Raw genomic sequence first — 144179 nt, forward strand, 5'->3', positions numbered from 1 at the left:
GGTTTCTTCTATACAGGTGTATAGAGGAGGTCCCAGCCCCTTTCCTTGTTGGTTATGGTTCTTCTGAAGTACGCTGGATAGGATTTCTGCCCTTTTCAGTTTGCTGTTGATCACTGAGGTGCAAACAGGTGTGGTGTATGCTGACCCCTCCACTACCTGCAGAGGCCTTCACTGCGTTAGTGTGTGCCACACCTAAGGAATTGGTTTGGGATGACTTATTGGGTCCTGATCAGGGGTGTGACCCAGGCCAAGCAGATCCCAGCAATCTGGTCTTGGAAGGGAACAACCGACTGAAGTCACTGCTGTTACGTGTTCCTTCCTGTCCTGCCCAATTCCAACATGTCGTCCAGTTTGTCTCCCCTTTCCCGTGGGAGAGTCTTACTGCCAGCACTCACCGCAGGTCAATGTAGGTCCCTTGCCAGCTTCATTCTCCTTTGGGTTTGCTGTCCTCTGACTTTAGCTTGACCATGACTGCAGCAAGTCACAGTTGCAGGTGTTTGTCAGGCTAGGCGAGTCACAGTGGTAGGAGTTCAGGCACTCCAGTAAGAACATGGTGGCTACTAATCTTAGCTGCTCCAATGGTAGCCCAGGACTGTGTATGTGACCAGCTCTTTTCCCTTTAGTTTCTTCCTGTGTTAGGAGAATCCATCCCCCTGTGTCCAGACCTCTCCATGATATTTTATTCCGACATCTGAGTTTTCTGTCTCAGGCAACTCTCTGAGTTGTCTGTGTCTGTATTTTGATGCTTATCAATCCGCCATCTTTATCTCCTCCCTTGGCAATAGTTCTACAAGGAGATCATTCATTCTTTTACTGGAAAGGAGGGAGGTTCCCACACACCTCTTGCTGATCTGTAGTGATGGACTTCACAGCAAAGAATAAAGCAGAAAGCAACATGGTTGGAAGTTATACAAATAAAAATTTCTTTATTATGAATATTTCAGAATTGTTTTCATTTTCTGTGTCATGCTTGAGTGTAACAATATTAATTTAACTAAGTAGGTGAGACATACTTATCTCACACACACACACACACACACACACACACACACACACACACTTTTTTTTTGAGGTACTGGGATTTGAATACAGGGCCTCACATATGCTCTAATATTGAGTTACATCTCTAGCACTTTTTGTGACATGATCTCACTAAGTTGCCTAAGTTGGTCTTAAACTTGAGATCCTTCTAGGATCCTAGATGTTCACCACCATACTCAGGCTTATTAGTGTTTTAATTGATGAAGAAACTGAATCTTGGTGATGGAAAATGCCTCATTAGAAGCAACATCTATAGAACAGTGGGTACTGGAATCCAAAGCTCAGACTTCTAGCACAGGCTTCTCTCGTAGTGAGGAAAAACACCAATTAGGAGCATCCAGAGAAAGAAAAGATTGTGAAGATCTCTTTTAAATAAGACACAGGTCACTCAGATGGATTTGTATTTCAGATTAAACAACATTTTAAAGTATATCTCGTGCTTTGTTTGTAAATACACTAAAAATATTATTTATCTGAAATTCCAACTTAATCATGCCTCATAAGTTTTATTTGTTAAATGTGACAACTGTAGCCTGTTTTCTCCTGTGTCTGGGCAATGTAGGTTGAAAAATTAAAAATACTGAAAACTCCGAGTATAACTGATAGGTTTAAATTTATTCTTATTACAATAGATTTGGAGTTCTTATTATCTTAGAATGTGCTCTGGTTTGAAGATAACATCTTCATAGAAGTGATCATTTTAAAATGAGGTCATTAAATTAGACTTAATCTAATATGATTGATGTATTTATAGATAGAAACCATTCAGATCATAGTTAGACATGTACACAGAAAAGAAATTGTGAAGGCAAATTGAGAAACAGTGATCTGGTTGATGAGGGTGGTGTATTTACAAATCAATAATCACCAAATCTGGCTGGAAAATATTAAAAGCTGTTAGTCAAGGAAGGCTTCTTGCCTAAACCCATGAGGGAAGACAGCTTCATTTCAAGCTTTCAACCCTTATAACTGTGAGACAATCAGTTTCTTATTTCAGTGGTTTGGAAATTTTGTTACAGAAGCCCTGGGAAACAAATACACCTAATACCACTTAGCATACAACCTATGTTTCTTACTTTCATATTCCTACAGGCTATCAATTCAGAGTTGTTTCTCAGTCATCCTTACTGTACAGATTTTCAATTGGAAAACTATTCTAATGTAAAGATTTACATCCCCTGGTAAGCACTACAATCATGTTAAATCATTGTAGTTTTATATTAATGCTGCAACTGAGATCTTCTTTGAACTTCTAATTCTTTTCTTTTCTATATCCATGTGTGAACACTTCCTCTTTCGTTTAGAATACTCCTCCACCCATCTTTCATACTAAAACTTGAAAATGACAGATTAATCAGAGAAGATTCCATAGTTGGTTTGAACCTGGGTCAGAAATCTGACCAAAATTTCCCCCCAAATTCTAACTACTCTTAAAAATACTCACTATCTTGGAACAGTGATCAGAGCCACGAAAGAAAGTAAAATCTGGCAACAAGAAGTAGTAAGGGTCAACACCTGCTTACAAATCTGTGTAGCTCTGTTTCTGCTCTATTGTGAGGCCAGTCAGCTGAGTTCAAAACAGCAGAGTAGAGTGTGCTCCACATGCCCCTGCAGCCATGCAATAGCTTGGATTTCTTTGTTCATTGAAAGATCACTTCTTCTTTTCTTCTCCAATGAAAGTTAATGGAGAAGAAGCTTTCTATTATGTTAGTACCATAAAAGAAACAAGACAGGTACTCTAACCTTTTGTGCCCTTCCATTACCTTGTAATCATACAGGGGCAAACACAAAACAAGCAATTGATGACCAGGAACATCACAGTCACAAAATACTGATAAGTCTTTAGCTTGTGACAGAGCAATCCATTCCACTGGTAGTCTTACAGCCACGTGAGGCTGACTCAGAGGAGGAAGCTCACTTGTAAGGCAGCCAAACTTTCACCCTCCTAACCTGGAGTACAGACTTAGAGCACAGTCCTTGCTTTGGTTTGGCTTCTGCCTCTGCTTGCTCTGCCTTTCTGTAGCCCTTCATTTGCTCCCAGTTTGAATGACATTTGTTCAGGGACCTTTCTGAACTCCCTGTGCTTTCCTTTCTTTTTCCATTACTTTCTCTTAATTACTTGCTTTTATTTTTCTCATTATTGCATTTACAACGTCTCACATTCTAATTCCAGTGTTTAGGAGGCTGAGGCAAAAGGACTGCTGAGAGTTAAGGGCAGCCTGAGCTACATAGTGCGCGGAAAGCCCACTAAACTTATGTAGTGAGAATCTGCCTCAAAAAACAAAAACAAACAAACAAAATAAAGAAATAATTTTTTAAAATTCTCATTTGCATATTGGCTGTGTCTTTGTTGTTATGTAGAATGGAAAGCAACCTGAGGGAACCTACCTGTCTCTCTAAACAATGAATAAATAAATGCTAATTTTGTGACTGGTGATGAATATTCAGTGTCTTATCTGTAAAATTGTCAAAAGACATGGCTTCATAGATAGCAAAAAATTAAATGAAATAGTAATTTCAAGAAGAAGAATTTATTCTTTTATTTTAATTCTCATCAGGGCTTTTGGAGTTAAGTACTAAAATGCCACCTCCATTTTACTAAAGAAGAACCAAAGAGAGGCGAATGAATTTGCCAAGACCATAGTTCTGGTAAATGTTAGAGCAAATACTCTGTTTGAATCATGGGTTCTAGATTTCAAAATCTTACTCTTTTTCCAAATTGTTGATAAGCTATACAGACAAACAACATGAACAATCTCAATGATGTCCAATTCCTTTCTATCTATCCTGCCCTGTGTCATCTAAAGTTTGTGATAATATACAACCTCTGGGACCAGACAAAGCAAGACCTGTCCCAGAACCTGGGATCAGTGCATTTATGATGAGATAGGAAAGAGAAAATAACAAATTTTATTTTATGGAAAAAATGCCAGTGGGCTAATATTTAAAGATGTAGTTTGGAAATTTGCAAAGCCTATAAGGTTTTAGTGGGGAAGGGGATAGAGGTAAAAGGCAGTGCTGTTATGTGATAATGGAATGTGCAGTGGACTGACTGAAGTTTAACGTAATAAATTGCTACATGTGACGCCAACAGAAACAGCACTTAGGAGACAGTGAAAAGGGAGACAAAAGTGACTTCTTCTAACTTCTTTCTAAATACTGAAAAACACATTCAGCCATGAAAGTCTTTCAACATTCTGAATTAAAGTTAGGTGGTGATAAAGATGACATGGTTCAATGTCATATGCACATGTGCATTATATAGACACACACATATAGATAAATATAAACATGTGTAGATAAATTTGTTTCATCAGTTAAATCTTTTATTTTTACTTTTCTCTTTTCATCATTTTCATATAAACAAAAAGGATATGTATATCATCAAACATTCTTGTATTGTTTTTTTTGTTGTTGTTGTCTTTTTGAGACAGGGTCTCACTATGCATTTCAGGCTGGCCTTGAACTCAAGCCCAGGCTGGTCTCAAACTACCTCAGTCTCCCAAGTGCTGGGATCACAGGCATGCACCACCACATCCAACTTCCCTGAATATTCTTAGAATCTGTTATTGAAGCAGAGTAAAGGAGAGAAAAAAGAGAAAGAGAAACAATGGAGATGAAAGGAGACTCTATTGATACAATATGTGACAAAAGTAAAATATGCATTTCTGACTGTTAAAGATTTCATTCCCTTGGTTAGTATTTTCATTTTTGAACTGCAGAAATCTCCTTGAAAAAAGTTAAGATGAGACATGATTTAAATAGGAATAAATAAATATCTACATATCATTTTTCAAGCAATGAACTGACACATTAAACAGAATAAACATAAAATAATGTTAATAGCTTGAAGAGTTGTCTTTCACCTGCAGTGCACATTAACAGTGCTGTGTAACCAGGACATAATTTGGCAACAGGAGACTTGGGGAAAAAGAAAATTTATATGATTTAGTACATAAGGGGCCAAATTATACTGTAAAAGAATATGATTTAATCATTAATGGGTACTAATTGTGAAAATAAATGCATTTAGCTGGGACTCTCCAAATATGCAGATGTCATGTTTTGGATATATTCACCCTTTTAGACTTTCTTTCCCTTGTTCCCTTTGCCCCAAACCTTGTCCTTTCTCTAATGTTGCTGATTCTTATTTTTGGCAAAGCACCTCTACAAGGCTTTTAAAGCCGTAATTTGGAGAGCTAATACACATTCTCCAACATCAGCTTTCTCTTTGATTACATTATTTTTAATTCTTAAATATAAAAGACTAGAAAAAGAAAGGATTATATTTCTGTAAAACAAGCTGCCTGAAAAAAATAGGAAGAAATTAATCAAAAGATGTTAAAAATCAAGGGGTTTTTCAACTTAAAAAATGTTAACTCCTCTTGAGTTTTAGAGAGGAAAAGGTATAAATTCCAAAACCTCATGGTACTAATATTTTGTGAACTGTACTAGGAAAAGCAAATTGGACTCCATTCATTCCTTTGTTAATTTATTCATTCAGAATCCATTGTGTTTGTAGCCTATTGTATTCCAAAGAGGGTTCAAGCTATGTCAAGGCCATATGATGAGCCATGGAGTCAATATTTTTGAGAGAGAAAAATGTGTCTTTTTTCATTGCTCACACTGCCCACCTTGCTGTACTTTGAACACCACAGTCATGCTCTTGCCTGGGAGTCTTTGTGTTTGGAAAATATGCATTCCTTTCCTAGATATCTGAATATTTCTCTTTGTAGCCTTTAGATTTTTAAAACATTTTTTAATTTTAAAGGGACTAAAACAACAATAAGATGAAATGAAACAGTGACATTTTCATTTTTTGCTGGGGAAATACCCAGAAGGGGAGTAGCTAGATTGAATAGGGCATTCAATCCTAGTTTTTTGAGGAATCTCTATATTGATTTCTAGTTGTTGTACCAACCTATACTCCCACCAACAGAGGAAAAGTTCCTTTTTCCCCACAACCCCACCAACATTTTTTATCAGTTGATCTTGATGGTAGCTATTCTTTCTGGAGTGAGATAGAATCTCAGTGTTGTTTTAAATTGCATTTCTCAAATGTCCAGTGATGCTGAACATTTCTTCATGTATTTATTTACCATTTGTATTTCTTCAGCTGAGAAGTGTGTGTTCATCTCAGATGCCCACTTTTGGATTGGGTGGTTGATGTTTTTCAATTCTTTCCACATCCAAGGTATAAAGCCTTTGTTTGAGGGACAGCTGACTAAAATTCTTTCTCATTCTGTGGGTTTTCTTTTCACTGTGTTGGTGATTTTTTTGAAGTGCGAAAACTTTTTAATATGATGAGGTTAAGTTGTTGATTCTTTGAAGTAATTCAGGTGCAATTTGCATTTTGTTTGTGAACTCTTTGCCTACTACTATATCTTCAAGATTTCTACCTACATTGTCTCCCATTAGATTTAGTGTTCCTATTTTAATATTTAGGTCTTTGATCTGTTTTGACCTTAGTTTTGTGCATGGTGGTAGACATGGGTCTAGTTTCAGTCTTTGGTATGTGGCAAGCCAATTTTTCTAGCACTATTTTTTGAAGAAACTATCTTTCTTACTGTGAATGTGTTTAACCTCTTGGATAAAGATAAGGTGGCTGAGTGTGTTTGTATTTGCGCCTGCATCTTCTAATCTGTTCCATTGATCCTCAGGTCTGTTTTTATTCCAGTAATGTTGATTTCATCACGGTAGCTTTGTAGTACAATTTCAAGTCAGGGACTGTGATGCCACCTGCCTTGCCTTTGCTGCTTCAGGATTGCCTTTGCTATTTTAGATTTCTTCTGTTTCTGAATGAGTTTTAGGAATGTTTTCTCTAGATCTGTGAGGTGTGTTAATGGTATTTTGATTGGGATTGCATTAAATCTGTATGATAGCTTTGGGAATGTGGCCATTTTTACTATGTTGGTTCTTCCTATTCAAGAACAAGGGGCATCTTTCCATTTTCTAACATCCTCTTCAATCTCTTTTAGAGTACTATAGTTTTCAGTATGTATCTTTTACATCCTTTGTTAGGTTGAATCTTAAGTATTTCATTTTTTGGATACCATTGTGAAAGGCATTATTTCCATAATTTCTCTCTTGGTGAGTTATTTGTGTACAGAATGCTACTGATTTTTGAATGCTGACTTTGTATCCAGCTACACTGCTGAATTTGCTTATTAATGCTCGTAATCTTTTGATGAAGCTTTTTGGAGTCTTCTATGAAGACTATCATGTCATCGGCAAATAGTGCTAATTTAACTTTTTCCTTTCCTATTCTTACTAATTTTATTTATTTCTCTTTTCAAATTGCTCTGGCTAATGTTTCCAGAACTGTATTGAATAGGAATGGTGACAGTGGACATCCTTATCTTGTTTCTGATTTTAGAGTAAAAGCTTTCAGGTTTTGTCCATTTAGTATGATGTTTTGTCATAAATTGCTTTTATCAGATTGAGGTAGATACCACCTTTTCCTATTTTCTGTAGAATTTCTTTTTATCATGAACAAGTGTTGAACTTTATCAAATGCTTTTTCTGCAGCTATTTAAATGATCATGTGATTTTTGTCTTTGGCTCTGTTGATGTGGTGCACTGCATTTATTGATTTGTGTATGTTGAGCCATCCCTGCATACTTGGGATAAACACCGCTTGGTCATGATGTATCATCTTCTTGATGATTTGCTGCATTCCATTTACCAATATTTTATTGAGATTTTTGGCATCAGTGTTCATTAGGGGACTGACCTATGTATTTCCTTTTTGGTTGGGTCTTTCTCTGGTTTTGATATCAGTGCAATACTTATCTCCAGGAATGAGTTAGGGATAATTGCTTCCCTTTTAATTTCATTAAAGAGTTTCAGGAGTATTGGCATTAAATATTCTCTATATTTCTTGTAGGATTCATAATTTCAGTGAATCCATCAGGACCTGGGCTTTATTGTTGGTAAATTTTTAAGTACATTTTCAGTTTCAGTAACTGATACTGGTTTATTTGAAGTTTTCATATCTTTTAATTCAGTTTTGGTAATTCATATTTTTCTAGGAATGTGTCCATTTCCTCTGTGTTTTCCAGCCTATGTGAGTAAAGATTTTCAAAGCAGGTATTCATGATCTTCTGAATTTCCACAGGATCTGTGGTAATTTCACCCTTTTCATTCCTAATTACATGAATTTGAGTTTTTTTTCTTTCTTTTTCTTGATAAGGTTGGATAAGAGTTTATCAATTTTGTTTATTCTTTCAAAGAACTAACTCTTCATTATATAAATTCTTTCTATTGTTTTCTTAGTCTCAACTGCACAATTTCTGTTTTGATTTTTGTGATGTCCTCCATTCTATGAGTTTTGGGCTTGACTTGCTCTTCTTTTACTAGAACTTGAGGTGCAGCGTTAGGTTGTTTATTGAGCTCATTTTGTTTTCCTGATGTGACAATTCATTGCTATATATTTTCCTTTTAGGACTGCTGCCATTGTGTCCCATAGGTTTCAGTATGTTATATCTGCATTTTCATTGAATTGTAGATCTTGTTTGATTTCTTCTTTAATTTCATTTGTAATCCATGGAGGCTGTTATTTAATTTCCATGTGTTTATGCATGTTCTATAGTTTCTTTTGACATAAATTTCCAATTTCAGTACACTATGCTCAGATAATGTGCGTGGGATAATTTAATTCCCTTTGCATTTATTTAAGCATGTTATATGTGCTAATATATGGTTTATTTTATAAAATGTCCCATGTGCAGCTGAGAAAAATGTATATTCTAATGTTGTTGGGTAGAACATTCTGTACACGTCTACTAAGTCCATTTGTTCACATTTGCCTGACTGCTTTTATTTCATTCCTGTCTTTTCATCTGGTTGATCTATCTTTTTGTGCCAATGGGCTATTAAGGTCTGCCATTACAATTATGTTATTGCATATTTGGTATTTCATATCTATTAGTATTGGTCTTATATAGTTGGGTATTTGGTGCATATACATTTATGATTGTTATCTCTTCCTCTTTTTTTTTTTTTTTTTTGTCTTTTTCTTTTTATTGGTACTGGGGATCGAAGTCACGACTGCCTGCTTGCAAGGCAGGCGCTTATGCCGCTGAGCTAAATCCCCAGCCCTATCTCTTCCTCTTGAATGCTTCCGCTAGTAAGTATGCAGTGACCTTCTTTATCTCTTTTGATCATTCTTGGTTTGAGGTTCATATTGTCTTCAAACAGAATAGATGTCCCTGCTTTTTTCTAGGTTTCAGTCACATGGAATAGGTTTTCCATCCTTTGACTTTTAGTCTATGAGTTTCCTTTTGGGTTAGATGTATTTCTTGTATATAGCATGCTTTTGGATCCTATTTCTTGATCCCTTCTGTCAGTTTATCTCTTTTAGTTGGTGAATTGAGGCCATTTACAATGATGGCTATAACTGATATGTACAGTTTTACCTTTGCCATGTTATTTTCCTGTTGCTGATTCCCTGCTTTCCCCCCTTGTTTATTTACTTGGCCTGCCTAGTGGTTTCTTTCTGTTGTTGTCTTGGGAATTGTAGTCATTTTTGTCTTTCTCTACTATGCGTTTCGTACTCTTTCTATGTTTGATTTGGTATTCATGAATTTCTCCAGTTGTTCTTTGTCATGAAAGTATCTTATTTCTTCACTGATTTTCAAATAAGTTTCTATGGCTTCATGGATTTGTTTCTTTATTTCACATGATATCTTTTCAGAAATTTCTGGTGTATGTGTTATAATGTCCTCTATTTCGGTGTCTCCTGTACTTGCTCCTGATGAACTCAGTGTTTGGGATTGCTTTTGACTTGTTTTGTCATTTTCACCTTTTGGTTTAATATTTTGGTCTTTTCAATCCTGTTAATCTGAGGTATCCATCGTGTGTGTCTTAGAGTTCTACTGTATTGCTGATGTTGCTCAGTTGCCAGGACTCACAATGCAGGTGAGTGGCCAGTCTTCTGAATTTCTCAATAGGCTGGGCCTATTGAGTGAGTCCTATATTCCTCCTAGGCTGACTAGCCTGGGAGTATTGATGTAAGCCAACCCCTACCCCCTATTGGTACTGCAGCTTCAGGCTGTTCCAGGCTGCCAAATCTATCTAGCTATAGTGTGTGCCTCAGTTGGTACCCTATTGTATCACTAGGTGTCTTGTAGGCCCTTTCAAGATATTATGGGCTGGAGGAGGACTTGTCAGCCCTCTCCTTAACCCACACAGATGTTCTCTACATGGAAGAAGGACTCATTCACATTCTTGCAGGACTCACCAACATCCTACAACTGGGGGGGGGGTACACTGCTGCTCCTGTTTACCCACTGAGGTCCTTTACTTGAGGGAGAAACTCACCACACTTTTGCTGGCCTGCAGAGGTCCTCTGTGCGGGGGTAGTTGTTGCTGAGGGTCCTACCAGCCCAGAAAGGTACTGCAGGTGGTGGAATGAGTTCCTGATGGTCTGTCCATTGCAGAGGTTTTTTGGGGTTGGAGGAAGACAACTTTAAATGTTTTAAAGCTCTCTTTAACCATATAATTTAACAATTTCCATGTTTCCTCATGTTACATGATATTTTAGCTAGCTACTAAAACCACTTTTCTACTTTCTTTATTCTGTAGTATTCCTCTCCATTCATCACATTAAATATTTAGCATTTCTTGAAATTTGTCTTTAAGTTCCATAATGGCAAGAGTTTTTCTCTAGTTTGCTCATTCTGGTTTTTCTTTGAAGCAATAACCATGTCTTCTGCCTAAGTATATACCCAACAAATAGATAAACATGTTAAAATATATTTTATATTTTTGTGAAATATCAAACTATGATTTTAAGACTTACAATAGAATTAGGAAAAGAGCTTGGGGATTGATAGAATTTCATAAAAAGCATCGTCCAGAGAAAATTGCTGAATGATTAGCCCATTATTTTCAACTTTTATTTGTCAGTGTACATAGTGGGAATCCAGTCCCAACAGGTAGAACACCCAAGTTAGAATAAGGAGGAATAAAATGACAGGGCATCATGTAGCCAGTTCCATAATCCATTTGAGATTGCATTCAAATGAGCATTCCTAATTGTCCATAAGTGTGCCTGCTCTTTGGATTGATCTTTGAAATAGTGTATTGTTTCGGGTTAAATTTCTTGTGAATTGTTTAAACAAAATCTTTGACATGTGTTCATTTTACATTTTTATGACAATGAGTTTATCTTCCAATATTTAGAAAAGAACATGCATTTGATGTAAGAAACCATGGATTCAGTCATAAGCAATAGGTCTTTTTAATATTTTTATTGACCCTAGATGGATGTGTTTCTCCTAATAAATATGCACAGAATATATTCATGCATCAATATATCTCCATAAAAACTATGCAAGACCTAATTTGAAAATAAATAAGAGAATATTTGAATAAGAAGCTAAATCAAGGCAGTAGTAGAACATCAGAGGAAAGAGTTAAAAATGGATGCATCAGACTAAGTACTTTAGATATGGTTTTGAGGGCTCTGACATGCATTGGAATTTGTGGGGCAAGATGACCGCAAGGTCACTGCTTCAGCACGCTTATCAAGCCAAGGCTTTCACAGATCTCTCTAGTGCTGTCCTGTATATTCTTCTTTCTGAGCAACTCAGGCTTCATGATTAGATAAATCATTTAAAACTTAAAGCTTATTGCAAGTTATCACACAGGTAACAGAAGGGCTCTCATGTATGTTTTCCTTCGTGCTTTTATTCCCTTGGCCTGTAATTTATTATAATTAGGATATATTTGTCCTGGGGGAAAAAAAAAACAAAGGATGTTATGGATCAAGGTTAAGATTCAGATGTCCAGAGAGAGTAAATAAAGTTTGGGCTCATGTAGAGTTATTTTCTTAGCTGCCAAAATTGAGAATTTTCCCTTTGTTAAAAGGAACTAAAGATCAATATTATATTCTATAAAGGTTTATAATTTGATGAATCTTAAGGTCTGAACACCTAGAATCATGTGATGGTTAAAATAAGCTAACTTTCATAAGGGTCTTCTCCTACTGGTCAGTTCTTATTCCAGCTATTAATTTGTTAATCATGTCCCATCCCTGTACCCATGACAGAATTGTGTTCATATGAGTGTTTGCTATATGTTAGACAAAGTGAAAACATGGTTTGTACAGAAAGAGAAAGATTTTGAAATGCTTGCGATAAATTACTTTTACCTCGTTCCATCAGGGTCAATGTTCTACATAAAATTCCTCAACCACAGTGCAAGGAAAGCTCAAGGCTGATGATACAATCTACCCTGAATTTTAGGGCATAAAACTAAACACACGGCTTCCATAAAATGAGTGTATTCCCTCTAAATGAACCTCCAAGATCAAGGCTTTATCTCTTTTGGAATGTGTGCACTTCTCTTAAACTTATGATGGTACAATGGATAATGTGTTGTTTGGTGAAAATCATCTCTGTGTTTTAGTTTGAATGGAACCCAGGTGGCATTTTTCCACACGGCATAAAGCCTCCAAGGACTTTTGCAATGGTAATCTCTTGAATATGCTAGTGTTGTAGTCAGGGTTTGTACAGAGAACAGTTAAAAACAGGACACAGAATTTGTATTATTTTATGATGGTCACTTAGAGTTTTAACACAAGAAAGTACAGGAAATCTATCCACAATACTAAAAACTTAGAATATTCGGCCAAGGGCCTGGATCCCACATCAATGTCCTGCATGAGTCCAGATGAAAGTCCTCCATGACAATGACTCCCACAAGTCCAACTGGTGGTCTAGAGCTCACAAGAAGGACTCACACCAGTCTGTTTTATAGATCTGTGCTGGGAAGGCCCAAAAGTCAGCGGTGGAAGCCAGAAAGCCTATGTCAGCGGGGTGAAGGAGCTGTGCTCCATAGGTTGAAGGTTTTACACTGGATCTGAGAAGTCACACTCATAACAAAGACCAGGGCTGTCTTATAAAGCACCACAGCCATCCTCAGTGATATGGAGGTCCGGAGATCTTCTGACAATAAGAACATTCAAGTATATATGAGAAAGCCAGCATGACAAGTTTGTTCTGGAGATTAAGGGTTACATGTCTTCCTCTCCAGATCCAGGAAGCAATGTTCAACTTAAAGACCAGAGCTCCTCCAAAGTGAACCACAGCCACTCTCACCAAAAAGGCCCCGAGCTCCTCTGATGACAATTGTCGAACTCACATTGGGGAAGCTAGTCATGACGAGCTCCTCCAGGCAAGTCAACGGCTCAGACAGCAACACTTGGAGAAACCCACAACGTCTAGTGTCTCCTTCTCCACATCTCTATTTATGTTGGCAACTTTCCTTAAGTGGTACATCTACATTCAGCACCATGCTGGTTTAATTCAGCTGGCATTAAATGGACTGCTAGTTTTTAATCCATAACAGCTTAAGATATTTAACTGTTAATAACTCTGAACATACAGTTTCAACAAACCGAGAGTCAATTTCAATAGCTATTATGCATTTTGCATACTTTGGGATAAAAGTGTAGAAATTCCTGAATGAACACCTACTTCAAATGTAGCAGCATAAACAAGGTGCACCGTAGAAACAGGGAAAAGTAGCAAGATGATATTCACAAGTAAAGACCATGAAGGTACACAGTGCCTAGCATCTTACTGAAGTACTCAGGTTAAAGAATCTTGCAAGAAAAGAATGTGGATCACATTTATTCAAGTTGCCTGCTGCTCATCAAGCACTTTCCCAAATAGAAATAATGGGAGGTAAAATGAAACAAGTATGCTGAACCCTGGGTTGTAATGTCATTACTTAAATACACAAGTACTTCAGTCTTTAATTATATCCTATATCTAACCCTCCCATATGATCAATGTGGAAAGTAGTTCTATAGATTCTGCTATAAATTTATTCAATAATAGGAACAGGTATTTATTTAATATTCTCATCTATTCATTCTTGTGTATCTCTCAGTAATAATAAGAAATATTTATTAACTTCAGTTTATAAGCTGGTGCTTTGGAGCTTAAGGTAGCAAAATGTTTAGGAAGTAACAGAATTGGAATTCAAACCCTGGCAATTATAGATTCCATGGGTTGATCACTATTCTTTAACTTTACTTATTTGTTACAAAAGTTACATATACATTGTAAAAAACACACAATTTAAAATATTAAAAAACATTTAGTTGGATAAATCAAATGCATTAAATGCAAAAGAGAATAACCATGTGTCCTCTAAAATCTGTTTTCCTTCCAATCTATTTAGAAGTTAGGGTTCAATGGGAAATATGCAGCAAAATTACAAATTCTGAAAATTCAACAAAATTATTCCAGTAGGTGCTCAGAATTCTTAGCGTAGTAAGATATAAGTTTTATACTAATAGTTAACTTACCAAATATATACTCAGAATAAGCCATTGTTCCAAGCACTTTACATGTTTTCACATATTAAGTATTTATAAAATCCTTGTAAATTGTGCATTCATATTATTTTCCTTTTCACAGATGAAAAGTTAGGGCACTGAACTCACACAGGAAGTTAGGGAAATAGCTTGAATGTGAACATTATCCAACTCTGGAGTCTCATTGCAGTCCATTTTAGGAATGTTGAAACTGTATATTTTACCCTACAGGTGCCATTAGTAAAGGTTTTCAGAGCCTAATTGGATGCTCACTACTTACATCTATCTATATAGCTCTTCTCAGTATTGGCAATGAAGTTTCACATACCATACAGGTATAACATCCCTGTAAGGAACACAGAGCTCTTTTGGAATTCTCTGTTCCACAGATGAGGAAAATAGAAATTCAGAGAGTCTAAATTATTACTCCAGGGTGCACAGTTAAAAAGGGCAGAAATGAGAATTGGAAACTGAGCCCTCTTGCTCCTTGTTGATGTCATCATAGTTCTTGAATCTGGTTAATAACAAAATAGTAGTTATTTGAAGTTCACATATATCTGCTTTTTAAAACTATGGGCTGTTAAATTAAATCAAGGATACTACTTCACTGACAGAACCTGGAACAAGGAAATTACAGGGAGCTGTTTTCAGGGACCCATTGCAAACATCTTGGGTCTGAGTTAAGAACATACTCTGAGTGATTTATAAATGCAACAAGGAAAGATGAATCTGTTTACTGGTAAAGTTTCTACTTCTCTAACTAGAAAGGTGTTTCTAAAATTCTAGTCTGACCCCTAGCCACCTTTGTGACTTTTGGCTGATCAATATATCATCTCTGACACTCAGCATAATGTTTTCTTCAGGAAGCTCTTTTTTATCTAGTCTAAGCAATAAAATCTGAAAGTACCTGTTTAATAACATGTGAGTTACATTTTTGCAAATATACATTAAAATAAATGTTAAGCCATGTATCAAGAAATGGGGAGAAGCAGAATGTTGGTCAGGTAAAAGAGGACTTAGCAGTGGAAAACTGAGCGAACAAACTCAAGGTTTCTGGTATTATTAAATGTTTATATTTGCTCAAACAGTAGCAGTGCTTGTTTTTCTCTGAACAGTTTTAATCAGATGGAGGGAAAGCTTTATTCCTGCACCACCTAATAAAGAAATATGATGAGTATTCATTAGGACAATCAGGACCAGAGAGTTCAAATGTGCAATGCTACATAAATATAAAATTGAACCTTAGCTGAAGTGCAGAAGAACTGAAGGCTTTACCAATCCCTGAATTGGGTGGGGTGGGTGAGGCTACTAGCTGCTGAATATCTAGAATAGTTCTGGGTTTCTCCATCAGTATTTGAGGGCCATACATAATTCTCTGCAATGCCACTCTTCCAAATTCACACTAAAAACCCAGCATGATTCTGACTTGAAATCTAGATACAGAAACTGCAAAAGATACACAATAGGGGATTCCCAAATGTGACTTCTGAAACTCATTGTTTCCATCTAGCTAATACAGCTGCAGTTTCTTAGCTTCATCATTTACATACACATATACTGTCTATGTGTTTGTACACGTCTATCATGTAACTTTCAAAGACTAAAACATCATTATTTAGTTTAATACAATCACTACAGTAAGCAGTCATTGTTATTGTCATTTTCCTTTTACAATGGAAAAGGAGGCCTTTAAAAGTAATTTTGTTACTTGCTCTGAGATTTAAAAAAATGATGGAGCTGTGATTTGAACCCAATCTCTTAAGTTGATTTAAAGGGGACTACAAAGCATGTTCTTCATCTTCCATTGAGGGAGTGTGGAGTCCAATTTCCCTTCCTCAAGTTTGCGCTAGATTTAATGACCTCCTGGTGGATGGAATGCAATGGGAGTTAGTCTCTGAAATTTCCAAGACTCCGGTACAAAAATTTGGAAGTCTCTTTCCAGGCTTCTGTGACACCTTGTTCTCAGGACATGCTCTTTTGGAATACTGTGTCTTGGAAGTTGCTTTCAAGAACCCTAAGTGGCCTCATGGAGAGGATCACTGGGAGGTTTATTGAGACCTGAGGTGACAATCTGGTTGGCTCTCAGTGAAGAACCAAGAGCAACTTTCCAGTAATGTCAGTAATGAATCATCTTTCATACCTAGCCCAGTTAATTTCTGCAGCTATTTTATTGCAAGCACATGAGAGACAAATCATTTCTGGTGGTGACATAAGAAATTACCACAAATGGAGAGGCATTTAAACAACAGAAACCTGCTCTCTGTGTTCTTAAGGGTAGAAGCCTGGAATCAAGGTATCAGAGGGGTTAAGTTTTTATTTGTAAATTCTGGGGAAAAATATTTCCTTGCCTCTTCAGAGTTCTAGTGATCCCAGGCATTCCTAGCATTTTGGTAATATCATTCCAGTCTGTTCCCTCTTCCATCTTCACGTGGATTTTACTTTGTGCGTCTCATTGTTGTCTCTTCTTTTCATGGGTACACTAGTCATTAGACTTGGGATCCCATCTAAATCCGGGATAATTTCACCTTGAAATTCCTAATTGCATGTGCAAAAAATATTATTTCCAATTGGATCATATACTGAAGATCTGGATAAGTATGAATGTGGGGGACACTGTCAGTTTACAAGAGTCTAAGTAAGAACAGTCAGGCTCTTTCTGAAATTAACACACAAAATCATAAGCATACTAAAGTTGTTTTATACCACTCAATTTTGGGAACACTTTGTAATGGAAAAATAGAAAGGTCTATCTTTTCATTATACTATACTTCCTTTCTTCATGGAACCTAAAATTTTGAAAACTCACAACAAATATTACAAAAAAAATAGATATTTTTAAAGCTGTTTGAAATTCAGAAGCACTTGTACTCCTTACATCACAGAAAGTTATATTTATGAACAACAAAGAATGGCACCTCACTATGGGCTGCAGTTCATGTATACAGCTGACTGTGTTATCATTAATATCACTAGTACCACAAATTTTATTTAAATGTACCTTTCAAAACAGAAAATCTCAATCTTGTCTCTACCCATTTGAATTAAGTTTCTCAACATAAAAATGTTTAATTTTTATCTTTAAACTGTAATTTATTGGGATTACCCCAAAGAAAAGCCTAATTCTTAAGTTAGAGTATGAGAACACATTCTGAATTATGAAAAGGTAGAAATAAATTTTCATAAGTTAAATAGATGCTTCCAGTTTTGTCAGAAGAAATGTATCTTTGAAGTGTGTGTGTGTTTCTAAGTGGACTTGTGAACATGTATGCACATTTGTGTACTGCATTACAGTAAAGACATAGTCATTATCTTAGAAAATGTTGTGTTCTCTATTATATTTTACAAGTCAGGGGATTATTTCTGCTTGTTTTTTTAAAATATCAAATATTTTACCATTCCTCATGATCAGATAATTAAGAACAGAGAATCTGCAAGGAGAAAAACTAAAAAGAAATTAGACAATGAAGAATAATGATGAAGGGTAAATGTTTCCTAAAGACAAAGTGCACAGGAAAAACAGGCCATGGTGACTAAAGTTGAATAATATCCAAGAGATTCTCAACCATCTCCCTCATAACCAACTTCATTTGAATTCTTTTTCATTTTTGGTGCCTGTGTCTCCCTATTCCATTTTTCCTATCCTAACACATCCTGGGTCTGTTATTTTTTTCCCCATTGTTTTGTTCTTTTCATTTTTCACAGTAATGTAGTGGCAATTTATAAGCCAATTCAGTATTTTTAAATGTGTGTTTATTAAATAATTGCTTATGGATTATTATTCAATGATTTTCTTAGATACACACATATATACATAAAATTGCCTAAATAAATTACATTATCATTTACTACTCTCTTTCTGATAATTCTTATAATTTATTTTGTCTTGAAACTACTATTGACACAACATTTCTGCCTTTAATTATGGGTCATATTTTTAGCTTTTTAATTAGAAAAGGAAACATACCACATCCTCTCTTGAATGAGAACAAATAATTGCTATTAATTGAAATTCATTTATTGCTATTGATTTGGGAGGATCTATTTTGAATAAGTGAAGAGATCAATTAAATATATATATATATTTATAAAGGTTTAAATATTTTAGAACTGTGTCACTTAGAAGTCTTTAGGTATCTAATTTAGAGACAATCATGCTCAAGAGCTTTTTCTAAGGCATTAAAAATAAAACTTTACTTACCAGAATATTTCCTCAAATATTCCTCAAAGAAAAAGTTTTCATAATGAAAGAACTATGCTTTCAGTGTGGGTTTAATGTGCTGTGATTTGGAGGGAAGTAGGGAGTATTGAGTACCTGGTCCTCCGACTGTCCTAGAGTGACCCTATATGGCCTTGATGTGTGAACAAAACACAAGATACGACTTCTAGCAAGGAAGTGAAATTATCAATGTTAATGGTGTTTGTCCTTATGGCATGAATAGGAAAACAAACAAAAGGCTACCCTTACAAAAACGATAGCCTATAGAGGAGACCAAGGTAGGTCTAAAGGGAGAAGATAAGAGAAAGGTTTAATGCCATCACGTGATGTAAATGCCATGTTTTATGGCACAGCAGCTCAACTCTCACCCAGTTATAAACTCTTTACACAGCTGTCTCAAGTGGAAAGACTTCAAGGTAATTCTTAAAGTAGATTCATTTTATGCCATCATTGAAAAATCTGGTTTATGTGAAAGATTAATAAGAAATAAAATGATGTTTTCAGCCACATCTCAATAATTTTTACCATAAATTCAGATAAGATCGGAGTTTAGGTTCATTTTTTCCCCTATGAACAAAGACTTTTCAATGAATTTTCACAAGGAAAACAAAACTAGAAAGTAGATTAAATGATCACTGTAAAACTGGCCTCTTTTGAATTCAAATAAATGCCATAAATCAAGCAAAACACCTTGTACGCACTCAATAAATATGTAAGAAACCAAATTTATGAAAATTCATAGTGCACATGAGATGCACATTGATGTGGGGAGAATTCTCAAAGGTTTTTTTCACATGTACCATGAAACAAATTCAATTATACCCTGAAAGAAACTCTCTGAATTTACAAAAAACTTGTGAGGATTTAAGGCTTTATTTACCGTTAATATATCCAAAAGACTCTTTCGTTCTTCTACAACATAGACTGTTCTTACAGGAAATTTGTCATTAGATAATCAAACAAAGAATAATAAGAAGAGAGTTATAAAAAGAAACAAGGAACTGTGTAAGCTGCAAACACTAATGCCACAAGCTGAATTCATCATGTCTTGCCCAATCCTTCTTCCAAGTGTGTCATTTGCACTACGGTCACCACTATAATTGCCCAAAGAGTTCAGATGTCATAATGAATTTTTTGGTTTACATATAATCTCTTTTCTTTAGTTTTTTCTCTGTTTCTATTCCATGATTTAGGTCCTCATCTTTTCGTGTCTGGCCGTTTCAGATGGATTTCCTAAGCCCAGCACATCTTTAGTCAATCAAAGCTGTCTTCCACTTTAAAAAATATCTTGATGTTATCACATCATTTCTTCATTTAACATTTAGTGGCTTCCTATTTTCCAGTGCATTGAGTCTTCTTCCCTGGCTTTTAGGAATTACAGCTGTATTTTACAGATACAGTATAGTGCAATATACAATCTAGTCACAATCTATACTTTTGGGTTTTTTACAATCTCAGTATGCTTTTATATGCTGCACTTTAGATAGTTTTGTTTCCAGAAAACTCTGCCCAATCTATCTCCATTTCCCTTTCCTTCAAAGCAAATTGCAGCCCCACCTGAATTTCTTTTTAATTTGCTTGCTTATTTTCTTATTAGTACCTGTCTGCAGTATATAACAATTACATTCCTTGGGAGGAGTTGGTGCATACACATAACATCTCTTAATGCTCTTCTTCATCCATTTCCCTTCTCTCTCTCTCCACACTCCCTCCACTGCTTGATCTCATTCTTCTTTGAGAAAGACTTATCTCCCTACTTCCTATAATGCTTCTTTTATTTTGCTCTTTATTTGTATTTTGGGCTCCTTCTATAGGAGAAACCATGTGATAGTGAATCTTGTGTTTCTGATTTATGCCACTTAATATTATAGTCTCAAGGTGCATCCATCCTCCTACAAATGACTCAGGTTTTTCCTTCTGTCTGGCAGAAGAGTACCCTCTGATGTGTATAAATACCACATTTCTTTGCCCATCTGAATTTATAATTCCTCTATCTTGTCTCCCTTGACTCTTTTTCTAACAATTAGTCCTCTTCTGTGGTGTCACCTAAAGGACTCTGTAGGGCTTCAGAGATAGTCATTTTGTTATTCAAGTGAATTTTTTTTACTGAATTTATACAGTGCTTCCTAAAGACAGTCTTTCTCAATTACTTCTTGCACCTCTCATACAGTTTAAGCCTTCACATTTATGTGTTCTTATCACTTACTGCTCTTTTTCACAGCAACACTCAGCACACTTACATTTTTAAAATTTATTTTTATTTATATTTTAGTGTTTGTGTTCTTTTCCATGGCACCAGTGTAATCCACTCCATTTGGCTCCATTTCATCAAGGGCCACTATATCTTGTTGTGCCTGTTTTGAGGAACACACTGTTGCCTCAAAAACATCAACTCTGTAATCGCAGAGCAATAACTATATCTTTAATATTCCCCCTACCCCATAAAAACCCTATAAAATCTGTCTTTAAACATAGCAAAATGTAGTGATGACAGTTAAATTTACTTTCCATGGGAATGTGGTAGTGGACCATTTTTAAGGAAGAACTGTAAATCTGCATTTGAAAATATCCCATCAGTGCTGGGCATGGTTAGTGCAAGCCTATAATCCCAGCGCTTCTAGAGACTGAAAGAAGGTCTTAAGTTTAGTCCCTGCCTGGGCTAGCAAGATTCTGTCCCAAGATAAACACACACACACACACACACACACACACACACACACACACACACAGTTATCAGTAAACCACAATGGAAAATGAGCCAACAAAGTCTAAGGGGTCTTGACTTACTCTAGAGGTCAGGCTTAACCTTGCCAAGTCTAGAAGGCCAGTGATAGATAGTGACAGCTGTTTTTCCAATGATTTCCAGAAAAGAACATGCTTTCCTGACATTTAGTTGGACATAGGTGTAGGGGAAGTATGAGGGTGGACTATGAACAGCATCATGACTTCCAAAGTAACTATGAACCTTCCAAGCCTAGAACTTATCACTCAAATTATTTGCACAAGAAGCAGTAGTACTACATTTGTGGCTGATTTTTTTTTTTTTTTTGTGGCCGAAATTCTTGATGTAGCCTCAGTCCTGGGTTAACATTTCTCCCAAGCATTCCTGCTAATCAATGGTGTTTATTTTTAAAACATGCTGAATACACTATGAGCTAATACCTCAATTCTGTACTTTCCTCATACACAATTCGAGTTTCTGTGTCTCAATTAATTTATCTTCATTCCTCCTATAGTCTTTTTGTTACCCTAAATTTCTTTTCTAAAATTGTATTTCAAAGAGAGTAAAACAGAATAAAATCAATCAAAACAAACCATTGTAAGAGGTACAGGACTTCAAAACATTATGAAATCAACAATAGTTACCGTAGCTTTAGATATCTTCAAGATAGCTGCAGACAACTTCAGATACAGTAAAAATCAAAACAGAACAGAATAGAATAAAAACAATAAAATCAAAACAATGAATGCAATAAAGGACTTCAAAACAAGCCAATAGTAAATCCAGAATTGCATCTTTGAAATAACTGCTCCTGTTATCAGATTTGACATAATCAAAGAAAACAAAAGAGAATAAAACCCAACCCAACAAAACAATGGAAATGATACAGGACTTCAAAACAAGATCATAGGGAATCAATGGCTGCAACCCTCAGAAGGAGATCTCCCCTAGATGTTACATTGCGTACCACTATCCTCTAAACCTATGATCAGCCCACTGGCCCTAGACCTGCAATGTTAGTAAAACACCAAAGCACCACAGGCATCCCATTGCATTTCACAGCCTGTGTTTGTCCAGATAAGCCAGTCACTTTCAGAGGTGGGGTAGGGTGAGGGTTGGTTCTTCCCAGCCCATGCGCTGGAAGTTGCTGGTGTCTGTATATTCCAGGCTGGCAGTGGTCCATGCATGGTGTTGATTTCCAGACTGGGCTTGCTTGTCTTGTTTTCTCTGCCCCTGTTCTGTGAATGGTGCTGATTCATGGGGAGAGACTGGGGTGTGCCTGTTCCCAGTCGGGCAGTAGCCCATGCGTGGCGCTGGTTCCCAGACTGCTAAATTTCTGTTAATATCACTCCAGTTGAATTCCTGGTTCAAACTATGTGTGTGAAGGAGGATGGAAGAAGAGAGGGTCTAGCTTGCTGTGTCTTATCACACACCCATCTCTTTTTTCACTGTCCTTGCACTTTCTAACTTCATGATCAGGAATTCTTAACATAAAAACCATGGAAATATTTGCAGATCCTTGAAGACCCTTGTATGCAAGGACCTAAAAGTTTTTAGTTAGATTGCCTTCAATTTCTTTGGATTCTCAGAAGAAAAAATGAGTCTGAAAAGATTAAAAATTGTTGATTTATGTGGCATTTTTAAGCCTCAGTCTTTGTTAACCTTCATTTCTCTTTTTTCTTGATGATCAAAATATTCAGCCTTAACACAAAAACTATGCTTTAATACCTGGCATGAGATAAGATCATTCATTTATCCAACTGATAAATAACACCTGTTATGTGCTGGGCGTTACTCTTGGTACCAGGGATGTCCACCTGAGATGAGATGGATGCACAACACTACTCACTGAATGCCAACTCCACGTAAGACATCTTGGCTGTGTAATCAACTTCCTCAACACTCAAGTCTATGTATATGTACTATTATTATGCTAATTTCATAGATAAGAACATTGAAGTAGTGGAGAAGTCTAGTTTTTCAAGTGTTCACAAGTAATGGAGACTGTGGACATATCATCTTTGGCCATTTTCCTCGTCTGTCCTCAGTGGCGTAGATTTCCTGACCACTTATCAGTCCTCTTTTATTTCTCTATCTCCTCATGCTGATTTCACTTTCTCTTACTGGAGGATAACAGGCCCTATTAACATAAAAACTGATTAAATCCACAGCAGTACTTTAGCCAAGCTCCATTAAAGCCCTGACGCAAAGTCAAACTGTATGAGTCATGACATCTGAACCACAATGCAAACCCCTTTTCATTCATTTTAATCAAATGTATTTGCATATATTTACTGTTGTCTCTGCTCGCACAGAAATCATCTCTTTTGTAGCTTAGTCATGTGTTCAAATAAGCTTTATATCTGTGCTTATTATATCAATAACATTATACTGTATCTATACTATTTCTTTCTCCCTTTTCTCCTCTTCTGCTGTCTGTCTACATTTTGTCACAGATGTCTCTTATTTATCTGTTCTTACCACCTTCCGAAGCACTTCTGAAAGTCCTTTTGATCCACTATTGTGGCTGCCTCCATGTCCTGAATCAATTCAAAATGTTTACCTTTCATAAAGAAGTGAAATAAGGAGTCTATACATTCTGGGGTGAAAGGCAGGATACACTTTAGCCATCTGGAGTAAACCTGCTTGAAAACATTGGTCAACAGGCTTAACAGAGAGGTGAATCACAGTACAACAGGCAAGAGGTACACATCAATCTCTGGCACAGATTGCTGAGCCTAAGGCTGGCATTGAGCTCAAAAAGATGGCACAAAGCAACAGTGGAAGGTATCAGGCCAAGAATTTGCCAAGTTACTGAATCAGCCAGCTGTGACTGCTTCTATTGCCAGCCAACATAATACTATCAAAAGGAACACAGACACACAGCAGGAAAACAGAGAGTCCCTCATGGGAAGATTCTGAAAGTATCATCTTGAGGCAAAAGAGAGGAAAACTCTAAAACCCAAATTTTAAAAGAATGACAGAGGATAAAGCTTCTAGTAGACAGATGCCACTATTCAGAAAAATCCAAAAGCGATTCAATAAAAATAAATGACCAAATGCTTGTAATAACAGAACTCCCAAAACTCAGTTGTTCCGGCCTTCTCCAGTTATCCATTCAAATCTTCTCTGCTTGGCTCTGTTACCCTCGCTTACTTGGGTAGATTTTAGGATTCAGAGGTATAATTGCCTGCTTCTGCTAACTTCCTTTACATAAGTAGATTTCAGTTCATTTCCACATCATTCATTTTTTCTCTGTGATGATTTTTGGGGCACTAACTTACTTCATCTAATTAAATTCGCACACAGCTGTTATCTTTCCTTAGAACTCACACCCTGGAATCGAACTGCAGCTTCACTGTTGGAATCTAGAGCATGCTTGTGCCTCATTCTTCTACAAGGCCTGAAAGTGGGCTGGGTTGGCTTGCCTGTGCACCGCACCACTGTTCTCTTCTGTCAGGCTACTCTCCTCACCGAGGTTGGGTTCTCTTGATTTACTCCCTTTAAAGGCCATATTAGGTCATTCCCACTGGCCTAATTAATGGGAGTCCCCCAAATATAGATCCAAAGGACAGAATTCAAGTACAAGTGATTAATTTAGGAGGTATATCAGGAAGCATCAGTGAGAAGTGATTTAAGAAGTCATAAAGGTGAGCCATTAAGCAAATTACCATTCTGATTTTGCTCCTGAACTCTCTCTAGAAGAGAGAACAAAACATACAGCACTGAATAATTTCACCCAAAGGAAGTCTTCAAACAAAGATTTACAGATTGAAGGGTTTTTTTTTTTTTTTGCATGAAAATAGTATTAAGGTGCAGAATAAATATCTGCTGGTTCTCATTCATGGACTACACCAACAATTTGTTTCTGTCCCATAGAATTGATCAAATATCATTCTCTGGCCATGCAAGTCCTTATTTTAGACTTTGATTTTAAATGAATTTCAAATGCACACTTACACTACTCAAGTTCACAATCTGTATTCTATACTGAATGTAAGAATTCAACTATTAATGAGACACAATTCTTCCTGTAGGAAATAAATTGTTTAAAGTTATTTCTGCCAATCAAAAGAAACCCACTTCCTAATTTCCTTAATCCCTAGTGTCACCATTCCCCTAAGTCACTCAGGACCACTACTACAGTTCCAATGTCTGCTTATTAAATCAACAATATGCAAGTTATCTCTATCTCTACCAATAAGTACCTTTATCTCTTTTCTTGATTTCCATTTGAACTGTTATCATCCAAAAAGGCTTTCGTTAGGCCCTTTACTTGTATCTCGCTGAATCCTTTATATCATGTGTCAGCTTTTAAAAAATAACATCATTTAACAAGCTTGTCATCGTCATCTCTTAAGCCCTAATCCACAATGAAATTTACCCTCTGTGTGATAATGTAGTAAATCTTTCTAAAACATAACAATTTTCTGGTGGAAAGTTTTTCATTTTCTTACTGTTCTATTAAGACGTTAGATACTCCCTAACTCTGCCTCTTCCATCTTCTATGCAAGCCAGATTAATATATGCACTGTCACCCAAACAAAACATGTGGATTCAGTCTCCATATATCTTTTATGTCACTTTGCAACTAGTATGGTCTTCTCTTTTCCTGCATCAAATCCTACTCAATTTTTTTTGTCTTTTTTCTTTTTTATTGGTACCAGGGATCAAACTCACGACCACACACTTCCAAGGCAGGCGCTTATGCCACTGAGCTAAATCCCCAGCCCCATATCCTACTCAAATTTTAAGGTAAAGCCCAGGTTCTGCTTTTCCTGAGAGTTTCTAATCACCTTAATCCATGCTTACTATTTTTATAGTATGTTACCATCTGGGATAATTATTTGACATTTTGTCATTATCTGCAAGTTTTGGTGTTATTTTAATAAAATTATTATGTATCTTTTAGGAATTATGATAGTTATCTCTGAACACATGCTATCAATCTTTAAATTTTTATTTTTTAATTTTGTAAAATTAGGTAAAGCTACTATTTTTTTTCTCTATTTTAAGATGAAGAAACTGAGTGTCAGAAAAGATAAGGAGTTTTTCTAGGAAGGAAGCAAGTACTTTGGAGCTGAGTAAGTGGACCTGGAGAGGGATGGGGAGGATAGTGTGGGGATCAGAAATGACCAACATTGTATATACGCAGTAAGAATGTAATTACCATATATCACCAACATATACTAATAAAACACAAAAAGAAGAAAACAGGCAACATGTTTTAGACTTAGATCTTGAAATGTGTATGACTTCTAGCTACTATAGTATCTCCCCAATGAAACTATAAATTCATTAAGAAATAAACTGATGCCTTCTTTATAGGTAATGCTTCATGTGTAGTAAAAGTCTAATCAAATTACTTATTTTGGGTTGGGGCAGTGTTCTTTCATGACTTTGAAAGGTATTTCAAGGAACTTAGCTTGTTTGTTTTGTCTTATATATTTAGCTTAAGGTAAAGTTAATGACTAAAAAATTGGCTCTTCTAGCCTTTAAATTTCATGAAGTGACAGCATGTAATTGTTCATCATTATATTTACTGCAAAAATCATTTGTTGAATGAATATTTTGGAGTATGTCCTTAGGAGGGTAAGTTTATCTTAAAAATTTTAAATAAGGGCTATGTGTGTTAAAGAATGTCAAATACTCATAGGGTTGATCATTTAGAGCACAGAAAGCAGGATGCCCTATTTGCCATGTACTGACCTCTGCTACTGATGCCTTAATGAAGGATATCCATGATTACTGACTCCTGAGACACAGCTGCTTAATAAGTAGAATATCTTTCTTTGCCTTGTTTTTTATGAAATAATCTAACATTCATTTCTCTATCCCTAGTGATAGTGACATCAAACAGTCTTATTTCTATTTATTTTTCGTAAAGTGATAATTCTTGAACTGAGGAAACAAAAAGACAAATCAATGGAAATTTATGCTTTTCATGTTAGAGTTCATATGAAAAGTGTCTATAGAGCTCTCCAAAGGCCCTATGCATACTCTACGGTCCTATATGTGCTTTTATGCTTTCTGAGGAAAAGGCTGTATAAATTCAAAAGATTACCAAAGTTTAGTGACCTGAAGGAGGTAAGCATTACTGCTCTGTAAAGCTAGTGAATTAAAGTCTTGTTTATTAATTATTTATTAGATAGAAGTTGTAATTTCTAAATATTTTTCTTAAGTCTCACTGCCTAGCACAGAGCTATGCGTAATAGAATGTGTCAAGATTTGCAAATCAGTTGCAAAGTTTGATCACTAAAGTAATCTTTTTTGAGTTTAGTTTCCTTTAGTTTAGCTGGTAATTAAATTTCTGGCCTGGCAGATAGTAACCTGATTTTCTTGCCCAGAAAACTGGAGAAATCTCATGTCCTGCTTTGAAGGGCATGTGTGTATTGTAAAATCATGGTGTTTATTTCCTATATCCTGCTATTCTTCATATACTCTAATACTATGAATGATTTTCAGTTATTTCTTTTAATGAACTTATATTTATCACTATCTAATTTTATCAAATCACTTGTGGATTAAGAATATCCAAGAACAAGTTGCCAAACTGGATTTAGGAAGATCAGTGGCCAAGACAAGAAAGAGACCAATTTACCTGCATGCCATCAGATCCATAGGCTGACCCCATAACTGCCATGTGCTAGCCTGGGCAGCAAAGAAATGCTGGGTATTGGTGCCCCGCAAGGTTGCTTGACATTGCTGAGGGTTTTGTAGTCAGAGTACAGCACTGGGTCTTTGGTAAAATAACTACTTTTAGAATTACATCTGCAGAACATAATTTATCTTCTTTTTTCTATTGCTAAGTTATACTGTCATCACTCCGTTGCAACTGATTTGTTCAAACATCATAACTACACCAAGATGACATTGCAATATTACTATCTATAGGCTGAAAATGTATTTCTTTTGGTTTTCTTTTATGATAAAGACTGAACTATAAAGGAATATTTTTCAACAACTTTTAATCTCCATGTATACCACTTTAATATTCTAATTTTAACTTTCATTCTATTTCATTGATTTCTCCTTTTTGTTAGAATCACTAAATATAAGTTCTTCCCTATAAAGTAATATAAAATAACATTATTTTCACTTTTTGGTATTTAATTTTTATAGATATTTCTAAAACTGTCACTGTTGCCAGGATAAACACAAAATTCTGAGACTTGCTTATTATAAAAAAAGATCAAAATTGTCTAAAAATACTTGCTAATTTAAAGAGACCTTATTAAAATCTAACTCATTTCTCTGTTTCTTTTTTTTATTTTAAAATTTAAAAAAAATTTTTTCTGTGTCTTGAACATAGTCTCTAAGAGAATCTTTTTCCACATACTGGTTAAGTCTCTGTTACCAAGAAATAACAATTTTAGGAAAAATGACCAATGTGTCTAAGAGCAAAGCTGACTAGTCCTAAATCTTAGTTGGAGGCACAGTGGTTTAGCAGAAAAAGTGATCTATTGAATTTACATTCTCACTGTCTAGTATTTGGTTACTGATCCTCCCTGAACCTCATTTACTCAACAGAAAAATTTGAACAGTAAGATAAGCTACTCTAGATTCTTTTTAATGATTAAAATAACACATGTACATTGTTCAATATAGTGTGAACCCATGTAATTGGCTGAACTGAATGAAGCCCTAGTCCTCATGACTCATAGCATGAACATATTTAGGGATAAGGGATTTAAAGATATAATCAAAGTATGATGTAGTCACATGGGTGGGAGGGAACATAAAAATATGACTGGTATCTTTACAAGAAAGGAGACTAGGACACAGACAAGCATGAGTTCACAGGAAAGATTGTTGAGGGCATAACCAATGGGAGACTTAATATAAATCAAGCAGAAACCAATTCTGCCAGTACCTGATCTAAGCCTGTAGGATTGTAAGAAAATAAATTTTTGTTGTTTAAGCCACTTAGCCTGTGACAATTTTGTTAAATCAGCCCTAAAAACTAATAGAGGCTCATAACAGATCCTTAGTGAATGAGAGTATTATTACACATTTGTAAGTAAATAAGGCTAGTTTATAGTGGATAGTAACTATTTACTGAATGAATTAAAAAGTATAGCAATGTATGAATCCTTAAATATCTCCAGTCAACATGTGAGAGAACTAGAAATTCCTGACTTACTTAGGTTAAAATACAGAAAGGTCCACTGTGGTATCCATGAATCATTATCTTCCATTACTACTTTCGGATAAATAATTTAGAAGATTAGAGCTAGTCTTAGGGATTAGGATTTTGAGGGCATAATATGCAGGGAAAGAAAGCTTTCAAAGCAAGAAGGGGGAAGGAACACACTAGGATACAAGGTGCTCTGGGTGGAGAAACTCTTCCATATGCTTGCCAAAGACACAACACAATATGTGCCCTTGAGGCCACTGAGTCCAAGCAAGTCACCTTAAACAGAAAGGATGCTGGTAAAGGGCTGCTTTATCTTTTTCTCAAACCTTAGGCTTGTTTCCAGTTTATAAGTCAGATTTGTTCATCTGTAGGTGTGTGTGTGTGAGTGTGTGTGTGTGTTTCGTGTGTGTGTGTGTACATCCCTGCAGAATCAGAATGGTTGCACAGGACTATGAGTTTGTATCTGGCTTATATTCATATTTAGTCACTGGAAGTCAAGTGACTTCTCAGCTTGGCTACTATTAAGACATTCATGAAGGAAATATGGATAAATTTATTGTTAGAAGAGAATTGGTAAAGAATGTGAAAATATAAAAGCATAAAAAGAATGCCCAGAATATAATGGAGACAAAAGACATCCTGAACAAAACAAATCATGAACTTGGAAAACTCAAAATACATTTTTAAAGATTGCTATTGTTTTCCAGTTCTTTCCATATTTGGGCCAAATCTCTAGCACAATTTACCTCAACTGAAGACTAGTTAATACTTTTCTCTTAATAATTGTCATGAACTTTAGTCATTGTATGACTTAAAGTCATTAAAATTAGATGAAACAAGAAAAATAGAGTGAAAAGAAGTTGCTGCAGGTGAATCACATAAATGTTCCTGAAAAAGAAGCGACATTTATTGGACAAGAAGTTAACAAGGATGCCAAAACAGTTTGTCAGTTTGATTGGATTGTTAAGAAACAATCCAGTTGGAAATTTTAAACTGAAAGGAAACTTACTGTACTGCTAGACATTTCCTTAGTAACAAATGGTAAGGTTGGCCTAGATAACCCAAAGGTCCATTTCAGCCATATTATTTTTGTGATGTCACAACACAATAATTCCCCTTAAATTTTTCTGTTTAGAGGTATTGACAAAGACTGTATTGGCTGCTGAGGATAAAATGAGCTAACCCTGAAGCTTATAGTTCTAAATATTCTGTTATCAAAACGAATTCATGGAAACATCAGAAATTTTCAAAGCAGTTTGCTGATTTCTATTTGGCTTTTACATTTCATATGGTCAATACAAAATTCAGAGTTGAAGTCATTTCTTGGACAACAATTTCTTTTAAGATGAATTCACCAAATATGAGTTTCATTTAAAATATTTTCGTTGTTGCCCATTTAATGACAATTCCAATATATTCACCACCAATATCTTCTTTGTCTAGTGTAAACTGTGGATTTAATGCCATGAAACAAACAATTGTAGTAGTCCTATTGAAAAAAAAAACCCTTTCAATTCTAGTAAAAATACTTAGAATGTTATTTTATGGACTGGTGGTAAAAAACATACTCAGTGATGGCACATTCATGATTGCTTTCTTTACTTCAAAAAGAAGTAAACCTCTAATTTTCCATGTGTTTTGTAGGAAATAAAGATAGGAGAGTTGGTGTCATTGTTCAATATGGCTCAGCTGACCAAAGATGAAGATCCATTTCAATGAAGCATAGTTGGCAAACTTCCTCAGCAGAAGAGTCATTTCTCATTCTTTTGTGTATCCTCACTGGTATTTAACATAAACCACAATAGGTACTCTATAAACATTAAACTGAATACATGAACGAAAGAGCTATTCTTGTGACGTGGGGAAGGTTAGAACCATTTGAAATACATCCAACTAAAACTGAATTCTTTTTTGTACTGGGAATTGAATTCAGGACCTTGAACTCTAAAACTGATTTATAAAGAGTAATTTTCTTTACTGAGTTTTTGTCTTATATTCATCTGCAATGGGAATGCCGATAGAATACATTTTTAAAAATGGACCTTAGAAAAAAGGATAAATGCAATATTAATATAACTCAAAGCTTAATATTTTGAGCTATTTTTGATATGCTTTGTTTTGAAGTATGAAAGAAGTAAGAATCGAAGAATGTACTATTGGGAAATTCATTTGTTTTAGTATAATCTATTTGCATATGGGATTAAACAAGCATACATAACATATCCATCAACAGCTAACAGACTTAAATGAAAGGAAATTACTCACATTGCTTTTATGAATTGGTTACTTAGCCTTGGCTTGCTATATCATGCTTTTAAGATTCAGAAAGATGAGCAGCAGCTCTCAGGGTTATAGTTTACTACCTTAGTTTTAGGAAGGATATATTCAGTGGAAATCACAAGCCATTTCTAAAGAGTTGCAGGTGAGGTATAGATTGAATTACAAATTCGTTTTGTGCTACTGCAGCTTTGAAGTAACATATTAATTTGAAAGATAGTAGTATCTTTTATTATCATCCTGCATGAGAAAAAAAAAACATTCAAAAAACATGCAAAATTTATGTTTCAGGTCCCTGGGGTTTCTAATTTGTGTAAATGAAGGAAAGTATGTGTATTTTATTCCACTGAAATATTTAGTTATCACAATAGACAAGCCACACTCTACTCTTGTAACAATGCTAATAGGTTACTGAAATCAATAATCTATGTTAAGAAAAGCATATCATTTAACCTATAAAATTAGAGTAAAGGATTCACTGGTTTGAATAATCTAAGTATGACATTTAAATCAGGTACATTACGCACATTTTCCCTTTTTACTGAGGAACACACGCACTTGGAAGAACAGACAGATCTTGTTGCTCTCTGATAAGGTCAGAGAAGCTTAGCCAGAATGTAGTGATGCTTAAAGCTCATTGGTTTTGCCTATGGAGCGCAAGGCTGTTACCATGACTACAAAGCTGCTGTTGCTAAGGCATCCACAGTTTCATCTGATGTCAAGGCTTCTGGGTGGCCCAGCACAACATTTATTACTTTATGTTGTTTTTAAGAAGTTTCTGAATAGTAGTATCTAGCTAAAATAATACCAGTTAAGCAAGCTTTCCTACACTTTTTCATGTAGACAGAAGGTTGATTTTCTAAGTAGGAGTAAATGATTGGAAACAAATCTATTTCCTCAAATTAGCCCATCAGAGAAATAAATTGGAGTTGAAGGGAGAAAATATATATAACCAGCATTAAAGTGCTGTTTTACTTCCCACTTTCTAAGTGTAAATTTTTTGGAGAATTTTTAAATAGCTTCACAAAAAACTATAAATCCTTCAGACTGTAAAGCCATAGCAACTAACTCACTGGTGCTAATCAGAAGTGTTACAAAGCTGAAAATCAGTCACAGGATGTGACAGTGAGACAGCTCATCCATACTCTTACCTCCCAAAGGAACAAGTGTCACTCAATTATGCAAGAGCAAATATGGCCTTTTTGTTGAAATCATATATGAATATATCTCTCAATGCTAAGAGAGAAAGAGAGAGAGAGAGAGAGAAACAGACAGACATAGAGATGAAGATACAAAGAGAGCCTACCCTAGGATCTTAGCTTAGTTTTTAGGTCAGCCACATTTACTATTTTATTCATTTATTAACACTCTCACATTCACTCAGGCTTTTGTGTATTAAACTTCAAGACTGGATGCAGTACTGTTCAAATGTTCCTGAATTTGTGCTTTTGTTGGTGGAGAGAGTAATTAAGTACTTACACACATTGCTTCATTTAGTACTTACACTCTTACTATGAAGTAAGAAATCTGATTTTCATATGACAGATAAAGGACTACAGAAGTTAAATGCAAGGTCATATAATAAATGGTTGATCTCAGTTTGGAATCCCTACTAGTGTGATGCAAACAAGTTTTCCTTCATCCACTATTATATGATTCCTTAGGGATGTTGCCTAACCAATGGATATTTACTTCTACTAAATAAGGCTTAAGAGTCACATGATGGGAAAGTTCACAGCATCCCCTGGAATGGATCTGAAAGAACTTTTACTCCAATTCTGACCCAGCTTTACTCGCTAGGTATGTATCAACAGACAGAATTCCTCTGGTAACAAGTAACTATCTTCTAGGGAAGACCTTTACGTTGGATAATTGTTCCCTTTATTGAATTTGTCTTCCCACTGTAGTAGGATCTGACAGACAGAATTTGTTCCAGTTATGTGAGTCCTGGTGGAAACTCAGCTAACTGTACTCAGAGTGTTGCACATAGCCTTGGCTGGAGAAAATAGACAAGTTTTGGAAGTAACACTGTCCAGAGCTCTGAAGTGTCCGATATTTGTCCCCACTTAGAAGGACATGAGTTAGCTTGTCACAGTTCCTTGATTGCTGGCAGGAGATGACCTGTTGGGTCAGAAGTCAGAGATGGTCCGTTACTCACTCCCGTAACAGTAGCTAAAGAATCAGTCTTGATCAAGGTTCCCTGAACTCTGATTCCCAGGAGGCAATGTGAAGAGTCATGTGGTATCTGCACACAAAAGCTTGTGTCACAGAAGAGGAACTAGAATTTTAAAGAACCTGATGTTTTATAATTCACAGTTAGTTCTTGACATTTGTCTCAGAGGGAGACAGTATGTCTACCTTCAAAGTTTTGCTAGATAAAAATACTTTGTAAGTGTCTTAGGTACTTTTCTCTTTTTGCTGAGACAAAATACTAGATATCCAAAGTTAAAGGAGGAAAGGTTTATTTTAGTTTAGGATCTAGGATATTTAGTCCCTAATCAGGGGGCTCCAAGGCAAGGTGGCATGGCAGAGAGGGATTAGAGAGCAGAAATTGTTCATGGCATGGCAGGCAGGAAGGCAGCAAGCTGTAGCAGCAATGAAGCAAGCATCTCCTTCCTTTACTTTCTTTCTTTCTTTCTTTCTTTCTTTCTTTCTTTCTTTTTTTTTTTTTTTGCACTTCAATAATTTTATTGAAAGGTATATCTCTTAGTAACAAACATAATGGTAGTTGGTTAGGTTACCTCTGCCAACTCAAAATTAATACTGATGTTTTCAAATTGAAATATATCAGCCTTTTGGTAAAACTGAAATTATTCATAAAACATGGTTTACAAAAAGTTAAAGGTAGAATATACTATGATTCTTTGGTTTATCTTTCAATGCTTATTCATCTCTAACATGATGTCAAAATTGATTACATCCTTTCTGGATAGACTCAGGCTTCAGGCTTCACTGAGTTACTGTTTCCAATGCTAACAAAACATGTATATCTCCTATCTGTTCGCCTTCTTTTTTATCCCATCCAAGTAACAAGTCTTTTGGATGGTGTCACCCATATCCAGAGTAGGTTTTCCAAGTATTCACACACAGAACTATGCTAAACCAATCAACAGACTAGTTTAGTGCCACGTACTCCTAATCCTTGTATCACACACCCTACATCAAGCCAGTTCCAAAAAGCCCCCCACACGAGCATATGAGGCTTTGAGGGAACATCAAGATACAATTCATAATAAAACAAAAATTTAGGACAAAGGTACAGCAAGAGGTACAGCAACAAGAAAAATTTGTAGATAATTATTCCCCAACAATTTGCTCTAATTATTTCTCATAAAATGATTTAAGTCCCATTTTTTTCATTTTTAAAAATTATTTTTGGTTAGCCATATATTAATGCCTCATGCTGAATTATTGCTGTCAAGAACTTCTTGTTCTGTATTATAGCTATGTCATATCATCCAAATATTACTTCTTGTCTGAGTGGTTTTCTTGTTGTGGAGATACAATACTTGACAAATGCAACTTAAAGGAGGAGAGGTTTATTCTGGTTCATAATTCAGAAGTTTCAGTCCCCAGCTGGTAGGCTCCGTTGTGGCAGGGCAGTAGAAGATGGCTTCACATCCCATGACAGCCAGGAAACAGAGAAAGGAGGCACTATGGACAGGAATACACCCTTCCAGGTCATGTTCCCAGAGACCCAACTTTATCCAGTCCCCACCTCCTAATAGCACATTCAGCTATTGAAATCATTGTGCATTAATCCACAGTTGAGGATAGTGCTTCCTATCCAACCACCTTCCAAAGCCCCTCCTCCAAACATATGAGGCTTAGGGAGAACATTCTGTATCTAAACTACATCACTAGTATAATTAATTTTTTAAATTAAAATATAGGCCTTTATATCCATTTCTAATAAATTCCTTTTTCAGGACTGGAGGAATATTATCCAATCCACGATGAGCTATGGTAAGTCTCCTAAGTGATTTTCCACATCTTCTGGGCCTCCCTTTAATACAGTCTCTAAGCCAACAGTGGTTATCTTTTAATTTAATTCAATTTTATATTAATATATATTAATTACACATTAGCGAGTGTAATATTTTGATACACGCATACAGTGTACACTGATCAAACCTAGCCTGCTTAAAGCTACCCTCCCCTGGTATCTCTCCCAATATCTAGTAATCATTTATTTTATATTAGAGTTTACTCTTTTCATATGAGAAGTTGGGCATAGACATTTAGAAACTTGCCCAAAACATAACAGCTGATAAGCAGTAGAGCCAGGTATCAAACTCTAGTGGCCTGATTTCTAGATCTCACTCTTTGGCTGTGGTATCTGCCCTTTAGTGTGTTCTATAAAATGGTTACAATGATTCTATTTCACAGCACTTTTGAGATTAAAGTGAAAAGTATATGTAAAATGCTAGCAGAGTGTTGGTATGCAGAAGATTCTCATTAAAAGCTAGCTATAATTATTATAAATGGTAAGATTCATACTCTTAATGTATATTAACTTTAAACTCAATATAAGTTACAGACGTGAATGCTGTCTTCTGGGGGTGGTCATTCATGGTAAGTTTTAGTGCTAAATGGACTTTAACAAAATATAACTTTGGGACATAATTCCTTTGTTGGTTGATGTATGCTTTGAGGGCTAGCTGAGAGTATTGTAGGGTGGAATATTCCAAGATAGTAAGACTGAGCAGTGAATATTTTCAGTCACTGGACATTTTTCTCCTTTCAACTATATTTTGAATATCTATCATTAAGCAAAGATACATATCTATGCTCAATAAATAAATATCCATAAAAGAGCTTTTTTCAACAAATGAAAAATCTTAGAGTATTCTTAAATAAGGTTGAGCTGTTTCTTTAGCATATATATATTTGCAAGATCCATGTAGTTTTTTAATTGACACACAGAGCTCAGTTTCTTTTAAACTCTTGTCTAGAACTTCCAGTTCTGTGGAATAATTACCTGACCTTTAAATGACTAAAATCACTGAATGAGTTAGAAATAAAATACAATTTGGTTAGTTTTCAGGTTCCCTCATTCAGAATCTATTATTTTACCAGTCTTTCTGAGGCACTGATGATATTCTTTTCATTCATTTTCCTCCTTTGAAAAAGGGGTAGTATATTTCAGATATCAGATTGCCTGTTTGAAATCTTACCATAAGGTTATGACACTCACTTATAGTCATTGCTGATTTTATATCCTGATGTTCACTTTTTTCCCCAGTATAATTTATTTTCCCCAACTAAATAGACCCATATTAAATATCATGGGTAAAATACTCTTTGCTAGGGAGTAAAGATAAACACCAAAAACAAAGACATGGATGCTTGCAGTATAGCCAAGACAATGTGACTACAAATAAAAACTCAGAACAGCCTGAGAATTAGGAGAAAAAAAATCTTAATAAGATATTATAACCACATTAATAACATAATAATGACTATATGAATAACAAAAGCACAAGGCAAAAGTGTTTATTTATTACCGAAAACTGGTTGCTGTGAGAATAGAGAAAAAAAAAAAAAAAGAAAACTCAATGAGTAGATTCTCTCTTTTAAGATATTTACCTATAAAAAAAAGTATAATCCAGGATGGGAGCTTTCTGGGGAAGTAAAATCAAGGAAGGATAATTTGTATCGTATGTGTGTGCGTGTGTATTTAACATGAAACATGAGCATGTTTACATAAAAGTTTCCTCTAATTTTATGATCTTTCTTACATGAAGTGAGAATTTGTATCGACTTCCGCTTCTTGATAGATCACAACAATTTGTGGCAAATGAACCTTCTTGTTAACATCAAGTAGAAAAACTACAGAAATTGAAAAAGAAAACTCATATTCTTAAATATATCAAAAACCTCTGAAAACAATAAGAGCTAGAAGAATTTACATTCCTAAGAGTTCAGACCATTTAATTTTGATCTGAGGGGCAGCAGACTTTTTACTTATGAGCAAGGGGTGACAGCTGAATACTAGTGCTTAATGGAAAAGGTTATTTCTGAGAGGAAAAGATGTCAACAAAACTTTTAACATTTGCAAAGAGTTACTATGGCAATATATGAGAACTGATAAGTCCCCAAGCACGTTATCATTTGCCCATTGAAGACATTGGTTTAATATTAAAGCTTTATAGGAGATTTAGGTCCAAGGCTTCTGGAAACTAGGTAGCCTCATAAATCAATGATCTATGTGAAAAGATGACTGAACTACATTGTCTGCATAATTTCAGGGCCAAGGAATCACAGATCTACAGAACATCGGTGGGAGTCTTGAAGGACAGCTTCCTAGGAATAATGAAGACCTAGAGGAAGACTGGATTTTGCAAAATTTTATCCTTGTCCTGAACCTGTTCAAATTTGTATTAGATTATGTTGCTTATACCTTCTCTGTTTATTAGAGGAAAGGCTGAATCCTATTTGGGGAATAAAAAGAATCATTCAGAAGCTGTATCTTCCTTTTTATTCAATATCTAGAATACAATAAGAGACCTGGATACCAGATGAGATAAGACTATTTTTTAATACCAAGAAAAAAATGAGGTATACAATGGAAGCAAATCTACTGATTATTCAGAATTTGAAATGTACAAAGATTTTAACAATAACTATGATTAATATCTTCAAAAAGTAGAAGAAAATTTTGAGAAAGCATATGACAAGATAAAGATTCTCTTAGGATTAAATTCTATAAGAAAATAAAATGCACATACAAAACTAAAAAAGTTAGTATCAAAAATTTAGACTTTAGTGAACATAATAACAGAGTAGAAGACTAGATTAGTAGATGACGTGCATACACAAAGGAAATAAGTAGAGAACAATTGAACAACAGTATAAACATCATGTGGGCTATGCTTAAAATTATGACATATTTATTATCATGCTCACAGACTGAGACAGAAGCAATTTTGAAACAAATAATAGTAAAGAGGTTTCCAAACCTGATAAAAGGTCTCAGATCGTAGACTCAAGAATCTCAGAGAATGCCAAGTAACAAAAATACAATCGATCGATCAATCAATCATTAACCAAAACAAATTATATTCAGGCACAAAACACTCTGATTGGCTAAAAATCAGAACTAAATCTCAGAAGTTACATAGAAAAAAGAAAATTAACGTTCAAAGAAACCACAATTACACTGACAATTTACTTTCTGCTATAATTGATAATAAAGCAGGCACTGTCGTGTTGCTGCTAAAGTCAGAAAGTGGAATCTTTGGATGATTCTTATAAAAAAGTACTTAGATCTTGTAATATACCTTAAATCATCTCTAGATTATTATAAATTCTAGCATGATATAAGTGCAATGTAGATTGTTGTGTTTAAGAAATAATGACAAGTTTTGTACATGTTCAGTACAGACACAATTTTTTCAGAACATTTTCTGTCCATATTTGGTTGAGTTTGCAGATGCTGTACTTACAGATGTGGAGGGCTGACTGTATGTAAAATGGATCTGACTTACTTAAATGACATATTTAAAGTGCTAAAAGAAAATAACTGCTAATCCACATTTCTATGGCCATAGACTACATACTTACAGTAACTTCTGAGTTATTTTTTCATCAATAAACTTCATAAATACAGCGAACACAGGTATTTAGGCAAAAGGAAAATGAGCCTAGATGAAGATAGAGATAGCAGTGGGAAGAAAGAATATGGTAAATGTAAAACAAAAATCAGTCATAAAAACTATTTGCCATGGTTTGTGTCTAGATGTCCCCAAAAAGCCTCATGCATTCACTCGTTTTTTGTTTCGTTTTGTTTTCCTTCTGGAAGTGGCTAAATCTAGGGGGTGTGATTGATTTGTAGTGCAACGCTGGGATTAAGGGTACTGGGATTAAGGGTGGGTGATTGCTGGATCAAACCACTGATTGGATTGGGACTGCCCTAATTCAGGTAGACTGGATAAAATATAAGGAACAAAAAAGAAACTTGTCTGCTCTCTCCTTTGTTGCTTTCACTTTTTCCCACGACCACCACAACCTGTGCCCCTCTGCCATGTACCACCCTGTCTTGGAGCCAGCTGGTTATGGACTGAAGTCTCTACAAACTGTGAGCTAAATAAACATTTTCCTCTTTAACTTTGTGTGTTAGGTATTTTGTTTCAATAATGAGAAAAGTAACTGAGACATTAATATAAACACTAATATTAAAATATTTCATGATGATTAACATGTCTATCATGCATAATACATGATGATAACACAGAAATCAGAAAGACAGTAATCAGATTTAAAGCAATCAACTGTGTTTGATTTTTTTGTTTTGCTTTTGGTACCAGGGATCAAACTCACGACCTCGTGCTTGCCAGGCAGGTGCTTATGCGGCTGAGCTAAATCCCCAGCCCTATAATCAACTGTGTTAGCCTTATGAAGTAAGTGGTAAGAGTAACTATTTGCATTGTTATCAAGATTTCATGAGGTTAACTGAAAATTTTGATGTTCATTGGGTTTTAGGGATCACAATTTCAGAGTTAATTTGTGGGATACAATTCCTTTTTAGATGAATAAGCAAGACCATCAGTTGACATCTAGCTGTATACCTCATCATTTTGTTTTGCTACACTATCTCCATTCTTTTTTTTTTTTTTGAGGAAAAATTTTTTTTATTTAAGTTTTGTTTAAAGACTAACTAAAACAGAAAATAGGTAGAAACAATACACATGTTCAGAGAAAAAAAAAACAGTAAGAAATCACTAGTTGATGTTTACATATTGTCGTTTTACAAATAGTTGTTCAAGATACAAAAATAGAACATGTAAAGTGGAAGTTCAAACAGCGAGACTGCAAACAGTTCTGTTCAACAGTCCAACAAAAACTTAGTAACGTGGTTGTCAATCCTATACACTTAAACACACATGCAGTTATCCATATCTTCATTTATGTTTAGATTAAACAAACTAAAGCAGGTTAAAATCATTCTGAACAAAGAATAATAGTATTGCTGGATTTCATATCATGACACTCTATGATCAGCACTGGGTACTGTAGTGTCCTTTTTAAAAATTTAATTTAAAGAAATACTAAACAAAACAAAATGGGTAGAAATAATACATAATTTCAAAGAAAAACAGTAAGAAATCACTATTTGATGATTACAGACTGTCTTCTTACAAATAGTTATTCAAGATACTAAAGTGGAGCATATAAAGTGGGGATTCAAACAGCGAGATTGCAACCGTTTCTGTTCAACTATCCAACAAAAACTTAGAAATATGGTTATCAATCCTATACACTTAAACATACATGCAGTTGTCCATATCTTCAATTATGTGGTGATTGAATAAACCCAAGCAGTCTAATATCACTATGAACAAAGAATAATACTATTGCTGGGTTTCACATTATGATACTCCAGGATCAGCACTGGGTATTTTAGTGTCTCTTTTTCTTCAAAGTATCTGTTCATCATGTGTCATAAGATCAGTTCTCATAAACTGTTTATAGATTCTATACACGCATGAGTCTTAACATGTATTTCTGTATTAGAGGGAGAAACAAAACAAAGCAAGGCAAAACAAAACATATTCCTATAAACACATGAAAGGAAAAAAACACATAAGACCATTGTACAAAGAGTTCTACCATGGTTCCTGTGTTGGCTCTTGTTATCTCCAATAGAATTGGCAATATCATCAGACATAGTATGAGTGAATATATCAGTACATAACAGTATTAATAAAAACACAACTTTGCATATAGTATAGAACTTCAAAAGCAGGCAATTATCAAACTAGAATGCGTATTGTAGAGTCCTATCATCTTCAGTGTATTTCCCTGTACTCTCTGACTTGATACTATCAAACATATCAGTTTTGAATAAAATCTTCTCTGCCTCATTTCTGTTATGCTCTTTTTTTGGCCATCAGTTTTCTGCTTATCTTCTTCATTCTGTTTTCTGCTCCATTCACTGAGGCCTCTCTGCCTCTGTTCCTGGAATCCTAGTACTTTTCTCTCTCTCTAGAATGCCCTGCAGCTTTTTCTGTAGAGTTGGATTGGTGGTTGCAAATTTCCCAAGTTCCTCTTTGTCTCGGAAGCGTCTTGTTTCTCCATTAATTTCTAGAGACAGTTTAACAGGTAATATCAATCTGGGATGGAGGTTATTTTCTTTCAGGGCTTGGAATATTTTGCTCCAGGCTCTTCTTGAGTTGATGGTTTGTGTTGAGAAGTCTGCCATTATTCTGATGGGTCTTCTTTACAGCTGATCTGTTTCTTGTATCCAACAGCTTAATATTCTGTTCTTATATTGAATTTCTGGGATTTTGATTATTGTGTGCCTGAGTGTAGCTCTGTTTTGGTTGTAGGTGGCTCTGTATGCCTCATATATCAGAATATAATTTCCTTTTCCTATGCTTGGTAAGTTTTCCTTAATTATTTCTGTGAATAGCTTTTGTATTTCCTTTGTACCCCAGCTTCTTCATTCACATTCTTTATTCTCTTTTATCAGGCTGTCAAAGTCATAATAATAACCCTCTCATTATTTCATTTACCTATCTTTATCCTCAAATCAATGTGCTTCCCTGTTACTTTACAAATCTAAGGAGTAAGCAGTTTTACTTATTTCTACTCTCCTTTCCTTCAAATCAACCTGTTTGTTTTGAACAAGGAGTAACATCCTCTTAAAGACACTTCTTAACCTCTTCCACCTGGTTGAACATTTGTATGAACATCTGTGTATGTATCATGAGTAATACTTTATTTTGTTACCTGTATTTTGCTTATGCACCAAACGTTAGCTTATATTTTTTTGTTTCCTTCTGAACTGCACCTATTTCCTTTTCTCTCAAAAGCAACACTCCCTCTTATCTGTAAAGGTTAGGTTCCAAGCTCCTCAAGAGATGCTTGAAACCTCGGACAGTACTGAACCCACTATGTACTATGCTCTTGTCCTACACATGCCTGTGATCAAGTCTAATTTATAAATTAGGCACAGGAGGTGGGACCAATAACTCATAATAACAGAACAATTATAACAGTAATAAAAGTTATGTGAATGTTATGTCTATCTCAAAATATACTATTATATTGTGCTCATGCTTCTTGTGCTGTTAGAGCTGACACAATGTCCACATGATTAGAGGAAGTGGCGTGAATGACATAGACATTTTGATACAGCATTAGGCTACTAAATGTTACCTAAATATAAGTACCTTATTGCCACAACAGTTGATCTGATAGTGAGTGACTATCAGGTAGGTAGCTTATGCAGTGTGGATACTCTGTACAAGTAAATGATTTTCTTTATGTGCGTGTTGAAGTGGGAAGGCATAAAACTATCATACTACTCAGAGTGTTATACAACTTAAAATTTATAAATTATTTCATGAATTTTCTATGCTGTATATTTTTTAACCTTAGTTGATTGTGGGTAACTGAAAGGAAGGAAGGCAAAACATTTAAAAGGTCAGTAAATTATAGACTCCAGCATAAGTGACTCATTTCAAAGTTCCAACTTGTCACTGTCAAGTAACACTGACTCTTAAATTCTCTACCTGTATTTCCTTACCCGTAAAATGATAATGAATATAATAAGGGTATTTGGGAAGTGGGTGGTTTCTGTTGAGAACTCTTCAGTACTTACTCATAATAAAAATTAACTTCTCCAGTAAGTGCTAGCTGCTGTTCTTATTTTTCCTTCATTACTATTTTTCTTTCTGCTCTGATTTACAGTTCCATGCAACAATCTTTCTTTATTTACTTCACATTTAGGTTTAGAAACCTTTCTGAACTTTGGCTAATTTTAACAAAAGACTTGAATTGACCTCCATTTTGTACCTCTGTGTACGCTTTCCATTTGTTACTCTAACTCAGTTCTTAAAGGTATCAGAAAGCAATTTTATTTCTCACAGTAAATGAAAGACAATTAATTGCTTTGTCTCTGGTGAGGAGTTTCTTCTGCAAACTAACTGTTCATTTCAACTCTCATTCCTTCAAGAAATATTTCCATACTTGTTCTCTTTCTTTCCCAGCAGGGAAGGTAAATTGTTACCTGCCATACTGATTATGTCAGAGGATTACTCAATACACAAATGCTTCACAGGTACAAGTCAAAAGACCATCAATGGTTTTTTATTTAAAGAAGTTTAAATGTGTTTTTTGATTTAAAGAAGTGCAAGTTTCTTGATCAGCAGGTTGTCATTCCTGATATAAACAAACAGCCTAGACTTGAAGAACTAAAACTTAAATGGTCATTTGCCCTCTGTATCTATGGATTCCACATCTGCAGATTCAACAAATTGCTGATCAAAAATGTTGAAAAAAATTATACCTGCATGAACTAACAGAGATTAATAGTAAAGTTATCTATCTTTTGCATATATATACACATACATACATATATATACATATGTACATACAAGCAAACATAAAGAGATACATATGTACATATATATACATATTTATATTTATTTGCTTTTTAAAATAAAAATATAAATAAAAAAGTTATGTCTGAATGGAACATATGCACACTGTTTTTGATTATACTCCCTTAGTAATGCAGTATGACAACTATTTTTGTAGCACAGCATTTGCATTTTATTAGATACCCAGAGATAATTTAAGGTATAAGGTAGGATGTGCGTAGCTTATATGCAAATACTACACCTAACACTTCATATTAGGGACCTGAGGAACTGTGAAGTTTGATATCCAAGGTGGTTCTGAAACCAGTTCCTCAGGCACTTAGTAGTATGACTGTATGAATTAGACATTTTCCTACAATGACAGGAGGATTTAAAAAGCATGGAATTTTGCCTTGCCCTCACTAGTCATGGAGGAGCTGATGTTTGTTCAGATGATAAAACTTTCAGGAGAGGCGCTCTGAGGTGAAGGCAGCACAGAGAAGAGCCACACTGGGATCTGAAGCTGGGTCATGTGGGAGTATCAGGTAAAGCTGCACAAGCAAGACAGATGCTATCTTCCTATATCACCAAGAACTAGCCTTAGTACACACAGCTACAGTGCAAAATAATTGTAAGTGATTTATTTGTTTAGTGCACAGTTTCCAATCATGACTTAGATATTTAGAATTTAGTTTGTCAAATTGCAAACCCTCTCAAAACACTTCTATCCTTCCATGTTTACTCTGTCTGAAGGGTTTCGATACTTTTTCATTTCCTTCACCAACACAGTTTCTTAGAAAAGACCTCTGGTGTCAAGGAGATCTTTCTACATGACTCTGGAGAGTATGCTGATTTTTCTTAGAAATAAAAAGTCACTTTCTTTGAAGTAAGCAAACCAGCATGCTAAATGATTCTTGTTGTCAGCTTACAATATCAACCCTAGGGAAAGTGGCTGACTCTGTCACTATCCTCTGCTGTACGAAGCCAGCCCATTTGGTAAACACCCAGTTGTGCTCTTCTTTCCCATGGACAGTAAGATCTTACTTTTATTCTAATTAAATTTAGTATAGTGAGTGTTTGCGGTGACTTATGAGAAATTGTTCAGGAAGTATTCAACAAGCTTTCTCTCCCTCACTCACCAACTTTTAACTGCAAAATTAGTTGACTTATGAACCATTAAAATACAAAAACAATACTATTTACACACATGGATGTATAAAGCCACAAAATCATTTTCTGGAGATAAATATTCTTTAGTTTTTAATATGCAACCGTGGTAGGATATTATCCAGATGTGATAGGGGATACATGGAGAGGCTTCTGCATTGTTTATAGATTAAAAGTTGTTTGATTATGTAGCTACTGACAAGAGGGTACATAGTAGTCATCTCAGTCTCAAGCAGATTTTGAAATTTTATTAGAATAATCCAAGGATGTTACATTAACAAACGAAGCCTAGAATATCAGTGATTTACCATGACAATGATTTACCTCTCACACGTATAGTGCAATGCAGTTGTGGTAGGAGTAGGAGGGTGAGTCTGATGTTTCACACAGCCACTCTGGGTTCTAGGCTAATAGAAGCTTCCCACCTTACATCTGCATGGTCTGAATGATGACTTTCTTGATGACAGGGGAAAAGATAGCATGGGGTGAGGTCGTGTCTGTTCTTCTGCTCTTATTGAGAGTGGAGCACATGTCTCATCGACTTACATTAGTCCCCTAGCAACAATTATAAGGTTGGGAAATATAATTTTTATATGCTTAGAAAAAAAGAAGTTCAGATGCTATTCTTCCAAAGAAATTTTTACCATGAACTCACAAAAATGAGGGTTATACTAAATTTTGGTTAATCTTATCAGAAATAAATGTTTTTACTTGGTTACTGGGACTCTGAAGGGTACAGGAAATATGAACTATGTATGATTAACAAGTATGTAAAGAATCTGAAACTTAATTATGGTCCTCTTGGACCATATGGAGTTTGGTTTTCTAATAATATTTGTGCTTGTGAATTGAGAAAAGGGATAACAGAACACAGAAGCATCAATAATTCTATCTTTGGTCACATAGTTCCATTTAGGAAGATATAAGTGCTTTCAATAATTGACAGCAATTTAATATGGAAACAAGCTTTTTTACATAAAAGCACAAAATGGTTTGAGTCATAATAGAAGTGGATTGTTGACTTGTTGAATTACTCCAAAAATTCACTTATATCATTTCAGAATTAAACCTGAGTTAAGTGCACCAGAAGAATGAATTTTTAGACCATGCAACAGGATATTCAGCTTTTTCTTCCTCGGGTTCATTCTCCACACAGCCACCAGAATTTTTATGTCACTGTGGCCCCAACCTGCTGAAAAATCTTCCAACTCCTTGTCAAACTCCATAGCACAAACTACAAAATCCTTTTTTATCTCACTTTGCCTGCTTCTTTAATTAAAATCTCTACTATTATCTGCATTTTACTCTATTCTCTTGGTACTCCACACTTTTACACAGAAGCTGCAATTGTTTGATTTTCACCAGTTTGTATTTATTTAATTACCACTGCAAAAAAATAAATAGCAAAAACGACTTTTAGAATATTCTGTTTACAATCCTGATGTAAAACATTTGTTTAACTCCAATAGATTTTATTTAAAATAAAAAGAAAACAAAGGAAAGAAGAAATGAAGGGAGAAAGAGAAAGGAACAGAAACGAAGAAAATTTATGTTTGAATTTTTAGATACATTTAGGTTTTGCATTCTATTTTTAAAAGAAATATAGACTTACTGATACCAAAAATTAAATTTCTTTCATAAGATCTTTTCAATTTCAAATGTTATACATGCCAATAAGTAAAATTCAAAAGTACACTAGCACTTTTGCTAAATACATAGCATCAGTACTAAAATATAGTGATATTATAAATACTTGTATTATACTAACAATATGGTTAGCGTTTGTCTTAGTTACTTTCTGATTATTGAGACACAGTACCTGGCATCCACAGTTTCAAGATGCAGAAGTTTATTTTGACTCACAGTGGGTAGAGGCTTCACTACATAGTCAGCTATTTCCAGGCTGGCTTGCCAAAGTGGCGTGGCAGAGGAGAAACAGCTTGTGGCATGACGGTGGGAAGCAGTGAGCAACCCAGGGAGGAGGGAGGGAGACCGACCTTTCCAGGTCTTGCCCCCGGGTGATGACCTCTTCCAACTAGGGTTTATCTCCCATGGTCACATTTAGCTGTAAATTCATCTGTGAACTAATCCACACAGCTGGAGCCAGTTGACTGTGGATTGAGTCTCCTAAAACGGTGAGCCAAATTAAATATCTCTTACTTCAAATTGTGGGTGCTTGGTATTGTATCTCAGTGACGGAAAAGTAACCAATATAGACAGTTGGTACCAGAGAATTGGAATCATGCTGTGACTACACTGGCCATGTGGTTCAGAAGGCTTTGAAACTGTTTTGTAAGAGGAGCTTGAAAAGATTTGGAGAAGCAAGCTGGAGAAGCCCTAGAACAGTGATAGCAAACCTTGTAGAAGTTTCAGTAATAAATTTGGCTGTGGCATGCCTACCATAGGTTTAGCACCCCTCCCCTAGAATGTTGTAGGCAGAGCCTGATGAGTGATTCTGGCCACATCTTAGAAAACAAAAAGGGTGATAGAAATGTGAACAATAAAGGCTAGGCTTAGAATGTTTCCCTTGGGGACAAGGGAAATTATATATATGGGTAATAAGACTAGAGTCCCTGTACATTACCTTATGATGAAAAAGATTTGTCAGTATTTTGCCCATGTGCTGAGATTTTTATGGGAAACTGAGATTAAAACCAATGAACTAATCAGTCTAGCAGAGGAAATTCTTAGAAAGCCTAACATTCAGGCTATGATATAGGTATTGCTGGGGATTTCAGTTAGACTTATAATGAAAAATTGGGGGCAAAAAGCAAGGCAAAAATTTTTGAAAAATTTAAATTTTGGTTCAGAAGAAACCATGTGTAAGTTTGGTACCAAAAAAAAAAAAAATGTAGCTGCTGAAAAGCTTGTCAGTGTTATGGTTTGTGTCTGAATGCATCATAAAGCCTCATGTAGACATGGCAGCAGGTTTCTAGAGGTTGAGACTGATTCATTGTCCAGTGCTGGGATTATTGGTGTTAAACGCCACACCTGCTCCAGGGCAGGTATAGCCTATACACAATATAAGTGAGAGTCTTCTCATTTGCTTCTACCTTTTTTCTCTTGTTACTTTTGCTGTCTTTTGCTTCATGAACCGTTGCCCTTTGCCACATCACTCTGTCTTAGACTCAGCTGAATATGCACTGAAAACTTCACAAACTGTGAGCTAAGTAATCCTTTATCTTTCTTGATTTGGGGCATCAGATATTTTGTCACAACAATGAGAGAAAAGTAATCAAGACAGCTACCATTAAAAGTAAATGAAGTATTTATATTTTGTACAGAACAAAGAAAATGCCTTCAGGAGTTCTCAGAGATCAGTAAAACCCTACTCATTTCGGGATCAAAGGTATAATATCAACCTTTTATTTGAGAAGAGAGACCCTAGACTTCCTGCCAGAGAAAGTTTACCTAGGAACTGGATTCATTTCACCATGCTCAGCCATCCAAGCACTTAGAGGCTGCTGCTGTCATGGTCTAAAAGGAGTTGGCCACTACCTACACTGAGAGTGGACATTGGTGTCATCTTTGTGATGCTGGTTTTATTAACATATAGAATGCAAGAGTTGTGGGGGCCTGGAGGAGTCCACCTAGCTTTCAAAGGCAGGTCTGGGAGGCCAGACAGACAATCCCTGAGAGGACTATGTGGGAATCTGTGTGAATGAAGACAGGTACGGTAGAGATGCAGAAATTGGAGAGGATATGAATGTGGAACAGCTGATGAAAGCTGCAGGAAGACATGAAGCCTGTTTAAGAGAAAGGCTATTTGGGCTGCAACAAGCAAGACCTTAGGGATGGAGCTTCCCAAGCACCCTGAAACTCAGATGTTACACCATCTGCTTTGAATTCTGAACATGGATCTATAGAATTGGTCTTACTTGGGTCTAAGTCTTTTCTACTATCATTTTCTTTTTTCAAATGGGAGTAGTGATTCTGTGCCATCGTCCCTTGAGATTATATATCTTGTTTTCAATTTTTACAATAGTTCACCCCTAATAGTTTGCCTTGAATTTTAGAAGATTTTGACTCAGACTTTAAAAAAAATGTTGGAATGTTGAAATGCTAGAGAAGGGATTATTACATAACAGTTGAAGGAGAGATAACTGTTTCATTTTAGGTGGAATTATATATGATCTTGTGTTTATTTGGAGATTAAATATGGTTTAAGGAGATGAGTTGGGTATCAGGTTAACAAGGGGTGGGAGATGACAGTTAAAGTGGAGTGCCAACATTATTGGCTTTGGTATCTTCCTGGCAGAGGAGTGACACATACATGGCTATATCTAGATGAGTCACAGAGTAACTTTGGGGTCTACATCTGGTGGCTGGCTCCTCTCCAGCACTGTCCCATTGCACTGCATTCCAGGCACTAGGAGCAAAACATCTTTGCTCTAACAACACTTTCTACTATGATTTCTCTGCCTTGGCACTAGGTGATCATGGTCTCAGATTAAAACAGTGAGCCAAATTAAGCTTTTCTTCCTTAGTTGTGGGTATTGGCTACTGTTTCCTAGTGATGAGAAAGCTGACTAAGGCAACAAGTCATTTTTTAAGTATATGTGTTGTGAATGAAAGTTTCATATTTAGTGCTTTTCTTTATTTTGAATAACAACTTTTAAACTGTAATAACATAATTTATCCATTTTCTCTGTTTTGTATGTTTAAAGTTATTTCTTAAATTGTAGTTCACTATTGCCTGTGTAATACATAGTGTTTAAATTCATTGAAAGAAATTGGTCCATGTACATAACACACCTTGATTCTTTTTTTCATCCTCTTTTCTTCCTTTCTCCTTCCACCTATCCCTGTATCCATTTCTTCTTTTTGTATATTTGCAGTAGATAATGTGTACATTCTTTTGGGAGAATTGGTGCAACTACACAACACACATGGGGGGATCCATTTTTCTTTAGGATTAATATTTTTATTTCTTGTTTCATAATTTTGTGTTTAGGAGTATATTGTATAGATTTATGGTTTTAGTTTGTATGATGAGCTACAATCCTCTCTGGCTTATTTTGGTGTATTATGCAAGGTAAATAATTTTTCATGAAGTAATTAATTTCTCTGTGACCTTGGCTTCTGGTCCTAGTCTAATAAATTTCCTTTTATCTTTCTGACTAGTACTGACATGTACCTTACTTTGCCTGTACCTCTACTTCCTCTTGCTACTGGGAACAGAGTTTTAGGTATGATTTCATAGACAGGCTTCTTCCCACTCATATTTTCTGAAATTGATTGCTTACCTCCAGACAGCGTGAAATCCTAGATTCCTTTGCCCATGCTAGCCATGCATACCCAGCAGGCTCTGATGCTGCATGTGGCATATGTTTTCTGTGCTTTGCAATATTTCATTGATACCATTATTTTCTTTTGCAGCCCAAGCTGAATATCCTCCAAGCGTTTCCACACAGAATTTCTGACTGCAAATTTAACATTACCCATTCTGTGCCATATAGGAAATTTAGCCAGAGAATGCCTAAACATGTCCAGAACTTTTACAAAAGTTCTTTTTACAAGAGCAATGATTGCTGTTGCTCTTGAAAGCCACCATTGATTGTAGAATTCAGTTTCAATAATTGCATATCTACTCTGCATCTGGACAATCCTGATTAACACTTCTCATCAAATATATTAATAGTTTTTGCATAATATCTGTTTAACTGAATGGGAAAATTTAAAGCTAAGCAATGGCAAGGACATATCCAAATAAGTACGGAAACATTCATGTGTGCACTATCACAAAATAATGATTATTTCTGTTGCCTCTCTGCCCAAAAGGAGTGAAAAAATATGAAGAAGAAATATGAACTTTTAAGTAAATCTGAGTTTTATAAAGATGCTTTCTAAGCCTCAGATTGTACAGAATCTCATTTCAATGAACACGAAGAGTATAAAAAAGAATACATCTATGATGTAGATTGCATCTTCAAATTGAGGTAAATATGTGGTGTTCACAGGCTGATTTCTTTTGAGTAGAATCTATTTCCTTTCAGACAGTAGTTTTATGAGCCTATGGCGAAGCAGTTTAGGCAATTCAGAAATTTAAGGACAGCTTAGACTTTCACTACTTGACCAGAGCAGACAGTCTGTGCATCTCTGTTCTCAAGGGGCAATACACTCATGGCATTCATTATTGCAAAGCTGTCTGGCAGAAGTTATAAAAAATATGTTTTGCAAGAAAGTTTCTGAGCCACAAAACTGTGTAAATTACTTAGATATCTTTCTGTCTACTTAGGAAAAGAACATCATTTTCTCTTGCAAAACAGATTGTCTTTTTATTTCTGACTTATTTTCTTTTATTATTTGCTGACCTACTTTTTGAGTTAACAATGAATTTACACATGTGAAAATTTAAATGTATACATGGAAGAAATAATATCAGTCCTCCACTGACCCTCACCTTGCCTATCCTTTCAGAGGTTCACTGTGCGTATAAATGAATATGATTTTTTATTCTAATGCACAACTCCATTAAAGAAATAAACGGCTAGACTCTGTGCCACTGCCACTGTCTGTTATTCCTGGTTTTCTTATTTAACCTCTCCTATGTTAGAAATCTCTTCATTCAGGCAACTGATCTCAAGATTGGCCCTCTATACATTGTCTAATAGCACTATTTGGAAATGTTTTCATATAATGTTACAAAAAAGTATGTCCTTTCTATACTGCATAAATTTGTAGATGCACCTTTATATATTTAATTATTAGTGTGATAGATAAGGATATCTCTGTAATCTATTGTTACAACAAACATTGCTACAACGAATAATTTTTTACATGAATGTGACAGTGAATCTTCAGGTCATATTCTTAGAAGTAGAATTGCCTAGATAAACAGAAAATGCATTTATATCTTCTCAGATATTACCAAATTGGAGTCAACCATGACTGTGCCCACCAGCATGCTTACAGAATCTGAGACAGTGCTTCTTCCCTTTCACGGTGACAAGAGAGACTGATCTTCATTCATTAAATTGGTGAAAATCTAGAGTTTTAACACTGAAGTAGAGATTTAACTTTCATTTCATTTTTATTAGTTGAGATTGGGCTTTATTTGTTAGGAAATTTTTGTAATTTCTTTTGCTGAGAACTGTTTGTATCTTCATCTCATTTTTCTATTTTTTTCTTTCTTAGAAGTATATGTTTTAAAGAAATTTACTCTTCACATGCTGAGTCTTAAATATTTTCTAAATACATCATCATGTTTTGATTCCAAATTTTAATGCATATTTTAATGAAAAATTATTTTGCAATCCAACTTTTCTAAGTTATCATGTAACTTATAGATCTTGTATCACAAAAAGTCACCTTTAAGGTTATAAAACAGTGCTTTCATTTTTTCTTAGTATGTAGTAATTCAACTTTTCTATAATTACTTAGGATACATTTGTCACCTATTCTCATGAATAATGAAGCATAGTTCTAACTTAGTTATTTTTTCAGTATGCTCACTATTAGTTGAGTAAAAGAAGTGAGTCAGTAAAGAGTGAGTTGTCAAGCCAATTACAAGTGTGACTTAAGTTTAATGTCATAGAAAAATTTTGACCAATCTTGCAAATTACATATCCTCAAACTATAGTACCCATGGGCCAGTAGAGCTGGACCATTTATGTATCAGTCCCCACCAGTCACTGGTTGAAAATATAGGAGTGGGTCATTCACCCATATTTCCAGCAGAGGTGCTGAACTGACCTCTCTCCAGCTTCTGAATCATGGAGTCCAGCAATCAAAACTCTGAATCTGCAGGCCACACTTTAGTGGCTGAGTTTCAAAGGATGTGAGCCAGCCACCTACCAGTCTGCTGCATTCTGGTTATGAAAAGAAATAGAAGCATGACCAATTGTTAAATGTTTTATGCTTAAAAATATTTCAGTCTGTAACTTCCTTTTTTCTCCAAAAATGATTTTTAAAAAACCACTAGAAGGATTTATTGTGTTCTGTCTTCTCAATACTTCCTCATTTCCTATTTTACTCATTTAGTCTAGAGCACTGAGCCAGTATGTACCGTGAAACTTTTTTTTCTGCCCTTAAAACATTTCCAGTGTCCACCTAAGTTTAATTTTCATGTACTTTTTAATGAAGTTGTGTATGACTTTTTCTTTTTAAGCTTAGAAAACATTTTTCCATGGACAGTGAAATTGATGGTTATTCTTCCTCTTTCCACCTCATCTCCTCCCACTCCCTTAATTCAGAAAAACTAGTCTGTTTATATTCATTTAATTAGCACTTCAGAGGAGGTCTTTCAGTGCTGGCTACTGCTCTGCTCATGGTACTTGCCACACAGTTGCATGGGGCCCTGTGCCTGAAAGGTCCTGGTATAAAATCTTTGCTGTTATCATTGGGAATTCTTCATTTTATCTTTGAATTTATGTCCTGGAAATGAGATCCAATGAAGCAAGAAAGAGGTACCAGTTCCTTAAAGACACCATTCACTGTCTCCTGCCTCCAGCCCAAACTCTGGCTGCAGACTCCAAAAAAAATGGCTCAGCTATCCTGGGGGGATTCTCGCTACCTACCACCCAGCCAATTTGAGGTGCATTCATGTGCTTTGTGTCACTTAACTGGGATGTGGGGCATCTGTGATGCACCACAATCATCCTTTTGCTGTGCACCAAGGAAATCACATTAGCAGCAGGGGAAAAAACAAAAGCAAAAACCAGACACTGACAAATGGAGAGAGAAACAGGGACTGCAGAGGAAAGAAAAAATCCATTTTCAATGCATCTGCAAATAAGAAATCTCACATTTGCATTTTGCTCTGTAACCCACAAATTATCCCACTGACCCTAGTCAGCCATCTGATAATCATAGGAGATATCTCTTCAATCAAGTGTTTTGGTACTTCAACCCAGAACTGCTTCCTAAAAAAAGTATTCCCTGGGTCCCACCCACTGACTGAACAGTCCTGCTTCTCCTCTCATGCTGCTCCATAGCATCCTAAACACTGGACTAGTTGACTTCCTACTCATCTCCTTTGTCCCTCTGCCATGCCTTCCTTTTATATTCTCTCCATTGCCCTCTCTCATAGGTCTTATCCAAAGAGCATTCTGTTGTTGTTAATGAGAGAAAAAAAGATAGCAGAATAGGAAAATGAAACAATGAAAAACCTAGTCAGTTTCTCCTCATTGCTAGGTTTGTCTTTGGTGTGTTGTTCATTGTTTGTCAGAAAGAGCCATGGGATATTTATTTAGTGTCAGAAAAGTATCTCGAGTAGGAAATTTAATTTGTTTCACCAGCGAAAGTAGCTTCATTTACTGAGATTTAGATTAAAGCCCTTTCTTTCCCAGACACCACTGTGGTGTAAAAGTGTCCTCAGACTTTCTGATAAACACATGAAGTCAGTACTTTCCTGGTTTCTCTTGTCACTTTGAATTGATGGACATTCATATGTATAGCTATGCAAAATGTTAATGTACTTCTAAACACAAGGCGTTTATCTTTGCCTTGACAAAAGGTTCCCTTTCTACAGTGCCACTAACATTTTAAAGTTCCAATTGTAAAGACATTCATTCATATTTTATAGCTATGTAGTCTCACTGTATAATAATTTTGGAAAATGCCTAGCAAATTTTTCCAGTGTGAACCTGGTCACGCAAATTCAAAGACTGGTAGAGTAATTTTTCTGTTTTCTTTTCAATCTTTTTCCAAAATAATATGAATATTTTCATGGCTAAATGGCCTAAAAGGTATTTTCCTATTATAAATTAAATAAATTTTGGTTTGTTTAGCTGAATGGATATACTCATGACCCAAATTGCATTTGATATCATTTTATCTGCAGCTTCATATTGGTTAGCTGCGTGAAATTTAGCAAATTTTCTAACATAATTGCTGAAGCAATGTAACACATTAGTATCTGAGAAACTCTCATAGTAAGTAGATTTTAATGCATTATATTTCTGTATTTTATCTGCAGCAGAAAGCAAAGATGTGACAGAGAATGGAGCTAAGTACCGAAATTGCATAGTATTGTTTTGCTTATGTCAGTACTTTCTTTCTACCAGAATTTTTCAGTGCCATAGAACTGACAGATACAGCTATTACAGGAAGGAATCTATGGATAGGAGAATCTTAGTAGTGATTAAAAATGTGAAAAAAGAATCACTCATTAATATTTACTGCAATTTATATCTCAGTTAACACAGTAGGAGCAGAAACCCAAAGACTGGGAAATAGATGCATCTGCCAATGAATCCAAATTACCTCAAAATCACAATGCTACACTGCTAAGTAATAGTTATAAAATTATTCTGCAATATGATCATTATGCACATCTAAATCATATCAATAAACTTAATTTAAAAATTCTGGAAAGAGTTCCAAGAACTTGTTGAATGAAAATATGATTTAATATCTTTATCCTTAAACATTCGTCTCTATTTATGAATGCTATTACATTTTGGAAAAATGAATTTAAGTTCCCAAGTTCTTTTATATTTACTTTTATTCTTTCATCCTTATATCTCCAGGAACTAGTAGAGGGTTTATAATGTATATAACATAGTTGGCAATGTACTTTCCAATAAATGAGATCATCCTCACATAGCCATGTGAATAGATTAGTGTGACATTTGTCTTTCATCATTTTAAAAATGAGGAAAGTAAATATCAGAATATGTTAGTTATTTAAATCCCACAGACAAGTAAGAGTGAGGATTGAGACCCAAGTGACCAGGTCTTTCAACTTCTAGCTGGAGCTTTTCTATTGCCTCTCAGTAGTAAAACAGGTTTCTATTCTTTCTGGAATAGAGGAGTCTTGAAATTTTGGATATAATAACTTGTTTCTAGCTTTGGATTGGTGAGTGATGAATCAGAAAAAATAATTCTTTGTACCATGTATGTTCAAAATCTCAGAGCTTTTCCCTTTCCTTTTCCTTTTACATTCTGTCTTAGTCTATTTCACTCATGTATAACAGAAAACCACAAACTAGATTACCTTAAAGTGAGTACAAATTCACTTCTTATAATTCTGAAGATTGCTGAGTCCAAGATCAATGAGTTGGTATTTGATAGGGCCTTCTTGTGCCATCGCACAGCAGAAGGCAAGAGAATCAGAGTGAACAAGGGAGAGGACGAAAGTAGGCTGTAGAGGGTGGTAAGCTCACTTTTTTAGAAGGATCAGTGCTGGTCCACACAAATGCTGTTGAAATAACATTAACCCACTCATGAAAGTGGAGTCCTCATGACCCAGACACTTTCAACCCATCTCCCTACATTGCCATAGTCAGGACCAAGTTTTCAAAACACAAATTTTGAGGAACACAATAAAATCACTGTATTTGACCTGAATCTAAGCTTATATCATTCTCAGATGAAAAAAATACACTTATTCCATTCCAAAAGCCCCAAAGCCTTAATTTATGTTCGGCACCAACTCAAAAGTTCAAGCTCTGCAATCTTATCAAGATCGGACATGGACAAGACTCAAGGCATGATTCATCCTGAGGCAAATTCCACTCCAATGTGCATCTGTGAAATTAAGCAAATTGTCTACCTCTAAATTAAAACGGTGGTACAGGGATGCAATAGACATTGCTATTCCAAAAGGCAAGAAGAAAAAAATAATTGATTCCAAGTAAATCCAAAAGCCAACATAGTGAATAATGTCAAATTTGAGGGCTGTAGCATAATCTTCCTTGACACCACAGGCCCTCTGAGGTAGGATTTATCCTACAACCTCAGGAAACCCTGTCCTCATGGCTTTTCTGGGCTTTGCCCAAGCAGCAGCTCTGGTGAGTTGCACTCTTGTGCCTGAAGCTTTCCCAGGCAGTCATTGTCCACTAGTGGCTCGGCAATTAAGAGGTCTTTGGGAGCAGCCTTGCTCCCTAGTATCCTCTAGATATGTCCATAGCAGAGACTCTTTGGGCAACTCTACTTCTATGTCAAATGTTGGCCAGAAGCCAAAAGCTTGAGCTATCCTTTGAAATCTAGATGCACCCCCCTATAGTCAATATCTCATGCACTCTGATTGTCTGCTTATGGCCACTGCAAAGATTTACCACTTGCACTTTCTGCAATAATAGCTCAAACTGCACCTGGGCTTGCTTGAACTATGGTGTAGCTGGGGAGCAGTGTACCAGAATGAACCAAACAGACATTTTAAATACAAGGCAGTCACTGCTGATATCCCTAGGGCTTCATGATCCCCTCTTCTGGGACTTCCTCAAGGATCTCTGCAATAGCTTCAGAATCTTTCATTTATTGTCTTGATGAATGCAATCTAGTTAATCTCCATCTATTCTAATTCCTTTATCAAAGGTCAATTGACTATACCTTTGTGTGCCTTTTTATTCTTTACACGGCCAGGCTAGATATTTTCCAAAATTTTGTCTTTGTTTTCTTTTATACATAGTATCTTTAAGCCATTTACTCTTTTCCAGTTTTATGGTGTACAGTTAAAAGAAGCCATACAGCATCTTCAATGTTTTGATCTGAAATTTTGTCTGACACATTACAGTTAATTGTTTTTACCTTGCTTAGGCCCCTTGACATGGGCACTACTCTGTCAAATTTTTTGCTAGTTTATAATAAGGGTGACTTTTACTACAGTTTTCAATACCTTTTAACTCACTTTCCATGTGAAAGTTCATCAGAATTGCTGTCGTGTCCACATTTCTGTGAGTATTCTGGTGATAAATACTTGTGTAAATTTTGAGAAGTTTTAGAATTTCCCTAAAGCTCTTCCCTACTGAACATTCATTAGAATTTCCCTCAATACTCCAGTTTTAGCAATGTAGACCTTTTCTAGACTCCTGTCCCCAATCCTTCTAGTCTCTACCCATTAATCAGTTCCAAAAATGTTTCACATTTTCAGGTATTTGTTAAACTTACTGGTACCAAATTTCCACCTTTGTCCATTTTTTGTCAGTGTAACAGAATAGCTCATACTGGATAATTAATGATGATCAGAAACTTTTATCTCATTCTTGGAGTTTGGAAAGTTCAAACCACAGTGAATGGACAACAGCTGAGGATTATTTTTTTCCTGTATTGTTCCATAGTAAAAGGCGAGAGGGTGAAAAGGAAGGTGAGACAAAGCAAGAGAAAAACATCCTTTAGTTAGGATGCGTGGATTTATTTATGCTATTCTGAAAAATGAGCCTCTGTGATCCAAGAACTTCCTGTTAGACTTCACCTTTCAACACTGCTGCATTGGAAATCAAGTTTCCAATGCATGAAATCTGGGAAGTACATTCAAACCACAGAGTTTCCATGTCCAATCAGTTACTAAACTAAAAATATTTTATTTTGTTTATCTATTCATTTACTTTCTGAGAACAGTGGGCTTTACTGACGTGTGCAATGGGCCAGGGCTCTCTAGGCTCCCGCCTTTCTCCAGGGCACCTGGGATGGAAATTGTGATCAGGGGTTCTCTGTGCTGAGTCTGAGTGAGGCAGTGAATTCTGCCTCACTCCGTGGTCTTGCTGGGCTGACGTGGTGGAGGTGCTCATTCCTTATCACATGGACCATGAGGTCCACCACACTGCTGTTGTAGCAAAACTTATTGTCATACCAGATAATGAGCTTTAAAAGGAATCATTAAGGGCAGTGCCAGCCAAGCATCAAAGGCGGAAGTGTGGGTGTCACTGCTGAAGTCACAGGACACAATCTAGTCCTCAGTGTAGCCAAAGATGCCTTTGCGGGGACCACCTGTTTCACCACCTTCTTGAAGTCATCGTATTTGGCCACTTTCTCTAGTCAGCAGGTCAGATCTACAACTGACATGTTGGGTGTGGGTACACGGAAGGCTAGGCCTATGAACTTCCCCTTCTGGGATGACCTTGCCATGACTTGTCAGCTCCAGTGGATGCAGGGATGATGTTCTGGGAAGCCCCACAGATGTCGTGCCACAGCTTCCCGGAAGGACTTGTCCACAGTCTTCTGAGTGGCAGTGATGGCATGGCCTGTGGTCATGAGTCCCTCCACAATGCCAAAGTTGTCATGGATAACTTTGGCCAGTGAGGCTTAATAGTCGATGGTACAGGAAGCCTTGCTGACAACCTTGAGAGAATTGTCATATTTTTTGTGATTCACACTCCACAAACATGGCATTGGCAGAAGGAGCCGAGATGATGACTCTTTCAATGCACCCCTTCAAGTGAGCTCCAGCCTTCTCCATGGTGATGAAGACACGGGTGGACTCCACCACACTCAGAGCCAACATAGCCCCACTTGACGTTGGCAGGATCTCACTCCTGGCAGATGGAGATGGCTTTTATATTGATGGTGAGCTTTCTGTTCTCAGCCTTGATGGTGCTGTGGAATTTGCCATGTGTGGAATCATCCTGGAACATGTAGACTAAGTAGTTGAGGGCAATGAAGGGGTCATTGATGGCCGCAACATTCACTTTGCCAGATTCAAAAGCAGCCCAGGTGAGCAGGCACCTTATACAGCCAAATCTTTCACTCTGACCTTTACCATCGTGTCTTGGATAGTGGCTGGCACTGCACAGGAAGAGAGGCTATCGGTCAGGTGCACAGGAGCAGAAAGCCTTAACTTTATTTTTTAAATTATCTTTTACAATTATATTCTCTCTGATTGTAATCATTTAACCAGTACTAATTCAGTTCCTCTTCACACTTCTCTCAGTAAAATCAATAGCATGCCTGATGATGCCTCTACCTTTAGCATCTTACTATTATAATTCACCTAGTGCATTTTGGAAAATATTAAGCATGCACTACTTGTGAAACACAATGCTAAGTAACAAGGTGAATGACAGAAATACTGCTGACTCTTTGCAAATAATTCACTGCTGCTACAGTTTGGATCTTAAGTTTCTATCAAAGGCCTACATGCTAAAGGCATGGCCCCCAGCACATTGCTCCTGGGAGGTGGTAGAAACGTTCAGAGGCAAAGCCAACTGTGAGCCCTGGACACTTCTTCTTTCTGGCTTTGTTTCCAGGCCAAGAAGTGTTTATTTTCCAGCCCATGTTCCTATTTGCTGCTACCCTCAAGTTCTTGCTGCCTTGCACAGATCAAAACAACGGGACCAGTCAAAGAGTGAAACTTTCAAGCCTGTAAACCAAAATAACATTATTCTCTTCAGTGTTTGTCATAGTGAAGGAAAATGGAGTGGTATAACTGCTTAGCAGGGAAGACAAACAATAGCAGACTATTTAACCTGATATTGTAAGTGCAATTACAGAAATAAAGGTATCAGACTAGAGAAATGGAGAGTGTACCTATTGCTACTAAGTTTTCTTTCTAGAAAGCATTTCATTTAAAAATCCTTCAATAATAGTTTCCAGTTTATGGCAAACGCTGTTAACCACAAATGACTAAAGATAGCACGGTACAAACATGAGTAAAGAATCTGTTTGCAAAGTCAGAAACTGTAGGGTGAGTCCTCAAATGGAAAAACTCTGACTTCCTGTTTTATGTCTCCTTCTGTCATTTTTAAGGATTTAGTATAACTTGACCTCCATTCAAGCAATCTAGGGGATATATCTATTTTAAAGTCAGTTTTTGAGTCTTGAAATACTTCATCCCAGTCTCTTCTAATCTCTAAAGTTTTTGTTGAGAAGTCTGCTGTAATTCTGACAGGTTTACCTTAATGTGTGATTTTCTTTTAATTTTTAATTTTTTTTCCTTTTTTGTTTTTTTTTTTTTAAATTTTACTTAAAAGGAAAAGAGAAAACAAAACAAAGCGGTATAAGTACAAGTAATACAGAACAAAAAAAAAAATTAAGAAATCACCAGTTCATAGATTACACATTATCATCTTAGAGACAGCTGCTCAAGGCACAGTATCAAAGCATACAAAGTGGCCATTCAAACAGTGAGACTGTAAACAGTTGTATTCAATGATCCAACCAAAAACATTAATATGGTCATCTATTTAACAACCCTAACACACTTGCAGTTGTATCCTTTAGAGCACTTTTTTTCCCCTCTCTTTTTTTACAACACAATTTACACATTTTGGGTCTTATTACTCCTTAGTTCTTATTACTTTTTTTTGGAAGAGAATGAAGTCAAATATGGCAAAACAAAGCTGTCAGTCAAAACCAAGAATAGACATAGCACATGATGTAAAAACAGAGTACAAGGTTATCAACAATGGTTACTGTAATGTCTCTTGCTTCCTTAAAAAGAATTGTCTATCTCATTAGGTATTATAAAGTTGAACAAAACAGTAGAGAACAAGACCAATAAAACCTAAACCTTGTAAACATTACAGGACTTCCAAAGAAGATAATAGTCAAACCTGAATGGGCATCATAGTGAATCTTATTGCCTTCAAAGTAGTTACCTAGACCCTCAAACTTGATACTATCATACAGAACGGAACAGAGTCTAATCAGTCAAAACAAGATAGTGGGAGTATTACAGGACTTCAAATCAAGTTAATAGGATATCAAAAAGTTACTATAATATATCCTGCTGACTTTTTTAAATTTTACCCCTTAATTAAAAAAATCATAAAAAAACTAAATAATTTTTTAATGAATAAGGGAGAGATTGAGATAAAAGAGGACATAACAACGTAACAATACAGGTCAAAGTATGACAGTTTCAGCAACCTAGTGCTTCACCACCAAATAATCCGACTTAATAGTAGTTACCATAGTGTCTTTTTCCTTGAAATATTTGAATATAACTTTATATACTGTAGCTTCAAATATATCAAGTCAGTGTAAAACCATTCAAGTGGATGAAAGCATTGTAGGGTATTTAGAACCAGCTAACAGAAAACAACAATAGTTTCTATATTATCTCTTTAAAATTCTGATTTTTGTTTAACAAGTGACATTTTAATTATAATGTGTCATGGAAAGCTTCATTTTTCATCATGGTGTTGTGTAAGCCTTGTTTACTTGTATTATGTACTTTTTCCTGATACTTGAGAAGTTTTCTTTTATGATTTCTATAAATAGATTTGCTATTCTATATTTGCTGTCCCGTAACATCTCTATAATTCTAATTAATCTTATGTTGGTCTTTTTATTGTTTTTTGGTAACAACTGTATGGATTTTCTTGTTCTTTTATTTTTGAGACTTCCCTGAGTAATTTGTCATAATGTACCATTTCATTTTCAATTTCAGAAGTGTGGTCTTCACACTCATCATTTATGATATTTATGAATTCTGTACAATTTTTTATATCCAGCATTTTTGTCTGATACCTCTTCATGGATTTTATTCATGGTAAATTTATCATTCATGTTTTGAACTGTTTTCTAATTTTTGTTTCCCTGAAGTACTCATTTTGTATGGACTTATAGTTCATCTCCACTTTGAACTTTCTAAGTTTTCTTTGGAACTCTTCTTTATCAATTTATTTATCTCTGCTACCTAGAGTTTGTTTTGCTTTGTATCAGTATCCCCTGGATCTGCCTTGGGAGAATTGGGAGATCTTGGATATGTTTTGTTTCCCTATTTGCCTATGTATATTTCCTATTTTCCCATATATATTTTTTGTATGTCTGTTTTTGTTTATTTCCTTCCATCACTGGCCCTCCCCTACCCACCATTTTGGTGCTGAGGACTGAAGTTCAACAGTGTGAGAAGTTATGATATGAAGATCTTTGTAGTAAAAATACTGGTTTCCACTTATGTTTTTTCAATTTTATTTATTCAGGGATAGTTTTTACTCTTTCAGCACTTCAAGCTCTAAAATCACACATTTTTCCAACAAGATTAAAATAACCAGCAAAAGAGTCTTTCAAAATAGAGAAATGAGGACACTCCATGACAAAGAATACAGTGGTACCTCAGTTTACAACTCACTTCTCTCCATGTTTCTGCTCACAAACCAAACTAGAAGAGAAACAAGTCAAATTTCCTCTTAGGTTCAATGTTGAACTTAACCACTGAATTTTATTTGGTTCTCATTCAACTTGATTTGTGATCACAATTGTGGAAAGAATCTAATTCGTGAACGAGGTACCACTGTAACTCAGGAGATTTAAGAGTGCCAACCAGCACTCTAGAAAATGCACAAGAATACCTTAAACACAGGTGATGAAGCCAGCAAATCTAAAAATCTTCATGGAATGAAAAGTGTCAAACAAGGCAAATAGATTTTAAAAGAAAAAGAACTAAAACACAAAGGAGTCATCAACACTAAATAAGTGTGATAATAGAAATAAATCAATCCTCAATAATAACTCTTGATGTTAGTGGGCTCAGTCCCCCAATGAAAAGACATGTATTGGCATATTGGAATTAAAAAATAAAGCAGAACTAAAAATATAGGCCGGAAGACAATACTTCACGCATTAGGACATTGAAAGCCAGCATGGGTAAAAATTTTTCTCTCAGACAATTTAAACTTCAGGCTAAAAATTATCAGAGACAAAAATGGTCATTATACAGTTGTAAATATATATGGACTAAATAGTGGATTACCTGTCTTCAAAAACAAATAATGCTAGATATAAAAAAATGAAATAAACCCTGATACAATCATATTGGTCAATGTCACTATCCCACTTTTTCAGAGACATTGTGACTAAACAAAATAACCTAATAAAAATATTAGAGCTGAACCATGCCCTTAAATGTATGAAGTTAATAGATATCTACAGAGTCAACAGAGTATTCTAACTGCCACGATATAGTACACATTCTTCTCAACAGCACATGGAAATTTCTCTGAAATGGACTACACACTAGTTTACAAAGCAAGCTTAAATAAATATAAAGAAATCGAAGTAGCCCGTGTTTATTATCAGAGCATTGTGCAATCAAACGACATCAATCGCAGAAGGAACAGCACAAAATTTGGAAATACCTGAAAAGTTAATAACACATTCCTGAAAACCTCAAGGATCACAGAAAAAAATCAGTGAAGAAATTAAACAGTTCCTGACAACGCCAGTACAATATACTGTGACCCATGGGGGGAAATGAAAATAGTCCTAAGATAGAAGCTTATCACAGCCTATGATCACATTAGAAAAAAAGAGCAAGCTCAAATAAATCACGTAATGAGGAACCTCAAGAGAGTTTAAACAAAGAACAATTCAAGCCTGAACTAAAATGAATGTGGGAAATACTGAAGATCAGACCAAAAATTAATGAAATTGACCACAAAAAACAATTCAAAGAATCAATGAATTGAAGAGCTATTCTTCAAAAGAATAAACAAAATATATAAATTCTTATACAAATTTATGAAAAATGGAAGAGAGAAAGAAAAGAAATACAAATGGTCTCCAAAATACTGAAAAATGAAAATGAAAAACATTTCCACATCTGACCTTTAGATAAAGGCAAATTAAAAGGACTCTGAGATTTTATTTAAGCAAGTAATAGTGATAGTCATCAAGAAACCAAATAATGAATGATGGCATGGCTGATGTGAGAAAATACCCTTTATTTTTTGGTGGGAATGTAAACTAGTAATACAACCATTCTAGAAATCATTATGGATATTTCTCAAAGAACTAACAATAGCAACTTCATCTGACCCATGTATTCCTTTTCTACGTGTCTTCCCTAAAGAGTCAAAGACTGTGATATTACTGTGATACATGCATATCAATCTTTATAGAAGCACAATTCATAGTAGTTAAATCTCAGAAGCAGCCTGAATGTCAATTAATAACGAAATCTGTATATAATGCAATACTATTTAGCTGTAAAGAATGATACATTAGAGGTATTTATAGGGAAATGACTATAACTGGAAAACAACGTTAAATGAAATAAATCAGTTATACACCTTACGTATTTTATGGCATGTCTCATTTGAGTAAGGCAAAGTGCAAATTAAAAGCAAAATAAAGGACTGATAGAAGAAAACAAGGATAGATCTTTTACAAATGGAAAAGGGTCCAAGAGATTGAGGGTGAGGGAAGAGGACTAGCAGAAGTGTAAATAAGATTTAAAATGTGTTATACATGTAGCCAATACCAATAATGAATGTAAGTATCATGTGTCTTAAACATTGACTAAAAATAATGAAAATAATAATGATTATAGGGAAAGATGATACAGAGACAGAGGGAAGGAGGTGGGTGGTAGAGGAAAGGAAACAAAGAGAAAATAGATGCATTAGCTACATGAATCAAGATGTGTTATATGCATGAATGTGAACTTATATTGCAGAAATTTGTTGCAAAGATGGGAATTTTTAAAAATAAAGTTATCTTATTAGGAGCAGGACTTCTATTTCCAACTTCAGTGTCTCTTTTCCATGCAATTTACCTTTTGGATATCAGGGACTGGGATTTGAATATCTCTGAGAGTCTGTTATTTTTTCTACCATATCATCCATCTGATGACAATTCTTTTTTTTTTTTTTTTTGTCTTTTTCCTTTTTATCGGTACCAGGGATCTAACTTATGACTACCTGCTTGCAAGGCAGGTGCTTATGCCGTGAGCTAAATCCCCAGCCCCGACAATTCTATTTTTAAGGAAAATATACTAAAATAAAATGAGGGAAAGGAAAAGGGAGAGGTCCCAACATCCTATCTTTATCCAATTCATAAAGAAAAATGGCTTGTTTTTCAACTAATTTTTTAAGACATATGTGGAGAAGAAATATAGGCCATGTGTTTATCTGTGCATTCTAATAGATTTTGCCTGGAAAGAACAATAGACATGATTGTATCTATTTTTAAAACTTTATCCACTTTCCACTTTTAAGAATGATCAATAAATTTTTTCTGTAAGCTTGTAGGTATAAAGTTCATTCAAAGTACACAACTTCACAGGGCAACTGCTGATAGTGTTATACTGCAAGTGAAATACATAAACCTTTTATTACTTTTTTAAAAAGTCACTAGCCTCACTGATGTTTAGATTTTTGCATGGTATATTCATATGTCAATAACACCCCTTGCTAAAATCTGTAAGCAGTAACATATCCATGCTAGAGTTTGTCAAACCGATTTCTGTTTTTATATTTCATACTTTATTTCTTTGGCCTGTGAAAACTAATCAGGGTTCCTCTTCAATAGCATATGTCTTGTTGAGCTTTAAAATCAGAAATATCTGCATGCTCACAGTTCAGTTATATGTAAGTGATATAAACTATCTGGACATCTTTTATTATTCTAAAGGTCAAAAACAAATGAAAAAACTTGAAATGCTGCTTAGAAATCAAGCTTGTGCTCTCAGAATTGGTGCCACTTCCCATTATTTAAATTTCTCAAGGCAGCAGTACTTATAATCACATTATTAGCAGAGATGTTTTCATAATCAGTTTTTTACCCGTAGACAAAATATGACTTGAACACAACATTAGTGACTCTTGATGAAGCACAGGGCAGGAGGTTCACTGCTAGTTATGATACAAGTTAAATGAATAAAATGTTTCCTAATTGTAAGAATTACTGACTTATATAAAACTTTATCAATTATAATATCTTAGAACAAAAAACTTCATCTCACAGGTTCTGGAGGTCAGGAATTCATCTATGGTTTCATTGGGTTGCTCTAAATCAGCCTTTCTTATGAGGTTGTAATCAAAGTGTCATGCATGACTGTGTCCTCTGAAGACCTAACTGGAGTTACAAGACCATACAATCTTCGGGATCTTTGTTCCTATCCATGTGACACTCTCCATAGGGCTGCTCATGCCAGGTACCTGGATTCCTCCTCTGCAAGTATTCTAAGGGAATGGCAGAACCTTAAAATATCCTGCCTTGGATCACATTTGCCATGTTCTATTTGTCACACAGACCGACCTTGACAAACTGTAGGAAGGAACTACCCAAGAGCACCACTCCAAAGAGTAAGGAATAGTGGAGCCATCTTTCAGGCTGGATCCCATAGTCTCCCTTGTAACTCCAACAAATTTAATCCTTCCTACATGAAAAACATACTCATCCTCTCCAATGTCTCATCACATAACACTATGAACTCAGAGTCGCCAATATAATTCTTTAAGGTCAGAGATACAGCTCAGCGGCTCAGCACCCGAAAGCACAAGGCCCTCAGTTTGAATCCTGGTACGACAACCACAAAAAAGTAATCATTTAAGTGTAGTCTTGTTATAGGCAAAGCTTATTAGCCTAATCCCTTTAAGTACCACTCCTTAATTATTGTTCATTTCCAATCCAGTGATTCACAAACAGAAGACAAATGTTATTTTTGCTACTTGACACTCAACAGGAACAGGTACAGGACAACTGTGAAAGGCATTTAAAAAGTAGGAAATGGAAGGCATGAGTCACCAGTCTACAGCAATTATGAAATGAGCTGGACACTGGTTAGGAATTCCTTGATTAAAACTAAAGATGTGAGAATAATTCCCTATGGCTTTTGATTCAGGATAGGTGCTCTTGAGTCCTCCTTTACTTTTTATGAAAAGTAGCAAGTATCTGCTGTTAAATAGTTTTGTCAGGCTGTCAAAGACTTTCAAGTAAAACTTATGGAATCCATTTTATTAAATAAAGCCAGACCCAAAATTATCTTTGAGAAAAGGTCCTTTTTTTAAAGCTTTATTTTCTGTGAAGATAGCTACAGGACAAAATGCTTAAGTTTTTTAGATTTGTTGTTTGAGTGAAATTTGTAAGGTATATCTTTAAAATGTTTGTAAAGTGTTTCCTATTATTAAGCAAGTATTGTGAAGTATCAGTTTTGCTCTTTTTTAGGTCTTACCAAAAACTGTGTACTCACATCCTCCTCTCTTCCAGAAGCACACAGTGTTTTATAAGCTAGTATTAAAATTACCATACTGTACTTTCTTCTATTTCTCTATTGTTAAAAAAGACCTAATAGAACAAAATGGTTAGAAGGTGTATAAGTAGTCTTGAATACAGAACTGGGGGTCATTGGTGACAATTTTAGAAGCCAACTCAAGTTTTAGTTATTCAAAGTAAAACAGAACACAAATAACATACATTGTTGATGAATGTATAGGTCTCAGGTGTGTCTCTGTATGATCTTTAAATTAATAACTAATAAAATGATACATTGTCTATATTTGAGTGAAATTCCTCCATTTCTTTTTAACTTTTGTAGGTCTCCAGAGAACTATTCTTTAATTATCAGTGGCTCAAAGCATTTCTCTCTCTATTGAACTCTGTCTCTGTCTCTGTCTCTACATATATATAGATATATATATGCATGTATGTATATATATAGATATCTACTATATATCTACTACATATCTAATACATATATATTATATAGTATGCTCTATATATCTATATATAATCTATGTATACTATCTATACTATGTATGATATATGTATAGTCTTTATATATGCAAATACATGAATGTATTGCATATATTATATTGTATTGTTATTTTCCAGGTCTAAATATATGGAGATAGAGAAAGACAAAGAGCCAGAAAGAGAGACAGACAGACAAAGACAGAGACAGACAGACAGACAGACAGACAGACAGAATCAGAGTCAGAGACAAATACAGAGACAGAGACAGAGGACAGGGACAGAGACAGAGAGTGAATTTGCACATCTTCAGTGGACAGGATAATTTTAATCATTACTAAAAACATCACTTAAAGTCTAGCCAAGTCATGGTACTAAGACATTAACTTTGACTGCAGTGGTACTGACTGACCAAAATATAAAGACAATTATTTGGTCACCAGTCTTTCAGCAAATGGAAATGGAGATGAAAAGGAGTATCATAGAAAGTTTTTATCCTACATCTACTAAAATCACTTTCTTCTTATACAAATAATCAAAATAAGCTTATGGATCCCTTGGGGATTCTGTTCAGTCTGCGTAGACTAGCTGTGACAGATGAAAGGAATTTACAAAATTCTAGTGAACACTTTTCTGACAGGTGTTCTACTTTTAAAGTATGCTTTGCTCTCATTGATGATCATTTGGATACCAGCTTAAAAAAGCAGAACTCCATATAAAGTTCTGCAATACCGTTCCAGCTGAGCTGAGCTGCTGTAGACCTGACAAACACCTGGGTTCAGAAGAAACACCTGGGTTTAAAAATCTGTGTCAACAGTGTTACTCAACCTTTCACGATCCATGTTATATGTGCTTTTGCATCATCATTACAATGTTCCAAACAAATGAGGATATGGACAGTTCCAGAAGTATTATGCAAAATTCAGACAGTTTCTATCCACCTCACATGACTTTTTTTAAAAAGTTAGAAGCCTCAAATTCTTTAACGGAGCAAATCTTTTTAATACAACAGCAAAGTCTTATTTGTCCTAATGTATGGAGAGAAACAGCTGAAGTAAAATAGAATTATCTAATGTGGACTCTCAAATTGATGCAATGAGTGTGTAATTTCAGGAAATATTGACCAAGTGCAAATGTTGGATTAAAATCACCACAGCCATGGCTTGCTTGTTTCTCAGGGCAATTCTGAGCCAATGTGGGACAGGTGTCCTGATTTTGAGCCTGTGCAATTGTTTTTGCTCAGAAAGTTTACATATTTAGGTAGGAATGGAATAATATGAATTGTGATCATTTTCATAAGCTTTTCAAACCTCTGCTAACTCTTGAAACATTTTCGGGAGGTCTTCAAAATGGCGGCTTGCTAGGGGATCGAGCGAAGAGTCTCTCTGGAGAATTCATACTAGAAGCTAAAAAATGACAACATGGAGAGGGCCAGATAAATCGATAGCGATTCTTATTAACCAAGACAGTACAGCTGGAGGATTTAAAGTCCTGCTGAGACCGTGAACGCTGATAACGGGAGGCTGCAAATCCCGCGCCTTTAAATCAACAAACTGACCCGTGGACCCAGCAGGAAAAGCTGAGTTGCTTTTGGGGACTGTGGGAAACTGAGACCCGGGCCGGGACTCCAAGTAGCAGCCAGGACTGCACCGCTGCACCAGAGCAGATGTACAAAGCTCTGGCGTTTCAAATCTAAACGGTGCACAGATATCTGACCATTCAGCACTGTGCCGGGAGGTCCCGGAATGAGGACCTGCACCGGACTCTGGTGAGTACTGGGAACCTCACGGCTGCTGGGGTTGGCCAGAGAACAGCTGGCCCGCCACCACGGGGAAATCAATAACACAGAGTCTGGTGCAGACATTTTAGCCTGGCGGCAGAAACTGCAGCGTAGTGACATCACCAGGTCCCTCTGTAGGAGGGCTGGTGGAAGACATCTTGAATCCTGGCAGAGCCTGATGACTTGCTGGCTTCAGCTCCACACAGAGAACTTAGTGGGAGACATCTTGGTTTTGGGCGGATCTGCTATTCTGGTGCTCCTGTCACAGAGAGGTTTGGAAGAGAATGGCTGGGATTTGGGCAGAACCCTGTGCCATAGTGACATTACTCAGCTGCTTCTGGTACAAAGAGAATTGGCAGGAGCTACTGGAGCTAAACCAAGCCTCTGCTTGGGGCCCAATAAGTGGATACAAAATACTCACAACTCAGTGACAACCAGAAAGTACAGCCTAATTTAGGAACTAACTGGCACAGAGGCTAGAGACTAGCCTGTATTGCCCCTGCATCCCAGCCTACCCCGGATAATAGTAAATTGGGGAGGACAGCAAAAACTCAAGCCAGCACGCTTCTGAAAGGCCCTAAGCAATTTGGAGAGGGCCAAAGAACTCCAGGACAGTCTGAAAGAAACCAGAAACATGACAAGAGATAAAAATAAAAAAAAAAATCTCCAGCTGCCCAACAGGAGAAAATAAGCCCAGGAGAACTAAACACTGAAGAGAACAAGCACAGTAACCATCCACTACTTGACACAGCATCAGCCGAAATTAAAAAGTACCTACATGATCTCATAGAGGAATTTAAAGCTGTACTCCTGATCCAAGTGAGGCAAGATATAAAGAGATTAATTAAAGAAATGACAAGCCCCACCCAAGAGAACACAGATGGAAGAACTGAGGAAATCAGAAAAGAAAGAGAAGCATCTGAAGAAGAATTTAAGCATAACTTAGAATACATGAAACAGATCCAAAGAGAATATCAGGAAACTAAAAATTCCATTGAACATTGGCAAAATGCCTTGACAGAAACTAAAGACAGCCTTCTGAAACTTGAAGAGAGATTTAGGGCATATGAACGTGAAAGAAAAAGCCTCTTAAAAATAACAAGGAACCAGAAAGAAGCAATTCTAAAACTGGAAGATGACAAAAAGATACATAACCTAAGAATAAAGAATGTGAGTGAGGAAGCAGGAACATCCAAAAATGAAATACAAAAAATATTCACAGATATATTAAAGCAAAATTTCCCATGTATAGCAAAAAGAAATGATATCCAGAGAAAAGAAGCATACAGAACACCAGCTACCTACAACCAAAACAGATCTATGCCTAGACATATAATAATCGAGATCCCAGAAATCCACCAAAAAAACAGAATATTAAAAGCAGCCAGAGAAAAGATGGTTACCTATAATGGGAAATCTATCAAAATAACAGCAGACTTATCAACACAAACTCTTAAGTCAAGAAGGGAGTGGGAAGAAATATTCCAAGTCCTGAAAGAAAAAAATATGCAACCAAAGTTCACATATCCATCAAAACTCTCTCTAAAAATTAATGAAGAAATAAGATACTTTCAAGACAAGGAGGAACTGTGGGAGTTCGTGGCCACCAATCCAACCCTACAGAGAGCACTGAAGGACATTACAGAGAAAGAGAGGAAGAGATATCAGGATTCCAGCAACAGTGGCAGAGAGGCCTCAGTGAATGGGGCAGACAATGGAATGAGGGAATAAGGTGGACAAATTATAGCAGAAAAGTGGAGTAGCAGACATGAGGCAGAGACGGTAAGCTAGTCTTTAGTATAGACAGCTCTGAAACTATATTTTAAAAAAAAGCAGAGGTCATTGCTAATGGTGTATAACGATTTAAAAGACACAGTAGTCCTAGTGCCATATTTAGATTGAATTTAATTTGTTCTGGTCTGTCCACTCATGTCAGATTTGAGGACACAGACCTCTAGAACCAAAAATAGCAGGTTATACCATGGTAACTATCCTTACTTTCCTATTGACTTAGGCTGAAATCCTGTATTACTTACATTGTCTTACTATGACTGATCTTAATTGTATCTGAATCATAAGACTATTGGTTGGCCTTGACTGATTCTATTTGAAATTGGTATGCTTGTTAGAATCAACCCTAAAAGTAGAGGAAACTACTCTGAGCATGACAAGATGTAAAGGATATCCATACTGGTATGAACCAGTAACAGCTCTCAAATCCTACAATGCAGTCAAAGTTAAGTTTTTATAAAAATAGGTGATAGTATGTTTAACTATAATAAGCCAGTGTTGTGGACAAATCTATTGAAAATAACAAGAGAAAACATAGTAGCTATGGAAGATCATTTATATTGTAGTTTTATATGTCTTATCCATTGCATGTTTTTCTAGGAAATTGTTTTGCTGTCTTGCTATGACTTGGTTTTCCCTATAATACAGAGAGGATAGATATATAGGTAGAAATTCACACATGGTTTTTTTTTTTTTCTTAAATTATTTACGGGAACAGATTATATAATGCAAGATGTAAGGAACAAATACTCTGAGGAAGAGACGCTGAGAAACCCGAGGCTTATTTTGTAGCATTATAATATAAATTCTAGCAATCTATTGTTTGCTGATTAGAATGACATTGGACTGGTTTCTTGAGTTCAACTTCAGCATATGCAGAGATGGGGATGGCTATCACAAAGAGAATGAGAGATGCGATGGTAGTTGCTATTGTCTTCCCTAATTTGGAACTTGAGGACCTAAAAAGACTTCATCATCCTGTAATGATTTGATTAGTTCTATAATATGCAATAAGTATATAAAGTGGGTGAAGATAGGGACAACTATTTGTAAGAAGCTAGAGACAGTTAGATAATGAAGATCTCCAGTGGACTTGCTTTGAAATCTGTATTTCTTTAAATTGTTTTTTATTTTTTTTTAAATGTTCTGTTCTGTTTTGATATGGTTAATCTTACCCTCTTTGAGATGTAAAACAAATGTGTAGGACTGATAATCATATTACTGAACTTTTGTTCGATCATAGAGCAGAATGGTTTGTAGGGTCACTTTTTTGAAAGTCATTCTAAATACTTTAATTCTATAACCTGAACACCTATTTCGAAGATAACAATGTGTAACTTATCAACCGGCAATTTCTTACCTTTTGTTTGTCTGTAATTTTGTATTATTTCTACCCTTTTTTTTTTATCTCCATGTATTTTTTTTCGTTTCCTTTTCTTTAAAAAAAAAACTCTTGAAACATTTTCTCAGAATTTTACAGAAAAAGATATGAGAATTTTTCAACCATTGTGTCATTTCCTTTTTTCTGTTTCTATGATTTTTTTCTATAATTTAGCCAATAGCTTTCCTTTTTATTCATCTTGTCAATTCAGACATCTATATAATTCTCAATTGCTTTCTTTATACCATATCTGTTTAAATATGTGCTTTCTCTATGTGTTTTTTAAAAAATAAAACTGCAAGTATCTTTGAAAAACTAGAGGACTTCATCATTTAGATGATCATTTAGTGATACCCTTGTTTATGTCCAAAGCATTACACCACATACACTACTACAGATGATGAGTTATTATTTTAACCTAGAGAGAAGGCAATTCTATTTTACGTTTACTGATGCTAAGTGCTCTTTAAAATCATATTCTTATCTTCCCCCTGCAATTTTCCTTGCAATTAAGTGTGTCCTTGTGACTAAACCTTTGTAGATAGAAATAAGTGCTTCTCACAACTCTGGACCTTTTCCTTCTGGCTGGGATAGAGAATAGCTGCAAGGTGACCTGGGATCCTGGCTGACAAAGATAGCAGTGCTTCCCTCCTCCTTCATGTCTCAATGACTGTGTGGAAGAATGTTTATCAACCTTTGCTTACTCATTCTGGAAAACTTAACTCACAAATATTTCTATTGATTTTACACCAGTATAGAAACTAGCATTTTTCTGAATGAATAGTATCTTAGTATTAAAACACACGCTTTATGAGGTACATGTACAACTGGATTCCACTGATTCAAGCTTATGAGAACAATCCTCTCTGTCTTTGACATGTTATAGATATATTTGCTGATATTATAAGAGATAATTTTTTAACTTCACTTACATTTATATATTTGAAATGTCTTTAAAGAATATACTATTTTTATATTGAATTCCCTCTAATTTTAAACTTTCATTGCTGTCACTATTTCCTTGTTAGACTCTTCAGGAGCCTTTTAAATCTATTAAACATAGTTAAGTGTCTTTGTTCTCATTCATATGTTTGGTTTGGTAATAAAACTGTAAAAAGTAATTTGCTATCGTGTGTAATGCTGTCTCATGAAAAATTGCTGATTTTCTTGCGTGGCCAAGATGCTATAATCATTGTTACCAGCATTTGAAAATTCAGAATAACTTGTTTTAAAAATTACCACGTTAAATCATGTTGCCCAAATATAGTTGGATTCAGGCTTATTCTTCCCTTTTTTTTCCAGTAGGATGCTTTAAGAATATGGTATGACTTTAACTTTCCTACAAAAGTGAAACACGTTTGATATAAAGATTCAAATAATACAGAATTTTAAAAAACAGAAATACAACTTGACTTCCTCTTCTGAGATTGAATTCATGGAAAGTCTAATGTCTCCCTCTCATGAACTAAGATATTAAGTAATAGATATTACGTGCAACAGAGATTATAAACATAGTAGACAGAGATAGTGCTCTACTGAAAATAAAGTGCCAACATTCTTAAAGGACTACCTGAAGAAAATCTGATTCTTGGTATGATATTGGATATTTTCCCTTTGATGTAAAAATATTAAATAAGTTAGAAGTTTGTGCCTAAAAGATATGAAGGTAACTGGGAAATACAATAGGGTTCTTATTTGGGAAAAACAATATTTGTAAAGAAGATAATAATTGCTTTTAATGCATGTTGTATATACATGAAAGAAACTGTAAACCTTGCCCCAGGTTGGCCAAACACTAAGATATCTTGATCTCAAAAAAGAAAAGTTGTAAAGATCGCCTCCTGAAATACCTGTTTCCTGAAAAGTAAGAGAGACCATCTCACTGCAGTCTGCACACTCACTGTCAGATGTAGAAGGTATATAAACACAATGTATGCATCATATGAAGATCCTCTCCAACTTGGGGCAAAGAAAATGTGTCAGTGGATTGTAGGTATGCTGCAGTCAGCTGAGAATAAGTTGGACTAGATAACCTAGTCTCAAGGGAATGGGTGTTTGGGGTAGGTTTTGGGGATTGTATCTGATCACTTGAGACTCTTTGGTCTCACTTACCTGAGATCTAGACAAAAGCCCAGATTAGTCATAACAATCAATAGAAATAGAATAGTAAATTCATGACTGCCATCTTGGAAGTTCATATTCTAGCACATAAATTATAATGAATAAAAGGCCAGTTATATTGCAATAGACAGCTCTCTTCCTGAACCAACACAAAACTATTAACTATAGAGTAAGAGCAGGGATGAACAACAGGAGACCATGTCCCTTCTTTATATTTCTTTTAAACTCTCCCCTACAATGCACAAAATAAATGGCAATGAAGCTACCCTTTCAGTCGACAAGTCTTCAGTCTTGAAGAGAATGGGCAATGATGTGCTAATGAATGTTTAACGACTAATTCTCTCTACCAGGAAAAAAAGTGATTTACAGTTTTTGATGATTGCTACAATGTAAATGCACTTTTCAGGATCAATTTCAAGCTCCAAAGGACATGACTGAATTTTGAATTGGGAACAGACGTACGTAAGATGTTTTTCTGAACTGGCTCAATCTACCAACTTTATCAAACTAAGGTGGGAACATAGTGTACAATGTGAAGTTATAGTTATTCAGTGTAAAAATCTTAAGGATTAGCAAAAATCAGATTGTTTTATTTGTTGAAACTTGATCACATTTAATCAGAGAGTTGTAAGGTTCAGTAACTACCTCCAATAAAGAGCAATAAACTTGAAACATTCATAGATAAATGGATGCACCTACAGACCATAATGTTAAATGAAATAAATCAGACATAAACTTAAATGTGGTGCAGTTTATGTATAGAAGAAACCCAAAATGTAGAGGAAAATACAAGACAGATAGTGAGAGAGACAGGTTGAGGGGGGGGGGGAGAAAAGCCATGTTTTCTACATATACAGTATTATCCTTTCAAAGAGAGATACTTTTACTTCTTTGAGTAGTTGTCAGGGGGGAGGAGGATAAATTTGGGAGTTGTTCAATGGGTGTGAAGTTTCTGTGATGAAGATGAATAAGTTCTCAAGATTTATTATGTAACTCAGTGCCTATAGTTAACGATACTGTGTTAAACATTTTGTTGAAAGTGACCGACGACACAGAATAGAGAGCCTTGATGTAAACTCATGCATCTACAGGCACCTGATTTTTCAACAACAGTGCCAAGAACATACATTAGGGAGGGGAGAATCTCTTCAACAATTGATGCTGAGGAAACTGCCTATATGAAGAAGAATGGAATTGGAAGCTTACCGCACATTGTGTACAAAAGTCATTTCAGAGCAAACTATGGGCTTAAATGTACAATGTGAAACTCCAACAGTAATAAAAGAAAACAGGGGAAAAGCTTCTTGATATTGATCTGAGAAATAATTATTTTATATGTTAATCTAAAAGTATAAGCAACAAAAACCTAAAATAAACAAATGTTGTTTTGTCAAAATAAAATGCTTTTGCAAAGCAAAGAAAATAATAGAGTGAACAGACAAGCTATGGAAAGAGACAAAATATTTTTCAAACTTTTATCTGAAAAGAGGTTAGTGTCCAAAATATACAAGAAATGTAAATAAGTGAATTGCAAGAAAACAATCACATTAAAAACTGGCAAAGAACCTAAATACAGTTTCTCAAAAGAATTCATGAAAATAGCAGAGATGCCCTGAAATGCTCAGTATCACTAACAAGTGAAAATCAAGTGAAGATCATAATAGAACCTTATACTTGTTGAAGATTTATCAAAAAGACAAAAGGATTGCAAGTTTTGAGAGAATATGGAGAAGAGGGGACACTTGCACACTATTGATGATAATTTAAATTAGTACACTCATTATAAAAACAATATAAAAATTCCTCAAAATATAACTACCGTTGGGTCCAGCAGTTTCACTCCTGGGAATATATCCAAAAGGCATTAAAATAGTATGTTGAAGTTATAGCTGTTTTCCTATTCCATTTCCTATTTCCACTGTAGTATTATTCACAGTAGCCAAAATATAGGATCAAAGTAAACAGATGTCTAAAAAAAATGAGGTGCATACCTAAACACACAGACACACATCCAGCTACATAATTCAATCCTTTATAAAACTAAGAAATTCCTATTATTTGCAACAAGATGGAGTGGGAGGAGGAAAAATTGGGATATGGTGGTCAAAGGGCACCAAGTTCTGGACAGACAGCATGAACTATTGTAGAAAATTAAAACTCAGGAGCAAGGTAAATAGTAGATAATACACATAAGATTATGCAATTGGAAGATAGAGCTGAGGGAAATTTTCAGGATACAGCAAAATAAATAAAGTGAAAATACCACATGTCCAGCAACACATCAAAGGGCAGATCAAATCAATAGCTCACAAAAGTCCTAGAGAGCAAAATTAGAGAGGAAAGACAATGAACTGTAGGGGAAGGTGGTATTGCTTGAAAGCTGGGTCCTATCTTCACTGTTCTCTACCCATCTGGGCACTGGATTCTCGAATACGATGACTATTAATATTACCTGTATTAAAGTGGCTCAGAAAATGTATTCAGACCTCAATTTTGAATCCCTGACTATATTTTCTACCTGTTTGTGCATATTTATATACTTCCCAGCCTTAAAACTGAGCTTGTTGAAGGACTTATATCCAGAGCATAGAAGAGTAGAAAAACATCATGCCCCTCAAATTCAAAGCCCCTCTGCAAAAATGGGCATATGAGATAAACACACACTTCTCAGATGAAGATATACGGATGGCAAATAAATACATGAAGAAATATTCACCATCACTGGTCATTTGAGAAATGCAAATTAAAACAGCATTGAGCTTTCATTTCACTTCAAAAAGAATAGCTGCCATCAACAAATCAATTGATAACAAATGTTGGTGAGGCTTTGGGGGAAAAAGAACACTGCTCCACTGCTAGTGGAAGTGTAGACTGGTACAGCTACTATGGAAATCAGTGTGGAGAATTCTCAGAAGACTAGGATTGGGAGTTCCATTCAATCCAGCTATTCCCCTCCTGAGTATTTTCCCAGAAAAACTGAAAAGGTCACATCACAGTGATACATGTGCACCCATGTTCATAACAGCACAATTTGTAATAGCTAAATTTTGGAAACAAACAAAATACCCATCAACTACAGAGTGGATGAAAAAGATGTGGTATTTTTGCTTGGGTGTGCGGCCTTGCATGCATGTAATGGCTGTTAAAGCTGAGGGATGCAACTGCCACCTGAGGCAGACATGGTGGCCGCAGGCAGTATCTCTTAGTGAGGGCTTTCACCGCCAGCTCACAGGCCCGCTTATTCCTTAATTTTACATGGCCATGCAGGAGAAATACTCAAATGAGAAAACATCTTACATTAATTCACCAGGAAGAGATAAAGCCTCAGTATGGAAGCTGGAGCCCGCAACATTGGAAGCCGTGATTTGGGTTTCCTGCCACCGTTGCTGCTGTGTCTGAGTTGAGAGCAGGACAGGCAGGGAGCTGTGCATCAACCTGAGGTGAGTGAGGGAAACTGGGACTCTTCCACGGTCTAGGAGGCTCCAACAGAGGACATTCTGGGACCAGGCAGACTTGCCAAAACAGGGCGCTGTAGTGACCTCAGTCACATATCCCCCTCTCAAGCAGGATTGGTGAGCAGTGGCTAGCTTACCTGACGCTGCTGGCTGAGACTCAGTAGGCTAGCACAACCCAGGTCCCAGCACCTGGAGGTGCACCCTAGTGGTGAAGCCTTCGGTAGATTGACCTGGAGGGGCAGGCTCCACATAGGCTGCCCGGTCTGTAACTCCCTGGTGCACTGCGGTGGGCGGGAACACCTAGCCCACGCAATTCAATCAGACTGTGGCTGACAGGGAAGGAAGCTGGACCTCCTATACACGCTTAAATATAAGGAACAAAGAATATGGGAAGAAGGAGCAACAAGAAAGGCTCCTCAGCCTCCAATCCTGAGTAACAGGCAATAGCAGACACGGCACCAATAGACACAAAGTGCTATCTCCAGAGTCTCATAGATGAGTTCAGGAATGAAGTTATTAATGACCTGAAGCAAGACATAAGCAGAATAGTTAGAGAAAGGCTAAGCACCACCCAAGAAAAAACAGATGGTCGAATGGAAGAACAGAAAAAAAGGGGAGAATTGTTTGATGGAGAAAATAGAGAAAACATAGAATACGTGAAGCAGGTTCAAAGAGATTACCAGGAAACTAAAAACTCTATCGAAAACTGGCATAACAGCTTGAAAGAAACTAAGGATAGATTACCTGAACTGGAGGGCAGATTTGTAATATGGGAACATGAAATGAAAAACTTCTTAAAAATAACAAAGAAACAAACAGCAATAATACAACGACTAGAAGAAGATAAGAGGAACTATAACTTAAGAATTAAGAACATAAGCGAAGAAGTGGGGACACAAACAAATGGACTACAAAAGCTATTCACAGAAATAATCCAAGAGAATTTCCCTAATTTGGCAAACGGTAAAGATACTCAGATATATGAGGCATACGGGACTCCAGCTACCTACAACCCAAACAGAGCAACACCCAGGCATATAATAATTAAAATTCCAGAAATCCAATACAAGAACAGAATATTAAAAGCCGTCAGAGACAAGAAACAGATCACTTACAAGGGAACACCCATCAGAATAACAGCAGACTTCTCAGCACAAACCATCAAATCACAAAGAGCGTGGGGGGAAATAATTCAAGCTTTGAAAGATAATAACCTCCAGCCAAGATTGATATATCCTGCACAACTATCCCTGGAAATTGATGGAAAAACAAGGTGCTTCCAGGATAAAGAGGAACTAGGGGAATATGCAACCACCAATTCAACTCTACAGAGAATACTGCAGGATATTCTAAGAAAGAAAGATACAAAAATTCCAGAAATAGTGCCAGAGAGGCCACAATTAATGGAGCAGAAAACAAAATGAAGAAGATAAACTGACAACTAATGACAGAAAAAGTGCTCAACAGAAATGAGGCAGAGAAGATTGGATGATAGGATCAGCTATTTTGGAGAAAACGATGTCATAATAGATAATGCTGATTTAACATCATCTTGTTTTGAAGTCCCATCAAGCTTTTGTTCTTCTGTCTCCATAGGTCTTAACATGTTGTATCTTATTAGATTTTATTATATGTGATAGTATAAACAAAAAGTTTTATAGATAAGGAGATTATACGAAACCATTGTTCATTTTCTGTTAGTTGATTCTAAATACCCTGTAATACTGTCATTCTCTTGAATGGTTTTACATTGTTTTGATATATTTGATGCTACAGTATATGAAGTTATACTCAAAGATTTCAATGAAAGAGACAATATGGTAAATGCTTTTATGTCAGGATTATCTTGTGGTGAAACACTATTTTGCTTAAATGGTTATGTTTTGACCTGTGCTGTTTTGTTGTTATGCCCTCTTTTATCTCAATCTCCATTTTATTATTTACTTTTTATTTTTATTCTTTTAATTAAGGGAAAAATAAATAAAAAATAGCAGGATATATTATAGAAATCCACTTTGATTTTCTATTAACTTGATTTGAAGCCCTGTATGGCTTTCACCATCTTGTTTTGACTAATGTTCCTCTATTCTGTTTTGCTTGATAGTTCAAAAGTTTAGGCAATAGCTGTGAAGATAGTGGGATTCATTATGTTTCAAAAGTTTAGGCAACAGCTGTGCAGATAGTGGGATTCATTATGACGCCCATTCTGATTCACTATTATCTACTTTTGAAGACCTGTAATATCTCCAGTGCTTTGGTTTTGTTGGTTTCGTTCTTTACTGTTTTGTTCAATTTTATTATAACTAATGATAGAGGCAATTCTATTTGAGATAGTGGGAGGGATTATGGTAACCATTGTTGATCACCTTGTATTATGTTTTTACATTATCTATTATGTCCACCCTTTTGATTTGACCGACTCTGTTCTGTTATGTCACATTTGGTTTTACTCTTTTCCAAAAAAGTAATAAGAACTGTGGGAATAATAAAACCCAAAATGTGTAATAGTCATTGTACAAAAGAGAGGAAAAGAAAGTGCTCTAAATGATATAACTGCATGTATATTTAAGTGTATAAGATAGAAAATGATATTACTGAGTTTTGTTGGATCATTGAACAGAACTGTTTGCAGCCTCACTCTTTGAATGTCCACTTTATATGCTTTAATTTTGTAACTTGAACAAATATTTCTAAGATGACAATATGTAATCCATTAACTAGTGATTTCCTACCATTTTTTTTCTGAAATTCTGTATAATTTGTACCCTTATTCTGCCTTTTTTTCTTTTTCTGCTTAAATAAAATTTTTAAAAAAAGATGTGGTATTTTTATACAATGGAATATTACTCAGTTATAAAAAAGGATCATCTTGAGGCCTTCATAAGAAAATGGAGACAACTTGAGGCTATCTTCATTAGTGAAATAAATAAGAATCATATTTATAAATATCACATTTTGTCTCTAATGTAAAAAGTAATAAGAAATGGAGCAATAAAACCCAAAATGTGTAATTTGTATTGTAAAAAAAGAGAGGGAAAGAAAGTGTGCTAAAGGATATAACTGCATGTAGGTTTAAGTGTGTAAGATAGATAACCACATTACTAAGGGGTTTTTTTTTTGGATCGTTGGTTCAGAACTGTTTGCAGTCTCGCTGTTTGAATGTACACTTTGTACGCTTTAATTTTGTAACTTGAACAACTATTTCTAAGAGGACAATATGTAACTTATCAACTAGTTATTTCTTACTGTTTATTTTTTTTGAAATTCTGTATTCTGCAAGTACCTTTTTTTCTGTTTTCCTTTTTTCTTCTTTAAATAAAATTTTTTAAAACTGAGCTTGTTGAAAGATCATTGTTTCATTCTAAGTCAACAATTTCTGCATCAGCAAATCACCATCTGTTTTATTCTAGATACCAGAGATAACTGGAATCATTTTTGAAATCTTCCTTTCACCCCTCACATCCAGGCCTTTACCAAGTCCTGCTGGCTGAGCCTCCACAGAGCTCTGATTCCCTTATTTTATCAATTCCCACAATACTCATCTGAACTGTTGCAGCAGTTTCCTGATAACTTTCCCCATTTAAACTTTGTCCACCTCTAATTGGTTTATCACAAGTAGCCAAAGAGGATCTTTCAAAAACACATATTAAATCATGTCACACTCCAGCTTAAAATTTTCCATTGGTCTCTCAATCTTTTCAAAATTAAAACTTCTATGCTCACTTGCTGTAGACAGAACAATATTCAATGATGCCCAAATCCTATCCCCAGAACCTGTGAATATACTAGGTTACCTATTACAGCTAGAGACACAATTAAAATGCTAGATAGCTAAACTTAAAATGGGAGAATGCTCCTGGGGAGATATCAGCCAGGGATTATCTAGGGCCCAATACAATCATAAGGATCTTTCTAAGTGGAAGAGGAGAGCAGGAGAGAATTAGAGTACTGAATGTGAGACTCAATCACCCACCATTACTGGCTTTGAGAATGGCAGAGGGTTGAGCCAAGAATGCAGGCAGAAAAGACTTCCCGTGATCCTCTAGAATTGCCAGTCTTACCAATCCTCTGCCTTATAGCTCAGGGAAACTGTTTTTGGATTTTTGACCTACAGAATTGTAGGATAACTTTTTAAATTTTTAAATTAAATTACACTTATGGTAATTTACTATGAAAACAGGGTGCTATACAATGGCTTATACCATCCGCAGAATTTATTCATTGCTTCCCTCTTTGGTTCCTCTGGTGCACTTCCCCACTCGTCATGCTCTGGCCATCCTGGTCTTCTTTTGACACTCTCTGCTGAGCAATTGGTCTGCCTCAGAGACTTCCCCTTTTCTTAAGTGAGTTTTCCCTGATAGCATAGATCAGAGTTCACCAGCTTCAATGCCTGAGATGAGTACTCTAGGTTGTCATTTGTCTGAGGGGTTTTCCTAGAACATACAGACAGAAGGATGGAAGACTGAGTCACCAAACAGCAAATAGCCAAGCCAGGCGGGCTGATGAGCAGGTCACCATTATGAACCACAGGAGCTTGTTTGACAGGGGAATTCTAGGAAACAGCATAGAACAAACCTATTAGAGTAGTTTTAGTACATTTTACATACTTACTACATTTTTTCAGTAAATAGTAAATGATTTAATGAATGATCTCTTGTATGAATAGTATTCATTGTGTGGTACCCAACATGTAGCAAACTTCAGTAGATTTTCTTTGTTTTGCTATATGTCAAGTTTGTTAAGTCTGGGTAATCTTTTTTTTTTTTTTTTTCTTCTATTTGGTGTGCAGCTTCCAAGTAACCATTAAAGTTTTCTACTTAATCACCTGATGTCAGTTTCAGCCAAGTTGTTAATATTTTCTCCAGATCAAAGAATAGAGGTGAGGGAGCCTGGCCCATTCATTTGCCAAGTTTTCACTATACAGAGAAGAAATGGAACTACACTAAGCTGGAAGGAGGAAACATGTACTCGATAGGAAAATTCCTAGGTGATTTTGATATGTACTTTTTTCTTACAACATTAACATAATGAGCTAAAGCATTTTTAACATTCCATGACTCATTTCAAGCAATTATTATTTTTGTTACTCATATTTTTAAAATTACCTCCTTGGTCTATGAAGTATCTGGCATCACTTTTCCACCTCTGAATTCTGTGCATGTGTGTGTGATTTATGTTTATGTTCTTAGAAAGGCATTTACCACTCTTGTCTCTTAAAAGCAACTTTTTAAAAATCATAAAGTGTTAACATGTTATTCTGCTAAAAGCTTCAGATACTGTGTGGCACATGGCTTTTGTTCAAGAATTGCTCAAGGAATGACACTCAATATTTGTTTATATATGCAAGAAATGAAAATGTACCATAGAGCATCCATATGGAATAACATTACAAACACCATGATCCTTTCCATGTGTTCGTTCTATATGTAATAGTTATATGGGATGGAGCAGACAGAAGCCCTGTCAGAGTGGGTCACTGGTGACTAAGGAGTATGTTATATTTCTCAGATGCATTAGAATGGGCAAAATCTGGGAGCTACTCGTTGTTAAATCACACACACATGCACAGAATTCATAAGTGCAAAAGTGATGCCAGATACTTCACAGACAGAGGAGGTAATACAAAGGTCACACAAAGACAGTATTTTAACTTTATAATGCTTTCTATAATACTTGTCTGATTTTTGTGATGTCTTCATCTCAGTAATCTCAGGCTTATTGTCTTAAAGAGGAAAGATAAAGTCATATAAACATATGCACATGCACATACACACACACACACACACACAGACACTAATGCTCCATTTATATGAAAGGCCTTGAAATAGTTGGCCAATGAGATGAATACATTTTTCAGCTTTGTTTGTATGATTGGGTTTTGAGCTAATTTTTAATTTGTTTATTTTAAAAAGAATACAGAATTTCACAAAAATTGTAGGACATTAATACTAATTAATAGATTGTATATTGTTTGTTCAGATTATAAGATTTAGGCTTAAAAAACTGATCAGTCAAACAATGAAAATGCAAAATGTTCTTTTTGATGAACTTACAGAAATCAATAGTGTAGTTATCTACCTTGTGTGTGTGTGTGTGTGTGTATATATATATACACACACACACACATATATATGTATACCTATATATATATGTAATATTATATTTTCCCTTCTTTCTTTTTTCCTTTTCCTTCCCAATTGTTCCTTCCTTTTGAGCTCTTTGTTTTCCTTCATTTTCATAATATCTATTGTACATTTTGGATCTTATTACTCTATCAGTTTTTTTTAAATGGACATCTCAGATGTACATTAACTTCTCAGGTGAAGAAATACAAATGGCAAATAAACACATGAAGAAATGTTCAACATCACTGGTCATTTTAGAAGTGCAAATTAAAACAGCACTGCAAATCCATCTCACTCCAGAAAGAATAGCCGCTATCAAGAAAATCAACCAATAACAATTGTTGGTGGGGCTATAGGGGGAAAGAAACTGTTTTCCACTGTTGGTGGCCATGTAGTCTGGTACAACCACTATGGAAATCACTGTGAAGACTAGAATTTAAAATACTACTCAATGCAGCTTTTTCCTTTCTGTATATTTTCTCAGAAGAACTGAAACCAACATGCCACAGATATATATGTGTACCCCTGTTCATAGCAGCAAAATTTGTAATAATTAAATCCTGGAAATGGCTCAAATGCCTGCCAACCAAGGAATGAATTAAAAAAAGATGTGGTATTTTCATACAGTGGAGTATTATTCGACTATAAAGAAGGATAAACTTGAGACTTTTATAGGTAAATGGAGGCAACTTGAGAACATATTCACCAGTGAAATAAATCAAACTCACATGTATAAATATCATAATGTCTTCTCAGTGTAAAAAAATTAAGCTAATTTTCAGTGATTAGAAGGAAAGACATAAGAAATGAGCTATTCCTCTTCCCACAATTGGCAGCAGACCAAAGATAATGAAAGGTGCATGTAAAGCATTCTGCCACTCACTGTTAAATGCAATTATAGATTATTTCTGTACCTTTAAAAATGAAAACATGAAAACATATTGGGAGATATGTCAAGAAAGTTATTTGTTATACCCCCAACATATTGTAATTATTGACCATGTCTTAATTTTAATAAAGGAAACAGAAAGCAGGCCTCCATCTTTGACAAAATGATAGACTGACCTAAATTAAAAGAAGAGCACTATAAGAAGAGAAAGAAATATTTTTGTCCCTAAGGTGAAGAAGGTGGGACCTGGATTCAAAATTGGAAATGTTTGTGGCCTTTCGGTAGTGATCTGGAGATTAAGAGAGATGGGGCACAGACCGCAGTTCCCCTACAGTTCTCCTATGGTTATGGATGTCGAAATCATAACACAGAAACCCTTTTCCAGAGTGATTCAGAATGTATCAATACTCTCTCCCATCAATGTAGACCTTATGTTGGAACTTCTAAGTCCTTGAAAATGTGGGAAGGATGAGTGAGTCTCATATCATAGAGAAAATTTGACTGGGCTATTGGGAGAAAGGGTAGGGACAGGACAAGAGACCATCAGATATTAGAAAGAACCAATGTATCTTGAAAATATGATTAATACAAAGGGTGGCAAGAATGGAGGATTGCTAGCTCCCAAATAGATGAGAAAAGGATGAACTTTTGCTGCAAACTTCTCTTTCCTTTGCTAAACTTGGAGAAATATATTCTTTCATCTAAAAATTAATTTAACATATACTTGTTGATTATCTGCCTTGTGTCAGACACCACTCCAAGAAATGTGGTTCCCAAAAAGAACAAGATAAAGTCTTTAGTCATATGGAGTTTATATTTTACTAGGGAAGTAAAGTCAATCAATTCATCACAATGTAATTGGACCTTCATAAGAACTATAAACATAATAAAACTTAATGGAGATTAGTGAGTGTGAGTGTAAGTACTATTAAATAAGTATTGAGGTAAAACTTCTTAAAAACATAATATTGGAAGAATCTAGAATAATAAGAAGTAATTAAATTTCATAAAGACCAGCAAAAGCATTTCATGCAGAATGCAAGCAAATACTCCATTTCCATCATTCCACTTATGGATCTTATTATTAATTAACCTGACAAGCAAATATATACTGAAGATCTACCCTGCTAAATGTGGAAAGTGATGTAATACACATTCGTGAATAAGACTCATGCGATTCTCATGCTCATGTTTGTGATTTGGTAGAATTCTATAAAAGCTTTCAGGGCCTAATTCAAATATTTAGCCCATGTATCGCTGCATAAGCACAAAAACATAAAGCTAGGATGGTACGAACTCCCAGATTTTATGACCAAAAGATTGTCTATTATTCTTGGGAAAGCTATCTCAGAAAATGTTCTTAATTTCTGTTACCAGTCAGTCTTATTTTGTGACATCTTTACTGCTTTGTAACAACTAGAAGAACAAATATTACTTAGACTCATTAATATATTTATAGCTTCAGGCCACTACTCACCCTTAAGAACTTTGAGTGACAACATTTCTTGGTAGTAGAAAGCTGCACTATAACACTCTAACAAGAAAAGGGCTAAATTAATTGGTATTAAAATCCAGTTTCTTTTTCTGGAGGCATTCTTGTTTGGACACCTTCCACCAATAATTATAGAACAAAGATAAGACAGAAGTAACGCATAGGATAGTCATAGCTTGATGCCATCAGAAATTGAAGTCTATTTAGGCTAGTAAGTATAATATTCCTTATTTTTTAAAAATATTTTCACTGGTACATGTTTGCAGTACATAATGGTTACACATCTTGTGTGGAGCTGGTACATGTACATAGCACATCTTGGCTCCTTTTTTCTTTCCTTTTCCTTTTCTTCCAGCTCCTTCTGTCTCATGGTTCCCTCCCATTTTTGAAAGATCTGGCTCCCTATTACTCACTCTTTATTTTGATCTTCACTTTAATTTGGTTTTCTTGTATTAAAAAAAAAACCATGTGACATTTAAGTGTGTGTGTCTGATTTATTTCTTTTAACATGATGGTCTCAAGGTGCATCCATTTTTCTAGGAATAGCTAAAGTTTATCTTTAGGTACAGTCTACTTCATCATGTGTAAATACCATGTTTTGTTTATCCATCTATCTACTGATAGATATATTCTTGATATATCTTATTGATAACACAATACATTATTATTAATATTTTATTCATCAAATTTAATATAATTTTAGTTACTAATAATCCTTTAACAATACCCTCTATTTTAACACAAAAATGGTTGCAAATTACTTGTTGCTTTAGAAAGCCCCCAGGAAGAATAGCAAAATTATGTGGTGTGAGGCAGCAGAGAAAATTCTTAGAATGATGGGCAAGCCAACAAGAAGTTTAAAAACCTCCGTTGCATTTAAAGAAATACCTGAAAAGAGGAAGAAGCACCCGCTTTGCATGATTTGTTCTGAAAACTGACTGATAACTGACTCATACTGTTGAAACACTTTTCATGGAATATACTGAAGTCTTTGGGCTGGTAATAGCAGGGAGAAAACCGAGGGCTGGAATGATGTCTTGTGTTCAAGGAAAAGTGGAAAATCTCTTCTCTAGTTTCTCCCTTTCTGAGAGAGTTGTGACATTTTTGAGATGTCACTCAATCTGTGTAATAATATTATATCAAACACACTTTGCATAGAGCCCTACTATTTTATGCGCCCATGTACCTTGAAACTATTGCCAAGTCTGGTTAAATTAAGTGGAAATCACTGCATCCTGGTACTACTTTGCACTTCTGGTGCTACTGTTATTTTCTACCTTTAACCTCTTTCTTTCCTGAAACTCTGTTTTGATTTCCTACTCAAAACAGGAAACAAAAATGTGTGTGTGTGCGTGTGCATGTGCATGTACGTGCATGCGTGTGTGTGTGTGTGTGTGTGTGTGTGTGTGTGTGTGTGTGTGATAAATAGGGGGTACTTTTACATACCCTACTTAAGCTTATAACAGTGTTATTTTAAACAGTCTCCTTTTCACTGAGATAAATGCAAATTGTTTAACAAAGCTCCTCCTTTGACCCTCTTCTCTCTAGTATGTATTTCCTTTGTTGTGAGCAGTTGTACCAGTAGCTAATAAACGTGTGTTTAGGATGAAGGGACGTGATGATGCAGTAGAAACAATCTGGAGGCAGCTATGAGGCTTGGTACAAATTTGACACGTAACACAAGAAGTCAGTTTTCGTCTGTTAGATAGTTTAACAAATATTCATGGAGTATTTACTAAGCACTAGGTACCAAGCAACATGGTTTACTATCTATGTCATTAAAGAAACTACTTAGAATAACCTTTATGATCTCAATTATGTTACTGGTCTAGAAAAAATAAATGAAATATAAACTAGAAGAAATAAAGACTTAAACTTACCATTCTTTTGTCTTGAGAACTATTCAAGTCATAGAGTTGTATTTGAATAAACTGTAGTAAAAGAAATATCAGGAAAGAATGTTTCCTTGTGTGAGCGCAAGAATCATTCAACAATGAAATAAGTTTTTCACTCTTCAGTAAGAGCCAGAATGTGCATTAACTACTGTACTATCAAATGAGAAGCTCAACCACTGTGGAAAAGGGAAATTCTTGGAACTAATTGGCTAGTGAATGGAATTTACATGTTATGTCCTCTTCACTTTGAGTACAAAATTTAACACAAGTCCAAATCTTGAGCTAAAACTTCCTAACTAGGACCAATACCACCCAACCATGTGCCAAAAACTTGGAGACCCTACTAAGTATATATAGTAAGATATCCAGTCTTCAGATAAGGCTTATCTACATACCTAAAGGAGCATCTAGCTAATACACTTTGCCATTGCAGAATAAATTAGGAGATAATGAGCAATAGGAGTTAATCTTTCTTCTGTGGTTCTGAGCCGGAGAATAGGACATGGCAGACTGGTTGGGGAAGAAGGCATAATTTGTTAATTATAAAATCCCAGGACATCTGTGCAGAACAGTTCCCAAAGCCCTGCACGTGGACTTCTTGCAAGAACTGAAGCAAGTTTTCGATGGGATGACCTAAACTTGACAGCAGCTTCAGGAAGGGGGAGATACAAAAGTACAGTTGACACTGAGCTTTTTTCTACTGTGTTCTTCTATAGTATCCTGATCCTGTCTTGCAGAGTGAACTTCTTTTCCTATTTTTACTTGCCCTAACTTGCTCTGCAGAGCCTGTTTCTTTTTCTACTTTTAAAACATATAAAACATGACTACCGTTTGCACTTGTCTTCACCAATTCTTTTTTCAGTATTGAAAGGACCTAGAAACTGCCTCTGAAAGGGGACTCCAGCACCCTCCAGCCTGGTAAGAGTTGTGTCACCAAACAGTACAAGGAAATTCCCCAAATCAGAGATGGGAAACCTCAACTCACCACATCCGGGGCTGAGTTGTAGGTTTACTTACCTCCATCACAGAAAAAGAAGTTTCACCATGCCACAATAAGAGGAATAAAGATTTTGAGGCAAAACTTTAAAAGTACATGCGCAAAGAGAATAAAGTGGGGCTCTCAAAGAGGCAGATGCATTGTGGCCCCCTGAGTTTGGGGGGTTGGAAATCTGAAATTTGTGTATGTATGGGAAGCAGAGTTTCATTTGTAGGTGAAAAGTGATGAACTGTTCTACAGGTGAAGGGTTATGGCCTGTTCACAAGTGAAAGGAATGTTTTATAGAGGAAAGGGGATGGAACATGCACAAGTGAGAAGGTAATGGCCTATTCTACCTGTGAAAAGCATGATCTATGGTTGAAAATTAGAGTCCTCCACTTACAGCCTTATTGTGTCTTTAAGATCTTTAGAAAATGACCAATGATGATGAATATTTTTTTCATGTATTTATTTGCCATTTGTATTTCTTCATCTGAGAAGTGCGTATTCATCTCAGATGCCCATTTTTGGAATGGAGCTTTGAATTTTGGGGGTCTGAGTTTTTTTTAATTCTTTATATGTTTTAGATAAGAGTCAATCGAATGAGATAGACAATTCTTTTTAAGGAAACAAGAGACATTGTTGATAACCTTGTACTCTGTTTTACATCAGGTGCAATGTCTATCCTTAGTTTTGACTGACAGCTTTGTTTTGCCATATTTGATTTTATTCTCTCCCCCCCCCCAAAGTAATAAGAACTAAGGAGTAATAAAACCCAAAATGTGTAAATTTTGTTGTAAAAAAGAGAGAGAAAAAAAGTGCTCTAAAGGATACAACAGCAAGTGTGTTTGGGGTGTTAAATAGCTGACCATATTAATGTTTTTGGTTGGATCATTGAACACAACTGTTTGCAGTCTCACTGTTTGAGTGTCCACTTTGTATGCTTTGATACTGTGACTTGAGCATCTCTAAGATGATAATATGTAATCTATTAACTGGTGATTTCTTTGTGTTATTTTCTTGTAGTTCTGTATTACTTGTACCCTTACACCACTTTGTTTTGTTTTTGTTTTTTCTCTTTTTCCTTTTAAATAAAATTTAAAAAAAAAAGATCTTTAGAAAAACATTTCTTGAGTGATTATTTTAGAAATAAAAAAGACTTTAACAACTTCTAAATCCCGAAGCTGCTGGTTTTTTTAAGTGCAATTTTAAAATTATGATTTTCTTTGTCTTCCTTTACCTATCTTTATTTCTTCTATCCTTCCTCAGTAGCACAAACAAAAAGGAGAGGAGAAAAACAAGAAAGTGAAAAAAAAAAAAAAACGAAAAGAAAACCCCATTTTGTAAATCAGATAAATGAAACTTTTCTAATATAAACTTGAAGATGATGTTTAAGAACAATATTCCAGGTAGATGCGTCAGATATTGTTATGGATGTGCTATTGATTCCTTTCTACTCTCTTAGTAGAAGAAATAAACTCTGGCGTGTGTCTGTGCTTTGTTTACATTTGAATCTGATACTTTCTGTCATGAGTCATGAGTTAGTCATTTACTACCACTGGACCTTAATTTTGTCATCTAAATATGGATAAGGTTGGGTTTCATCAATGTTTTTCAATCTGTGCTATTGCATTTTTAGCATCGCTAAAATAAATACTGTAAAATAGCATAATGATAGAATTCTACCTGTGGGATTGTTTTTAAGGGATAAATTAGATGATACATGGAAATACCTTATACCAGCCCATAGAAATTACTTGATGGTTTATTATCACTAGGTTCTGGTCATGTTTCCCCCAACATCTATAACATTACCATCTCATTTTCTTACTGAACATTTTAAGCTCCACAGCTCAATTAGAAGTTCAGTATGTTTTACAAAATGCCTTTGTGGACTGTTAACCAGAGGAACACTGAAGTGGTGGATCCCAATGGATTCTCAGTCTGTGCCTGCCTTGCTAACCTGCTGCCCTGTGAGCTGATTTTGCCTCAAAGTGGAAACAGCAGCCAAATGGTCTCTTCACACACATGCAACATACACACATCTCTTTGCGTTAGTTCCCTGTTCCATTAATACAAAGCAACTGGGTGAAGCTGATTTTCACTGAAGTTTTGGAGTAATGGAAGGAAATAGGGTAAAATTATCGCATACACTAGAATAGCTTGTGCAATAATTTAAGATACAATATTAAGGAACACAGCTTTTTCTCTGCCTCTGGTTCTGATTTTTAGGTGTTGACTATTGGGTTCTGATCTCTTCTATTGTCAGAGCAGCCCCAACAGAATTACACAAAGGATGTGGGAATCTGAGCTGGACCCACCAAGAAGGTTCTAGATTCTCATCACAGAAAAAATTTCAGAACACATCAATAAGAACCATAGAAATATATTATTAGGCAGAAGTAGAGTACATGCTCAGAGAAAAACAGAGTAGGGCTCTCAATAGAGAGACACATTAAGTCTGGAACAGGGAATACTTCAGAGTTTGGGAGTGTAAATCTGCAGAAAACTGGACTCAGTTTAGAGATTAAAAGAGAGGTTTGTTTACAAGTGAAAAGCTCCTTATACAGGTGAAAGATGATAGCTCATTTATAGGTGAAAGACACATTTTCACAAGAGACTAATGATGGTCCATTTAACATCAACTAGTTTAATCTATTTGCTTTGTTTAAGGGAATTGGGTGTGATAAGACTGGAAATGGAAAAACAAAGCAACCAACCCTGGGAGGGTAAAGTCCTCTTAGTATAAAAATACGAATTTGAGATATGAATAATTTTGAAGAGTTTTGTGTCCTGCAAGCACAACTCTGTTAAAGGTCAAATTATAAAATAATTATTTCCCTTGTCTCCTGTCCACTTGTTTTTATTTTCCTCTGTTCTACCACTCTTTGATTTTTCTCTTCTCCTTACCAACCTAGCTTTCTATCCCCACATTCTTAGTGTTTATAATGAATACATGAGTTTCATTTTCCACCCTTACCAAAGTTGAACTCTGATACTGTGTAAAGAAAGACCAACCCTTTTATTTTGGTAGAGTACAAAGTTTGGGGAGAAACTTTGAAATTATAGTTCTTACTGCAACATGATCGCAATTTAAAGCTAAGCTTCTATGTCTGAAGAGAGTTTAGGGAAGAAGTATAAAATGATAAGAAAAAAATAGCATAAATTCTTCCCCTACTTAGAAAGAAATATTTTGTCATCCAGCTTTCTTTTCTCCTTCCCAATATAAACATTATCATTGCAATTTCTGTTCTAATATTTAAAACAGTAGAACACTATGCTACTTTTCAGAAGCAAAGGATGATGTGATAGTCAATGCTTTGTATCAACTTGAGAAGTTCAAAGCTTAACTAATTTACTCAGCACATCTACATGCTAGAGTGTAGAGGACATGCCCTTATTGCTCTAGGATGTTGTTCCTTGTGTCAACTTGAGAAGTTCAGAAATTTAACTAAATGAGTCAGCAGGGGATTGGGGTCCTCAGTTTGTAAACACTTTGAAACTATGCAAGAGGAGGGCATGGAGATGGTGTGAGCGCCATACCCATCCCAAAGGGGATAACCTGTGCACAATATGAGGGAGGAAAAGAGGCTTACTCCCCTCTTTTGAACTTGTTGCTCTTGCTGTCTTCTGATCCTTGAACTGTTATTACCTCTTACCCGCACCACTCTGCCTTGGAGCCAGCTGATTATGGACTGAGATCTCCACAAACTGTGAGCTAAATAAACCTTTTCTTTTTTAACTTTTGGTGTTGGCTATTTTGCCTCAGCAATGAGAGAAAATAACTAAGATGGAGACTCCACATCCTTGTCCTTTCACTCAAAGTCCATGTCCCCCAAATTATCCTGGTGGTATCTCAGCAGGACCACAGACAGCTTCTTGTATTTAATTTATCTTTTATTTTTATTCATATAATTGCAATATATTCTGATCACATTTGTCATAAAGAATTAGTAGCATTTCTTAAACTATGTATAGAAACACCATTTTAATTTTTTTTCAAATTTCTCAAGAAATGATAATTTTGAAAATACAAATGAATTCCAGAAAACAAAATAAAAACAAAGGCACTCATGCAATCCTCAGGGTTTTGAAAAGTGAAATGCAGCAGGTAAAAGAGCTACCAAATTGTGTAATACATTTCTAAATGGATACTTTTCATTTCTGTGCCTATCTTGAAGCTTTTGAGTTAAATAGTTTATGTGATCATTTATTTTGAACTTTGTGGCCAGCACTGAAATGGTAACATTCTCCTAGAGAATCTTAATACCACAATTCAGGCATGAATAAATGTGCATATACAGCTTGTGTTTAGAAAATACAAGTTGTTTCTGAAAGCAATTTACATGGGAAACACTTTCCTAACCCAAAAGTCTTCACTGATCCAATTCCTACTCCCCACATGGTGGTGTCATAGAGATGGGTGCAGGCACTTTTTGAAATGTACTGGAGGATGTTTCAGTGGTTACTAAAATCTTCTCCCTTTTAGAGTGCCTTAGGGTTCGTTTAATTTATTCTGAACCCTGAGACTAGGACTTCGCAGTAAGTTAGTGGATGACAGATTTTTTCTTATGAAATTCAATTATTTTTAAGTGTTTGGTTTTCAAAAAGTTGAGTAATGCCGAAAATAACAGTATGAAAAACAGAAAAACGCGATGGTTACTTATAGTGTGCAGGCTTTCCTCAGAAATAAACTATTTTTAAAAAAAGGTAAAACAAGAGCAGGTCTTCAGACTTGAGAGCTCTAGCATTTAACAGACATTCAAGAGCTTTGTTCTTACATTTAAGTGTTTATATCTGCTTGTGGTAGGAAACGAGTTGGAAAGTGTAGGGCAGAGGACTAAAGTCTTGTTTTTTCGTGAGGATTCAATTCTGCAAAGTGTCTATAGAGACCTTTTCTGTAAGACTGCCTCACCTTTTTAAGCTGACCTCTTGTTCTTCTGTTTCCGCTCCCCAATCTCCCAGTGACAGAGAGTTAGCTGGGTGGAAGGAAGAGAGAGCTTTTGTTCAATTCTTCAGTGTCCACTCCCTACACAGTTCATTCCAAATTCAGCTCTACACTTGTATTGGTTACTTTTCTCTCAATGCTAAGACAAAATTCCTGATGTCCCAAATTAAGGCGGGAAAGGTTTATTTAGTTCACAGTTTGTGAACTCCATAGTCAGCTGACTTCGAAGCAAGGTGGCGTCACACAGTTCAGGATAGCAGAAGGCAGCAGCGTGGCAGAAGACAGGAGAAGCAGCAAGAACAAAGGAAGGAGGACAGCCTCTTTGTCCCCTATCTTGTAAGCAGGCTCTCCACCCATAGGATCTCTGTGCCCTCCTTTTGCACAGATCCTGGATGTCTCCTAAGTGGGGAACCTGACCCCAGGCTGAGTCATTTAATTAAGCTTCTATATTTCTCAGTCCTCGAGTTGACACAATGTATCAGCCATTACAACCTTCCAGTTTAGGTTTACATATGTAAAGTGGAAACCAGGGCCAGGTGATCCTTAAACCCTCTATAGACATTTTTTAGAATTGAAATAATTTTATGTTGCATTAGACTTCTTCACTTTATCTGGAAACATAGATTTGACCTGATCTCCACAAATTGTTTTTTGATATCCCTCAAGAGATCGTTTGATGAAATAGAGCAGATTGAAGAAAAACACACTTTCCTTAGATATCAGTCCTTAGAGTTCATCAGCTCCAGGAAAACTCAAAAAATGTAATTGTGTCTAGAGCTCATTTATAGATGTCAGTCATTATTTTATTCTTTTTTGCATTATCCCAACTGACTCAAGTTTTTGTAAAATGGTGCTTCATTTTAGACCACCATAGGCCCCTGTCAGACTCAGTCGAGCTTCATTTATTGAACAAATGGAATATCAAATGTGTGTAAGGTAAGAACAGTGCAACTTTATCTGAGATACAATCTCTTCCTTTTGAGAAGAGTGGGGAGCTCAAACTGTTTTTAAGGTTAGTAACTGAACTTCTTACCTACCCAAGTCTGTGAAATATTCACAAGTAATACACACCAGAAGTTTTATTTTAAAAAATAATTGTTATATTTGTCTGATTTTTTTTATTTTACCAAGGACCTTAAATGAGTGAAATTCCTCTCATGCACACTAAGAGTAGTTCCTTAGTAGACTAGAGTTTTCTGAAGAAAGGAAAATTTAGCCATCAGTGGGTGTTCAGAATCTACAACATTTCCTGGCATATTGTAAGGTCTATAAATGTTGAATTATTGGATACACAGAAAAAGAAAAGAAAAGCTCTGCTTGTTTCTCCTTTAAATAGCTCATGGTCATGCTGCTATTTATTATTTGTAAAGTTTAACTCTCTGTGAATTCAGTCAGCTCCCCGGAGTTCCATGTCGCTTTATCAATATGAAAAATGAAAGAGAACTAGCATCTTACCAAACTTAGCTTAAACATGGGGTTTCTTACCCTTGAATAAATGGTGGTATATCTGCAACTTAAATAAAATGTAATGGCATTAATGTAAACCCAAGAAGCATCACAACCCCATCCATTATTGTTTCTTTCTCTAATCGACACCTAAAACATATAGCGCTATACTACCTGGATTTCCATGTGTGCAGCATGATGTTAGGGGATGGCAATCATTTTGAGTCACAATCTCTTGATCTGAAAATGAAATAACAATAGTGACCTCCATTTGCAAGCAGTGTGTAAAGATGAATTGAGATATTTATATTTTAAAGAGTTTATTATATTTGAGTAATTACTGATTCATGAGTGTGGTATCAACAGACTTTAAGTAGTTCAGAACTTCACCAAGAGGACTCATGAGAAAAACTGTTCTCAGAAGTAAAAGAGAATCTAAAAGTTTCTCTCTGGCAAAGGATATTTCTGGTACCCCAGTGAATGACTGAAACCACAAATTATTCTGAATATTATGTTTATTCGTTATATTTTGTCCTATATACACACATCAAAGATAATGTTTAATCTAAAATTAGGTACAGTAACAGATTAACAACAGCTAACAATAAAATAGGAAAATTGTGACAACATACTATAATAAAACTTACATGGTCTCTTTCTCAAAATACCTTTTTACTACTCTTACCCCGCTTTTAGTGATGATGTGAGATTGTATAATCCTTAGTAAGATGAAAGATGGTGAACCACACAAGTATTTTTCCCAGTGTAAGATTTTGTCTTTTTTAATAAGCCCAAACTTTTACTTTTTCTCTTACGTAAGTCACTTTACGGGTTATCTTTGGCATACTCTAATATCTAGCATGGTTTGTGTTTGGAATCATCATTCAGTAAAATAAATGTTACTTGAGCATATGTGCTGAGCATATGTAGCACCATGACAGTTCACCTAGAAAGCAAGATGGCTACTAAGTGCTTAATAAGCAGGTACTGTACACAGCGTGGATACGCTGGAAAAACAGGGATGACGCATTTCCCAAGCAAGATAGAGCTGGATGGTACAAGCTTCATCATACTACTACTCTCCAGTGATGGTCAATTTGAAACACAAATCTCTGGAATTTTGCATGTAATATTTTCAGAAATGGTTGATCATAGACACCAAAAGGGTGGAAAACGAAACTGAGAATAAAAGTGGATAAATTAAATTGGGAAGACTTTAGTCAGAGGTTAGAGGGCAGTTTCTGAATTCTACTTGTCATTTTCCCATGCGAAATCCATTTGTTCTGAGTTGGGTTTCTATTTGCTTATACAAGAACCTAAAATACAGAAATCATCTTATTATGGTGGCCCCTACTTAATGTTTTTTAGCAGTAGTAAAGGCTATTTATGAAATGCTTACAACGCAGTCTCACACATAGTAACTGTTTAATGACATATTTAGTGACATGTAGTGATTGTTTAATGACATGTTTAGAAACATGTTTAATGTTAGCTTGCTGTAAAAGGTTTTTTAAGCACATGTTTACATTTCTTTAATAAGTTGTTCTTTTTTGATCACTTAATGTTAAATGGAACACTTTATGAAAGTTGTGCTTCATTTACATACAAGAATGATTACTAATTGTGAGTCTGTCTCCCTCAGTTGTAGATAATTGAAAGGAAATATAACCCTAAAGTTCTACATACTGTTTAGGTGACAAAAGGATGGGAAACTGTATATTAGCAATTATAACAGTTTCAGTTGCTATCTAGGGCTCACATCTTGAGTCCCCCACATAATTTTACAAAGAGTAAAGGTGTCTTAAAGATGTGTATTATTATTGGCAAGGAAGCTTCTCATAAAATTCAGGTAAACTAATTTTTCATAGGCATCATTCCCTGACCTATGTTACTTCTACCTTTTTACAAGATATAACAACACAATTCATTTTTGATTAAGCCACACAGCAGGACAAAATTCTGTTTATCCTCAAAATGATTTATCTAAATCACCTCAGTGTGTAATATCCAGTAAAATATTGAGCCTTTCTTAATTTAATATACAAGTGTCTGACAGTACTGGTAAATAGCACATATATCCAGATTCAAAAGCACTCCAAAATTTGTGGAAGAAGCATTATATTTGCTAAGCTATATAACACAAGATTGAAAATGAAGTGCAAGTATATCTTCAACAAAGAAGGATGTTTTTCACTTGCTGCAAAAATTTAAGCTTTCATTTTTGTGGTTACTGAGCTTTGTGGAAAATAATTGCTGATTATTTTGTCACGTTTCTCGTTGAGTTTACATGTCTTTTACCTACTTTTTTAAGGAAAGTCAATACATTACCATAATTGTGGCAGCAATATTAAGGAGCTCACAATACTCTATTACTATAAGGGATGTTTTTTGTATCAGAAGATTTCAATTATCGTAAGTCTGTTGCTACTCTAATTTCTTACTCCTTTTAACAGATTTCCTCCAAAAGAAAATTTTGTATAGGAAAAGTACATTTTTAAAAACATTGAATTCGCATGGATTTATGACCAAGAAACCTATCACTGATTTGAGATGTGAGCATATATTCTTATTTCTTATTTAAATCTGATGAGTCTGCTCCAGAGCAAATTTTTCTGAAACACTTCTCTCTTTCCCTCAAATAATTTAGGATGTTTCTGGATGACATTTACTGTCTGACTTTCAGATTTTTGGATTGCAAAATAATGGACAGTTTTCTCCTTTTTGTTTTCTACAAAAGCCTAGAACTTAACTTTCCTTAAAGTTTTACTTCCTTTTTATTTCAGCTACATTGAAACAATATACCCTTCTGATATTTGACATAATGAATAGAGTTTGGAACTCATTCATTTGCTATTTCATTTTAGTTTTAGAAAGTGTACTGCTGTTTGTAGGTCTCTTCATAATATTTTTAATAGACCATGAGAGTGAGTAAGTATCAGTGTATAAAAGATTTCTAGCTCTAATAGAACATACATGTTTCTGCAAATCTTGGTTGTCTTTCTTGTCTCCTAAAGATTGGAAATAATTATAACTACTATGATACCTTGCTAAACATAAATTCAAGGACTGTCTTGAGGTTCAAGGCTGACATTTTTCTAAAGGACTTTAATATTGTGAGTTAAAATTATGACATATTATTTCTAAGACATTAATGCCCTATTTGTAATCTGTCTTATATAGTATTGAGGGTTATAAGTTTGTGTGAGAGCTTCCAGAGAAATCTCACCTGTCATACACGCTGTTTTTTAAAGGTAGAGTCTCATTCTGTTGCCCAGGTTGGCCTTGATACTCCTGCCTTAACCTCCTTTGTTACTTTTCCTTTTAATAGAAGTAGAACTGTTATAAATAATATAATTGGTTTCTGAAATGTGTGCCATATTAATTTTCCATTGCTGCTCTAACAAAATAGCACACATTTAGTAGTTTAAAAGAACATTAATTGATTCTTACAGTAATGTAAAAGTCTGACACCAGTCTTCCCAACTAGTCACAGTATCAAATGACTGTTTGCTTTCTAAAGGGTTAAGGGAGAACACATTTCTTTCATTTTCCAGCTTCTAAAGGCTGTCTGCATTCCTTGACCAATAGTCTTTTCTTAATCTTAAAAACCAGGAGTATTAGGCCTTTCTAATCATCCTACCATAGTCATATGTCCTTCTTACCTCATTTACTTCTATCAGGAGGTGCTCTCTGCTTTTAAGAACCTGTGTAATTAGATCTGATGTTCCATCAAATTTTCAATGCTTTAGTTTCCTTCTACTGAAAAATAGAAGATTATAGCTGCATAGTAAAACTCGAGTTAACACAAGATGTGATAAAAAAAATAAGGTTCATGTTTAAATTTTTAATAATATTACAGTGAAAGGATGCATTGCCATTGATGCTTCTCAAAATACTTCCTCTCATTTTGAACGCTCATATTTCATCATTCTTACAGCTTTGATGTGATTTTGAATGTCTTCTTTTTTGAATGTCTTTCATGGTGCTGTTGTGGCTGCTTTGCTGTTCTGAATCCTTTGAAAACTTTTAAACTTCGTGGTCATTTTATCATTGAGGAAGAACCAGAAGTTCCACAGTAGCAGATTTGGTGAGAGGTGGGTGAGAACACGCCATGTTTTCCCCAGGCTGCCCTTCCATTAGTGGCATTTGGTGTCAGCATTTGCTGCATTTTTGATAATGCCCCCTCAATACACAAATGAAAGAGGACTTCTAGAACTTCTTTCTGCAAGTGTTAATAGTAACACTGTTCACAATAGCTAAACATTTGAAGTGGCCTATTTGCCCATAGACAGAAGAATGGATAAAGAAAATGTGGTTTTTTAAACACAATGAAATATTACTCTACCATAAAGAAAAATAATTTTGAGCCATTTGTAGGAAAATGGGTATATTTTGAGACCATATGTTAAGTAAAAAAAATCAAACATCTAAGATTGAATATTACATCATTTCTTTTATATGAGAAACCCAAAGTATAAATAATTTAAAGGTAAGCTAAAAGTTATACTATAAGAACAAAGAAGAGAAAGGTCTTTTACAAATGGGAAGGGTACCAAGATATGGAGGGAGGCAGGATAGAGGAGAGATCACTTCAAAAACTGAAATATAAAGACAAAAAATGCAAAGCAAAAACAAACAAACAGAATAAAGAGTTTAGCAATTATGAATAATTTTTTTCTGGAGGAAAAGAAGTATTAGAAGTACAATACAAAATTAATAAACCTAAAACATACATCTAGGAAGTTCAAATACAAATTAATTGGATTAATATCCTCCCCCCACACACAAGTATGCATATATACACACACTTACACTTAGGCATATCATATTGTAGCTTCAGAAAAATCAGAGAAAGACAAAGAAAATTTTTAAATCAGACTGAAGAACACATCAAACACTTTAAATTTAGAAGAAAAGTAGCAAAAATTATAGCAATTTGTTCATTAAAAAGCAGAAAAAAGCTTCATGAAGAAATGAAAAGAAGTGACAAATACAGTGCTGAAAAATTTCAATTACTTTTTATAATTCTGAATTTAGTAAATTGTGTCCTGACATGAAAATCTTATACCATCCAAAGAAGCAAATTAATCTCTAGCAGTCCGGCTCTACAAGAAATATTAAAATAAATTCTTCTGTCATGAGTAAAATTACATAGATCAGAAAATTTGATCTATTTAAGTAAAAGGAAAGAAAAGAAAGAAACAAAGATAAAATAAAATTTTATATTTTATTTATAAATATTTAATCATGTGAAAATTGAAACACATTAAAATAGCAAGGACAATTTTTAATACATGTAAAAGAGCTTTATCTGAAGTACTAATAGTAAGGTATTGATGAGTAAAGCACATGAGGGGCTGGGGATTTAGCTCAGCAGCATAAGCACCTGCCTTGCAAGCAGGCAGTCGTGAGTTCGATCCCCAGTACCAATAAAAAGACAAAAAAAAAAAAAAAAGTAAAGCACATGAAAAAGTGAAAAGAATAAAGGGTATAGACAGAAATGAGATATTAGGAGTGTTATACAATTATAATGCTAACGAAAATTCCATACACTGACAATACCAGTCATAGTGAAGGTGAAAAATAACCAAGACACTCTTGAATTCAGTTAGACAAAACTATAGTGATGAAGAAGAGATTTGTGGCTGCTGAGGCACATGGAGTTGCTATAGACTGTCGTGGTTAGGGTGGGATGTCAGCTGGATTGGCTCTGAGATCTGCTAAGGGGATTAGTAGAGGCACTTCTGCCTGGGTCTGGAGGGTTGAAGGAGACCTGTACTTTGAGTCTGTGCCTGGCCCCTTGTCCTCCTGTGCTCCGTTTCCTTCTGCCATGAACTGAGCATCTTTGCTCTGGTAGGTCTTCCAGCATATTTTTGCCTTGCAGCCAAGGACTGACTTTCTGAACTTTGAGCCAAATTAAACATCTCCTCCTTTAGGTTGTGAGTGTTGGGTATTGTAGTTCAGTGACAGTAAAGCTGACTAATACAGAGGCTATGACTACAATGCTATAGCATGAGAGTATTTCAGAGTGAGGCATACCCTCTGCACTTAGATGCGGGCCATGTTTTTCCAAGTCCATATATGCATTGAAGTCATAAGCCCATACCAAAAATGTCAGTGCTGTGGTGTGTATTCTAAAAATAAAATAAGCAAAAGTAATAAGTTTAGGTCCAAAGCCAGGCCTGCTAAAGCAACAATAACTACATTTCTCATATTTTTTGCTTCTCAGGCCTTACTAGAAGATTCTTTCCCCTATTCCCTCTGTTTAAAATATTTATTGGTCAAGGATGAAAGAAAAAGTACAGCTGTGATACTGCCATAAAGTATTTATAAATATTTAATTAATAATCAAGTTATAAAATTCTATTTAAGCTTCAAAGATGTTACAATTTTCTTCTATCCTTTTTGTCTTCCTCTTGTTTCAGTATTGCATCCAAATATAAATAAGAAAACAAAAATTTACCTTTAAGTATTTTTCTAACTGACTATAAACTATATGGAAGAAGGTACATTAAAAACAATAGAAGAAAGAGGCAGATAAATTACGCTTTTAGAATTAATCTGAGCATGATTTAAGTTCCTTAAAGTGAGAGCAACTGTAAATTCATGACCTCACTATTTCTTTATAAACATAAAGAAAGGTACTAGCAGAAAAAAGTGAGAGAAAATTAGTACCTGCTCACAGAGACAGCAAGGTAGAATGGATACATCAGGATTCCTCAACTGTGACACCGTGGACATTTTGGTGTGGACAGTTCTTTGCTGAGGTACAGGGGTTCCTGCTCTGTTCTTGCCAGATGTTGAGCAGCTTCTATGGTGTCTAATAATAGTATTAGACAATGAGTATTAATAATAGTAACCCCGCCCAACTCTTAGGACAGCCAAAAGCATCTCCGTATACTGCCAAATTTCCCTGCAGAGGACAGGAAGGCAGAATCTTTTCATAATGAGTCACAGATACCGCAAGGGACTTTAGGCCAAAGTTTCATCGTACGTCTCCATTTATTAGCTAAGTATTCTTGAAGAAACCATGTAACTGACTATTGATCTCATATAGCAGTAAAATAGGCAGGGACTATTTCCTAGGAGTTCCATGAAATTCTAATGAGTTAGTATATGAAATATGAATAGTAAATGGTATTATTAGTGACTAACACAAACATAAACCATGGATTATAATTGTGATTTTGAAACAGCTTTGTAAGAGACAAAACTAATGTAGTGTAGTACGGCTCTTAGCCTGCAAACCATGTTTAACAGTGACAGACTTGTCACAGTTGGGGGAGGGCTACTCTTGGCACCTTCTGGTTGTAGGTTAGGAAGTCTCTTAATAGCCTACAATTTACAGGACATTCCCAACAACAAATAATTATTCAGTCCCAAATAACAATACTGTGGAGCTTAAGAGACCCTAATATGAAGCAGTTCTTTATTTTAAAACATTGGGAGTGGCATTTTTCTCAGAACTATTCTATTAGACAGGATCCTGGTGTAGGAAATCAAAAAGTGCATTCAGCTTTGATCTATTTCACAGAGCAGCTTAAGACCAAAGAGTGATACTAAGGATCCCGGAGTCCAGAAAGCTGTTACTTCCCTGGGCATGAAGAATTGAGGTTATAGAAATGCTACCATCAGAGTCCAGTGGGAGCTATGGATATGAGGGTTACTTGACAGAAGTTCTGTTTACAAAATGCTGTTGAAACTGTGGAGCTGAGGCAGGGAGGAGGCAGGAGAAGAAAAATACCTTCAGTGCTGCTCCCTAACCTCAGATCTCCCACTAAGTCTAATGAGAAGCCAGATACCAAGGACACATAGAAACTGTAGGCTTTAGCTATGCAGCCTTCAGGGGACAGGAGACAAAGAGGGGTGAGGCTCCAGCTACAGTGAATCAGCAGGAGCGGAAATCAATCAGGAGAAAGAATTGTAAGCCAAGTAACTGGAGTGCGGTTGTTTTGTCTTGTTTTGCTTTGCTTATTCCTGTTACTTATAGTCACTGAAAGGCATAGCAAAGGAGCCCAGGATTCGGTAACACTAACTTTTATGTAAGAAGTAAAACATTTTTTGCCAGGATAGTCCACAAATCTGCCAAGTCATTTTCATATTACTGATTCTCAACAGAATCAAATCAATTTCTCATCCTTTTTCACAAAGAACTCAAGTCTTCAGAGGAGCTTAATGCTTTAAAATCAGCTGGGATCAGAAGCCAACCTGATATAGGTCTACTGATAAGTATGTAGAATGGAAAGAGACCTGTTACAGCCAAGCCAGTGTGAAAATCCAGCTGCACGCACAATTAGCCACTGGCCTTGTGGAACCTCCCATTTTTGTTTTGCAAAATGTAGACCCTGGACAGAGCTCATAGCAGAGCTGCATGGAACTGGAGAGATTTACCCACCACATGTAAACATTCTCAGGACCACAGAGAAAAAGAAACCATTGCTTGCTCTGCTGGAACCTTTCAAACAACTGCAGTAAGAGAGAATCAAATCAGCCAGTTCAAAGTAAAATTCTTCTTATCTACTAAGACTCTTGAAAAAAATGATGAATTTTACAACTTGATCAATTAAATTGTGTGTTCCCTAAGTTAAGACCTATCTGGAAAACAAGTTAAGCCTCATTTTCAAGGGTTTTTTTCTTCTAAAATCATGCTATAGCTTGTTTTTCAGATATGGCTTATTTTTAGAGAAATGAGGAACTGTCAAAATTCCATTTTTCCATTTGATTACGTATTTATTGCATGCTATATCAGAGATTTGGATACTCAAAAATATAACAAGTGAGGGATCTCTTTGTGGGGGAAGTTCCTTGCTGTATGGAGGAATTAGCTTTTGTCTTCAAATATTTAACTAAAGATATGATGTTCTACTAATATACTTACTAGTTTTAATGGGTTTTATTATTGACAAGCTTCCAGTTGTTGATAATCTGCCCAGAAACCCTGAAAACCAGTTCTTCTGATCTTTGAGATCAAGAGTATTGTGTTGTGAGGATCTAAATCTTCTGAATGGTTCGGTATTCTGTTGTGTCCTCTCAAGTTGGCCTCCATATGCTCTTTTCTCAGAAGATATTTTCAAAGTTCTTGTATGTGTAGAATTCACCTTGTGTCAGCGCAACCCTCTTATTTCCATGTACTCAGAAAGCCCCTTTTTCTGGCAACGTCCTGCATTATAATTTTCTTGTGTTCTAGGTCACAGCTACCACAATTCCTTCAAAGTCTTCTCTAACCTCCTTCCTCTCATGGACTATTCAACTCTAAAACTAAGTGTGTCACAGCTTTCAGGTTCCCTTTAGTAGTATCCTGTCTTTATTTTGCACTATGTATCTCTGACGCCTGCCACACAGCCTACTGTGTGCTGTCTAGGCCTGGCCCTTCTTCTGGAATACCTCTGCGAGTGTGTACCTACATGTGACTGTGGGGCACATGTGTGTACCTACATGTGACTGTGATGTAGGACATAGGAGCTTTGACATAAGCTCCAGACAGGCTACTCAGCCTTCTAGAATCTTGGACCTGGCTCAACATGCCTTGTGTTTTTCTTATTCACCTCAGTCAATTTCAGTGCAATGTTGTTAAATAATCACCACCTCGCTGGTCATTTCACCTCTGAATTGCCCAGTGATGTACTGAAAAATTTAGAACACTTGGAAAAAATATTTGGCACATTTTAATGCCTATTAAATTGTAAAACAAAAATTTCTAGTCTCCTTACAACTCTGGAACTTTTAAGATTTCTGTTCATGACTCTGGAGTATGAAAAAAATAGAGTGATCAGGGTAGTTCTGCTTCCCCAGTTACTAAGATCAAGCTACTAATGTAGAGTCTGAATGATGCTTCTTTATACTCATGTTTTCTAATACTTATCCTCAAGTACCTATAACCTAGTGTGATATAAAAGAATCTTGAATCTTGGTCAGCAGCAAATTTTTGACAAATGGGATTTGTGAAGAGCAGTAAATTATTCATTTATGGATGGGCATGATGGAACATGCCTGTAATCCCAGCACTTAGGAGACTGAGGCAGGAGGATCACTGTGAGTCTGAGGCCAGCCTGGGCTACAAAGTGAGTTCAAGGCCAGGCTAAACTGCAAAATAAAATCCTGTCTCAAAAAGTTTTTTTAAAAAATCATTTATATCTAATATCTGTGCTGCATAAAATTATCCCCCAAATTAGTAAAGTAATAAATATTTACTATCTTACATAGATTCTGCAAGTTAGGGATTAGAGAACAGTTTTGCTGAGTGAGTCTGACATAGGGTCTCTTCAGAGGTTGTTGTCAAGCTATCATCTAAGAATGTAGTTAATTGAAGGTTTAAGAGGTGTTGAAGGAACATTCTACAGGCTCAGTGACAATGCTTGTTGCTGGCAGGAACGCTCACTTCCACACCAGGTGACCCTCTATAGAGAGATTGTCAAACGCCTTCTTAACATAACACCTTGCTTCACACAGTGACCCAAGGACAAAGAAGATGCCTTAATGGCCTGACTTCAGAAGCAAATCATTTCCACAGTATCTACAAAAATTAGGGTGGTGTTGTGGTGTTCACTGGAGCCCCATTTTCAATAAAATGTAATTCAGTACTTTCAATAAAATGTACATATAATTCAGTACTAAACATACTTATAGTGAAAATCATGTGGAAACATGTTAATATGCCTGTGAATAAATGAATTTCTACCACCAGCTTCTGGGGAGTTGTGAGGCTACACCAAATTTCAATCAAATTTCTTATCATCTTGCAATTTCTGTTTATCATGAAGACAACTAAATTTCTAGAATGCTTCAGTTTATAACCTCAAAACTGTAACATGTGCTTGTGGTTCAGCCTTATACTTACATCTTTAACATCCTGGAGCATTGAGAACATTTTCCTCTTTCAAAAAGCATTTCTTAATCAATATGGTTTGCTATTCTAGGAAGTGACTTCAAAGAAGGCTGTGATTCTGTCAATATTTTTAAAAATGTTGAAATTAGTTCATCCACATTAGTTCATCCCAGTACACAGAACAGCTTTTATTTGTCATTGTGTATCTGTTTATGGGAAGTCACATTTTATGCTATAACAGTGGTGGCAATCCTGTGGCACATATGCTATTGTGTTTTTCTGTTAAGACAGAAGATGTTGATATATGATGTTTTTTTCCTAAACTATAACTTCAATGTTCAGTTTTAATTGCAGTGTTGACACTTTGGGATAAATAAGTGCATTTTGTGTTGTAGTTTGGATTCTTGGTTTCTAAAAGTTTTGTCATAAATGGTCCATAAAGTATGTATTACAACAAATAATTTGGTGGTTTTTATTTTATAAAAACCTTTCTTTCATTTTCTTTGTGGAATGATGTCCTACTATAAATGCAGAATTTTTAAGTGCCTTAATATTCAAGGCAAATTTTCTTTGCAGAGAATCTTACCATTCCACTAGAAACATTGAGCATAACACCCTCTCAGCATAGGGGTTCAGGGATCAGCATAGATTTTGGGAGGAATGAACTGAGTGAAAAAAAGGCAGCACTACATTTTCCAACTGCAGAGATACTTTACATTCAGTGTCTTAATGTCAGTGTCATCATGTTATCTTATTTCTAGTTAGCAGGCCAATTACCTGGCTTCCTATGTACCCTGATGATCTTACACCTCGGATCCTAAGTCTCCAATGCTTCTATGTACTGATCATGCAGATTGTTTATTGGTTTAGTTTAATGTGGCCTCAAAAAACACTTTTGGAAAGCCCTGTGTTTGGGTCACATGCATTTTCAATTACTAATTAAGAGACCATTACATTATTTTTGCAAAGCACCTCCTTGAACCCTGTCTCTAAAAGCTTTGACTCTTTAGCATTAACAGTTACAAGCTCTTAAGAAACACAGTGGAAATCTGTCTTGCAATCAAGGAAGTAGCACTTGAAATCTGAATGGTTTCTTTTTCCTGTCTTAACTGGTGTCCTGGCATGACACCAACACTGGAAAAGAAATCTGTAATTGACATTATGTAAGAATCTGTCAAGGAGTGAGAACAAAGCAAAGGACTTGGCCACCACAGTGATGACATTGGTGGTCGTGACGCAAATCTGAAAGGTTGGCACAGGTTTCTCAAGAACAAATGTGTGTAACTTATGAAAATTTAGAGCCATGTGAAACAGGGTCAATTAAGTAATCTTTATTTTTCTGAGACATCATAGTCCATTTTCTGTCATTATAGCTGAGAGCCACATATAGAATAATTTACAAAGAATAAAAGTTCTTAAATCAGAGAAATTCGAAGGCATGGTACTGGTATCTGATCAGATCTGATGGAGGACATCATGTGGTGAGACACAACAAGCCTGAAAGAGACAACTTACTTTTAAATCAAAGCCACTCTTGCTGTAATAGCCATGAATCTATTCCGTGAGTGTATAAATTCAATCTTGAGAGCATGGACCTCACAGTTCGATCACTTACTTCTCAAAGATCTCACTTCTCAATACTATTCCATTGAGGACCAAGTTTTCAACACATGAATTTGGGAGACACATCCAAACTGCAGTGTGAGGAATTCACCTAATAAATTTCAATTGTGGGTATTTAAATGGAATAATACTGGAGAGTTTCTCTTGGCAAAATATAATAATAGAGTCTAGTGGGAATAGTAATTAGTGTTGCTCCCTAAACAAGGAGTCATTTTTTATTATGAAACTTGAACCACATTTGAAAAGAAAAATATAGAGAAATAGTAACCCAGGGCAAGGAAGACAATAACCAGTAAAAATATATGTGAGAAAGGGGTAATATCCATGAAACCTAGTCTGTAAAAATTGTTAAGTTTTCAGAAGAGAAGAAGAGAAGATTTAAAAATCATGCTTCACACTTATTTTTTTGTGCAGGGAAACAATATTGGAACTTTGTGAAGGTAAAAAGCTTTTTAGCTGGATTTCAGTTGTTAAAATAGAAAATTAATAAGGAACAGGTTTTATCATTAAAACATTCAATAAATGAAGCACAATTGTTTACTAAAGTAACAGAAAAGCACACAGGAAAACACAAGGATTGGCTTAATCATATTAGGTTAATTAATTTATTTTTTGCAATCAAGTAAAATCTGTTCCTCCAAACACTTATCAAATGAAACCTTAGAGTACAGCAAAAACTCAAAATTTCATTTAAGATAGAATGATGATAGAAGAAAGCAATGTGATTTGTTAAAATGTGTAGATAATGAATACTTTAAAGACATGCTATGTGATGAGTAATATATTATGGAATGAGGACCGGAACCAAAATATAAGCATTTAGTTACGATTTCAATGTGTATTAGCTAATGAGCCTGGTCAAGTCACATCTCAGAATTTCAGACTCAAATTTTTCTTGTGAAAAGATAATATTAAACTAGCTCTTTTGTCCATCTTACAAGACCAATATGATAATTAAGTGAGTAACTTTACAAAGTTTCCTCTTTGTAGTGGATAAATGTAACATTATTTTCAATTATACATAATAGTAACTTAATATAATGAAGTTATCTGATACTGATCATCAGTGAATTTAAATTAGCATCCATAATTGATAATCCACTCTGCTCATGTCATTGCTGTATTTTTTAAAAAAATTATTAGGGCAGGTCCATAATACATGATGTTTACATTTATTGTGTGGAGTTAGTATAAGTACATAATAGAATTTAATTCCTCTTTTCACCCATTTTTCCCTCTCCTCTATCTCTTGATCCCCTTCCCTTTGAGAAAGATTTATCTCCCTACCTCCTATTACCCTTCTTCTATTTTGCCTTTTATTTCTAATTTTGATTTCTTATGTAAGAGAAACCATGTGACATGTAGGCTTGTGTGTATGATTTATTTCACTTAACATGATCTCAAGCTGCATCCATTTTCTTGCAAATGACTCAATTTTATCCTTCTTTATGACACAGTAGTATTCCATTGTTCGTAAGTGCTTTATTTTATCCATCTATTAATGGACAGATAGGCTGCTTTCAAGATTCAATTATTATGAATTGTGCTTCTATAATTATAGGTATGAATATATCAGTGTAATATGATATATTTAACTCTTTCAGGAAGATATATAAAAAAGGAATAGCTGAGTCAAACGGAATTTCTAGTTTTAGTTTTTTAATGAGTCTCCATGCTCATTTCCAAAGTGATTCTACTAGCTTACGTTCCTACAAACAATGTAGAAGGGCTCCTATTTCTCCACAACCTTGCTAGGATTTTTTTATTATTTGATTTATTGATGTTGGCCATTCTTTCTGCTTCTTGAGTGCTTAAAATTTGTTTCTTTCGAGTCCCATTTTCTTCCTGCTTTTCTTGTCATTATTAATGAATATGACAAAGTTTTCCTGCAAACATACAAAGGAAGATTTATATAAACTACCTGGCTCTGAGATGTTCTATTAATTTATGAAGACTTAAATGTCGGGAAGATAATCTAGTTTGTACTTCCTGCAAAAAGATTTTGATCAATAGAGATATCAGCTAATATTGCATGTAATTGTAGTATAGAACAAACAAAACAGTAAGAATAGTCCAAATTTGGTTGATAATCAAAGAGACTCTATTTTTAGAGAGATTCAGGAAAATTTTATACAGAGCCTAGAATTTCCTTGGAGAGATTTGGTTCCATATATATTCCAAGCAAACAAACATAGATCACAAAAGTTAAGAGTATGAGTAGTCTAATTTTGCTGGAAAATGTTGTACACAGGAGAAGTTGAGGTGGATTATGGTTTTATTAGGAAGAATTTTAAAACTGAAAGCCAGGTAGAAAAATAAGCCGATAAGAACAAAAGAGAGACACTACCTTTCTTCTTAAGAATTTGTATCTTATTATTTTTCATATAAAATGTATATTGTGTATGGAGTAAGTGTATTAGTCACTTTTTCTCATTGCTGAGACGAAAATACACAACACTGAAAGTTAAAGAAGGAAAGATTAATTTCCACTCACAGTTGTAGGGGTTTCAGTACAAAGCTGGCTAGCTCCAAGTCAGGGAGGCAAGGCACAGGGCCATCACAGAGGAAAAACAGTTCATGGCAGGCAGGGCAGATTCAGCAAGAACAAGCAGGACAACAGCAGCCTTCTTTCTGTCACTTATATTTTATGCATGAAAACGTAAACACTGTCAATGGCTCCTTGTCAATGGCTGAATTATATACTTCTTCCAAACACATATGTTGATGCCTCAGTCCACAGTGTAATAGTATTTAAAGACAGGCTTTTGGGAGGTAATTAAATTTAAACCAGGTCATGAGGCTGGGGTTTCAGGATGGGATTAGTGCCCTGCCTCTGTTTCTTTGAGTCTATCGCTCTACCTTTCTCTCCAAGCTCTCACATAAAGAAGAGCTCATGTAAGTACAAAGCAAGGAGGCTGCAGATAGAGGCCAGCAGTTCATCATACTGGCACCATGATCTCTGACTTCCAGCCTCAGGAACAGTGAGAAAATAACACGTGTTCAAATGTTTCACTAATGCACTTATGCAACTGTCAAGCCTAAGTCTATGACTTATATCATTAAGCAATGGAGTAAACAACAATTTGATCTATTGCCCAAAGTTAAGATAAATAATAAGAATGGCAGCTAAACAATGTGCTAAATGCACATATTAGCCCATTTAATCTTTACTGTAAAATTATAAAGCTGGTCCTTTTGCTATTCCATCATCCACTAATGATTTGAAAAATATAAAAATAAAATTATAAACTCAGAGTAGGTAATGAGATAGAGTAGCAACCATTGTTGAGATTCTTTCAACAATGATGGTTTGATTCAGTATATGTATTCAATTCTGAATGAATTTTTTATTTGTTCCAGTTTGTTTGGTTTTGTCTGTAATTAATTCCTAAGATGACAGTGTCCCTGGAACAAAATTATTATAATCTCATGCTTCACATACTTCTGATGAAAAATTATAATGGCCTTGAAATAGAAGAACTAGAAAGCGTGACAGGTATGTACACATGGGACATAAATATGCAGACTAACTGGCTCTGAGAAATGTTTGTGTATGTGGAAACCTATACTTGAAATTTGTAAGAAAATTTACTATGAATGACTATCAAGATATTCAGAAACACCTAGTCATCAGACATCATTATTGATCTACCTAGAAAACAAAGTTCTTAGTTAAATAAAGACCTCATTATGATGAAAAATTGTCAGCAGGGAAACAAGCATACTCATTCATTGGCTTAGAAGGATCATGAAAGAGCCAGAAAAGCATAATTAGTGGTAACTGAAAAAAATAATGATATGAGGGAATGAAAGAAATAATCTTATAAAATTACAATAGCTTTGAAAGTTAACATCATGAAAGATTACTTTAAACTAAATAAATAAAAAATTTACTTAATAAAATCAATTTTCCTTAAAGATTTCTTTCACCTCCCCATGAATTTTGTACATTCAATGTTTATACATCCAAAATCTCCCTTTTGTCATCAAAACCCTTTATTTCATTTCATAAAACCAGTTATTTTTATTTTATAAGAAAAAAATCTCATGCGAGGCTATCAATACTTAGAAATGATTTAAAACGTAAACAGTAGTAACTATATACTTGTATAAAATTTAAACCTGATTCATTTTTTTACAATGGGAGACTAAGTGCTTCAATTAAATAATTTAAGCATTTAGGAATCAATTTTCCACTCAGTGTAAGATAGTTCATATCCGTAATCATCTTCAGATAAGGTACTATTGCATATTATATTTTAAGGTTATTTTCAAGTAATAGATATAACAAAGAATATTTTTACCCAATACAAATTCAGGAATATATGACTATGAGAATAACAAGACTAATGCTTTTTCGACTGGTTTGTCATGAAATGCTTCCTTTTGATTGTGTTGGTCTTAGGAGATGGAAATATGAATCAAGGTAACACGTTGGGGCATTTCAACAATTAGTAGCAGGCAGACTCTTCTAGCTCCACCCCCACCCTGCTCCACATTTTTCTGGGTTGTTTTTACTATTAAAACTCATCTTTTAGGTTCACCCTGAATAACTAATGCAAGTCCTTTCATTTATTTTTGACCCAGTATGAAAGTCTGGAATATTAAAAATGAACAGATTTTTTATTATTTAATATTACATTTTTTAAAATTATATTTGTACCATATATATATTATATATATTTCTACATAAGTGGAAATTTTTTTTATTTAGCTAACGTCTGACACAGAGTTTATGAAATACGATAGTTCAATTTCGTGTTCACAGAGATATAACATTGAGTAATGGTAAACATTTTTGACATTTTTACTGCCTAGTAATTCTTATTTTCTGTTTGAAACTAGTAGTTTTGAAGCAAAAGAGCTTCAGTTCTAACTTTTGTCTGATATGAAGTCTCAAACCAGATCATTATCTCCTCCTGCCTCCAGCCCACCCCAGGTCAGTATGAAAGGGCTGTCAATAATCTCTATGAAGTTTTGGGTTTTTTAAGAGGGGGAAGATGCTGCTGGGGATGGAACCCTGGGCTTTCACACTGAGCTACACATCCAGCTCTTTATTTCAGTTCTATTTTGAGATAGATTATTGCTAAATTTCAAAGTTATCCAGTCTGGGTTGGAACTTGTGATCTTCCTGTCTCAGCCTTTCAAAATGCTGGTGTTATATGTGACACCATGTAACAGGCCTTAAATGCCATAGGGGTTCTTTTGATTGGTATTTTATAATCTCAGTATCCATTTAATTGTGATTGGCCTACTAATAACTCTTAATAAGTCTGATTTATTTAAAATTTTTCTCTTTGCACAAACACCACGATTTTGCATTCTACAAGGACTAGTCAAAATAATGGCATGTGTTTAAATTAAATAAAAATTATTATAATAGATGATCCATTGCCATTTAAACTTTTAAGCATTTTCAAGCCTCCATTTTCAACCAAAATTATGACTATAGAAGAATTCTCAAAACAATTGTTTTAAGGACTTCTTGAATACCCTCAATTATAAATATGCCTTTGGTTCAGTCAAAGCTCTACCTTATTGTGTCCCAATACACTTTTTTCTCATACTTTTTAAACACATGCTGTATATAGTTATGGGATTCTTTTTAGTATATGTTTGCAACACATTATGTTTACATTCTTTTTGTGGAATTGGTACATGTATACAACACATCTTAATTCCTTTTCTAATTCTTTCCTTCCCTTCCATCTCTTATTTACATTCCATTTGAGAAAAGTTTATCTCCCTGCTTCCTATTAACTTTTGTTATTTTTTATTATTCTTTTCACTTATAATTTGCATTTCTCATCTAAAAGAAACCATGTGATACCTAGGCTTGTGTGTTGTGTCTGATTTATGTCGCTTAATATCATAGTCTCAAATGCATCTATTTTTCTACAAATGACTCAAGCTTATCTTTCTTTATGGCAGAGTAGTACTCCATTGTGTATCAATATCACCTTTTCTTTATCCATTCATCTGTTAATGGACATATGAGCTGTATTAATACACGTATTTTCCATTGGCTTTATCTTATATTGTTACATAATTCATAACAATTTTAAAAGCTCACTTAATATGTAAAGTCCACAAATTTTAGAAATAAGGTAAATAATTTTCAAGAATAATGAACTTAAATCCTTCTTCCAACTTCTATACTGTCCCATCAAAAGGGATCAGTTACTAGGGGAGATAAAATTATCAGCATCTAGATTTTTTCCCCTTACATCATGTGGTTTTGAAAGGTTGTCGTCAAAAAATATGGTTATAGCACTTCATCTGTGAAGAATCCCAGGATGCCACTATAAAGGATGGAAGACCTTTTTTTCAATCCTAATACTGCAATGGAACTGATTAAAAGAAAAAACTTTTCTTAAGAAATATTTGTGAAGTTTAATCATTTTGAAATAAACTAAAAAATCAAAGTCAATTAACAAGGAAAAGTTTATTGAAATGTAGTATTTTTAAAAATACTAATATTTAACAAATACTAATACTGTAAAATGAAGATTTATAGTATTAAAATTTAATAAAAGTATTAACAAATGAATAATAACTTGGATATCCCTGAGGAACAAGACCAAGGCACCACAGGAAGAGTCAATGACAAACTTTTGTAAACAAATTGCATGCAATACTCTTGAGATAGAATGGAAAAATGTGACATTGGTAGGCATTTTTAGTGACATGTTAAGGTTATGTTAAGTAACTACATGAGTGTTCTTGTAATTTCCTTTCCTAGCTCTTTGAACTATGTTGGATTTTCTTTTTTACAATGTATTCTGCCAACAAAGTGATTCTTTCTTAAAGCTTCATTTCAGCTAGTATTAATTGACCTGCAGATATAAGTTCAGTACTTGCTAGTATTTAATATTATCTATTATTAGTAAATATTATGTCAATTTCCAGACACCTAAAAAATAACCACAATTTATATAATTAAGAAGTGTAAAGTCTCATGATGAAATATACAGTAGACAATGGTTTGATATATCTTCAAAATAACAGCTATGAAAACCCGTAGCATTTATCTATTTCTTTGATAATCTCCACAGACTATTTTGAGGGGGATGTGATCCTCAGAGATCATAAGTTTCATCTTTCAAATTGTCCAATACTTGTTATGGCTCTATTTTCTAATAAATCAATGATGCTCTGTGTCTTTTCCTTGAATTATAAGTTACTTAAATTTATTATTTGGTTATGTATCAATATCTTAGATAACATTTTCTTATCCTAAAATAATCCATATTTGACACTCCCTCAGAGTCATACAGCTACAGTGTGGCAGAGGGAGTGTGGGACTGTGTTTGGTCACCTGAGTTCAGGTTACTGAAGGAGCTCATTCATTTCCACAACCAGTGGACCAGACAGCTGCGGGGAAAAGGCCTGTTGTGAATCATAGACTTTTCACAACCACCTTTTATTTTCTTTCCTTTCTTGGTGATACTAGTTTTCAGACTTAGCTACTCAGTTTGTAGTATGCCCATTAGTGAATTCAGGGTGATTTTACAAATCATTTGGGTCATAAATATACTTCACCCGTTCCTAAATGAAGGCTTTGTGAGAACAAGGATTTGTCTGTTTTTGATCCCTCAGAGTGGCTGATCGTGCTTGAGACCCCAGTGCCTTATAGCCTTGATGTCAGGAACACGAATCTCTCTAGAGCCATTGTGCACAATTTCAGATGTTACCTAGGGCTCAGGCATTCTCTGCTCATTCACAAGAGTTCCAAAGTAAAGCTCCTTGTCTATGGAACAAAGCGGGGACGCACCCCTCCTCTGGCCCTCAGGTGTCTGGACTGGCTCAGAAGCCTCACACCCTACTGTTTCCTCCTCGTCCCTCTTCTCTGGGTCTGAATTGCCTCACATCTACTTACTGCTTCCTTTCTGCCAACACCAACTCTTTCCTCAAATAGCAGCCACAATCATCTTTTTCAGAAACACATTTGACCATTTGCCATGTGAGCTGATTCTTCTAGCATAGGGTTACAGTGTACTCTGCTATTTTATGTCCATTGAACCATAGCCTCCAACGTATTAGGACACATTGGGTAGCATTCTTAGTGACACTAGTCACTTTTTTAACTTTAAAAAGCAAAACAGAAAAAAAGGAAGAAATACAGAATTTTTTAAAAAGTAGGAAATTAACTCTAGTTAATATATTGCATAGTGTTATCTTAGATACAGTTGTTCAGGTTACAAGATCTAGGCATAAAAAATGATCCAACAATCAATGACAGCACAGTTCTTGTGATGAGCTAATAGAGATTAGTATTATAGTTATCTACCTTGTGTATATATACATTCATGCATTTATACATGTATACCTACATACATATAATCTTTTCTTCTTTTTTCTCCTTTCCCCTATCCCAATTGTTCTTGCCTTTTTTAAAGGCTGAGAAAACTTTATGAGTGAACAGGCCTTCTTTGAAACTAGGACCGAGTTCTCCAACTCTCCCAAATGCGTGTTAGCATTCAGTGAAGGAGGATGATTTGGGTGTTTGGGAATAACTCCCATGTGCACTATGCATACCTACGAGGACCTACTCTGCTTTGGAAGTCACCCAGCAGGGCTCCTGGAAGCACCTGCCGGGAGAGGCACAACCCTGCCCTGCTGGGTACAGATGCCTCCGAAGAATGGAAGTAGTCTCTGATGCCAGGCATCTCACGTCTGCCTCTTTGCTCATCCTGTTTTCAGCTTGTGGTAAATTAGTGGTTCAGAAAAGCCACCTGCCAAACAATTCCAAGATCAGAGATTTGTTAGCACGCTGGAGGATGCCTCCAAGACCAGCAGAGTTACCTAGTGTGAGGGGAGCCAGGCGTGCACTGCCCATGTGCAGCCAACGGCAGGAGGAAATACTCCTCCATAATAGCAGACCCAAGTATCATTGTGGAGTCAGTCTCCACCTGCTGCGGATAAGTTTCTTCCTTTTTAGTGACCATGAGAGGTTCTTGGAATCAGTGTGGGCTGAGGACAAACCCTCAGTTCCATGAGTAAGCCCATTCATAATGCAGCTCCTACTCCAGACTTTTGGGCCCACAGGCTTCCCTTCTTCCTTGCTCACAAGGGTTAGAGGAAAAGATTCATTTGTAGGTGAGAAAGTGTTTTTCTCACCCTGCTATGTTCTGAGAATCTACCACATTTTATCTTCTTTTTATTTTGTATCTATGTTCTCTACTTTTGACCAATCCATCCACTCAAACCAAAAAGCTCATCTTAGTTTATTGTGTTTACCATGCTATTGTTTCCAACGTTTTATAGCTTATGTTGAGGTTTTGTTGTCATTGTACTCCTGTAACAGTAATCATGTTCTATAATTACTACTCAATTTTACCTTATTTAGAATAATAAAAAAGGATGGAAATCACATGTCCCAATCTTGGCTCATCTTTCTTGTTGCTAAGTGTTCAAGAATCTAAAACATCAGGCCCAGGATTTAGCTCACAGCATAAGTGCCTACCTTGCAAGCACGTGGTCGTGAGTTTGATCCTCAGTACAAAAACAAACTCTAAACATCAAAGAAGAAAATACCTTAAAATGAGTAGATAAATGTAATTTTTGTGATTTCAGTGTCTAGCTATGTTTAGAACAGTTAAAGGCTGTATATTATATGCATATCATAGATACGTATTTTTCTATTACTCAACACATGTATATTAGGTTAGAAAATAACAGAGGAAAAGAGCATCCACAGGCCCTGGTTTTAGCATCTATAATCTCAGAAGGATGTTACACTCTGCTACCATGTAGCTTTGGCTAACGCTACTGAGAATGCCAGCTTCGCTCAGCTGGTAGCATCCCTTTCTGAATGATCGTATCTCATTCTCCACCCTGAATGATAGTATCTCATCCCTCCATTTCTCCATTCTTTGGCACCTCCTCACTGAGGCATTCTCTTGCCAGTCCACTTGCTGGACACCAGCAGGATATGTAACTGACAAGGCTCCTGCTCATACTGTAGGAGCTCCGTATCACTTTGGGAACCTGACAGCTACACCACATAACAAGCGTCGCTTCAGACTCGCCCATAGCCTTCTACAAGCAGAACATTCCTAGAACCTTTCCATTCTTGCTGAGGGCATGCTGAAATTAAAATATAGCTTTCTGTACCATGAAGACACTTAGAAAATATATAAAACCCATGAAAAAGGATAAATCTATGGTTATATGAATAGCAACACCTTTATCCCAAGAATGTCACAGGTTTTGGATAGATGTTTCTAGAAATGCTTTATGGCATAATTTGCCTAGTTGTAATCCACCCACTTCCCAACACATACTCGTTTATTATCTTCATGAGACATAAATTTTGTATATTCGTAATGTTTAAACTTTATAGCTTAATATAGATAGTGTAAAAACATGACAATGAAGCATTACATTCTGTGGTCTATCACATTACCTTATGTTCATCTCTCCATTTGTCTTGTTAGACTATTTGGCACATTATTAGAAAGCACCAGTAGAGAACTGACCTGGGTTGTTACAGACTGTGAGGAACCAGGTTTCTTTCTTTTAAATAATATTAGAAACCAAGATGTGTGCTCTGAAGATGTTTAATAACTGAAACTCCTATAACTTTAGTAAACTTACTTTGCAAACTAGTTCATTCTCATTTTAGAATGGAGATTTGCTTTCCCAGGATTGAAGTCTCTCTGGATTTCATGCCCAAAGTTTGTGATCCTAACTTAGTCAAATTTTGGCTACAGCTATTTTTATGTAAGATTCACTGTTTCAATTCAGATACCTTGGCCAGATTACACATGTATTTTCTAACATATGAGCATGTTGAATAATGTAAAGTCAGCTATTATTTACTTTTCTGTGTTGTGTCTTTTTGGATGTTGTATAGGTAGGAAGTTATCATACAATCTGGAGGTCATACATTAAGACCTGAAGTCTATTTTCTGATCCATTAATATCTCCTCTTGTTAGTGTTTTCTTTCTTTTAGCCCCAACCCTGGAAATTATTTTCACTGCAAATTCATAAACCCGGTATACACAAACATATATTATAGTAACATCCATACAAAGAAGGATGTTAACCTGAAAACTGTGCAGCTAACCTAAAAAACAAGCAGAAGAAGCAGTAAGAAGTCACTACGTTCTAAAGTCCCTAACTTGTTTATGTCAGTTTACTGCTTCAGAGACACACTTGGTTTAAAACTGTTTGGGATAATCACTTAGAAAATGTTTTCTCTTTCTGGCACACACAAATTGTAATGACTCTTGCACATGATGCTCCGAAGTGATTGAAAGCCTGGTTTATAACAGACCTGTAAGTTATTTAGAAATAGATTCTTAGGCAACTGTTGAAGTGTTGCTGCGTGCCCAGCATGGGCTGTTTACTGCCTCAGCACCCTGTTGAGCTCACGCCTTCAGGATGACTTGAATGGAATGAACAGAGAGGTCATAATCTGAATCTAATCAATAGGCTAGTGGGAGTCCGGAGACTGCTCTGAGGCATGACATTTATTTCCCAGAGGAAAAACAATGATTTCTGTTATTTTCTATCATGTGAGATTCAGGGCAAAAACAAGCATTAACAAACTCAAGGCAAAACAGGAAAAATGAATTGTATGTGGCTAATTTTATATTGATGGTTAGACTTGAGTGTTCTCCTTTTCCAAGATGAAGCACAATAGGCAGAATCTTTATTGCTCCAGATGGCACTTCATACATCATACATGTAATTTCCTAGCTGAAGACAATAGTGTGACTCAAAATCCTGAAGGAAATCCCACTGACTTTATAATCAAGTTAGAAGAAAATCTGTAAGGTCTCCCTGTTTGGGCTGATTGAAGAGAAATGTCAATGTGGATAAACTAAATCTTCTGACTTGAGTCTTGGGCTCCATGCTAGAAACATAAAGTCAGACACTGAGGTTCCAATTCAGGTGCCACTTCAAGTTTTCCCATATGATTTTCATGTGAGCAGCCAACAAAAGTCGGGGTTGTATTTTGTTTTATTTCTATGGGGAACAATTTCAAGTTTTCAGAAAAAAAACTACATGAAATCTTAACTTCATAGCCTGAAAATGCATTAGAATAAAAAGCTGAAGTACTAAGTGATCCTCCTAAGATTTTAGAAAGAAAGGCCTACACCAGAGGTGCAAATAACTCCACAGCCATTCTCAAGGACTAATGGGAGTCAGATCTATAAAAATCTCTGCATGTGTAAATCCATTCTATTAGAGTTCAACCTGAAGAAGAGTCACTTTCCAAAACTCTCCTGTCTAAATTAAAGCCTATATTTCATTTCTTTATTTTCTTGGAAATACCTCAGTGTAACTATTTCATAGAGGACTGGTAGATGAATAAATGAAATAACTCCTACATCACCCACAAGGCTGAAAGAGGAGAACTTGTCCATCATACTCACTATTTGTGCCCATTAATTATTTAAATGTTTGTTAAAGAACAAGTGAAAAGTAAAACTAAAAATGAAGTTACATTAAAGTTACATCATGCAATTTGGAAACTGAAATTCTTCACCTACAAGCTCAACATTTGCTCTATACACGTAAGATGTTCCTTTTCCTTTCACATTATATTCTTTTGTCAAGAAGTAGGGTGTCCCCTTGTTGTATCCACCTAGAATTGTGTATTATCATGGCCATAACTGGGAAGTGAATTCTACACACAGAGTAAGGACTTTGGGGAAAGAATCAAAGAAAACAGAATGATAAGTTTCTCTGAAAGTTTGGTAATTGCCCCTGAACACTGAATGTACATAGGGTTGACTGCAAAAGTAACACCTGAGACAAGTAACAGATAAAAAAGAAGACTTTAAAAAAATCAAAGTGATAACAAATCCTCGAAATTACACCTTTGTTTACTGAGAGATCTACTAGACACTGAAAATAACATGACAAAGAATGCATGAACGACTCCTTGATCTCTGCTGGGCGCTGAGTCTTTGGAACTTTATTACATCATAAGTACACCATGACCACTAAGGACTGCAGATTGAGAAGCCATGTTTATACAGGTAAGGAGTAAGGTAAAATTTGTCATCCACCTATAGTAGTTCTAGTCTACCTGAGGAGGGTATATGATGTGAGCAAAATGGTGGATGTCCCTGGTGTCACAGAGAGTTGATCTCAAGAGAATATTGTCATGCTTTTGTGAGTTTCTCCTCAGTTAATCAGCATGTTTTACTAGTTTCCTATGGCTGCTGTAAGAAATAGCCTCAAATTTAGTGTCTCAAAGCATCAGAAAACTATTGTCCTATAGTTTTGCATGTCAAGTATTCAAAATGTTATCTTCAGGATAAAATCAAGATGAAGGCAGAGCTACATACTTTCTGAATGTTCTAGGGCACAATATTTCCTTTACTTTTCCAGCTTCCAAGGGCCATCTACATTCCTTGGTTCATGACTTTTTTCCATTTCAGAGCCTATGCCAAAAGGTCTCATGCTTTTCACATCACATATTGTTGGGATGACCGTGTATCAGTATCACATATATGCTTTGATTGTCTTTTGCCTCTTCTTTCCACCTTTGAGGACTCGGGATAACATTTTAATCAATTGGATAATTCCGTATAATTTTTTCTCTTAAAATCATTAAGATCCTCATATGACTGTTCATACTAGTCCAGAAAAAGTGGCCATCAACAAGAAATCAACAAATAACAAATGTTGATGGGACTGTGGGAAAAAAGGAATAGTCCTGCATTGCTGGTAGGAATATATACTGGTACAGCCACTGCAGGAATCAGTGTGAAAGTTCATCAGAAATCTAGGATTGGAAGACTCATTCAATCCAGCTATTTCCCCTCTGAGTATTTTCCCAGAAGAATTGTAAACATCATAACAGTGATATATGTGTGTCCATGTTTATATGGCAGCACAATTTGTAACTGCGAAATCTTGTAATCAACTCAAATGCCCATCAACTGAGGAATAAATTAAAAAAAAGATACAGTGTTTTTATACTGAGCTATAAAGAAAGAGAACATCAAAGCTTTTATAGATAAGTGGATACAACTTGAGATCATTATCATAAGTGAAATAAATCACATTTGCATGTGTAAACATGGTATTGTCTCCCTAGTATAAAGAACTGAAAGAGAAAATAAGATTTAAAGTGTGCTATAGGTATCTGAAAGTAGAAGCAACTGTACACACACACACACACACACACACACACACACACACACGATAGATAATTCTACTATTAATCTCTGTTACTTCATCAAAAAAGACCATTAATGCTTACATTGACCATTTTTCTGTCTATGTCTTGTAACCTGAAAAACTACTTTGAAGATAACTAACTATACACAATATGTTAACCAGTTAATCACCTATTATCTTGTTTTGAAATTGTCAATCATTTTTATTCTTTTTTTCATTTTAAAATAAAAAAATAGTCATTTAAAGACTGTTCTTTATATTTTCTTACTGCAATGCAATTTATATGTAACTGCTCTTTCTAAGAATATTTAATTTTAGGAGAAAGTACAAAGTTTAGAGCTTTTATTTTTTATAATTTTTATTTTAAAAAGAATGAAACCAAGAAAAATAAAACAGAATAAAACCAATCAACACAAAACAGTGTAAGTGATACAGGACTTCAAATAAAAGATAATAGGAAGTCATTGATGGTTACCATAATGGCTCTTGTTGTCTCAAAATAGCTGCCCATACCTTCAGACACAGTAAAAAAAGAGTCAAAACAGTACAGAATATATCCAGTAAAAACAAAACAATGAACACAATAAAGGATTTCAAAACAAGGTAATAGTAAATCCAAAATGGCTACCATAATATATCTTATTATCTTTGAAATAGCTGCCTATGCCATTGGGTTAAATCAAACAGGACAAAACAGAATAGAACCTGACCAAAAAAGAAAAGAAAGCAAAACAAAACAACAACAACAACAATACAGGACTTCAAAACAAGATAATAGGGAATTAACACTGCCTACCACCTTTAGAAGGACATCCTCTATATATGCAGTATTGCATATTGTTATCTTCTAAATAAATGACCAAACTATCTGCTTTAGACCTTCAAAGTCAGTGAAACAGTAAACACTACAGTAAACACTACAAGCATTAAATTGTATTTTACCTCAAGAGCTATCATTGCAGCCCATTTCTCCAGATCAGCCCATCACTTATGGTGGAAGGGTTGAGGGGGGGCTCTTCTCATCTCCCAACCTGACTGCCAGAAAGACTGGCATCTGGTTCTCCCTATAGTGGCCCATGCATTGTGCTGTCTTGCAGAGAGAGCTTGACTTCTTATTGACTTCTTGTTCTCTTTGTCTGCAGTCCACCAATCGTGTTGGCTTACAGGAAAATGTGGTGTCTGGCTCTCCCCCAGCAGCCTGAACATGCTGTTTACTTGGAGGGAGAGTTTGGCTTCTTGTTGACTTCTCATTCTCTTCCTCCATAGTCCATCAATGGTGATGGCTCATGGGAAATGGCTGTCATCTGGCTCTCAACCCAGCAGCTGCATATGGCACCAACTCACAGGGAAGGCTTGGCATCTTGTTGACTTCTTGTTCTCTTCCTCTGCAGTCCACCAACGGTACTGACATATGGGAGAAGGCTGGCATCTGGCTCTCCCCGCAGCAGCTTGTACATGGTGCTTTCTTGGAAGGAGTGTTTGGCTTCTTGTTGACTTCTCCTTCTCTTCCTCCACAGTCCACCAATGGCACCAACCCATGGGAACAGGCTGTCATCTGGCTCTCCCCCCAGGAGCTGCGCATGGTGCCAACTCACAGGGAGGGCTTGGTTTCTTGTTGAATTCTTGTTCCCTTCCCCCACATGGAACCAACTCATGGGAACCAACTCATGGGAACCAACTCATGGGAAAAGGCTGTCATCTAGCTCTCTCCCAGTGACCCACACATGGGGCCAATTTGCAGGGTGGGCTTGGCTTCTTGTTCTAGAGCTTTTAATGCTGAGCTGTAGAACATTATGCATTGTGTCTGAGTTACTGCAGTATGATTGTATCACAGAAAGTTTAATTTCATACCACTGCAGTACTTGCCTTGTTGACTAGAACAGTAGTTATTATTGAGTGAATATTAAAATCATCTGAAAAACTTTTAGCCATCCTGAATATCAGACCAATTAAACCTAATATAAGAGGGTCAGTACCCAGAATTGATCTTTAGTAAAATTTCTACATCATTTTAATGTGTAACTGGGAATGAAAATCATTGCCCTAAAGGCAAAGAATAATTTAAATATGTTTCTAGATTAAATGGAAATTGGTCATATGTAAATGAACTTCTAATAAATAAGACAGAATTATTAGAGATAATGACCCTTGGAAAGTTTTAAGAAGCCTCTAGCTTTGCTATCTCAAATTCTTCCATCTTGTAAACAAGGCCTCTTTTCATCTGTTCATCTATCTATCCATCTGTCTTCCATGTTTCCCAAAACATGTTCAACTAGTTTTCTTACAGTCCTCATTGAAATTTCCTACATATACTTTCTCTGTATTACTTAGGTTTTCCTTTGAGTCCATTTTCTCTAAAAAAATCTTTTAGAAAACCTGAGAGATAATTGCTTTTGCAATTAAGAGACTAAATTCACCTTTCTCTTTGTGTCAATACTAGGAGCACACACAAATTGGTCTTGTAATAACTTTCTGTGTTTGTCATTCCAGTGTTGCTTCATGAAAGCGTAAGACTAAACTTTATCTTTAGAAATCATGGTTCAGGGTTCTAGTTATTGGCTCTCATACCAGATTTACTGAATTGGAGTTGCTATGGATGAGGTCTAAAATTCAGTGGGCATCCCAGACGGTGTTTTCTTAACCGCACTCCACTTAGAAAACTTCTAAACCTCAACTTTACCTTTCTGACAATGTGTTGTCACCATTATCATAACCTGCAAGACTTAAGATCACTGCCATTGTTTATGGGTTTGTACTGTTGCAGTGTTACTTATCAAAAGATTTACCTTTTTTCAGTCTGATATTTTATAAAAATTCTTTTATCAAGCCCAGTGGAGAGATAATTTTATGTGCCAGCCTGACTTGCCATGGGTGCCTAGGTTAGACATTTTTTAATTGGTTTGTTCATGAAGGTGTCTCCTCATAATATTAGCACTTGCACTGGAAGCTTTGTTAGAGTAGATTGCCTTTCCTCATATAATAAGTCACCATTCTATCTGTTGAAGGCCAACTAGAGCAAGTTGGAGGAAAGCGGAAATATCTTTCCTCACTGCTTGGTTTTTTCCTGCTTCACTGTTTAAGTTAGGACACCTCATCTCATCTCAGACCTTCAGACTGGAATTCACATCATTGGCTCTCCTTGTTGTCACTCTCAGTCTTGGTGAAGATTAGCAGCACTGATGCTTTTCTAGCTTCAGATGACAGATTGTGAGACTTCTCAATCTCTTTTACTGCATGAGCCCAATCCTCATAATTTTTCTGTTTGTCCTTATTTTAGATGTTTGTGTATCTATAGATGTAGTTGTATAGATATGTAATGTATCTATTGTTTGTTGTGCTTTTCTAGAGAACACTAAGGAATACAAGCTCATACAGGAAGTTTTCAAAGAGGGATAAAGATTTACCTTGTGCTTTAATGGGTGGGCCAAACTGAACAGGGACAAATGTTAACACAGATAAGATAAAATGGAATCATCTAGAAAACCATAGATAATCGGTCTTATGGAGTAGGACCAAAAACTAATACTAAGATGAACGAAGTTTGGATGGAGAAAATTAGTAGAGCCCAGCAGCAAATGTTAAAATTACACCATGGCGAATGAATTGAAGGCAAGCTGGAGAAAATCTTTGTGAATTGCATAACTTTCTGCAAACTGTGAAACCATGTCCGAAATTAATTAAGCCAATAAAAATAACATCAAAACAATCCAGAAACATATAGCTAAAGGCAAAAAATAAGCTGTCTGAAAGATTAATTAAAAATAAAAAAATTAACATTCTAAAATATAAAAAGGAAAACAAATATACTCTGTTGGTCAAGTAAAACAATATAACTGTATGGCTTTTATGACTTAGAAAATTTCAATTATTGTGTGGACGTGTTTTATAACATGTGAATATATTGTGTGATCTGGAGTTAAAAATAGATAAAATTTGCTGCCAGTTTCAAAATGAAATGAAGCACATGTTAAATAGAAAGCTATGGTTATGAAAAACACATAAAGTATAACCATAGAAAGTATGATAAAGAAATATGGAAGCATGTTTCAAAGAAAAATGTGTTGGCAAGTGAGAATGTGTATGTGTGGATAGATAGGTTTCTTCACAGTGCTGGGGATTGTACCCAGCGTCTCATATGTTGTAGGCAAGCACTATATACTCAGATACTTTCCCACTTCCTTAAAATATACTGTCTTAATAAAGTTTTCTCATTGCTGAGACAAAACACCCTACACTAAAAGAGAAAAGTTTCATTTCAGCTTACAATTTGTAAAGGTTTCATTTTGTAGTTGGCTGGCTCCAAAGCAGAATGGCTTGACAGAGGCGAAATTGTTCCTGGAAGGTAGAAGGCCAAACGAAGGCAACAAGGAACAAGAAGTGAAGCATCAAAGCAGAAAGCAGCAAGCAACAAGGGACCCCAGCCCTCTTTCTGCCCCTTTATTCTGTGCAGGCCATGTGGTTCCTCCCACACCCCAGTAGGACTTTCCCATTATACCCCCCAGAGGTAAGTCAAACCAGCCGGTGAACTAACTTAGCAGGCACACACTTAATCCCAGCATCACACACACTAGATCTAGTCATCTCCAAAAACAACCACGTAAGAGTGCATGAGGCTTTGGGGTACATCCAGATGCAAGCCACAACACATGCTTTCGTTGGATCTTTGAATGTTCGTTAAGAGGCAGATTGTGGGCAATGTATGATATAAAAATTTACTCCAGAGAAAAGTATAACAACTTAATAGAGAACTCTTGCTTGGAATGTTGCAGAAGCTTATAAGACTAGGCAAAAATAAATATCTGAATTATTAGTATGTGAATTTCTTTGGGGCCTGGAAATTTCATGGGTAAAGTTCTTCTCAATTCTAAAAGGTTAATGATCTTCAGTTGAGCACAACTTTTAAAGCAAATAATGAATCCTTAATGAAATATAGCCATACATTTGTTACAAACAAGAATGAATTATCAGTGAAAGTCAAATATCTTCCATAAAGAAAGCAAAGACTAACTGATAGGGGCTAGTATTCTGCATAAACATAAGGGAACATTGAGAAAAGTTAGTTGCTCACATGAATCTTAAATAGTCCCAAGTCCAGATGTAACTTTGAATAATCTGTCCAAAAGGAAACCAAGTTTTGACAAGAGATGTTAAAAATTGAGAACCCGTCTCTAAGACTGTAAAAAAGAAAGAAAGAAAGAAAAACAAAAGTGCTTTACAGGTGTATTTGAAACATAGAAAATGTCTTCATTTGTTTATGTTTCCTTCTCCCACCTGAAAATTACAAATTTATAGTATTTAGGTGTGTAAGAGGTGATCAAATAGTTCTCAGTGGCTGGAGGTATAGCTCAGTGATAGAGTACTTGATTACTATGTGTGAATCTCTAAGTTTGATCCCAAGCACTACAGGAAAAAAATAAAAAATATAAAATAAACAAATGCTCAGGATCATCCGAAATACACATCAGAAGAGGAACCACATAGCTGGGGACAGGAGGCAGACCTGTTCTCTCTGTTTGAAATATTTCCCTGGTGCTAAGTTTTCTGTAGGCTGCCATCCACATGAGGCAAGACTTCAACGACCTTTACGTATTATTGAATCTGAGAGTACTTTTAGTCAGAAGAGTACTGCCTCATTATAAATTGCTGCAAAAAGTATTATTACCAAATGAGTCTGAAACAATGAACACTTGTTACTCTCAGGTAGTTTTTGAGGGTTGCTGGCTCTGGATTAGAGTGCAGTTAGGGGTTGCAGTTAAGATGCTGGTTTAGGTGAGGAGTTTGAAGGATTAACTGGTGTACAGGATCTTTCTCTGGCTCATTCATGTAGCTGTTACTGTGAGCCTAGTTTTCCATCAGTTGTTGACTGGAGGCTTCTGATTTTCACTTGTGGTACTTCTTTATAGGTTTTCAGACAAAAACACCTGATTTATCTTTTAAGGAAATTAGATAAAAAGGAAAGAAAGAGAGAAAGACAGACAGACAGACAAGCAGACAGGCAGAGAACTAGAAAGAATCAAGAAGGAGGCCACATTTATTTTAGTAACCTAACCACAGAAGAGATGACTGTTACCCTCACCACATTTTGAGGGGAATCACACAACTAAACGGGGTCCAACGTGAGGAGAACAATAAAAGAGGACAATAAATGGGTGTGAATACCAAGAGGTAGGCATATGGGGGACCATCTCAGAAGGTTCATTTGAAATTTAGGATTCTGTAATCATCTTCTTCCCTATTTGAATTGTTAGTTCCTTGAGAGCGGGAGAGTTAAGTCATGTGATGCTTTTTAAAAAATTTTCCCCCAGTAAGCAGAATTTCTGGGGAGCTTCCACTATATGTTGGCTTTTTCCAGATCTTTATCACTTTGACTTAGGATGTCAATTAATCCAAATTTAAAAATTACAAAAGTAAAAAGAATTTTATTTGAGGGTCTTAGTGATTATAATTCAAGAGACACAGATTCATATACGCTAAGAAAAGAGAAATATGAAAACTTTTATGTTGAAAAGCAACAAGGAATATGTGACCAGTGGAAGAGAAAGAAAAGAACGTACAAACACAATGAAAATGTGTACAAACTCAGAGTCTGATAACCTCTGGATATGTATCATGAAGCTTTGTGCATGACGTAGTTGCCGTTTAGGACTGTCCAGGTCCAGCTGCTTGATGTCAAATGGTAGCTGTGACAAAGTTCACGTTCTAGAGTCAAGCACAAAGTACTTCCCAGTGACCTCTCTACTCCATATTGAAGGCTCTTTTAATGTTCCTTTCACCATACATTTTCTTTTATTTTCACAAAAGAGAAAAGCAATCATTGGTTTCATGTGTTTTAGTTCAAAATTGGACACAATAGGAGCCATGGAAAGATAATTGACAGAGTAATAGATTTTTTTGAAAGACATTTCAGGAACACTGTATAGACAGCTAGACAATGTAATTTTTTTTAAAAAAAGAACATAGATTTGTTTTTCTCTCTTTGTCTCAAGAAAGTCTGCCTTCACTGCTTGCTTTATGCGGATGATTTTCAGGAGCCAATTTAGACATCTCAAAAAGTTATTATCATCTGCTAAAAATCCATGCATAAGGCTCCTGGGGAAAGTGCTATCCTGGAAACTGAAAATTTTTCATGCAGGAACAGTACAATCAGATTCTTTTTTTATTCACAACGAAATCCTCACTGAATACGGCTCTTGCACTACTTGAAACTATTTTGAAAGACATAAAAGTAAGCTTGACATAGAATAATATTTAAACATGCAGCTATCAAAACATTGCTGCAATTATTTTCAGCTAGTGAAGTGTCTCAAAGGTTTCAGTGTCCTGTGGTATTGGGCTGCACCATTTTGTGTAAGGCCTTCTCTGTACCATTATGGAGACTCATTTCAAAAGTAAGATCATAAACCTATCGAGTGGCATGAGAGTAAAGGTCAGTCATTCTACAGGTTACTTTGAAAAATGTGTTTTTAATCCATTAACAACTAGGGAAAAATACTGTAATTCTCCATAAAAAAATAGAAAAAAATACTTATTTTAACAAAACTGGTTACTTTGGGGACTGATATTACAGGGGAAAAAAAGAATGATCACACACTCCATCCTTCAAATCATCCAGTACCAGTAGAACAATGACAAAATTAATACAAAATCCCGGTTTTTAGTCCTAAGGATCTAGCATCAAAAGAGGATACCGACTCATTAAAATGGTTTATATCTTAAAGGTATTTTTATATTTTTCAAAATACTTGAAATTTGTTGTCACTTTATCCACTCATTAATCCAGAAAATTGAAACTTGGAACTAATTATTCCATATTTTATGATTCCTATGATCCAGAAAGCCTTTCCAACTACTCTTTTTCCTTAAAGGTCATTGGTCTCTTTAACTTACATGATTCAAAGTACTTTATTTTTCCTCTCCACTTGAACTTTAAAATTTTTCCATTTGAACCTTATTAATCTTTCCCTCAGTAAATTTTAAATCCTTATGTCAGTTTCTTTACTTTCTCTGATCATCTTGAAGTGAACTGATGTCAATGTTTTGTGTTTAATGAGCAAAGAAACATTCCTCAAGACAAATTAAATATATTTTCTGGGGTTACAGATACCAAGGCCCAAAATGTTACTTCTAATATATTGTTTCTTACTGATAAAACAATGATCCGATCTGAATTTATCCTTACTCAACAAATTTTTACCTATTCTCTCGGAGATATGAGGCTGTGTGTTAGAAAACTATGGTAAAATTAACTTCAATAACTTTATCAAAAAATAACCTGTACATTGAATGTTTCATCTAATTTACCTCCTACAGTAACATCTTATTTTTTGTATAAAGATAGTGAAGCATAGACAACCATATCTTGCCCAGAGTCATGCAGCTAAGAGTTATATTTGGAATCTAAGCCTTTTACTCATATGCCTTTTACCAAAGTTACACATTAAGGGAAGTGCGTGAGATACCTTTTGATTCCTACCAAAGGAATTAAGTAAATCCAAAGTGGATCATTTGGCTGCGTCTATATTATATCTAACATGGGAGAGAGATATGGTTTTTTTGGTTAGGTGATGGAGACTGGGAGAAAAATAACTCATTTCAGAGGCAAAATCATCACATTAATGAAGGCATCGACTAGGGAGACCCTGACACAGCAGTCCTCTGATTTATACTATGAAATATCATATTGGTGTCTTTGAATCCCCAGAAGTTTTACGAAGTATATATAAACAGAACAAAAATGAGAGAATTTTTGATACTCTATATGTAGAATTTAAAGTACTAATACCATACCATCACTTTATTATACAAATATACCATTATGAATATGTTTTCTCTTCTATATGTTAAATTTTTTTATAATTTTGAAAACTAATTCTTGATATGTTGCTCAGGCTGCTCTTGAATTCATGGGCTCATGTGATACTCTTGCTTCATTTTCCCAAGTAGCCACCATGTCTGACTCCTATAATCTTATACTGATGGTAAAATGTAAAATTATGAGGCAACAGAGTTCATATAGATGACTGACCACTGTTTAAAACTCCATAAAAATTTTCAAGCACGTAATAATTGCTCAATAACTTCTTTTTAAAGAATTACTTGCCTCTAAACAGGGGGATAATTGTATTTGTGGTGGTCTTTGATGGCAGATTCTTTGGCAGTGCTGACAGATGGCTGGGCTGGCACATTTGAAACAGTGATCAGGAGCGTATAATTGGGAAAACACATGCTGAAATAGTGTTTGATTAAGAGTGTTTTTTCTTTCTTTTTTGTTTCAGTTGTATTATCAACATCTCTATAAAAACAAGTCTATAGGGCTAGGAATACAGCTCAGTGGCACAACACCTACCTGGAAAGCATGAGGTCATGAGTTCAATCCCTGACACCAAAAAAATGAAAGAAAAAATAATATTATATTCATTGTGTGGATGGATAAATAAGTTAAAGCATAGAGTTGTCAGAAAATCTTAAAACTGTTAAACTGTGCAATTTTGATGAGAAAAAGACTCTGAACCCTCACTCTTTTCATAATAAATTGTGTTATGCAATGAATTAACAGAATATTGACCACTACCACTGCCACAGGAAATGTGAGTGAGAAATAATGGAAATTTATAGTAAAATTATCAAGGGATTAAAACCAAAGGATAAAGTACTATGATATATTTGCTCTTCAGAGTTAAGCACAGTAAAAGATGAAAATAACAAAATTAAACAACAAAATCTGCTAAATCAAATCCTGACATGAGTAATATATAAGTCAACAAGCAAAGTATGGTAAGAACTCTCAGACGCAACACATAAATACATAAATCCAACATAGTAAAGAAAAAGTTCTGAAAAAGCCAAGCTAGGCTCTTGGATTAGTTCTTACAACAAAAAACCATCTCTTACCAAGTATGAAAATATCAGCTAACACATGAGGTGATTTAGGAAAAAATAAGACAGAAAACAAAGATATTCTTCAGGGTTTAAAAGAAAGATTGAGTATCAACTTTTAAAAATATATACTCCAGAGAATACCTTTTATTTTTACTTATGGAAGTCTGTCATATAACTGAATAAAAATATAATTTAAAAGGAAGTAAGTTTGTTTAACTGATATTTCTGGGTGTCCTAGAGCAAGTCACTGGTAATTGCTTAGCATCTGATAAGAGCTTTCCTGCTTGGTCATACCACAGCAAAGCATATCACATGGTGTAATAGAGGAATCATGGGAGAGCTTGCTTTCAGAACCAGGCTACTCCTGACACAATCCATTAGTGCACTAATCTGTCAATCCATAAATGAATTAATATTTTCATGAGGACTGAGCTGAGACCTCATGACCCAATGTCTACTTAATGATTTAATTTGGTCTTACCTCTTAATATATCTTAATGGAGATTAAATTTCCTCATGAGTTTTGATGGGGTCATTCAAACCATAGAAAAGTCATGTCACTATCTGATTTTTTATTTTGTGAGGAATGAACCAAGGACTCTACACTGAGTCACATCTCCAGCCGTTTAAAAGATTCTATTATGGTCTAGATCTAAAATGTCCCCCAAAATATGTTTGGAAGTGGGCCCTTGTTAGAAGCTTGGATCCCTAAGGCCCTGATTTAGAAGGATGTGTTTTCTCCTTGGCTGCTTCCTTTTCTCTGACTTCATGACTCCCCACCACTTGCTCCACGTGCTGGACTTAGAACTATAAAATTTAATACTTGCCTTGCTAAGTTTCCATCTTGCTTTGGTCCTATCTCTTTTCATCCTCCTAATCCTCCCTTTCAGAGTGAAAATGCTTACTCTCTGTCCATGAATATTGGAAGCATTTAATTCTATTTTTGATTTTTAGAGGAACTCACAGCTAACAATTTGCCTTGAGTCTTAGAGGAGACTTTAACTTGAATTTTTCAGCAATGCTGGAAGTGTTAACATTTGGCAACTCATACACTGAATACATTTGTCTTAATGAGATGGAGGTGAGCTTCTTGTGGGAAAGGGTAGAATGTTATGGTTTAGAACTAATATTTTCCCCCAAAATCTTCCTTGGTCTGAAGTGGAGCCTAGTCAACCTCAGAGCAAGCCTTTCTGTATTGAACCCTCTAAAACCAAATAAAGCTCACCTCTTTTAATTTAAAGGTGTGGTATTTTGTTCTAGTGACAGTTAAATAATAATCATTATCTTGAAAATTTGTTGAATTGCTTGGGGGTGGGCTTGAACTCATGATTTTCCATCCTCAACCTCCCTAAGTGGTGATATGACAAGTGTGCACCATAAAGTATGGTTTGCCACTGAATTTTAAGTGAATTCTTATCTATGAGCAGAGGGAGAAGTGAGTTTTCCTGACAGTAACTTCTGGAAAGAAATGAAGCTGCACTGTGGACATAAACTTCCTGTTGTCCAGCTCTCCAGACTACATGAATAATAAATAATTTTATTAGTATGTATTTGTAGTACATAATGTTTACATTCCTTATGGGAAAATGACATATGTACATAATACATCTTAACTGCTTTTTCTCATCCCCTTTCCCTTCTTTCCTTCCTTGCTTATCTACCTCTTGATTGTTTTCTTTCTTGGTACATGTTTGCAGTACAGTTTACATTCTTACATTCTTTTCTTCTCAATACATGTATATAACATATCTTAGCTCTATTTTTCACCTCTGCTCCCTCCCTGTCTTCTCACATTTAAGAGATGAGCTTAAATATTTTAAATTTATATTTTAGAAGTATATTTTCAAGAGAAACAGTCTATAGTATTTCAATGTATTAATCTATTTCACTTGCCACATCCCATCTATTTTTGTATTTATTAAGTCAACAAATACTTACTGAGTGCCAAATCTATAGCAGTAATTCACAGGCAAAACAAAATTCTAGCTTTTCATTACACGAGTAGAGACAGACAAAATATATAGTTCATAGTTTGTTAAAAATAAAACCATCTTTCCATATGCACATTTCTTTCTGAGAAAAGAGAAATAGGGTTGGTTGCATGATATTAGGCACTAGTTTCACAAAAATGAACATAGAATAGGTTATTTACTTGGTCTTGGAAATGTTTCTAAAGCTTACTTGTCCCTTAATATAAAAATGTAACAAAACACCTTAGAAGATGTAGGACTAGGTGGTCTTATATTCAATTCAATGACTCAGTAATTTACTACATAGATGACGTGGACAAACAGTGAACCTCTGAGTATCATTCTCCTCATTGAGATTATAATAATTTTTCTATTGGGCCTTTATGATTATTAAATAATAAATGATATGATATTGAGTTATGCCTTTTATAAAATCTAGTACATTTTAGAATCTCAGCAATGGAATATTTTTCCATTTTTTCTTATAACTCAAAAATCACAAGTAAAAATACGACAAAAGAACATGACTCAGTTTTCTTTCTTTTTTTATGACTCAGTTTTCTAATAGACTCCCAAAAGCCAAACTGCTCCAATGAATCATTTTTAGACAAGACATTCAGAATTCAATTTATGGATAAATGGTTTGATATTATTCAACTTATACTCTTTTTTATTTACTAATATTAAGACTAATAGCGCTATTTGAGCCATTGGGAAGAATTTGGATTAGAGCTTTTAGACAAGCCACAACCTGCTTCTCTGGGGTCATTTTATGAAGGAAAGATCCAAAAACTAAAATACATGTACATTTAAAAAGCCTTAGAAAGTTATATATTTCTTATATGTGTATAATATATAATATATATATACTATATATGGCTATTTAATACACATAATATATGTTAAGTATAATATATATTCCTATGACTTTATATATATATATATATATATATATATAATGTATGTTACATAGTCATGTATTAGATAAAATGTATAATTATATATATTGTCATTTTGACTTCTGCCTTCTCATATTAGGTTACGTATGTTTCATGAAATTCTGTCACTATTAAGATCAAATTAACCTTATTAAAAAGATTATATTTTATTATTTAGTGGGCTGTGATTATACTACTGTAGCTCCTTGCCTTGCAAGCCAGCTAATTAGTTCTTGACCAACAATTGTAGAAAGAAATTGAAGAAACTCTGAAATATACTACTCACGGCTACTATCACTGAGAATAAAAGAGACACTCAGATGTCAAGAACACTCTATAGACAAACTGACACCAATTTAGGAATATTTTTAACTTCAAAAAAACCAACTTTTGTAATCTGTGATAAAGATTTATAAGGTGGCATATGAAGTACTGGTTCTTTGCAAAAGTTGTAACAATATACTATGAGTCACATTGTAATTAACTCCCACAAAACATAGTTTATTTAAGGTTGGTTCAGGAACCAACTTAATGAGAGTCAATTGGTTAACTTTAAAAAGCAAATAACATCTCAAGACCTACTACACACCTCTCCACAAATGAAGCTGCAATATGCCAAAACTGGAGAACCTGTGCACAAAGAGTTAGCTAGGCAGGGACATTTGCTATTTATTTCTTTACACTTTTTAAAATTGGCTTGCTGTGGCAATGGATTTGCCAGTCTCTTTCAGAAGTTGGAAGAGACCCAAGTCCTTCCAAATTTTGAGACAGTGTTATACATTTTAAAATGGCAACATAACAGGATTATAAAACTAAGCAAAACTGTGATTGGTTTGATTCAAAATCAATTAACAAATCAATGAAATTGTTAAATATTGATAAAAGTCATTACATCTGTACAGAAAAAAATATATCATTTCTAGTAACAATGAGGATTACTTAATTCAGAAATTAAACAAAAATAAAAACTTCTATGAAGAAAATTGTAAAAAAAAAAAACATTGAAGAGCAGAAAGTAAAATACCTGACTAAATGAACCAACATGATGAGAAAACTTACAAAGATCACTATCTTAACTGCCAAAATTAATCAACCCATTTAGTTCAATTTCAATTAGTTTCAAGGGTTTTATATGGAGGAATTTTATCTGTGATTTTACATTGATATATGATAATAAAGGCAATGTGAAGATAATAAGCTGAAGATGTACCGCACAGAGATCATGGCTCAGTTTTTTACTTCAGTAATTAAATCAGTGTAATATTGGTTGAAGAACTGGCAAATAGATGAAAGAAGTGGAATTAATCGCTCTGTAAAAGACAATGCATTTATGTGAACTTACAGAAGTAATATTAAAAGTTAGTGGAAAAATATAAAGATAGATTAGTTAACAAATGTTTATATGACAAGTGCTTATCTGTATGCAAAACAAAATTAGAGATGAGTGGCAGTAAAATGGAATGTTAGGGAGGCTTAGACCTAACTCATCCACAGAAACACCAGTTTAACAATATATAGTCCAAAAGCCCTTTTGGGCACACAAGACACTAGACTAACAGTACCCTAGGCAGGCTCAAAGCCAAGAACGCTCCACTTAAACACGTAAGATAAGCTAGCATGGTTCCGCACGTGAGGAGAAAAAGTATAACTCAGTGTTTCCTTTGAAAGGGAATGAGAATTAGATGCACATTAAATGTTGTGGCTTTTCAGGAGGATGTCTGAGGGAATAATTCCATTTCATCAACATAAAGCACTGGTGGAAATAGTATATATTGGAAGCCAAGGTGCTAACAAAAGAAAAATACTCAGAAGATAGTACCAGCACAAATCAGTTGGAGCACTCCAGATACATGCCAGAGAAAATTTGAAAAGGAAGCTAACCTTACAGCACGGAAGATTGCATACAAGATGCCCAAATAAGACGTATCCCGTAGACAGATAAAGGGGTCCCTAGAATCTCTAGCCATGTTCATTGATGAAATTCTTGTACTGTACAAAGCAAGTCCATAAAACTGATAGATGTGTTTTTTTCTCAAATTCACAAATCGATCTCATGACTGCCTGCTTTCAAGGCAGGCGCTTATGCAGCTGAGCTAAATCCCCAGCCCCCTAGGATGTTATTATTAAAAAGCAAAAGAAAAGTTTTAGCACACTTATAGGGAAATAGAAATCACTGGACATTGTTGATAGTAATTTAAATTTGTACAACCATTCTAAAAATATCATGGAATACCAAAACAAATTAAAAATAGAACTACCATCTCTCTTTAGAATATATATTCAAGGAAAATAAAATCAGAATGTCCTAGAGATATCTGTGCTTAATGTTCTTTGCAGCATTATTCCTAGCAGCCAACATATTGATAAAAAGACCTATCAGATTAAGGGCTACAAAACTTGTATTTTTGGATTTAAAAAATGAGGTAGTGCCATTTGCAACCATATCATATTGCATACTGCAAATATGCTAAAATAGGAGATTTCATGTATAAAAGTTCTAAGAGAATGAATCTACCATAGAGTTTTAACAGTTATGTAGAAATGAAATCATAACAGACATTGACAAAATCCTAAAGATTACTAATAACCACTTTTAAAACATGTTCTCCAATAAAATGAAGAATTCAAAAAAAATGGATGTATTCTTAGATACATATGAACTAACAAACCTGAACTAAGAAGCTATGAGGATGTCCACTATCATCACTTTGTTCAATATAGTTTTCAAAAAATATTACCTAGAGCAATCAGGCAAGTAAAAGAAATAGAAGAGATAAGTATAAGAAATAAAGAAGTCAAATTACTATTACTTGCAGATGATATGATCTTCTACATAGAAGAACTAAGATAGTCCACCAAAAGACTCCTAAGACTTGATAACAAAATTCACAATGTTGTAGGATACAAAATCAGAACACTAAAATCAATGGTATTCCCATACACAAATAATGAACTGAAAGAAAAAAAATTAGGAAAATACCATCCATAACTGCATCAAGAAAAATTAAATAGATAGGAATAACCTAACCAGGAAGTAGTAGACCTCTACAGTACAAACAACAGTAACAACAAAACTACAGTACTCTGTTGTGGGAAACTAAAGAGAGTATCAGAAAATGGAAGACATTTTCTATTCCTGGATAGGCAGAATTATTAGTCAAAATGGTAATAATTTTAAAACTGATATACAGATTTAATGCAATCTCAATAAAAATCCCAACAGCATTCCTTACAGACCTAGAGAAAACAGTCCTAAAATTCATATTAAATAGGAGGAGACCCAGAATAGCAAAAGCAATTCTGGGCAACAAAAGCAAAGTAGAGAGCATCGCAATCCTGAATTTGAAGCTCTCTTACAAAGTTACAGTGATAAAATCAGCACAAAACAGAACATTGATATGGATTTTTTTCTTTTCTTCATATGATTGACTAAGAGTTTGTCTATTTAATTGATTATTTCAAAGAAAAATTTGACTATTAATTGTCTCAATTATATTAATTTCTGCTTTTTATAATTTTAATTTGTGTACTATGCTTGGATATGAATTGTTCGTATTTTTCTAGGACCTTGCTGTGCATCAGGTTATTTGGCCTCATTCTGTTTTTCTACTGTGGATATCAATTTCACTCTTAGGGTAACTTGTTCTGTGTCCTATATGCTTTGGTATATTGTATTGGCATCATTTGCCTTTATGATGTATCTAATTCCTTCATAGATATTTTCTGTGACCAATTGATTCAAAAGTATGTTGTATAATTTCCATGCATTTCTATTTCTGTCATACTTTTGTCTGTCACTGATTTTCAATGCACTACAAAAGAATATTATTAAGCATTAAGAATGAAGGAAATTCTATCATATGCAACAACAGATATGAATCTTGGAGGCATTAAAAAGAATAAACCAGTCATACAAATGACTAATATAATACTATTTATACTATACACTCAAAAATCATTAAGATGACAAAGTTTGTTATGTGATTTTTGCCCAAAATAAAAAGTAAAATTAGAGGCATGTACAAACCATGGAAAATATCTCTGATATTTTAAATATTTACTTTGAATAGTTTAATGCTATAGCATGCATATTCATACACATATACTCTCTCAATTCTTTTTTTAATATAGCTTTAAAATCTAGAGAAAAATATCGTAAGCTATCAACAGAATGGGTATTTGAGAGTAGCAACTCTTTCTGCTTCTCTGTGAAAACAAATGATTGTTACAATAATGTGTTAGGAGATAAATACATTGCTAGTAAGACTGGTCAATTTCAGTGTTAAAAATTTAGCCATTTATGCTTTCAACATCATTTGTAGAAAAACTAAGATGACTTTTGTACATGGGCTGCTGTGTCAGAAATTTCAATGATTTCATTTATTGTCTTCCTAGTGTAAATCCATGACTCTGCAATAACTTCAGCAGCTTGAGAGAAGGATCAGTAAATTAAAATTATTTCAGAAAGGACCAAGATTTGCAAGTATTACACAGCAAGGATTCAGTCAGGTTAAGCAGTGAACAGATTTTCTATAACCTGCATACTCGATATGATTTGTTCCTAATTGGCTTCCTGTGGTTGTCAGTACAAAAGACCACAAATTCTTTGGCACTGCTCTTATTGAAAAGTGGGGTGCTTCCTTCTCCTGAATCTGAGAGGGCAAGTGTCTGCTTTGACCAACAAAGAGAAGATGGTAGATGACTTCTGATGCCAGCTCATAAGCCTTTCTCTTTCTGTATTTTCTAGAGATGCTCACAAAGAGCACTGAACTTTCTGGGAGAAATCAGGCCTTCCTGAGCTACACATATTACAGAAACCCGTGGGAGAGAGTATCATTTAGACCTATCCTTTAGGTCATCCTAGGCCAGTCACCAAAATCCAACAAGGAGTCAGTTGTTGCAGCTGGCAGCCAGAATACATAGCAATGTGTTTACATGCACAAGTGGTCATATTTTGTTAGCATTCGCAAAGTAAATTATTCTGAGAGGGAAAAATACCCCAAACCTCTGTGTAGTATGTGTCAAATACTGTGAATGACCACTCTTTTTATCTGAACACATTCCCACATTTGGAAACACCAGCTTCACACACCTTGATAGCTATTGTGCATCTCACTGAAAGAGATCTTACAAACATTGTGCATGGGACTGAAAGTGATTAATGGACATTATCAAAGACCAGAAAATATAGAAGAAAACAAAAAGGAAGCCAAATTGCTTTCACTACAAAATAAGAAAACCTGCTTCCTGATCTTTCTAAAATCATAAAGTCACTTTAAAATTCATTCGTGCATCATTTATTCACAAAACATACAAGCACTAGGCAGCCAGTATTAGCCCGGGGTCTTGTCTCAGTTGAGTGAAGCCTCCCTTTGACTGGGTCCGTTTAAGTTTCTAGATTCATGGGGATGAGAGAAACACTGAATACAGAAAATAAATGGGGCTGCTGAAGCTCCTTCTTAGTAATATCTGGAAGGTAATTAGATCTTTAGTACTCAGCTCCATACCACACTCCTCAGTCAAGCCAGAGATGCCATGCTGGATGATAGGTGATTGCATTTTTGAGAATTACCAGTCCCAATTCACATATCACACATTTGTTTTTAAGAAGCTTTGTTTCTAATTAGACCTTTATGCCGTAAAAGGTAGTATAAAATAAGAGGATTTTAGGCCTACCAAATAAAATAGCCAGCAGGGGAAATAAAAATAAATCATGAAGTTTAGTATATTTTATGAGGTTTATGGAAAAATAAATTTTAATGACAAAATTGGTTATGAAAAAGAGAATATAAATGAAAAGAATAAAAATCAAGACATTTGGATTTATCCATGTGCCTTGCATTAAAATATTTTTAAAGTAAATTGGCATTTGAATCTCTTCAGATCTTGATTGCACGTAAACTAGCTCCCAGTGTAGAGGGTCTCCTGGGGTGTGTCTGACTTTTCCTATCAGTTTTGAACTGCTAAGTTTATTCAGAATGAAAATTTAAAGTTATTTTGATTAACCAAATAAGATGTCGGTTTAAATTATGTTTACAGTGCAATGACATAATTACATAGAAAATTGTCTTATTTGAATTAAAAATATTTATCATTTATGTAATTTGATGACCTAGAAATAGAATCACCTGTTATCTAGTTACTCCATTTAGGAAATGACTTAAACAAATATCTTGTTCTAGACTGTTGGAAAATAGGAGAATTAACATTTATTGAGCATTTACTGCATGCCGGATATTTTACGCATGTTTCAGCTGATTTTCAAAACCAATCTTTGAGTTATCATAACAAATGTATTTCACATGTAAAGAAAGACTCTAAAATAAGAAAATGATGCTCTGAGCAGAACAAAGAAAAAGAGCAGGGTTTCAAGTAAGATTTTCATTACCATACTACTATTTCATTACAAAACAATAGAGAAAACACACAAGCAAAAAAAAAAAAAATCAAAGAGCACTGTACAAAGAGTTATGATGAATATTTTTGTCAAGTATCATTAAAATGGTTACTAAATCTTTAATTCTGAGTCTTCCAGTTTGGGACTCTTGATACTTCACTGAAAGTTTAAAAGAATTGTCCCAAATGTCCAAGATGTATTGAGGTGGTTGATGTGAAGCAAAAGCCAGAAATGTTGATCTTCAGCAGTGCTGAGGTGCCAGAAGGGCTTCCTTGGCTGGATTCACAAACTGGTGAAGGGCTGCGTTTAGGAAGGAGGAGGGGAAGCAACGGAAAGACTGTCTGAGGAAAGGGGAAGGAGTTTAAATCAAAATAATCTGTGGAGCAAAATATCAGTCAAAGCACAGCAGATTTTCTACTCTCACACATGAGAGGCAGACAAATGGTAACTGTGAGCCCCTCAAAATTCTATATTTCAACATTCTCAAAATGTGTTTTAGACAGAAAGAGAATAATGGACTGAGATGAGGAAGTATTTCCTGTGTTCTGAATCTTAATGTAGTATCATAGTTTTCACCCGTCTCTGTAAAGTGGACAATACCCTTCCCTTGTCTCAGGGACTCTGGGAGAGAGGAGTGTTTAATGATTAATAGTCCACCCTTGAATTTTGATGACTCTTGTTTCATTTACTGCTCCAGAAGTGGATGTCCTAGAGTTCTCTGCTGTTATCTGCATCCATTAGACTATGTGCACAAACCTAGGTATTTACTCAGAATTTGGGTCAATATAAACTCTGATATCCTCTGAACAGATTAGCATTTGACCAAGACGTTAGGTGGTGTAAAAGTCTCAACTGCCAGATGTTAGTGCTGTGTTTTCTAGGATTTGAAGAGCAAGACCTCTTAAACTTCAAGTCAGAACCAGCAGGTAGAATAAAAATGCGGCATTGCACTCTTATCCTTTGTTTAATACTAATGCATTCATTAGTGGTTTACTTTAAGCAGAAAATATATAGTATATATTACATCTCTTATTGTCAGTCCAAACATCAAAGATATCAAAAGACAATCGTAGGGAAAGCTTTATAAGTTAACGATGCTAAAGTAGAGTGTTTCAATGTTTTCACTATTTTAAGACTAAAAATGTCAGAATTACAGATGAATCTAATCTAATTTTATAATAAGTAGTATTTGCCAATGACTCCATTTCAAAAGATATTCCAAAGATCCATATGTAAGCAATTGTGCGATTTTTCCATTAGAATGGTTCAGTCAGAGCCACCATGAACCACACTGTGGTTTTTTGTGAATTAGGAAATGATCCACACTCACTGGGAGGGATTGAGGTTCATCAACGGCTTTCAACATGTGAAGGACAAAAGTTGAGTTTCAGCACCACACCATGGTGATACTTGAGCACAGTTTTGTAGCCATATGTAACATCCCTTGTTAAGTTAAAATTGATTAAGGAACTCTCTTCCATTTGATGAAAGCTAGGGGAGAGTTTCAAGAAATTTAAAAAACTTGGTTTGAGGAAGAACCAAGTGAAAGAAGGCTTGATCTGAAAAAAGGTTTCATCAAGACCAGCCTTGCACATATTTGGTGATTTGTCTTTGTTTCTGGACCTTATCTACTTTTTCCTTCTAACTTTCAAGAATTTTTAAAAATATTTATTCAAGTGTACAATGGAAGAAAGTAAGCCAAAGCAGAAACTGGGAGTTTCCTAATGTTATTAATTATTTCTCAACTAGGAGTTCACAAAATGGA

General features: G+C 35.3%; 1 pseudogene; it reads right to left on the minus strand.

Annotated features, from left to right (window-relative positions):
• Positions 1-58244: 58244 nt before the first annotated feature.
• Positions 58245-103447, minus strand: LOC100722078 (glyceraldehyde-3-phosphate dehydrogenase-like; annotated as a pseudogene).
• Between the last annotated feature and the right edge of the window lie 40732 nt (positions 103448-144179).

The sequence above is a fragment of the Cavia porcellus genome, unplaced genomic scaffold (genome assembly GCF_034190915.1).
Source record: "Cavia porcellus strain 051 isolate PalLab524CR breed Dunkin Hartley unplaced genomic scaffold, mCavPor4.1 scaffold_11, whole genome shotgun sequence".
NCBI classification, from domain to species: domain Eukaryota; kingdom Metazoa; phylum Chordata; class Mammalia; order Rodentia; family Caviidae; genus Cavia; species Cavia porcellus.